Genomic DNA, 121,896 nt, shown 5'->3' on the forward strand with positions numbered 1-121,896 from the left:
TCTCACTCGTACAGGAGTGGTCCATCGATGAGAAGGTTTCTTCAGCCGTCATCTATACAAAAGTGAAGGTTTCGGACGTTTCGCCTCCTATCCAAAAGGCTTCGTCAGCGAACTAAAGTCTGACTGGTCGTATCGGCCCCATTTATATATATAATTTGTAAAATCACTTCAAATGACTTCTACTGAGCGTATTTTATAAAGATTCCACGGCATATAGCTATATTTTACGTTTTCAGGAAGTCTTGTTTTTGAGTTGGTGACGAGTCCGTACGTGACGTCACATCAGGAAGGCCCCTGACCGAGAAAGCGACACACAATGCATTTTGGGTACTTTGTTTGGTCTGAAAACTTCATGTTGATCCGTGTTGATGGCGAAATTAGAAGGAAAAACACATAAATAACGCAATGGTGAATCTTTGTGTGTCTCACCAAGATTACTATTTGATACTAGTTGACACAAATTCCCAGCAGACAAATCAGCCCATTTCCAACGGAGCTTGTGCGCCAGCTTGTGCATTTTCTGGGCGTTACATTTCTGTCCAGATGGCTCAAATTGATACGGAAGGACTTCTTTAATCGATTGCAAACATTTATGCTTTCCTCTTCAGAACTAGTTGAATCATATTCAGAACTGGATGAGGAACAAGAAAGCATCTCCTCCGAATCTGAAGTCATTGTTTTGATTCTAGAGCAAGGCATGATGTCCTGGCGTGACGTCACGAGCAAGGGGGCGGGACCTTCTGAAACTCAGCATCTCCGGGGTCATTTTGAAGTACAGTGAGACCTCAACTTACAAACACCTCAACTTACAACCTTTTTGTCTTACAAACATCAAATTTATGAAAATTAAACCTTATAATAAGCACTATTTTCATAATACACACCCACCACGGCTGGCGGAGTGATCTTCGGCGGAAGCACAGAGGTTAAGTTACCAACAGTCCTTATGGAAGGTGACTCTCCTTCCATAAGCCATCAACGACCACCAAAAAGGTCAATAAAACTTTATTTTACAGCACAGTTTATTTATTTCCAAACAGCAATTCCCTTTGACCTTCGACCTCCAATGCCATTCTATCAAGCCATAAATGACAATCACAAATGTAAATAAAGTGACTTTATGATACAATGCAGTGTATTTCTTTCATTACAACACAATAGCACATTTATTATACATAGATTAAGGTATGTTGTGTGTAGTTTTAAGGCTTATTTCGTTGAAAAGTATATTTTATGGAAACCCGGGAACGGATTATTCCCATTTTAATGGTTTCATATGGAATTTTTTTTTGTTGAGATACACACTTTTCGCCTTACACACTCTGTCTGGGAACCAATTAAGTTTGTAAGTTGAGGTCTCACCGTAGTTTTGGGTCACTAAGTCATTTTTATTGGTGTTTTGCATTTGACTTAAAGTATCAGCCTGCGTGTTTTGGGTATTTTAGATGCTATAAAACGTTTTTCTGATGTCAGTTAGGAAACAAAAATATGGTGTATGGTCCTATTCTGTCTAATCTCCATCAGTCGTCTAATATCTCTTTATCTTATTTGCATGTGATCCTGGCCTCGTGTTGATTCTTTAGGGAGGCCGATAAAAGTGTGCGAGATCAAATTCATTTGAATCCAACAAAACCCGCTGCACGGCGGAGGAAATGGAAAACGCAGTACGGAGGGAAAACCGAGTCCCTGCAGACTTGCAATGAGAGAGAAAGAAAGAAAATGAATCCTGACAAAAGCAGGAGAGAATTCTGGGCGCAGCTGTCCGTGCATCAGGATGTCGCTCCCAGAGAGTCAACTTTGAGCGGCCCCGTCGCAGAGGCGGCGCAGGAAGTGGCACAAAAAGCAAAGGAAGTGAGCACCAGCTCCAGGAAGCCATTTCAGTTTTTTCTGTTCTGCAGTCTCGGCTCCACAAAGTCTGGATCCTGCCAGGGCGGAGGAAGGGTGGAAGCCCGGCTGAACGGCGGAATGCGAGAGAGAAGGAAAAGGGAGGGGAAAAAAACTAAGATTGCAAGCATGGGGACATCTGTCTCCACGCCCGCCCAGCTGTGTGTCATTTATTTACCAAAAGCTGCCTGGCATCGGCCAGCGATGCGCCTGACGCCGCGGCGCCGGGCGGGTGCCACCACCGACCATTTCCCTCATCCCACGCGCAAATGCTTCACTTCCAAAACAGTCAACACCAGCCTGTGCCTGGGAGACTCGTGCTTTCTTTCTTCTCCTGCCGTCTGTTTCGGTACAATATGAAAACGTGGCTTTTACGCGCCGCTACGCACATGACTGCAATTCTACCGTAACCATGCCAACCAACGGCATCGCAACAAACTGATTAGTGTGGATATGTCCAAAGTCCCTGCCGAAGTGCCAAATGCGGGCTGTGGTCAATTTTTATCTGGACCTCAGCCGCAGTCGTATTACAGTGATACCTTGGCTTACCAACTTCATTGGTTCATAGACAGAGTGTGTAAGGCAAAAAGTGTGTATCTCAAGAATTAATTTTCCATAGGAAACCATTAAAATGAGAATAATTCGTTCCCAGGTCCCCATAAAACATAATTTTCTACGTTTTAATTTTCTAAGCCTTAAAACAACACAAAATATACCTTATTTTATGTATAATAAATGTGCTACGGTATTATAATTAAAGAAACAAACTGTACTGTATAATAAAGTCGTTTTATTTACCTTTGTGATGGTCGTTGATGGCTTTATGGAATGAAGTGGCCGGTTTCATCAGCATGAAACACTTGATGAAGAACATAGCCTTCTTCTTTCACCATCTTGAGGAATGATCTCTTGTAGGTGCTTTCTCTGCGATAATTGTATCTAGTTCCTCATCAATTGTGTTCGGTTTAGCTGGGTTTATAGCTTTTTGCATCAAGTGCAGGTTATTTGTGAAGCCTGATTAATGGGAATTTTAATCTTGCAGTCTACACTCCTCCTTTGAACTATCAAAGTTGAAACAAGTCCAAATTTCACTGTTTTCTATCCATTTAGTCACTCTCTCTCTCACTGTCGTCTGCCTGTCTATTTAATGTTTAAACCACCTCCCCTCACTGCAGCGTTCTTGAAATTACGTGGCTTTAACCGAAGACTGCGGGCGGGGAATAGAGGACAAAATAAAGTCAGCTGCCATTTTATTTTTGGGAGAATGGCTTCACTCTCTCTGTCTGTAACCCCCACCACCTTTCTGGTGTGTTCTTGACCAATCATGTGGCTTTAACCGAAGACTGGGGGCGGGGAATAGAGGACAAAAACAAGCCGGCTGCCGTTTTCTTGTCATTGTTGCAGCTCCGTGTGTATCCTGAAAAATAGTTCGTATGCCAAGGTAAAAATCTTTATAAATTTAACGTTCGTAAACCGAAAAGTTCGTAAACAAAGGGGTTCGTAAACCGAGGTATCACTGTATCAATAACATCTGGCCCACATGGAGAACGAAGTCATTAGGCAGTAGCGCTGTTACCTGCGTAGGACAAGTGCTGCCATCTAGAGCACAGGGGTCAAAGTCAAGGCCTGGGGGCCAAATCTGGGCCGCCACATAATTGTATTCAGCCCGCGAAAGCAAATCAAATTCTATCATGCTTGCTAAAGTCCGAACCAAATTTTCAAATTGTCCCATTTAAACCGCATTAACACTGATCATTTTTGACTTCAGGTTTGAAAACTACTTATTCATTAAGTTGTTGTGCGCTCGCTCTAAATGTAATAGGTGGCGGGGATGAAACATTTGACAACATTCAGAACGACTCCAGAGAGGAAGCCGTAACTACAACTGGTTAATGGGTTAGAGGATTAATCAGGAATAGCAAATTAGTATCGGCGACATTGACTGAATGAGCTCCCGAATTTTCTAAAATGCCGACAATAAACAAAAGGAGGAAAGCTGACTGCAGGGGGCCGACGGACGGTTCAAGGCTGGGTGGAAAATGGGACTATTTATCTGACCTTCCTCAAATTTCTATTCCATCAGATCCCCTTCCTCCCTCCACATCTGTGTGCCCCCCTGCCTGTCTCAGCATGATGGAGGACAGAGCTTTCAGCCGCTCTGCCTCCAAACTCTGGAACTCACTTCTTCCCAACATTCGTAACATGGATTCTCTTCCCACCTTCAAATCCCATCTCAAAACGCACCCATTGAAAATTGCATTTTCTGAGTAGCTCTTTCTCTTGTTTCTATTTAAAATTGTATTTTATTTATTGTATTCTATTTGTGATTGTATTTTATTTATTATAGTATCTATGGTTGTCTGTGACTGTAGAGTGTCCTTGAGAGATTTGAAAGGTTCTTAAAATGAAATATATTATTATTATTATTATTATTATTATTATTATTATTATTATTTATGTGTAAGTTCCCAGTCGTACAGGAGTGGTCCATCGATGAAAAGGTTTCTTCAGCCGTCATCTGTACTTCTTTGAAGGTGTCGGACGTTTCGTTTCTTATCCGAGATGCTTCTTCAGCTAACTAAATTCTTACTGGTAGTTTCGGCACTAAATATAGATCCCTACTGTACAGTAGGGATTTATATATAGGGCCGAAACTACTGTACAGTAGGGATATATATAGGGCCGAAACTACCAGTAAGAATTTAGTTCGCTGAAGAAGCATCTCGGATAAGAAGCGAAACGTCCGACACCTTCAAAGAAGTACAGATGATGGCTGAAGAAACCTTTTCATCAATATTATTATTATTATTATTATTATTATTATTATTATAATTATTATTTCTTTACTGAAATAATTGCTGTTACATGTAAAGAATGTCCACCAAGGTTGCCCCCCCTCCACCCACCCCCGCTACAAAGCTGGCCCACTTGGCAAAAAGTTTGGACACCCTTGGATTAGCGGCTCTGTTGACAACACCCCCTACTTGTCACACGAAACCACGCACTCGCTCACACACATCTGTAAATAGCATGCAAATTGTATGTAAATAGAATGCATAGCGGGGTCAAATAGGCGCTAACTACCTTGGTTGTCGCACCTGGACAGTCGACTTTTGCATAAAGTGGGATGACGGGAGTGAAGTGGGAGGCATGACGACAACGTCACAGGTCTTAATGGAGTCAAACATGATCATTGGGATGCGCTTTGTCAACATTGACTTCTCTATTCTATGTCTGACCCTTTGCTCCATTTACCCTTCCACTCTTCAATTGCAAATGACTCTTTCATATAATCACATGCGCAGTAATCCAAAAAAGGGGGAACATGAGAATGTACACAGTTCATAGTGATACCTCAGCTCACAAACTTAATTGGTTCCCAGAAAGTGTGTGTAAGGCGAAATGTTTGTCTGCCGAACATTTATTTTCCAGAAGAAACCTTTAAAATGAGAATAATCCGTTCCCAGGTCCCCATAAAACATAATTTTCTACTAAATAAGCCTTAAAACTACACAAAATACACCTTATTTTATTTATAATAAATGTCCTAGTGGATTGTAATTAAAGATATAAACTGTGCTATATAATCAAGTGGTTTTATTTATCTTTGTGATGGAACTTCAAGGATACCTCTTGATGATATCTGGTAAAATTGCCGTGCTTTCTCAGTGATAATACCCTCACACACAACATTGGCTTCTCTATGCTAGCTGCTTTTCATTAATCCAAATCAACAGAAGTTTTTGAAACTCTTCTATTACCTAAGACCGTTGCTTAGACCTTAGCCACACGTAGCAATGGTCGACTTAGCATACTGGTACTGGGACGCTAAGTCACACAAACGCACACCTTGTTCGTGTTTTGCGATGATCTCCTTCGAAAAAGCGAGAATACATATTGAGTTTCATCTGGTCATTTTGGTGTGAAAAAGTCGGAAATCCGCTGATCGGCGGAAAATTTTCATCCCTGAATATTAAGCCACAACAGGTCTCACAACTACTGTCAGTAGTTGTGAGACCACTGACTCCAGTAGTTGTGAGTTGCCACTGACTCCATTCCCTACCACAAGCCCCCCCAGTAGAAGATGTTGTGGAGTAACACCAGCTTCTACTGTAGTGCCTTATAACATAATGCGCTTTTTATTTGGAAAACTTTTTTTCTGTTTATATATAGTGATACCTTGGTTTATGAACTTGGTTCCCAGACAGAATGTGTAAGGTGAAAAGTGTGTATCCCAAAAAATAATTTCCCATAGGAAACCATTAAAATGAGAATAATACGTTCCCAGGTCCCCATAAAACATAATTTTCTACTTCAAATTTTCTAGGCCTTAAAGAACAACCAATGTCACTTTTTTGTTTTTTAACTGACATCAGAAAAACGTTTGATAGCATCTAAAATACCCAAAACACGCAGTATGATATTTTTAGTCAAATGCAAAACACCAATAAAAATGACAAAGTGTCTAAAATCTGCAGAAAATTGAGCTGCGAATTGGGCATTTTCAGAAAGATGAGATAGTTTAACCTTCCATTTTACACTCTGCTTTTGAACTATCAAAGTTGAAACAAGTCCAAATTTCACTGTTTTCTATCCATTTTTTCAGCATTTCACTTTTGTTTTTTTTTCACATTTTTTTTGGTTTCAAGCTCTGTCGTCCCCCTTTCGTGCGTGTGTGTGTGTGTGTGTTTTCTCACTCTCTCTCTGTCGTCTGCCTGTCTCTTTAATGTATCACCTCCCTGCTGCGTTCTTGACCAATAACGTCGGTTTAACCGAAGACTGTGGGCAGGGAATAGAGGACAAAACAGTCGGCCACCATTGTCTTGTTAGAACGGGCTCGTTCGCGAACGACACATCACTGATTGTGGTACTGTGTGTGTATCCCGAAAAATAGTTCGTATGCCAAGGTAAAATTTTCATAAATGTAACGTTGATAAACCGAAAAGTTCGTAAGCCAAGGGATTCGTAAACCGAGGTATCACTGTATTTGGAAAACATTTTTCATTCATTAAAGGTGCGCCTTATCGATGGAAAAAGTTTGAAAATACACCATTCATTTGGGGGTGCGCCTTATACTCTGGTGCGCTTCATACGTCAGAAAATACGGTAATTAAAATAAGATATGCAAACAAGAGCACTTGAAAGATTGCGAAGGTCAAACATTGTGTTTCAACTTCGCTAGGTGAGATGAGAGAGATGAACGGGTTAGCTCATTTTGTTGCGTAATAATAACAACAATAATAATAATAATAATAATAATAATAATAATAATAATAATAATAATAATACATTCCATTTATAAGCACCTTTCAAAACTCTCAAGGTAAATTTACATTCACAGGATACGTTTTTCTGTGGGTGAGCAGCGGCAGCCACACACGCCAGCGTTCGCTCAACCCAGAAGTAACTCGAATAGATAGAAAACTAGCTAGGTAGCTACCAGATAGCTAATAGATAGCCAGCTAGATAGCTAACAGATGGCTAATAGCTAGCCAACTAGCTAGCGAGCCAATAGCTAGCTAGCCAGCTAATAGATAGCTAATAGATAGCCAGTCAACCAGCCAGCTAGCTAATAGCTAGCTAGCCAGCCATTCTTCTTCTTTTCCTTTGGGCTTTTCCCTACAAGGGGTCGCCACAGCGAATCAGTAACCTCCATCTTCAGAGGTATGATACGCATGTTTGTTTTGGCCCAGCTTTTACGTCGGATGCCCTTCCTGACAAAACCTTCTGTATTTATCCGGGCTTGGGACCGGCACAAGAAGACTTATGTCCCTTTGTGGCTACAGAGCAAGCAACACGCTCAGTAAAAGGCTCCCAAACACAAAATGGTCACACAGCAACAATCAAAAAAGCAAAAGTATACTCACCATTTGATTTATGTATGTATCTATCTATATCTATCTAGCTAGCTATCTAGCTATCAAGATGGCTAGCTATCAGAATCAGAATCATCTTTATTGCCAAGTATGTAGAACACACAAGGAATTTGTTTCCGGTAGAACAGGCTGCACTGGTATCAAGCTAGTTAGCTGTATATCTAGCTATCTATCTAGCTAGTTATCTATATATCAATATCTAGCTAATTATCTCTCTATATATATATATTTATTTAATTCTCAAGTTTCCATTATAAAGTGTGGGTGTGGATGGGCTGTGTGATTTGCAACATGGCAGCTCCGAGTAGTTGCATCTCAGCATTTGATTGCTTGTGACGACTCATATGAACACTTGAACCCAATAACTTGCAACAGTTCGAAAAGTCTATTATAATCAATGTAATCAATGTCTGCTTTTTTTAATCAATATTGAACAATACTAAAATGTCGACTCACCATGGAACGTGACACGAGAATAACGTCTGATTTGCAGAGATTTTAGCCAAACACTTCTGCTTTTTAGGAAAAAAAAAACTATTCAACAACACGAATGCAACTCAAATAGAATAGTAAGATAAATAGATAGAAAGCTGGCTAGCAAGGCAATAGATAGCTAATAGCTAGCCAGATAATTATTGTAACATATTACAGAAAAGACAAACAGAACACAGTACTTAGCAAATTCCAGATTAGCCAGCTATCTGAATAGAAAGAGAGCAAGCGAGCTAGCTCGGTCGCTATCGAGCTCAATCATTTCTGGCATATGTCGTGAACACAACGCAAGAGAAAGACAGATAGTGTCCTCGGCATCGCCCCCCCCCCCCCCCCCCCTGAGCGAGTTTTTTTTTCATGTAAAATGCAGACATTGGACACCAAGATGGATAAGATGAAGCAGCGGCATGTCAGAGCTTCGGCTGCGAGCTGTCGCGTATCTGGGTGTCCTCCCACATGGCCTTTGCCTCTGCCTCTGCTCATTCTTGTCTGATAAAGGATAACAGCAAAAGCGTGCGCTCTCCATCTCGTTATCGAACCCTATCAGGACCTTAGGAGCATATCTGGCGAGGTCACGGCGCTGTTCGTCCCGAGAATCCTTCAGGCCTGCGTGCGAGTGCCTTTCAGACGGGACCGGCGCGTCTCCGAGTCAGCCCGGGTCGGAACAGTCAAAACATTTGCGGAGGGTTTCGAGCAACAGACATAATTTGGCCTAGCCTGGAAAGCAAAAGCTGATAATGTTCAGGGCGCTTTGGCCCAGAGCCGTCGTGCTAGCTAAATTCGGCTTTGGATGGCAAGTGAGAAAAAAGTCTGAAGAAAAAGGTGGAGGGGGGGGGGGGGGGCGGCGGGGGTTACACATGTACATATACAATATATATATATATATATATATATATATATATATATCAGTGGCGGTCCGTGCATTTCACACCTAGGCCTTCAGTGAAGTCCTACTTAGTCCGACTTGAACAAATATCCCTCATAATACCATAATTTATGACACAACGGCTGGAGATATTATTTACAAAAGCACACGCACACAGTACTGGGCGTGGCATCACCTTAATCGTCTACAACACAGGCTATTTTCCGGAGCAATTACACATCAATAAATCTGCATCAGCAATTAGAACTTGTCACTATACGTGATACTGCAAACACTTAAAAATAAAAGGAAATTTAAAATCATTTGTCCACAAAGTTTTATGAAGTCCACCAAGAATATGCAATCTTTAACAAGATTTTACGCTCAATTACAAAATGTCAGTTTAATATAAGAAAAACAACAAGACGTTCACAAAACGAACTACGAATTTGTGTTGCAGAAATAAAAGAAATAAAAAGACACATCCACGCGTCTGGTCTCATTAAGACGGCAGCATCGTGGAGATGAAGACAGTCACTGTTGTGACACCCGTCACACATATATATATATATATATATATATGTCAAAATGTATTATTTAAAGGAGTCACTTTTTTGTTTCCCAACTGACATCAGAAAAACGTTGTATAGCACCTAAAATTCCCAAAACACACAGTATGATATGTTTAGTCAAATGCAAAACACCAATAAAAATGACTTCAAGTGCCCAAAAGCTGCAAAAAATTGAGCTGCGAATTGGGCATTTTCAGAAAGTCCCGCCCCCAGTTCGTGACGTCACGCCAAGACGTCTTGCATTGCTGGAGAATCAAAACAATGGCTTCAGATTTGGAGAAGATGCTTTCTTGTTACACATCCAGTTATGAATATGATTCAAAAAAATTTGAAGAAGAAAGCATACATATTTGCAATCACTTAAAGAATTTATTCTGTGCTATTTTGAAGTAACATTGGGGGGAAATGTCTCACCCAAAAAGAGGCAGAAAATGGCCACAGAGCTCCTGTGAAGAATGAATCAGCCCGTTTGCACAGGCTGATAAATTCCTTACATTGAGCTAGGACGCCTTTTTCTGGCTTTTTCTGTGTGAGGTTTTCAGACCAAACAAGCATTGACGTGATGGAAGAACTGCTACAATGTGTCCTTTTTTCAGTCAGGGGCGTTCCTTCAGTGACGTCACCTACGGACTCGTCACCAACTCAAAAACAAGACTTCCGGAATATTCAGCATGAGTCTTAAAACGTAAAATATAGCTATGTGCGGTGGAATCTTTGTAAAATATGCTCAGTAGAAGTCATTTGAAGCCATTTTACAAATTATGGACACAACTTGTCCGGAGACGTCCGTTGTCCTTTAAAGTAACTTTGAGCTAATACTCACCATGAATATGAATGGTTTTCTGTTCCTCATGATTGGTAAAAGTCCAGCCAAACTATCAGAATAAAAGTGAACTCGCAAGGTTACTGCTAGCTAGCCTGCATACTGCTCCTTAGCTTGCACGCTTGCTTTCTGCTGCCTCTCACAGAAGTATATTGATGCTAATGTTATCATGGGACTTGTCATAGTGCCACTGACATTCAACTGTTTCATCGATGGTATTGTTTCATTGCAAATTAGAATCTATCAAATTAGAACCTTTTCTCTCCACAAAGGCGAATCAACCTGATTTTTTTTTTACTCATCCGATTATTCAAAAGGGGGCGTTTACCTGCTTGTACATCACCGGCACCTAAGTCAAGATCGTCCAATCAAAATGGCGCTTTCCGCCAACACAAGCAGAAACAGGAAATGAACAGCGAAAAAGCAAGAATACATACATGTATTTAGTTTTATCTGGCCATTTGGTCTGAAAAAGTGAAAAAGGAAAAGTTTTTTTCATTAGTGGCCGTCGAGTCGCTCTGCAATCACCTGGCCATGGCGTCCCTCGGCCCTTTCACCGCAAGCACAAAGGGGCCGATGGGGCATTGGTCTGCAAGAAAAGCCTGAGCAGCTTTGGCTTCTTTAAGAATGCGGCGCTTTAGCTCTTTCACTTCCAAAGCTTTGTTATGCTAAAGTGGCAGCTTGGGAAGAAGAGTGCAGAATTAGCATCTGTGAAGAAGAACTAACATCTGAAGGAAAAGCATCTCTTTAGGCCCCAAAGAAAGAAATCGGCTCTCCCGCTCGTTTCATCATTCTCTCCACTTACTCGCTCGTCCATTCGGTGGGCCTCCCGTGCTCCGTTTTGCACTTACCTCACTAACTTTCAAGAGGGTTCCAACGTGCGCAATTAATTCGAAATGGAAGTCGCGTAGGAACATTGGGACCACCGAAACCACATTTTGGGGGATCACCGAGCGCAGTTTAATAAGACACGGACATCGGCCTCTCCGTTTGCAGAGTCTCTGAGTCAAGAACAGCAGACTCAAGGACAGTTTCTGCCACTCAACTCCCTCTCAGCCCTGCCCCCCTTCACCTTCCCACTGCCACACTCACTGAACTCTGAGTACATGCTACTCGCTGTACTATCACCCTGAATTTTTTTTTCTCTTTTTTTTCGTCAAGACCCCACGTCAACCTTTTTTGTGTTGGTGTTTTTGTTATTACTGCACTTCATCACTTTACATCTACCTAACTTTACATACGTCACGACCTCACTTTACACGACACGACCTCGTTTACATTCAGAAATTACACGTATTGTCTGCTGTCAGTTGTCTGTCCTTTTAGCCACATTAGAAGTGCCTTGCACGCTGGGCCCAGAGGACATGAATTTCATCTGTGCCGTATGTCATGCAGTGTCTGAAACTCATGACAAAAAGTTAGCGGGCATCAGGGCAGACAACTCTGAAAAGTTGCCTGCCCGGCCATAAAGTTGCCTGCCCCAGTTTCACAACTTGGAACACAATAAGACGACTAATCGCAAAAATTAAACAATGTTGCAAAGTATAAAGGATTTTTTTAAATTAAGGAAGTACCTACCACAAATGCTCCCGTGCTTAATTGATGGTAAATATCCCTTGCTGAAGATTTTGCTCCAGTTGTCGTTTGTCATCATGGGGCACAATGCAATGTTTGCGTTGCGTTGTTTATTAAAAGCCACGTGGACTGGTCTTTCTAAGCGCCTTTCAAAACTCTCAAGTACACTTTACAGTCACGGTATAGTCCGAAGCACGAATAGCCAAATGAAACATTCGTTTGGCAATTTGCATACTCGGCATGGCAGCCAATCAGAAGCCTGTTTAATGCTTCAGACTATACCGTGACTGTAAAGTGTACTTGAAAGTTTTGAAAGGCACTTAGAAAGATACTCCACATGGGTTGTAGCGGTTTGCTTGTAGCGTTTGCTTTATTGAATAAAACAAACCTTTGATTTGATATATATATATATATATATATATATATATAAGTCTATTCTCTTGGTCTGTAATACCAAACTCGCCAACTGGCTGGCTGGCTAGCTATCTAGCTGGCTAACTATTAGCTATTTATTGGCTTGGTAGCTAGCTTTCTATCTATTTGTCTTACTATTCTATATATATACAGTAAAGTCTCGTTATATATACTATAGTCCGAATATATATATATAACCGGGACTATATATATATATATATATAATTTTATCCGTATGCATAGATATAGTATATATACCGGGATATATATATCCGATATCGATATAACGAGACTTTACTGTATATATATATATATGCCCAAGTTATATGCCCGAAAAAGGGCGTACAACTTTTACGGGCCTCCGGGCAGATGTTATTTCAAACACTGATATTAGCATATTTGATAATAAAGCTGACTTTGACTTGACTTGTTTGCTTTCACGCATCTCGCCGCTCGCTCGCAGGCGTCCACAGTTTTGTTATAGCGCCATTACAACAATTTGTACGTCTCATGATCAAAGAAAATGGAGATCCACTTGCCAAATAGCGGCCATTTTTCCATGCAATCCGTCCACCCCGCACTCTCCCTTACATCATCAAAGGGCAAACCTCTGCTTGGCTCATCATTACGCAGGCGTGTTTCACATCCACCCGAGTGCAGATCACTCAAGCTGGAACAATCTCGCATTTCTTGGGACCAATTTCACCTGGCAACATTTTCAGTTACCATGAGTGCAAAAGCGGCGCCTTGCAGGCCCAACGTACTGACAACAGAGTCGTAGACACTCGCTCGCTCCCTCGCTCGGGGGCAGCTGTGGGATGAATCACTGTGCTGACACACACGCACACACACACACACACACACACACACACACACACACACACACACACACACACACACACACACACACACACACACACACACACACACACACACACACACACATACGTAATGTTGGGTGGGAACACATAGATGCACCCCTGGATAACAGCTGGAGTGGAACAAAATATAGTCAAACCTGGGTTTTCGGCCATAATCCGTTCCAGAAACCTGCACAAAAACCGATTTGGTCAAATACCAAAACATTTAATAATAATAATAATAATAATAATAATAATAATAATAATAATAATAATAATAATAACAACAATAATAATAATACATCTCATTTGTAGGCGCCTTTCAAAACTCTCAAGGTCACTTTACAGTCACAGGATCAGTTTTTCTGTGGGTGATCAGCGGCAGCCACGTGCGTCAGCGTTCGCTCAACCCGGAAGTAACTCAAATAGATAGAAAACTAGCTTGATAGCTACCAGGTAGCTAATAGATAGCGAGCCCACTAGCTAGCGATGTAATAGCTAGCTAGCCAGCTAATAGATAGCTAATAGATATCCAGCCAACCAGCCAGCGAGCTAATAGATAGCTAGCCAGCCATTATAATCAATGTAATCAATGTCTGCTTTTTTAAATCAATATTTAACAATACTAAAACGTCGACTCACAATGGAACGCGACACGAGAATAACATCTGGTTTGCAGAGATCTTAGCTAAACACGTCTGCTTCTGAGTATAAAAAAAACTTTATTCAACAACACGAATGCATCGGCCACAATGAGACACGACACCAGGAAGTGACGTGTAAGGAAGCGGAGGGGAGTTGAATGGTGAATTCACGTGTGCTTAGTTTAGTTGAGAACTAATTTCGTTGGACACCGAGGCATAAAAAAACACAACAATCTTGGTCAAAAATCGAAACATTTCCCATTATAATCAATGTAATCAATGCCTGATTCAAAAAACATCTTGATTGAACACAATGCAAACACGTCGACTCACAATAGAAGGCTACACGAGAATAACGTCCGATTTGCGGAGATCTCCGGCTAACACGTCTGCCTTTCGAAAGACAACAGTAGCCAAAATGGAACTGTATAGTGCCACTTAGCAGTTTTTTTTGACGACGATACTAGTGCAGCGTGTTCTACCGGAAACAAATTCCTTGTGTGTTCTACATGGCAATAAAGATGATTCTGATTCTGATTCTGAAAACCAACGTTTGACTGTATGAGAACAAGAATAATACAGTTATACCTCGGTTTATGAATGCTTTAGCTCACGAACTTTTCGCCTTACGGACATTACATTTGCGAGCATATAGTCTTGGCTAACGAACTAGTTTTCGGCGGACGAACCAAACCACACAGCGCCATGTGTGACTTAGCGTACCAGTACGCTAAGTCGATCATTGCTACGTGTAGCTAAGGGTGTTTATGTGTTGTCTAAGCAACGATCTCAGGCAATTTAAGAGGCTGAAAAACTTCTGTTGATTTGAATTAACGAAAAGCAGCTAGCTAGCCAGATAGACAATGTGAGTGAGGGTATTATCACAGATGAAACCATGGCAACTTCACTCGGATATCATCAAGAGGCAACAACATCAACAACCATTGGGGGTCTGAGGCTAGCGATGGGTAGCATGAAGTGTTGATCAAGTCTTATGACACCGCTTATCAGTCTTCGGTTAAAGCCACGTGATTGATCAAGAACGCATCAGTGAGGGGGTTTTACAGACAGAGAGAGAGTGAAGCCATTCTCATCACAAGAAAATGGCTGCTGACATTTTTTTGTCCTCTATTCCCCGCCCCCAGTCTTGGATTAAAGCCACGTGATTGGTCAAGAACGCAGCAGTGAGGGGAGGTGGTTTAAACATTAAAGAGACAGGCAGACGACAGTGAGAGAGAGAGTGACTAAATGGATAGAAAACAGTGAAATTTGGACTTGTTTCAATTTTGATAGTTCAAAGGAGGAGTGTAGACTGCAAGATTAAAATTCCCATTAATCAGGCTTCACAAATAACCCGTGTTGGTACCCCAACACCCGCACAAGCCATCTGTACTCTTGATGCAAAAAGCTATCAACCCAGCTAAACAGAACACAATTGATGAGGAACCGAGTAAAATTATCGCTAGAGAAAGCACCTACAAGAGATCATTCCTCAAGATGGTGAAAGAAGAAGGCTACGTTCCTCATCAAGTATTTAATGCTGATGAAACCGACTCCACTCCATTCAACGATCAAGCCATCAACGACCATCACAAGGTAAATAAAATGACTTTATTATACACTACAGTTTATTTCTTTAATTATAGTACCATAGCACATTTATTCTACATAAAATAAGGTATATTTTGTGTAGTTTTAAGGTTTAGAAAATTAGAAAGTAGAAAATTATGTTTATGGGAAGCTGAGAACGGATTATTTTCATTTTAATGGTTTCCTATGGGAAATTAATTCTTGGGATACACACTTTTCGCCTGACACACTCTGTCTGGGAACCAATGAAGTTCATCAGCCAAGGTATCACTGTACTTTGCCGATATTCTTTTCTCTATTTGTTTTGTTGTTAGAAAAAGCCCAAAAAGCAACATTCGGAAGCAATGTTGGGGCACAATGAGTGTAAACCGATAGCACAGAGGCAGTCGTGACCCTTGAATGGGGGTACCCTCTGCTCACTCTTGATATAGAAACAAGACAGTTATGCGCGGCATGACAACAAAGCCGGCGATAAAAATGAAATCTCGCAAGGCTCTTTGGTCAAAACTTTCTAAGTAATGACTCGGTTGCAGCACACGGCTGCTTTTGAAGGAAAAAAAGGACATGACTAAGCCGTCCGTGCACCTGCCTCGCTTTCGGGCTGTTACGCTGACAAGAGGGAGATGAGGAGGGGGGGGGGGGGTTGAGTTCCAATGAAAAAAAGGAATTTCCAAGGACGGGAAAAGATATGTTGAAATCATATTGTGCAGCATGTGACCCATACAGCTGCAGGAAAGGCGATGGGGGGGGGGGGGGGGGATATTGCCGCATGTGCAATGGCATGAATCACCGGCAGAGTTCCTCAAAATTCACAATATACCTTTACCCCACTTACTTGACTCTCTCTCTGTCTCTCTGTGTGTCTCTCACTCATATTTTTTCTTGGTCCTCCTCTATCTATCTATCTATCTATCTATCTATCTATCTATCTATCTATCTATCTATCTATCTATCTATCTATCTATCTATCTATCTATCTATCTATATATCTATCTATCTATGTATATATATATATATATATATATATATATATATATATATATATATATATATATATATATATATATATATATATATGGCTAAAAAAAAGCTGGCTAGCTATCTAGCTGGCTAACTATTAGCTATTTATTGGCTTGGTAGCTATCTATTTGTCTTACTATTCTATTTGAGTTACTTCCGAGTTGATTGAATGCTGGCGCGTGTGGCTGCCGCTGCTCACACACACAGAAAAAAGTATCATGTGACTGTAAAGTGACCTTGAGAGTTTTGATAGGCGCTAATAAATGAAATGTATTATTATTATTTTTATTATCCAGGCTTTTGGGTGTGCCTTATACACCGCAAAATACGGTAACTCGATCCCTTCAACTAAACCAAAAACAATGTGACCACAATGCACCAGAAACGCCTTCACAATTTACAGTACAATGAACAATGCCAAAGCCATTCAAAGTTTCTTTATCGGCGTGAGATCATATGACACACGGAGCAGTCCCGCACACTCGCCCCCCCCCCCCCCCCCCCCCTCCCAGTAGTCCAGCGCAGGTGGCTGAACTGCGGCAGCCGCGGCAGCATTCTTGCTCTGTTGTCAAGTGACATCTCCCTTGTACGAGTGTCCTCATCCAGGAAAAGCAAATGACTCACCAGGTTGTTTACTTCGCAGGGCGGCCGCGTCCAATACGTGGAAGTGCGGGGGGGGGGGGGGGGGGTCTATGGCCTGGACACCTGTTGGATTGGGTGCAGACATGACTGGGAGAGAAGCTCTTTTCCTGTGCAGAATCATTTTGGCTGAAGCTAGTCAGACCCCCCCCCCCCCCCCCCTGGCCCCCCAAAAATGTGTCACTCTAAAACAGGTGTCGGGAACCAATGGCTCTTTTGATGATTGCATCTGGCTTGCCGATAAAACTAAATACATATTCTCACTTTTTCGCTGTTTATTTCCTATTTGGGTGGCAGTTGGCGGAAAGCGCAATTTTGATTGGATGATACTGACATATGGCCGATGATGTCGAAACAGGTGAATGCCCACTTTTAAATAAGACTAACGAGTAAAAAAAAAAGACCAGTATTGTCACTTTGGGTTGAATGGACGGAAGAATTCGCCTTTGTGGAGAGAAAAAGTTCTGCAGTGATTCTAATTTCCAATAAAGGAATACCATGAATGAAACAGTTGATTATCAGTGGCACTTTTACAAGCCCCATGCTAACGTTAGCATCAATATACTTCTACGAGAGACAGCAGAAAGCAAGCATGCAAGCTAATGTGTAGGCTAGCTAGCAGTAACTTCGCCTATGAACCCGACAAGTTGACTTTCATTCCGATCGTTTGGCTGGGTTATTTGTTTTACCAATCATAAGGAACGGAAAACTATTCATATTAATGGTGAGTATTATCACAAAGTTATTTTAAATACATTCTGACATTTTGTTGAAATCACGTGCCTGTGTATTTGCGTGTGTGCGTGCGTGTGTGTGTGGCTCTCACTGAAAAATATTTCAAAATATTTTACTTTAATGGCTCTCTTAGTCAAAAAGGCTGCTCTAAAAGCTGGATTTGGGATCCATATTGAGGGCGCCAGACTTCGCTGAAAACAAAGGGTTAAATCGTATTTGAACATCTCAACAAAACATCTCCCTCGCCCCAAATTAGTCATTGGTGAAGATGTGAGTAAAGACACTTGCAATCTGCTTCAAAGTCGACCAACGGCCCTTACGTCCCCCCTCGTTTAGCTGTAGACTGACACCATTTTCGTACAAGACATTCAACATATCAGCTTTTATTTCCACCCATGTACTTGCATCTGGATCTGATACGCAGTCCAAATGACTGCACCCTTTGTTTGGAAACGTCAGTTTTCCCCGTGAGCTCAAGTGTTGGAACTTGTGAGTGACGAGGGGGTTTTGTTACCCGGGAGTGGCAGACTCCGAGGATGATTCAAAGAGCTCAATCGGAGTCTTTCCACAAGCATGGGCGAGAGCCGCCACAAGCTTTTGGCCTCCCCTGGTGAAGGAAGACCTGCTGCGGCATTGAGTCACATACGTAGACCCCAAGTTTAAGTAAAGGTCTGAGGCCCTAATCTGGCCTCCCACATCATTTTAGTCAACCCGCGAAAGCAAATCAATTTGTGAAATTCCAACATGCTTGCTAAAGTCCGACCCAAAATGTCAAATTGTCCCATGTAAACCACAATAACCGTCATTATTCTTGACTTTAGATTTGAAAACTAGTTATTCATTAATTTGTTGTGCGTTCTACATGTATGAAATACAGTGGGGCCTTGGCTTCCAAACTCAATTGGTTCCCAGACAGTGTGTAAGGCGAAAAATGTGTATCCCAAAAATTAATTTCCCATAGGAAACCATTAAAAAGAGAATAATCCGTTCCCAGGTCTCCATAAAATATAATTTTCAACCAAATAAGCCTTAAAACAACACGCAACATACCTTATTCTATGTATAATAAATGTGCTTTTGTATTGTAATGAAAGAATTACACTGCACTGTATAATAAAGTCATTTTATTTACCTTTGTGATGGTTATTGATGGTCTGATGGAATGGAGTGGCAGGTCAGAGAGTTCCATAAGGACTAATTAAAGAAATAAACTGTACTGTAAAATAAAGTCGTTTTATTTACCTTTGTCATGGTCATTGATGGCTTGATGGAATGGGATTCAAACTTCAGACAGAATCAACCTCTTCTATTGCCCCAGACCAGGGGTGGCCAACCAGTCAGAGATGAGGAGCCATTTTTTTATTATGTTACTGCAAAGAGCCCCACGCACACGCGTGGACGTGCATGCGCACGTCTTGGCAGTCCATCGAAGTCGAGGATGACGTCGCTTCCATTGCTTTGTGGGGTATTGGACAGTGGTTATTGGCGCTGGCGGCGATGCCACTGTAGGTGACTATGAAGCCCGATTCTGGAGCCACAAATCCTGCCACATTCAGGACATGTGAGGCCAGGACCGGGCTGGCGAGACGGTACTGAAGCAGCACAAAGGTGTCTTTGCTCGTGCCGCACGATCCTCCTCTGGGTGCGCTTGTCTTCAAGTTGTGTCACCCCTTCGTGGCATAAGGAGCGCCACAGTGGCCTGTTCACTGCAGCAGACTCCAGATCGCTGGGCTTGATGTTGCAGTTCTTTAGAGTCTGTTTAAGCTGGTCTTTGTATCGCAGCTTAGGACCACCAGGCTTCCTCTTCGCTGACAAGAGTTGTCCATAAAGCACCTGTCGAGGCAAGCGGCAGCTAGGCATCCGGATGACATGTCCAACCCACCGAAGTTGCCTCTTTGCCAGTATGGCCTCGATACTGGTGGAGGCAGTGCGTTGAAGGATGTCGGTGTGTGGAACACGATCCTGCCAAGTGATGCCAAGGATTCGTTGGAGGCACCTGATGTGGAATGCATCAAGGCGTCTCACATGGCGTCGATAGATGGTCCAGGCTTCTGCGCCATATAGCAGCGTGGACACACACACTGCTTGGTAGACTGCGACTTTTGTTGGAGTTCTTAAGTGGTTGTTTTCGAACACACGAGTACGCAATCTGCCAAAAGCTTTGGAGGCTTGATGGATGCGGGCCTGGACGTCATCATCAATTAGACAGGAGGGTGTTAGAATGCTGCCGAGGTAGCTGAATTGTTGGACAACCTTGAGGGGTGTGCCACTGAGGGTGAACGCTGGGGTTGGAGAACTCTCTTTTGCCATGACCTCCGTTTTGGTTACATTGATCACGAGACCGAGTGATCGGTAGACGGAGGACATGGTATCAAGGGCATTTTGCATGGCAGCTGGGCTGTGGGCCAGCAGAGCACAATCATCTGCATACTGTAGCTCGTGGATGCCGCTGATCAGGGTCTTGGTCTTGGCCTGTAGGCGTCTGATGTTAAACAGGTTACCATCCAGGCGGAATTGGATTTGTACGCCGCCACCTTCCTGGATGGACTTATGGAAGAGGAGCGTAGCTGCCATCAGGAACAGGTTGAATATAGCAGGGGCCAGTACACAGCCCTGCTTCACCCCGACTTCCACAGGGAACGGGGAAGATTGCTGGCCACCAACAAGTACAGTTGCTTGCATGCCGCTGTGGAACTGTTTTAGGATGCCGAGAAATTTGGAGGGGATGCCAAATTTCTGCAGTATGGTCCAGAGAATGTCACGGTTAACTGTGTCAAATGCCTTTGTAAGGTCAATGAAGGTGATATAGAGGTCCTTGTTTTGTTCCTTGCATTTCTCCTGAACTTGGCGCGCAGCGAAGATCATGTCCAGAGTGCTTCGATCCTTCCTGAAGCCGCATTGTGTCTCTGGGAGGATGTCTTCGGTAATGTGCGATGTAAGACGGAACAGCATTACTTTTGCAAGAATCTTGCCAGCAACAGAAAGTAGGGAGATGCCACGGCTGTTGCCGCAGACTGACTTGTCCCCCTTCCTTTTGTAAATGGTGACAATGTTGCTGTCTTTCCATTCCTGAGGAAGTGTCCCGTTTTGCCAGATGTTGCAGATGAGGTGGTAAAGCTTCCGTGTCAGGAGGTAACCGCCGCTCTTGAAGACCTCAGCTGGAAGTCCATCAGGGCCAGGGCTTTTGTTGTTTTTAAGGCTCCGGATTGCAGAGAGGACCTCTGTGAACTGAGGAGGTTCATCAAGGGAGGGAACTGATGGAAGCTCTGGGAGGGAGTCAAGGACAGATGTGTCTGAAGGGTTTACTTGGTTGAGCAGGGAGTCAAAGTGCTCTGCCCAGCGCTCAAGTATTAGCTGTTTGTCCTTCAGTAGTACAGAACCGTCTGCAGATTTAACTGGGACAATGTGTTGTCTTCGTGGGCCGTGCAGGGATTTTACAGCATCATAGAAGGCGTGTGTGTTGTTGTTGTCTGCATGCCTCTGGATTTCTTGGGCCTTGCTGAGCCACCACTTGTTCTCCATCATCCTCAGCTGTTTCTGTGTTTCACCACGGATGGCCTTGTAGTGAGAGAGGAGAAGTGGAGAATGAGGGTTGGAGAGAAGTGTGGTATGGGCTTTGCGCTTGGCTTCCAGAAGCTCCTGTATGGCAGCTGAGCTGTTATCGAACCAGTCTTGATGACGTTTCTGAGTGAAGCCGATGGTCTCAGAGGCAGCTTGATGAATTGTTGTCCTCAATTTTTTCCACCTGCTTTCAACATCAAGGTCACCGTTACTGGTGTCGTTGTCCAGGCTGGCAAGTCCCTCTGCCAGCTTGTGGCGGTAGCTGGCTGCACATTCTGGGGACTCCAGGGCCCTGGTGTTAAGACGCCTTTGGGGTTGCTGTTTCTTATGAGGAGGTCGAATTCTCAGCTTGAGCCTGGACTTGATCAGTCGATGATCAGTCCAGCATTCAGCCCCACGCATGGCCCGCGTGATGCAGACATCATTTTGGTCTCGTTGCCTTGTGATGATGTAGTCCAGTAAGTGCCAATGTTTGGACCTGGGGTGCATCCATGATGTGATGTATTTCTTTTTCAGTTGAAAGATGGTGTTAGTTACAATCAACTGATGCTCAGAGCACAGAGTGAGGAGTCGGAGGCCATTGCTGTTTATTTTCCCCGTCCCGTGCCTTCCGATTACTTGTTTCCAGAGCCTGGCATCAGTACCTACTCGGGCATTGAAGTCACCCATCAGAACAAGTTTATCAGAGGCAGGGATTTTGGATATGGTAGCATCCAGGGACTCGTAGAAGGCATCTTTGGTGTTATCGTCAGCATCCAAGGTGGGAGCATAGGCGCTGATTAAAGTTGCGAAGCGACCTTTTACCAGGGAATACGCCAGGTCATAAGCCGTTCACTGATGCCTTGGGGGGACTCAGGGATGTTACTGAGTAAGCTGCTTTTCACAGCAAAGCCAACTCCATGGAGTCTTCGCTCATTCTCTGGGAGACCCTTCCAGAAGAAGGTGTAACCTTCACCAACTTCTGTGAGTGAATCCTCGCCTGAGAACCGAGTCTCACTGAGTGCGCCAATATCGATGTTGTACCTTCTCAGCTCATGTGCGATGAGGGCAGTTCGTCTTCGAGGTCTCTCCATCCCGTCTCGAGCATCGAGGAGGGTGCGAACATTCCAGGAAGCCAGGTTCATAGTCATGGGTTTGATTATATTTCGTTTTCGACCGCAGAGGGGGGATGCCTTGGTGGCTGCGGTGGGCCACCCAGGTGTGGTGGAACAAGCAATGTTTAGGTCACCTTTTCTAGACCCTTCCCCTATAAGGGGTGAGCAGTGCGGACCCTGAATAGGGCTGCTCAGACGCACAGGATGCTGCCGAAGGATAATGTTGCTCCATCCCATCTTCGCAACGACCATCAATCCTGTACCGCCCCTGTGTAGGAATCAAGCTAGAAGCTTCCAGTCACATCCATGACCTGCCCCCGTCACTTTATCCTATCGCCAGTGGACTTATATGGTGGAAGCTGAAACCTGCGCTACTAGTGGATTTAGTGTGAGGGACGGGGCGCGCAATTCCTTCCCCCACATACTTGGCCGCACCCACTGTATTCCAGTGGCAAGAGTGAAGACTCGAGACGACCTTCAGGTGAGTGCGGTTGCAAGGGGCTGCCGGTGGTCCGATCTGTTGGACTCCGCCTACGCCTACCCCCGGGTGCGGATTTGGGATCACTCTTTGTCTGGCCTCTACCCTCCGACCTGTTCGGCTTGGGTGACCCTGCCAGGAGTACAAGACTCCAGCCGACATAGCTCTCGGGGTCACGGAGACGCGCAAAGTGCCTCACCACGATAAGGTGGTGATCCCAGTCGAGGCACAAGCCAGCACGTACGTGCGCACGTACGCGCACGCACACATACATACACACACACACACACATACTCACAATGCGCGGACGCACACACACATGCAGACATAGTCATGCGCAGACACAAACACACACACATACACGACCATGCACACACGGACATTGCATGCACGACGAGCAACAGAGCTTGCTACCGTATTTTCACGACTGTAAGTCTTAAATGTCCTCCAAAATGTGCAGTATGGTCATGAAAATACGGTACATAGTGAATGAATGGTGTCACGTTCCGAACGAGGCAGAAAGTAACTGACTTGTCAAAACGAAGTGGGAATTGTTCGGATCCCCAAGCAGGCGACAGGGACAGAAAATCATTGCAGGGTGTTTATTAACGTAACAAATGGCGCTGGTCCAAAAACAGGTGAACCAGCGGAATCGTAAGAAATAAACTAACTGGCGGTGGTGCAAAAATAGGCACAATCCCGAAAGAAGGCAGACATTTACGAGTCGCGGGGGGGAAAACTCGGACCGGATCAACACACGCACCGAACCTGAGAAAGACAGGATACGGGCGAGATCACGGCTAACAATCACCTCGGGCGAAGCAAACTCTTGTGCTGGCAAGTCAAAGACACTGGCGAGGCGCCGTAGTCATGTCACTGGTGAGGTGACAGCGACTCGTTGAAATGTCCCAGTATCGGTGATCAGATCAGACAGCGGATGGCAGAGGACGGGAGCGGCGACCCCGCCCCAGCTGTCAACTCGCACGTGAAAGCATCGAGTAAATAACACCTTTGTGTAGCAATGTTGTACTTAGCATATTGGTACCGGGCTCTTTATTTGTAGAATGATAGTAGAAAGTTACTCTCAGGGAAGTGACACACAGCGTGGGAAATGTGTCAGGCTGAGATTCACATGACAGCCGCGGTGCGCACCTGTGACACCAGAAACGCACACCTCGTTTGTTTTTCTCAATGATCCCCTTCTTCTCCCCGACTGTAATTTTGTTTTGTGTCTTCTTCGGCTGAACACGAGCCTGTGGTGCGGTCTTTTTCGGTCCCATAAAAGCAAAAGTATCGACATGTGCAATCATAGAAAGGGGGTGTTGAAAGGTAGGCCAGCTGGGGCGCTGTTCGGTCGTGTGCCTTGGTGTTTTTCTGCTGAAGATTACTCTTAATCCAAGTTTTAATTTTCATAAATGTAACGTTCGTAAACCGAAAAGTTCATAAGGCAAGGTGTTCATAAACCGAGGCCCCACTGCATATGAAAGGAAACCGTAACTGCAATGTGGCTCACAGCAAAAAAAATGACTTGCTGCAGACGACAGAGAGTGAGAAAATGGATAGAAAAGAGTGAAATTTGGACTCGTTTCAACTTTATTGATAGTTCAAAGGCAGAGTGTAAACTGCAAGGTTAAAATATCAGAATCAGAATCAGAATCAGAATACCTTTATTCGTCCCGCAATGGGGAAATTTGCAGTCCACAGCAGCAATTGAAGAGGGATGGGGTTGGGGTGGGAGTGAAAGGATAGAAAACAAGATATTCTAAGCATAACAAAATAAAAATGTCAACTGTATACTGTGCAAATGTAGATGTGCAAAAACCGTTCTATAAACAAGACTGTACATAGTGCAGAATCAAGAAATGCATTTAGATATATTGCAACAACCCATATTTACAGGTGTCCAGTTTTTTTGTTTTTTTTTTTTCACATGTGATCATTGGGAATTGTGAAGCCTGACAGCAGTCGGTAGGAACGAGCGGCGGTACCTCTCCTTCTTGCAGCGCGGGTGTAATAGTCTCTGGCTAAAGGAGCTACCCAGAGCTGTCAGGATGGGCAGGAGGGGGTGGGAGGGGCTGTCCGTCATAGCTTTTAGTTTAGCTAGCGTCCGTCTGTTGCCCACCTCCTCTAGAGAGTCCAGCGAGCAGCCCACGACAGAACTGGCCCGCTTGACAAAGCGCTCCAGTCTTTTTCTGTCCCGGGTGGTGATGCTGCCTGACCAGCAGACAATGCCATAGTGGATGGCTGATGCCACCACAGAGTCATAGAAAGTCTTTAGGAGTGACCCCTGAACTCCAAAAGACCTCAGTTTCCTGAGGAGGAAGAGGCGACTCTGTCCCTTTTTGATTAGGGCATCCGTGTTCTTTGTCCAGTCCAGTTTATTGTTTAGAGTAACACCCAGGTACTTGTAGGAGGTCACCCTCTCAATGTCCGAACCCTGGATGTTCAATGGTGCCCTGAAAGGTTAAAATATCCCATCAATCAGGCTCCACAAATCACCCGCACAAGCCACCTGTACACCTGATTCAAAGAGTTATCAACCCAGCTAAACGGAACACAATCGATGAGGAACAAGGTAAAATCGCAGAGAGAGGACGGCAACTTCACTCGGATATCGTCAAGAGGCAAACTGGAAGTTCGTCATCCATTGATGATTTCAAGGCTAGCCAAGGACGGTTCGATAACTTTAAGGGTCGTACAGGGATTCATAATGTCATTTGTCATGGTGAGGCAGCCGGTTCTGACGATAAAGCTGTCAAAGCTTACAAGGGATCATTCCTCAAGATGGTGAAAGAAGAAGGCTACATTCCTCGTCAAGTGTTTAATGCTGATGAAACCGGCCACTCCATTCCATCAGGCCATCAACGACCATCACAAAGGTAAATAAAACGACTTTATTATACAGAACAGTTTATTTATTTAATTACAATACCATAGCACATTTATTATACATAAAATAAGGTATATTTTGTGTAATTTTAAGGCTTAGAAAATTAGAAAGTAGAAAATTATGTTTTATAGGGACCTGGGAACAAATTATTCTCATTTTAATGGTTTTCTATGGGAAATTCATGTTTGGGATACACACTTTTTGCCTTACACACTCTGTCTGGGAACCAATTAAGTTCATAAGCCAAAGTATCACTGTATTTTTTTAAGTGGCCAATTCAATCCCAATAGAGAGCTATTTTTTACATGATCAAAAGCAAACCGTCATGTTATTAACATTGAAATAATTCATGCAAAGCTCATTGTTTTTGAATGATGCAAATGTTATTGCACCCCTTTTACTTTCTTTCATTTTATAACGGGCAAACAGTAAATTCCGGCAACTCCTGCGTGCATCTTGCTCAACGGGTTTCACGTTTGAGGAATCCTGCTCACTGGTCCCCACTTCGCAGCAAATCTCGGACGTAATGCATGCCGATTATGTTATATCTAACAAGTAGGGGCATGGGCCTTGACAACTTTGATGAACGGGTCTTGCAGCTGACAGATGGTTCAACATCAAGAGAGGAAATTGTTTTTTTTCTTGCTCTTTCTTTCATAACAATGAGATAAAGAATAAAATGCGATGATACCAGCCATGGCCACCAAACACCACTGGTACTACTTACTGAGCTCCAATCATGAAGCTGAATCCCAAAAAAGACAACAACAAAATAATTGCTGTTAATGCTCAATATGGGTAAAAAATATATCCATTGTAAAATTGTGGATGAGGTTTGCCGAGGTGCGAAACGGCACCGCGCGAGTCGGGATGTGATAGTTTTCAATCTGGTTTCAAAATTGGAGCGGTTGTAACATCCCCAAGAAGAGAGCATGCCGACAAGGCCACCTGTCGGAGCCTCTTGGTTCATGTCCACCTGAACTCTTAGCTCAGGGTTGTCAAAGTCATTTTTTGCCGCAGGCCACATTGTAGTTATGGTTTCCTCTCGAATTTGGGGAACCCATTAGAATGTTTAAATCCCTTCAAATATTACATATAGAGCGCAAAGCAAATTAATGAATAACTCGTTTTCAAATCTGAAGTCAACAATAATGACTTTTATTGTGGTTGACATCCAAAAATATGAAATTTTGGCTCAGATTTTAGCAATCACCATGGAATTTAACAAGTCTGATTTGCTTTCGCGGGCCGAAAAAAATGATGTGGCATGCCGGATTTGGCCCGCAGGCCTTGACTTTGACACCTGTGTCTTAGCCCATGAATAATATGATTAAGAGTTACACCACCTAATCTACTCTCGAGGACTTGCACACTGAAAGAACCAAGACAACCTCAAAAACCATCTGTTTAAAATTGCATTTATGGTCTAGTTTAATCTGCTATTTTCTTATTTATTATTTTATTTATGGTTTTATTGCTCTGTGTATTGTTCTTTTGATTGTAGCGTGTCCTTGGGTGTTCAGAAATTAAATGTATTATTATTATATTACAAGGGCACGGAAAATCCTACTGGACCCTGCGCACCCTGCCCACCACCTTTTCCAGCCAGTCCCTTCAGGCAGACGCTACCGATCCCAAGATGATTGTGATTGTGATTCTGATGAAAAGAATCCGGGAAGTGGGGAGTAGTCGCTGAAACGTTCCTGGGTGAAGTGAAGTTGATGCCGACAACTTTATCTATTCAACGTGAGGGTCGTGATTGCCTTATTGACAGCTTTGGAACCATCTATAAAGGACAACCGACACAAATTTTTGTTTCCTAATTGACAGCAGAAAAACGTTTTGTAGCATCTAAAATACCCAAAACACTTGGGCTGCTGATATTTTTAGTCAAATGCAAAACACCAATAAAAATGACTTAAACTTGCCCAAAACTGCCACTACTGACCTCGAAACTGGGGAGATTCAGAAAATCCCGCCCCCTTGATCGTGACGTCATTTCAGGACACAACCTGCCCTGCTCCAGAATCAAAACAATGGCGACAGAGAGTTCAGATTCGGAAAAAGATTCTTTCTTGCTACTCATCCAGTTATGAATATGATTCAAATAGTTCTGAAGAGGAAAGCATAGATGTTTGCAATCGATTAAAGAAGTCCTTCTGGATCAATTCGAGCCGTAAAAGAGGAAACTGGTGAAGGTGATGACATATGAAGCATATATGAAGGTCCGTGAATAAGCAATATAGCATCAACTTGGGTGATATGTGGCATATAAGGACATGAATAACAAATACTAAGCTACAAGATGTCAACAACTATGCAGATTGTTTAATGGTTTGGCATGCAAAACGTTACGAACGTACGTATGAATGACAGCGGTTATCCATCGCTAACTCCGGTTAGCGCCTCGTTCCAGCAGCTGAATGTTTGTCCCATAGGTTTCCTCCACTATTATGACGATTGCTCTCTTTCACCACTGGAAGCAACTTTCTACCTATTGTCAGGCTGAGGGGATGACAACGGTCATCCTAGCGGGGATTCGCGCACTGCGGGGAGATCCTCGGCTTTACTGCTCTGCTCCGTTGGAAACGGCTGGTTTGTCCGCTGGGAATTTGTGTAAACGTACACCTTCTTTATGCGTGTTCCCGCAATTGGCTGCCACACAACAATTCACCATCACGTTATTTATGTACGTTTTCTTCTAATTTCGCGATCAACACAGGGTTTTCAGATGAAAAAAACTACCCAAAATGCATTGTGTGTCGCTTTCTTGGTAAGGGGCGTTCCGAATGTTTCGTCACTTCTGGCAACGACATCTACTCGAAAACAAGACTTCCTGAATATTCAGCAAGAGTTTTAAAACGTAAAATAGCTATATGCGGTGGAATCTTTGTAAAATGCGGTCAGTAGAAGTCATTTGAAGTCATTTTACAAATTATGGACGCAACATGTCCGGACGTGTCGGTTGTCCTTTAATACTAATTGAACGGTTAAATACGGCCACAGCCGCAAGCTGGCCTCGGCAGACAAACGTGTTATCGGGGGCTTCACTGTGTGGTCCGCCACCCGCCCGTCAACGAAAGGCTGAGTCCGTTTTCTGTCTCCTTGTCCTTCTTTGATTTCCATAGTGATGGAATGGAGGAGAAAAACCGCAAAATGTGGCGGGGGGGGGGGTTGCCAAGCGAACGCCATATGGGCAGCTGAGTGGTGTTACTGGGGGCCCGGGGCCGTTCCCAGAATTCACATGATAATGAAGCCTGGGGCCATTCAGAGTGCCGTCCGAAAGCTGGGCCCAAGAGCTTTTGATAGCCGGCGGCAGGCTGCGGGTCAGCCCACCCCGAGCCAGGACGGCTTTCCCGCCAGACCCCAACCACCTGTTTGATTTTCCCAGGGCCCCACCGCGGCATTGCGGGGGCGGCGAAGGAATGCCTCACGTCGCGTCACCAAGTGTGCACTTCCCATTGACTTCCTCTTTGTAATCCCGTCGCCCTCCCCTCACGTGCGCTCGCAATTGCACACATAAATACAGTGGTACCTCGGTTTACGAACCCCTTTGCTTACAAACTTTTCGGTTTACGAACGTTAAATTTATGAAAAATTTACCTTGGCATGCGAACTATTTTTCGGTATACACACGGAGCTGCCACAATGAGTGATGTGTAGTTTGCAAACGATTCCGTTCTCCTAAAAGAAAATGGCAGCCGGCTTGTTTTGGTCCTCTATTCCCCCCCCCCAGTCGTCGGTTAAAGCCACATGATTGGTCAAGAACGCAGCATTGAGGGGGGGTTTACAGACAGAGAGACAGTGAAGCCATTCTCATCACAAGAAAATGGCTGGCGACATTTTTTTGTTCTCTATTCCCTGCCCCCAGTCTTCGGTTATAAGCGACGTGATTGGTCAAGAACGCAGCAGTGAGGGGAGGCGGTTTCAAACAGACAGGCAGACGACAGAGAGTTAGCAAATGGATAGAAAACAGTGACATTTGGACTCGTTTCAACTTTGATAGTTTAAAGGCAGAGTGTAGACTGCAAGGTTAAAATTCCCATCAATCAGGCTCCACAAATAACCCGCGCAAGCCATCTGTACACTTGATGCAAAAAGCTATCAACCCACCTAAACAGAACACAATTGATGTGTTAAACTAGATCCAATGATTACAGAGAAAGCACCTACAAGGGATCATTCCTCAAGATGGTAGAAGAAGAAGGCTATGTTCCAGATCAAGTGTTTAATGCTGATGAAACCAGCCACTCCATTCCATCAAGCCACCAATGACCATCACAAAGGTAAATAAAACCACTTTATTGTATAGTACAGTTTATTTCTTTAATTATAATACCGTAGCACCTTTATTACACATAAAATAATGTATATTTTGTATAGTTTTAAGGCTTAGAACATTTGAAAGGAGAAAATTATGTTTTATGAGGACTTGGGAACGGATTATTTTCATTTTAATGGTTTCCTATGGGAAATTAATTTTTGTGATACACATATTTCTCCTTACACACTCTGTCTGGGAACCAATTAAGTTAGTAAGCTAAGGTATCACTGTATAACCTCGACATGCACGCGCAGGCGCGCACCCGCACGCGCAGGCGCACACACTTGCACACACTCTCCTGGCTTTCCCTTTATCTTCCCAGGACTAGAATGGAGTTTGAAAGTAGGGCACCTTCTGCTGCTTTAGGAGCTTCACACAAGCAGATTCCTGGCAGAGGCGCGTCTCTTACGTGGGAACCGGGTGGGGGCAAGCTCCTGAGATGGGCGGGGGGACCACTTCGGATGGGGACACAGTGGATCAAGCGATGGGAGTGGTGAGAGAAAGAGAGTGAAGCCCTTCCAATCAATGAGGGGGATCGGGGGGGGGGGAGGGGGCAAGCTATGTTCACTGGGGGCCACATTCCTTCACCGTGAGAATAGCGGGCCGGTAATCATAATGCCAGCGCAGACGTGGCAGATGGCGACTGTACATTAAAAAACAATCATGGGGGCAAACAATCAAGCGGACGGTTGCGAGAGTGATGATTTATCAATGACAAATTTTCCTTTGATGACTCCCGCTCCGAAACATCTCAAATCCCGATTCAATGCGCTCGATCCTCCGGGCAGGATTCTGCGGTGAAATCAGGTGAGGCGCAGGCAGCGGGAGCAGGTGTGCAGGTGTGCAGGTGTGGCAGCGCGCACTCTCCAGCCAGCCAGTTGATAGCGCGAAGGCGGGGCCGCGTTCTTGCCGTTTAACCTGAACTGCCGCCTCGCTGAAGGCAAAACACCTGCAACGCGGTCACGGAGTCAACTCCGAGTGGCGAAGGGGGGGGGGGCGGTCCTCTCTCGTCTCACCTAGCGGGGTCTCCGGTTGCCGCGCCGACGTGGGACGGCAATGGGAACCGCTACAATGGCACAGTGCGGCCCACCGTCGATGGGAACAAGAATACACGTTACATCTGTGTAAGCTCTCAGTCGTACAGGAGTCGTCCATCGACTGGCCTGATTGCCCCATTTGCCCTGGTATCACCTCATCAGCATAACTAAGCCTATGTGGTCTTAGAGGCCTGTTGTAATAACGATCCAAATTAAACCTCAGCCCACCATGGCGATTGAGTGAAGGGTTTTGCTGTTTATGAAAGTAGCTTATTTTACTCCCCTTTCAAAGTAACTCCCCTTTTTTAAGTAAAACAAGCTATTTTCATAAAACAGCAAAACCCTTCACTAAATCGCCATTTGGATCGTTATTACAACAGATTTCTGAGACCACACAGGCTTAGTTCTGCTGATGAGGTGATACCAGGGCAAATGGGGCAATCAGGCCAGTCGTAGACCCCATATTCAGGCAGGACAATAGAAGTAATCAGTGTAGCCTCAGGGAATAGTCCTCTGCTCCCTCCAACCTGAGTGCAGGGACCGATCATAGCAAAGATCTGGGACCACCACCTCTGGACAGTAGGGATATGTATATAGGGCCAAAGCTACCAGCAAAAATGTTTAGTTCGCTGACGAAGCCTCTTGGATAAGAAGCGAAACGTCCAATACCTTCAAAGAAGTACAGATAACGGCTGAAGAAATCTTTTCACCGAAGAATACACGTTGCTACGCCTTTTTGGACAGCACATGAATGGAGAAGCGGACTTCCCCACAGCCATGGGAATTCACACCGCCTTGTCGGTGCACCCTCCATGCACATCAACAAAAAACAAGAGCGGGAAACCCGAGCCCGGGCAGACACGGTGACTGGCGGAGGTGCAACTTGAATGTCAAGAGCCAAACAAAAAGCTCCCCGAGGCCCAAATAACTCGATTACATCGCCGCTCCCACAATCCCCCCCCCCCCCTCAAAAAAAGAGAGAAAAGCATCAGGCTCAATCTGTTCACCATCAATGGCGGCTCTCGTTTGTCAAGCCCATCTGAGAGGTTGGTTCTCAGGCGCCATGCACAAAGCCCGGTGACAAACGGGAGGGGGGTTCTCCTGCCATGGGGAAGCCCGTCTCAAGTATTTATCTTTGGGCGCGAGAGAGAGGAAGAGAAGGCCTGGCCATTGTCCCCCCCCCCCCCCCCACACACACCCCGACCCAGGTCCGCCGTACCCTCTGAATGGGGCTTTGTCGAGTCCCCAGCTGCCAGTGTCCGAGCTCGGTCTTTAAACTCGGAGTCCTATGGCCCCCCTTGCCGGCAACCGTGGCGACCGGACGCTTCTGTGCAGCTGCGGGCCGGCCGGCCGGCCAGCGTTTGTTTGCGGGCCCGGATGAAGAGAGAGGTCAGGTGACTGACGCATCAATGGACGGCTCTCGCGGCTCATTTTTCAACCGCCGCCTTCGGTCGCTATGGAACCCCGTGCAGGTCTCGTTAATCCCCAATCGTGATGTGTCGTTCGCGAACGAGACGGTTCTTAGAGCCGGATCTCTGAAGTAAACGAAGAGAGCCGGTTCCGAACAAGGAGCCGGAAATGGTCGCCGACTTTTTTTGCTCTCTATTCCCCGCCCCCGGTCTTCGGTTAAAGCTGCACGTGATTGGTCGAAATCCGTGGTAGAGGAGGGAGGGCAGAATTACAGACACACGCAGCAGTGAGGAGAAGGGGGAGGGCGAGGGTAGACAGGTGGACAAATGTTATCACATTATGCTGTTGTTATTATTCAATTATTATATCTTTTATGAGTCGGTATGATAGCATTATGAATATAAAAAGCAAATTAGTGACAGCTGATCATCAGACCAGAGTAACCACAAGGAAAGTCAAAGTTAGTGGATGTTCTCTGTGCACATATAAATAAAGCCATATAAATGAAAATATTTGATATAGTGTATTTTTTTTACATGAGTAATTCGTTTTTCACATTATTTTTGGTAGTTAATTAATTTAAGCAACAAAAAAACAACAAGGAGCCATTTGGGAGCCAAAAGAGTCGGATCTTTTTAGTGAGCCGAGCCAAAAGAACCAGCTCTCTAAAAAGAGCCGGTATTCCCATCACTAATGCCCAAGCGTCAGAAAAGTCCGACACATGGCCCCGAAATGGTGTCAGGTCCACGGAGAGCCCTTAACACGTCAAGTCAACTCAGCTGTACCATACTTCTTGAGCACTTTAAAGGACAACCAACACCTTTGGACAAGTTGCCTCCATAATTTGTAAAATCACTTCAAATTAGAATAAAAATCAGAATCAGAATGAGAAAAACCTTTATTCGTCCCACGATGGGGAAATTAGCAGTCCACAGCAGCAATTTGAAAGGGGATGGGGTGGGAGTGAGGGTGAAAGGATAGAAAACGAGATATTCTAAGCACAGCAAAATAAAAATGTCAACATTATACTGTAAATTTGCAAAACCGTTTCATAAAAAAAATTACTTCTACTGAGCGTATTTTACAAAGATTCCACCGCATATAGCTATATTTTATTTATATTATCCTCTGGCATTTGTTTGGTCTTCACCAGCCTGCTAAGGAGGGAAAAAGTGGAGGGGGGGTGGGTCGGGGGTTTAGATGGGCAGCAGCAATCAGGCCCGTCCCCCGTGGGCATCTTCTGGCAACCAGCTGGGAACAGCTGGTCCCCCTTCTGCTAGCGGTGGACCAGCACTCTGTTGGAGTCCCGATAAAGAGGACCTGACAAGCCGCTGGCATTCAATCATGGGTGTCCTTCCGCTCGTGAAAAGGCCTCTTTCGGCCATTGTTCACTTTTCGTACGTGTGCACCTATTGTTCACTGTAACGGCACAAACCAGGTGCGGACAACAACAATAATAATAATCCATTTCATTTATAAGCGCCTTTCAAAACTCTCAAGGTCACTTTACAGTCACAGCGTTCACTCAACCTAGCAGTAACTCAAATAAATAGAAAGCTAGCTAATAGCTATCCAGCTAGATAGCTAGCCAGATAGATAGCTTATAGCTAGCCAATATATAACCAGCAAGATAGACAAGCTAGACAGCTAATAGCAGTGTTTGAAATAACGTCTGCCCGGAGGTATACAACTTTCAAAACGTTTCGGCTCGGGTGGCCGACAACTTCTTCAAGAAAAAAAATAGACAAATATTTTTGTTTAAAAAATGTTTGTTTTATTCAATAAAGCAAAAGCTACAAGCAAATTGCTACCAGCCACTTGGACTCCTCTTTCTAAGAGCCTTTCAAAACTTTCAAGTATATTTTACAGTCAAGGTTTAGTCCGAAGTACGAAACAGGCTTCTGATTGGCTGCCATGCCGAGTATGCAAATTTCCAAACAAACATTCGTTTGGCAATTTGTATACTCGGCACAGCAGCCAATCAGAAGCCTGTTTCATGCTTCGGACTATACCGTGACTGTAAAGTGTACTTGAGAGTTTTGAAAGGCGCTTACCAAGAGGAGCCACGTGGTTTTTAGCATACAACGTGCACCATGACGACAACTGGAGCAAAATCTTCAGCAAGCGATATTCACCAAAAATTAAGCAAGGCAGCATTTGTGGTAGGTGCTTCCTTAATTAAAAAAAAAAATCCTTTATACTTTGTAACAATGTTTTTTTTTTTCAATTAGTCGTCTTATTGTGTTTCAAGTTGTGAAAAATGCGGCAGGCAACTTTTCAGAGTTGTCTGCTGGTGTCCGCTAACTTTTTGTCATGAGTTTCAGACACTGCTAATAGATGGCAAATAGATGGCTAGCTCGGTAGCTCTATACACATATATACAATAGCCAAGCTCGTCTCATTGCGTGGGCGATTTTGCTAAGTCAGTGTCTACTCAGCCACCCACGCACGACGTGTGATGTCACTAGCAAGACGGTTTGCCGGAAGAATGAAGAAGTGGGGGGCGGGGCTGGGGGATCTTAGGCAACGCTGAGAAAAAGTGACGGGACGCCGCGGGAGAGGTAGTGGCGGGGGTTTATCCAGCCACCGCAAAAGGGACTCGGGCGTCCTTAAAGTTGCAACAAGCTGCAACACTGTCTCCCATTGTTTTCCCACCCCCAAAACCGGGAGCAAGCATCATCTCCACCTCAGCTCCCCCCCCCGACCACCACCCCCCTCGCAACCCCCCGACGAAAGCCCTCTCTCCAGGCAATTGCCACTGGAGTGGAAAGTATTCCAAAGTACAATGTCTTTGCTCTCAATGGGTGCTTTAGCATGCCACCAGTGCGCTGTCACCAGCAGATGGGGAGCTAATTAGAAGCCATTAAAGGCCTTTGATTGTGTGTGTGTGGGAACCAGGCGAGGGGGAGGGTGGCCACCGGGGTGTTAGGAGGGCTACGTTTGAGCTCTCTGCTCTCACACACACACACCCACACAAACACACACACAAAACAATCGAGAGAGCAAATCGCCGCCATCTTTTTTTCCCCCCAAGATGGCGCTCAAGTAGGCAGCCGTCAACAAGTGCTCTTATGAACCTTGCCTTTTTGTTGTTGTTGTTTTTATAATAATAATAATACAGTGAGACCTCAACTTACAAACACCTTAACTTACAAACTTTTCGTCTTAGAAACGTCAAATTTATGAAAATTAAACCTTATAATAAGCACTATTTTCATAATACACACCCACCACGGCTAGCGGAGTGATCTTCGGCGGAAGCACACGACCAAACTGCATCAGAGGTTAAGTTACCAACAGTCCTTATGGAAGGTGATTTTCCTTCCATAAGCCATCAACGACCATCAAAAAGGTCAATAAAACTTTATTTTACAGCACAGTTTATTTCTTTAATTACAGTCGTCATGTAATGCGCCTCTCTTTCCAAACAGCAATTCCCTTTTACCTTCGACCTCCAATGCCATTCCATCAAGCCATCAATGACCATCACAAATGTAAATAAAGTGACTTTATGATACAATGCAGTGTATTTCTTACATTGCAATACAATAGCACATTTATTATACATATAATAAGGTATGTTGTGTGTAGTTTTAAGGCTTATTTAGTTGAAAAGTATATTTTATGGAAACCCGGGAACGGATTATTCCTATTTTAATGGTTTCCTATTGGATTTTTTTTTAGATACACACTTTTCGCCTTACACATTCTGTCTGGGAACCAATTAAGTTCGTAAGTTGAGGTCTCACTGTACATTACATTTTAAGCGCCTTTCAAAGCTCTCAGGGACACTTTACAGTCACAGACAAGCATAGGTACGATAATAAATAATATACAATCACAAATAGAATACAATAAATAAAATACAATTAAAATAAATAGAAACAAGAGAGAGAGCTACACAGAAAATGTCATTTTAAATAAGTGGGTTTTGTGATGGGACTTGAAGGTGGGAAGAGAATCCATGTTACAAATGTTGGGAGGAAGTGAGTTCCAAAGTTTGGAGGCAGAGCAGCTGGAAGCTCTGTCCCCCATCGTGCTGAGACGAGCAGGGGGGGACACACAAAGGTGGAGGGAGGAAGAGGATCTGAGGGAACGAGAGGGAATAGAAATTTGAAGACGGTCAGATAGGTATGAATCTTACCTTTTTGTTGTTGTTTTTGTCTTGTTGTATGTTGTCTTTTGTCACTTTGTGTTGTTGTGCGTCATGTGGAACGGATACGGATTGTTTTTCAGCATTTTTGGCCACGACATTCATCAAAGAGGAGACTGCTGACCTTTTTGGCAGCCTGAATATGCCAGCACTGTTTTTGATTCGGGACGAATGTCGGTGCCATTTGACTGTCATCGCTGGACACATCTGGGGCGATTGTGTTTTTTTGCGCCTGTGATGGGCAGCATCTTCTGATCATCTGGTAAAAAGGATGCTTTGATCGTCTCCTCTTTTAATCTAGAACTGCTTCATGCAACAAAGAGGGTGCTGAAAGTGCTTAATTGTTGTCATATTATTTTGTTGTTTTTTTGTTCTTTTGACTTCAAGATGGCGTCGCGAGAGTGGCTGCCTTGACAGCAGCTACTGTATTTTGTTTTTTCTACTTCTTCCTTTCCTTTCCTCTTACTTTCATCACTTTGCTACTGCGAAAAGTAAATTTCTCCATTGTGAGACTAATCAAGGCCAATCCAATCCAATCTTCACCTCCCCGCTTTGTTTAATGGAAAGGTCGGTGCTGTTGGACAGTCTGCGGCTGGATGGATGCATGGCTTGAGGAGACCCCGATGAGAAGAAAGGAGCGTCAGCGCAGAGCGCTGATGCGTATGTGAAACTGTCGCGGATTGGAATTGAAGAGGATTTATGTGACTTATGTGATTTATGTGGGACAGGAGATGTGAGACAATCTCTTTTCGTCAATGGATTCTACAGCTTTGTAATTGCTTTCAACATTTAGCTTTTAGTCGACGTGCACATTTCACCATGACGTCCCTGATCCACTGGTGAAAAGGACGCTTCGATCCTCTCCTCTATCATCTAGAACTGCTTCATGTCACATAGAGCGTACAGCAAGTGCTGAAGAATGAATGACTATGTGTCTTTGTGTTGTCATATTATTTATTTATTTCCCCAAGATGGCAGCGTATGAACACGCAGCGGCTTCTCTCTCTCTTTCGTGTTTATTATGTATGTCAAAGTCATTATAAGTAATAATAATAATACATTTCATTTATAGACGCCTTTCAAAACTCTCAAGGCATACTTTACAGTCACAGGATCAGTTTTTCTGTGGGTGAGCAGCGCCAGCCACACGCGTCAACCCAGAAGTAACTCAAATAGATAGAAAGCTAGCTACATAGATTTATAGCTAATGAATAGCTAGCTAGATAGCCAGCCAGGGGGGGGCACATGCTATGAATGTTTAGTTTTTGTTATTTTGACTGCAAGATGGCGCCGTGAGAGTGTCTGCCTTTCCAGCAGCTCTTGTATTTGGTTTTTCCACTTCTTTCTTTCCTTTCCTCTTCCTTTCATCACTTTGCTGAATTTCTCCACTTTGAGTGCCTTGCACGCTGGGTCCGAGAGGACAGTAATTTCATCTGTGCTGGATGTCATGCATATTAGCAGTGTTTGAAATAACATCTGCCCGTAGGCCCGGGGTGTACAACTTTTACGTCGAGCGTACAACTTTCAAAATGTCTGGGCCCGGGTGGCTGACAACTTCTTCAAGAAAAAACAACAACAAAAAATGATTTTTTTCAAATCAAACGTTTGTTTTATTCAATAAAGCAAACCGTTACAAGCAAACAAACGTTCATTTGGCAATTTGCATACTCGGCACGGCAGCCAATCAGAAGCCTGTTTCATGCTTCGGACTATACCGTGAGTGTAAAGTGTACTTGAGAGTTTTGAAAGGTGCTTAGAAAGAGCAGTCCATGTGGCTTTTAGCAGACAACGCAACGCAAACATTGCATTGTGCACCATGACGACAAACGACAACTTGCGCAGTCTTCAGCAAGGGATATTTACCTTAAATTAAGCAAGGGAGCATTTGTGCTAGGTACTTCCTTAATTTAAACAAAAAGTCCTTTATACTTTGTAACAATGTTTTTTTTTTTCGATTAGTCATCTTATTGTGTTTCAAGTTGTGAAAAATGAGGCAGGCAACTTTATGGCCGGGCAGGCAACTTTTCAGCGTTGTCTGCCCGGGTGTCCGCTAACTTTTTGTCATGAGTTTCAGACACTGATATTAGCATATTTGACAATAAAGCTGACTTTGATTTTGACCAAAAGACACCTGTGGATGGACCTTTGCTAACTAAGAGTCAAACTTGCTCAGAAAAGCAGCCTGGTCAATGAAAAAAAAAACAACAAAAGCACTCATCAGTTGGCTCCGGCCAGTCTGCACTATACTGATGACACATCTCCTAAGCAGAACTCCCACAGGAAGTGAGTCCCGACCGCGGGCCCTCAGTCATTACAGAGGGAGGTGCCAAGCCGCAGCGCCAACCAGCGCCTCCTGGAATCCGGGCAGCTGGCACACGACAAGGCAAAATCTCACCATCCGTTTCCGCCTGTCCTTCATCAATCAGCTGACGATGAGAAGCTGGACAATGCGCTGGTAGTTGACACTCGCTAGCGTGCACGCGCTTCTTTCCGGTCACACACACACACACACACACACACAGACACAACCCTCCGCAGCCACCTGCTCACCTGCAAGCAGGTGTGATCGTTATCAAGCAAACAGGAAGAGCCTGCCTGGGAACTGGAAACTCATCGCACAGCTGCAAACAGACTGATTTTCCAACAAGCTTTCTATCCAAGAAAGAAAAATTGGCTTCCCTGTCGTCGTCGCCCACTTTTCATGTTTCAGGAAGGAGTGACACTGCGACATATTGTCCCGGCGCTCTTTAAAAAAATGTGTGCTGGAATGTGCCATTTCCTCTGTAGGAATTCCCGCTAGTGATAGCTGGCTACCTAGCTGGCTACCCAGATAGCTATCTATTTTCTGTCTATAATAATAATCATCATCATCATCATTATCATCATCATCATCATCTAAATAATAATAATAATAATAATAATAATATAATAATAATAATAATAATAATAATAATAATAATAATAATAATAATAATACATTTCATTTATAAGCGCCTTTCAAAACTCTCATGGTCACTTTACACTCACAGGATAAGATTTTCTGTGGGTGAGCAGCGGCAGCCACACGCGCCAGTGTTCATTCAACCAAGAAGAACTCAAATAGATAGAAAGGTAAGCTGGCTAGCTAATAGATAGCCAGCCAGATAGCTAGCTCGCTAGATAGATAATAGCTAGCTAGCGTGCTGATAGATAGACAGCCAGTTAGCTAGATAGATAGCTAATAAACAGAAAATAGATATCTATCTGGGTAGTGAGATAGGTAGCCAGCTAGATAATAATAATAATAATAATAATAATAATAATAATAATAATAATAATAATAATAATAATAATACATAGCTATCTATTTTCTGTCTATAATAATAATAATAATAATAATAATAATAATAATCATCATCATCATCATCATTATCATCATCATCATCATCTAAACAATAATAATAATAATACATTTCCTTTCTAAGTGCCTTTCAAAACTCTCAATGTCACTTTACAGTCACAGCATAAGTTTTTTTCCTGTGGGTGAGCAGCGGCAGCCACACGCGCCAGTGTTCACTTAGCCCAAAAGAACTCAAATAGATAGGAAGGTAAGCTGGCTAGCTAATAGATAGCCATCCAGATAGATAATAGTATATATGTATGTATATATACATACATATGGGAAATGAAACCAATGATGGAGACAAGTGACGGGTGGGGACGGGTGGGGACGGGGCTGCCGGGATTGCCGTTCTGTGGCTTCACGTCGAACCCAAACGTGGTTTCGCTTTTCTTTGGCCTCATCGGCCTCATCGGCCTCTTGCCTCTGTCTCCTGTCACCTTGATGTGCTGTAAACAGGCTAAAAAAGGGTCCAGCTGCGAGGAGTTATTGTTGGTGTCAGTAGGAAGTGCCGATAGCTTTTGCAGCTGAACAAAAGCTGGATGAGGAGAGTTGGGGGGTGGGGGGGGGCGCTCCAGACACGCTGGCTCCAGCCTAGATTCTCTCCCACAATCCCTGCATTGCACTCTCATTGTTCTGCCCACCCGGCCCTCCCACTGCCCTGTCAGCTGCGACCTGGGACAGAGGGCAGTGGGGGGTGGGATGGGGGGGGGGGGTGTTACATGTTACTGCAACAGAAGGAAGAAAAAGCCTTGGGGTAGGCAGGTTGGTTAAAAGAAAACAATGCTTTTTGAATAGCTTTGAGGCTGCAACCAGGACGATTGGGAAAAGAATTTTGAACATTGCAGGTGGAAATGAGCAACAAATTAAGTAGAAATCAAGTAGATTTCTACTAGAATTCCATTAATATGAATAGTTTTCCCTTCCTCGTGATTGGTAAAAAAATAACCCAGCCAAACGATCGGAATAAAAGTCAACTTGCTGCGTCCATAGGCGAAGCTACTGCTAGTTAGCCTGCTCACTGCTCATTAGCTTGCACGCTTGCTTTCTGCTGTCTCTCGCAGAAATATATTGATGCTAATGTTAGCCTGTATTTTATTTATTGTATTCTATGTATGATTTTATTGTATTTATTATAGTACCTTGTACCATGTATGCTTGTTTGAGACTCTAAAGTGTCATTGAGAGCTTTGAAAGGTGCTTAAAATGAAATGTATTATTATTATTATTATTTTGGGAATCACCACATACATTTCCCAGAAACACCCTGAGCGAAATATTGTGTAGCACGGCCTTTGATTTCAGCTCCTCTCCATGACATTTGTGCACCTGTTAACTATGTATTTTGGCATCTTGCTTGTGAAAAAACTGCTTCAGCCGGTTTGAAACGGCACCTTTTGTCCAGCAAGCGCTTTCCCGCTGCTTCCAACGGATGTTCAACAGGGTTTATGTCAGGGCTCATTGCAGGGATAAAATAATAATAATAATAATAATAATAATAATAATAATAATAATAATAATAATAATAATAATAATAATAATAATACATTTCATTTCTAAGCACCTTTCAAAACTCTCAAGGTCACTTTACCGTCACAGGATAAGTTTTTCTGTAGGTGAGCAGTGGCAGCCACATGCGCCAGCGTTCACTCAACCCGGAGTAATAATAATAAGAATAAGAATAGGAATAAGAATAAGAATAAGAATAAGAATAAAAATAAGAATAAGAATAAGAATAAGAATAGAAATAAGAATAAGAATAAGAATAGAAATAAGAATAAGAATAAGAATAAGAATAAGAATAAGAATAAGAATAAGAATAAGAATAAGAATAAGAATAAGAATAAGAATAAGAATAAGAATAAGAAAACCTTTATTTGTCCCACAATGGGGAAATTTGCAGTCCACAGCAGCAATTTGAAATGGGATGGGGTGGGGGGGAGTGAAAGGATAGAAAACAAGATATTCTAAGCATAGTAAAATAAAAATGTCAACTGTATACTGTAAATGTGCAAGAAGAATAATACATTTTAATTTCAAGTGCCTTTCAAAGCTCTCAAGGACACTTTACAGTCAGAGACAAGAATAGAAAGAAAAAGAAACCATCATAAATAAATAAATAAATAAATAAATAAATAAATAAATAAATAAATACATCCATCCATGCATCCATGCATCCATGCATGCGTGCATCCATGCATGCATACATACATACATACATACATACATACATACATACATACATACATACATACATACATACATACATACACATACATACATACATACATACATACATACATACATACATACATACATACATACATACATACATACATACATACATACATACATACATAAACAAATAAATCACTGGACTTTGGGAGATTGATTGTGGGGGGAGAATGTGTCTTTTCCCTTTTTTAACTGAGTGATGGTTTAAATTTTCAGTATGTCCATTTTGCAAGAGACAACAACACCAAAATGCCCACGCCAAAGAATCCAAGACATGCGAACCTCGCGGGTACGCAAGGCGGCCATCTCATCCGGGACGCCGCGGAGAGGTGAAAAATGAGGGAGCGGACTCCTCAGCCGGTTTGTTCTCGGGCCGCAGGTGAGCGTAGCGAGGCGGTGCCGCCGGAGCTCTTGTTTGACGTCTCCACGGAGACCGCCCGAGCGGCGCCAGGCGGACAGGCGTCAAGGCCCCGATGAATGGATGACGTCACCGCTCTGGCGCCTGCCAGTCTGCGAGCCGCGCGGGCTTGTTTGGACAATCTGGGAGGGGGCGGGCGTGTGAATGCAAGCCTCGAAACACGCGCGGCACAAACATGTGAAGGAATCTGTGAAAAGTTCGCACCAACGCCAGCGACACAAACGCTTGCTCGTCTTGTCGAAGCGGAACAAGCGAGCGAGAAAGACAACTTTGCGAAACGGGGGGCGGAGGGAGGTCTTATTTTACAGCTTCGAACTTCACTTTCCCGGTTGAAACCAAGGGGGAGAAAACATGTTGCTTCAGAAACAAGTTCATTTCAATCAACCGTGACATCTTTATGTTTGTTTGGTTTTTTTAGACTCCGTCACGTGATCCAAATAACGTCTCTGGTTGGTTTCGTTTTGTTTTGCGGTCTCGTTTTAGTCGAACGAGATGCTATTCTAAACTTGAATCCCACTTGGTGCTTTCTTAACCCCCCCCCCTCTTTGCATTTTTATTTGGGTTGAATTGGATGTATGTAACATATGTCACACTGCTACAGAATGTTGCGACAGGTCGAAAAGCAACGGGACGTCACGGCCGCAGGCAGACTATTATGGCGGTACAATAAAGACGTTGACAAAGAAAGTCTTCTCTCATTCTTCGACATAATTTATTTATTTTTATTCTTTATTCGTCTTGCAGTGGAGAAATGTACACTTCACAGCATCAAAGTTATGAAAGGAAGAGGAAAGAAATAAGTCGAAAAATAAAATACGGAAGCTTCTAAAAAGGCAGCCACTCTCGCGGCGCCATCTTGAATAAAAAAACCTAAATAACAAATGATGACAACATAAAGACACAGATAGTCCTTCCTTCTTCAGCACTTGCGGCCCCCTCTTTGTGACATGAAGCAGTTCTAGATGAAACTCATCACAATGCCTCGTTGGAAAATTCAACAAGGGTCATTATAATAATGGAGATGAAAGTAAAATGTCGCTTAGGGCTTCGTGGAGGTGCATTCGTCCATTCATTTATTCATTCATTCGTGCTAGCACCCCGTGACGCCCCCCCCCCCTCCCTTCACACAGGCAATGTCCACCAGCAGAGTCCCCAAGCTTCTCGCAGCGGACAGCTGGATTCCGACATATTAGCAATAAAAGACGCACATTTGTTTCCATTTGTAACGCCATCCCTCAAACAGATTGGAACCACCGATAACCGGAGGGGGCGGGGCGCTAGCGCGTTCGTACGAAACCCGCCTCGCAATTGGCTGAGGCCCGAAAAGGCCCCGCCCCTCTCGCCTTGCTGCCTTAACATAAATGCGGACTCGTCTCCATGTGGATTTCGCAAACTGTCAACATTCCGTCGTGGCCGTCGACCTAAAAAGGAGCGTCTGGCCATCTTAGTCCTTCCGAAGCGAAGCAACTCGTCTGTGGAGTACGCAGCCAAACGCCGTGGCCGTCATGAAGGTTGTCGGATCTACCTGCGCCCTGAAGAGCAGCAAAGTAGGCGGCGAGGACGTGGTGCGCTGCTTATCCGAGCAGAGCTTGACCATCTCCAAGTGCAAGATCCCGCTGCTGGACGAGCAGATGAGCGCCTTCCTGCACGACATGAACAGTTGCTACAGCAAGCTCAAGGAGCTCGTGCCCACCCTGCCCGCCGACAAGAAGGCCAGCAAGGTGGAGATCCTGCAGCACGTCATCGACTACATCTGGGATCTGCAGGTGGAGCTGGACGAGCCCGAAAGGAGCCGCCATCAAGCCGTGGGGGTGCCGCCGCGCACGCCGCTCACCGCGCTCAACGCTGAGCTCGCCGGCATCGCCGTCGAGGTGATTAACCACGTCGACGAACGCCGTTTTACGCTCGAAGGGGTCTTCGACGCGTGGTCTAACGGTCTCTCTCCCTTTTGCAGAACGGTTGCCCGGATGACAGGATCATGTGTCGCTAGGAGCCTCGCGGAGCGTCAAGTGGGCTTTCCAAAACCTTGAACTGTATGGTTACCGCTGCCTGAAAAACGGGAGCGGGTTGAGGGTTCTAGAAGCTCGAGGCGATGCGTGGACGTTCACCTCGTGACGAGAGTACAAAAGCAACAAGTCACCCGAGCTTCTCGAGAGGGATCAAGAGGCTCCAGAAAAGAGAGAAAGACAGACACGAAGCAGCTGAATGGGCTCCACACAAGATTGGGCTGGCCAGCTGAGACCAAGACCAGACGAGTCCAGCGCAACCATGAGAACCTGTTGCGTCTTCTACAAAGCAAAGCTTGTGTTACGTTCTTGTCTCTTATGCAAAAAAAAAAAAAAACATTCCAGAATTGTATATTTTTTTGTTAATGCTCAGATTCCTGAGCGACCAACAGTATTGTATATTACAATGACACGTCATATGTGAACATATTGTTTTCTTACAGTGTACATTTTTTGTTATTAAAACAAGACATATTTTTTAACTGGTTGCCTGTGCACGTTCATCCTTCTTCTATACCAGTGGTTCTTAAACTGGGTTTGATCCACATCTAGGGGTTCGGTGAGTCGGTCGAAGGCAGGGGTGTCAGTCACATTTTTTGCCACATTGTAGTTCCGGTTTCCTCTCTAAGGATGTGGCAATACTAAGTGTAAAAGTACATTGAAATAAGTTCACTGTAAACCAATAATAATACATTTCGTTTATAAGCGCCTTTCAAAACTCTCCGACACTTTACAGTCACAGGATATTTTTTCTGCAGGTGAGCAGCGGCAGCCACACGCGCCAGCGTTCACTCAAACCGGAAGTAACGCGGTCATCACAAGAAAACTTTTATTTGTCTTACCCAATGACACACTTTACAGCAGTAAAATAATCCACATCCAAAATTTTGAAAATGAGAAAAATCCCAGAAAATTTATTTGCCAAAATGTTGAAAATTAGAAAAATCCCTAAAAAGCAACCCGGAATAACTCAAATAGATAGAAAGCTAGCTAACTAGCCAGCCAATCGATAGCCAACAAATACCTATACCTAGCTAGCCAGCCAGCGTTCACTCAACCCGAATAACTCAAATTGATAGAAAGTTAGCTAGCTAACTAATAGATAGCTAATAGTTAGCTAGCTAGCTATTTCAAAATTTAAAATTTCTATTTCTAAATAAGGTTTTCTGTGATTGCCTGTCCAGAAGGTGGAACGTGTTGAGACTCCGAAGCAAAGGAAAGCAAGTTATGGGTTGTCATTGTGTGCATCTTTTTACATACTTTTTACATTTTACACTACTTCCCCAATGAGCTTGTGTCTTGTTCGTAACCTCAAAATCTCAGAATTACATTCAATATTTGTTAAAAAAAATATTGGCATTCACACAGTATAAAAAAAGCAAAATACAGTGATACCTTGGCTTACAAACTTAAGTGGTTCCCAGACAGTGTGTAAGGCGAAAAGTGTGTATCCCAAAAATTAATTTCCCATGGGAAACAATTAAAATGAGAATAATCCATTCCGCGGTCCCCATAAAACATAATTTTCTACTTTCTAAGCCTTAAAACTACACACAATATACCTGTACCATGTAAAATAAATGTGCTATGTTATTATAATTAAAAAATAAACTGTACTATATAATAAAGTCGTTTTATTTACCTTTGTGGTGGTCGTTGATGGCTTGCTTTTTACATAAAGTGTCTCAAGGAGCTCTTCGTTGTACATCTTAGAAGTTGTGATATTGCAACAGCAACAAATGCAAGCAGACACACTAGAAACATCATTAATAGCTGGTTACGTTGCTTGTCTTTTCATTTCAAATTGAACCGATGGCTAGTGCGGCTTATTTGTGGAGCCTGACTGAGGGGAATTTTAACCTTGCAGTCTACACTTCGAACTATCAAAAGTTGAAACAAGTCCAAATGTCACTGTTTCTATCCATTTTGTCACTCTCTCTGTCGTCTGCCTGTCTCTTTAATGTTTAAACCACCTCCCCTCACTGCTGCTTTCTTGGCCAATCACGTGGCTTTAACCGAAGACTGGGGGCGGGGAATAGAGGACAAAAAAAATGTCGGCATCCATTTTCTTTTAGGAGAACGGGCTCGTTCGCGAACGACGCATCAGTCATTGTGGCAGCTCTGTTGTATCCTGAAAAATAGTTCGTATGCCAAGGTAAAATTTTCATAAATTTAACGTTCGTAAGCCAAAAAGTTCGTAAGCCAAGGGGTTTGTAAACAGAGGTATCACCTTCATTCCTTTCATCACCTTGCTGTTGTGAAATGTAAATTTCTCTACTGCGAGACTAATATAAAAATAAAAATGGCGCGCTATTGACTCATTAAAAAGTATCATTTTTTGTTAATAATAATAATAATAATACATTTCATTCATAAGCCCCTTTCAAAACTCAAGAACTCTTTCCAGTAACAGGATAAGTTTTTTTTCTGTGGGTCAGAAGCGGCAGCCACACGCGCCAGCGTTCACTCAACCCAAAAGTAACTCAAATAGACAGCAAGCTAGCTAATAGCTAGCGAATAGATAGCTAATAGCTAGCGAATAGATCACCATTTGCTAGCAAATAGATAGCTAATAGCTAGCGAATAGATAGCTAATACCTCAAGAATAGATAGCTAATATTTTGTTTTTCTACTTCTTTCTTTCCTTTCCCTATTCCTCTTGTGAAATGTAAATTTCTCCACTGCAAGACAAATAAAATTACATCCAATTCAAACGGGGTTAGTTTTATCGGTGACCCAGATGCAATCATCAAAAGAGCCATATATGGCTCGTGAGCCATAGGTTCCACACCCCTGGGTTAAGGTAAAAAAGAGACCAAATAGCAATGAAGTGATCATGACAACGATAAGGGGAATGGATTTTGCACGTATTTTGGCCATATATCAAAGAGCATTTGTGTCACCTGGTGAGGGAAGTGTGTGGACTTATTTGCACAACGTCCCTTTCCGCTGCCCACCCTCCCACCACCCGTTTTCTGGAGGCCTGAGGCCTCACGACAAGCCGTTAGTCAACACAAAAAAAGTGTTTTCCCTTCGTCAGGCGTCTGTTTCGATGCGTTGTAGTGTAAATCAGCACGCTCGGCGCACGACATCGATTCTAAGATGGCTGCGCAGATTTATTCCGAAATGCTTTCCCCATTTTCCCCGCGGTGGGATGCACGCAGCTGCTGGCCGGCGGCGAGCGATCGTGTTTGCGCGATAGTTTAGTGCCAAGGGCAGGGGAAGGCGGGGGGAGGAACGGGGAGCAAGGCGAGAGGAGGGAGGAAAGGAGGGGGCGGGCGGCTGGGCCCAGACTGAGCGGCGCCGCGGCACACCTGGGGAAGTTCAGGTTAAATAGCTTCACATTCCTCAACACACAGCTGATTGAAACATTAACAAACAGTAATCCGTGCGCGAGCCAGGCCGCAGATGGACCGGGAAGCGAGCCAACACACAGACACAGAAACGGAGAAAAGGGAGGGGGCGGCGGGCTGCTTTCTCGCTTTGGCGCACATTCCCACTAGTGATGTGAATTCAGGCTCTTTTCAGAGAGCCGGTTCTTTTGGCTCGGCTCACTAAAAAGGATCCGGCTGTTATGGCTCCTCAGTTTTTTTCAGAATCAGAATCAGAATCAGAATACCTTTATTCGTCCCACAATGGGGAAATTTGCAGTTTACATGGCTTGATTTATATGTGCACAGATAGCATCCACGAACTTTCACTTTCCCCGTGGTTACTCTGTTCTGATGATCAGCTGTCACAAATTTGCTTACCATATTAATAATGCTATCATACCAACTAGTAAAAATATAATTCATATATAATCCAATCACGTGAGGCTTTAAGCGAAGACTGGGGGCGGGGAATAGAGGACAAAAAAGTCGGCTCCCATTTCCGGCTGCTTCTTAGCTACCGGCTCTTTCGTTCACTCCAGCGTTCCGACTCTAAGAACCGGCTCGTTCTCGAACGACACATCAGTCATTCCCACATTACAAGGTCACGATTGAGATCTGCAATACGCCATTTTTACAGGCACAAACGCTCCTCCGCTTACGCAATAGGCATATTCACGTTCTCAGTTATTTCGAGACGATTCACGGCATCTCCTGTACGTTTGTGTTGCGCCTCGTTCGTGAAAGGCAAACAAAAGCTCACCGCAAAGCTGCTTCTTCATCAAACTGTGATGTAAGCAAATAGCTCCCTCTGGCGCCCGTCCACTGAAATTGCAGCCGTAGTTCTGAAGTGATGTGTCGTTCGCGAACGAGCCAGTTCTTAGATCCGGATCTCTGATGTAAACGAAGAGAGCCGGTTCCGAACAAGGAGCCGGATTGGTCGATATCCGTGGTAGAGGAGGGAAGTGAGAATTAGACACACGCAGCAGTGAGAAAGGGGGACTGGGAGGGTAGACAGGTGTAACAAATGTTATCACATTATGCTGTTATTATTATACAATTATTATATCTTTTACTAGTTGGTATGATAGCATTATGAATATGAAAAGCAAATTAGTGACAGCTGATCATCAGACCAGAGTTACAACATGGGAAGTCAGTTAGTGGACGCTCTCTGTGCACATATAAATAAAGCCATATAACTAAAAATATTTGATAGTGTATTTTTTTTACATGAATAATTCGTTTTTCACATATTTTACATGATTTTTGGTAGTTAATGAATTAAAGCAAATACAAAAAACGAGGAGCCATTTGGGAGCCAAAAGATCCGGATCTTTTTAGTGAGCCGAGCCGAAATTCCCATCACTCGTTCAGAAGAACGTCATCCTGCCACCTCGTGGAAGAACGTTGAACTGTTTCGCTTTCACCCTGTCAGCGGAATCGATCAACAACATCCGGCCTGATCATCCCCCACGGAACACGAACACAGATGAACGCGCACGCACGCCTCCCCACACAAAAACGGACTTGATATATTATGGCGAACGTTGCATCCGCCCAAAGGTCTACAAGTTGACAAATCGTGGTTTGCTTTGTTTATTTTGTAAACATCATATACCAGCTGATGTGCCTGCTGATAATCATAATATCGCAATCGACATGTTTAAATAGAAATTTATATTTACATCAATATCAACAAATGAAAAAAACCCTGTAATATACATCCTCTAAAATAACAGCTATTCATATCCCAAAGATAGCAAAAACAGTTCTTTTGCATCACTTCATTCAAATTCAACAAAGTTCTTTTCCATGAAAGTCATAAAATGACTGGAATTCAACCTTGATTATTTGCATTAACATTAAACAAAGCTGTGCAGCAGAGAAACTCCTTCCTGCGACAGAGCTGCAAACAACTTCACCCCTCCCCTTGACTAAAATATATCACCTTAATATGAGTTTACAGGTGTATGTATGATATGTACCCATTTACCATCTGAAAAAAAAACAACGATATATCATTAAAATATACATCCAAATCCTTAAAAGCTATACAAAGATATGGAAAATTATCTTTGGATTGCGCTTGTTTGAAAAAGTAGATTGAGCAGAATAAGGGTGCAATGGAAAAATGACAAAATGGCTTGAAAAAAATGAAATACACTCCACAGAAAGAGTAAGGTGGAAGGAGGACATTTTAAGGACTGGGGGAGGCATTTTTTTTGTTTGTTCTGTTGTCTTTGTTGCACATCCAAAGCTCACCTCGCACGTCACCTGATGTCAAGGCTTTAACGCGACTGACAGTTCAAATAGACCTCCACTACTTTCCAAGAACACAATCCAAAAAGCTCAAGCCAATCAGATCCTTGTCACAATTAAAAGTGCCTCGCTAAGACATGAAATACACACATTCGCAGAAAAAAAATAATAATTACAGGGGGGTTGGGATTGGGGCGCTGAAGACAAATTAACAAAGAGAAGTCCCATGAGACGTGTAATATTCAGAAAGATGTGAAGGGGAGGAAAAAAAAATCTATTAAAGGACAACCGACGCCTCCGGATAAGTTGTGTCCATAATTTGTAAAATCACTTCAAATGACTTCTACTGAGCACATTTTACAAAGATTCCACCGCATATTGGATTGGATTGGATTTGCCTTTATTAGTCTCGCAGTGGAGAAATTTACATTTCACAGCAGCAAAGTTATGAAGGAAATGATATAGCTATATTTTACCTTTTAAGACTCGCGTGACGTCACATCAGGAACGCCCTTGACTGAGAAAGCGACACACAATACATTTTGGGTACTTTGTTTGGTCTGAAAACTTCTTGTTGATCTGTATTGATGGCAAAATTATAAGGAAAACACATAAATAATTGCGATGGTGAATCGTTGTGTGTTGCACCAAGACTACTATTTGATACTAGATGACACAAATTCCCAGCAGACAAATCAGCCCATTTTCAACGTATCTTGTGCATTTTCTGGGACGCTACATTGGAGTCCTGACGGCTTGAATTGATACAGAAGGACTTCTTTAATCGATTGCAAAAATTTATGCTTTCCTTTTCAGAACTATTTGAATCATATTCATAACTGGATGAGTAACAAGAAAGCATCTTCTCCGAATCTGAACTCTCTGAAGCCATTGTTTTGATTCTGGAGGAAGGCAAGACGTCCTGGCGTGACGGGGGAAACAAAAAAAATGGTGTCGGTTGTCCTTTGAAGGACAACCGACGTCACTTTTTTGTTTCTTAACTGACATCAGAAAAACGTTTTATAGCATCTAAAATACCCAAAACGACGCACGTATGATAACGTATGATATTTTTATTCAAATGCAAAACATCAATAAAAATGACTTAAAGTGTCCAAAATCTGCAAAAAATTGAGCTGCGAATTGGGCATTTTCAGAAAGTCCCGCCCCCAATTAGTGACGTCACGTCAAGACGTCTTGCATTGCTGCAGAATCAAAAAATGGCTTCAGATTCGGAGAATATGCTTTCTTGTTACACATCCAGTTATGAATATGATTCAAATAGTTCTGAAGAGGAAAGCATACATGTTTGCAATCGATTAAAGAATTTATTCCGTGCCATTATGAGGCAACATTGAGGGGAGATGTCTCAATGAAAAAGAGGCACAAAATGGCGACCTCCTGTGGCCACCTCCGTTTCCACAGGCTGATAAATTCCTCATATGGAGCTTGGACACCCTCTTCTGGCGGCTTTTGGGTGCAACACGAGGTCCTCAGACCAAACAAGTACAGCAAAATATATAGACGTGATGGAAGGACTGCTACAATGTGTCCGGGGGCATTCCTTTAGTGACATCACGTACGGACGTCACCAACTCAAAAACAAGACTTCCTGAATATTCAGCACGAGTCTTAAAACGTAAAATATAGCTATATGCGGTGGAAGCCATTTTACAAATTATGGACACAACTTGTCCGGAGATGTCGGTTGTCCTTTAAATCAGCTGTGACCTAGTAGACCCCCCGCCCAAAAAATAAAATAAAATGAACACAAGCCAATCTCATTCTGTGTGCAATAATAGGCCTTGAAAACTCATGATTGATATATATTTGTCGAATATGTACATACAATTCCTATTCACAGATGATGTTTTGAGACATCTAATACTGCAGTACCGCTTGGAACAAAGGTCGAGATGCTCACTTAACAGACGAAAAGAGAAGAAATTATTGCTCCAATTGCATATACCAGAAGAAAATTCGCTTCTGTTTTCCAATGACTGTTGCATGAGGTGCATTCGGACGATTGAAAACAAACACCCCCAAAAGATGTCTAGAAAAAGAAATCCATTGTTGTGAAGGCATCAAATTTCTCGTAAGGCTGTAAAGATGAGGAAATATTGCATCCATGTTTTTTTTTCATCCAGTAAAGTGCAGTCAGAGCCAGTTGTACCGTTGCTCCCCCGTTTTGCTCGACACTGCCTGCCATCTCCAAGTCTTACACGCAGACACACACATACCCCAAATATGAGGGTGCAAGGCTCCATTTGGAGAGACAAACTGGCACAAATACATCAATGCCGTTCACATTTGATGCTGGAGAAAAATGGTTTGTGTCCTCGGAGCTCAGCCCTTGGTGGCAGAGGATCGTCGTCTTCTGCTCATACCCTCAGCAATACTTCTGAAGATAGGAGGGGGGAAAAGAAAGAATAACGCAAAGATGTTATACGTGTGATGAGATGTAATAATAATATAATCATACATTTCATTTCTCAGCGCCTTTCAAAACTCTCAAGGTCACTTTACAGTCACAGGATAAGTTTTTTTTTTCTGTGGGTGAGCAGCGGCAGCCACACGCGCTAGCGTTCACTCAACCCGGAATAACTCAGATAGGAAAGCTAGCCAGCTGATAGGTAATTAGCAAGCCAATAGCCAGCTAGCCAGCCAACAGATAGTCAGCCAGCAAATAGCAAAAAAATACAAATATGACACCATAAAGACAGAGACAGTCATTGAAGAATTTTGAAAGGCGCTTATAAATGAAATGTATTATTATCACTTATAATGACTTTGACAAACAGAATAAACACGAAAACGGCAATTTGCCGGGAGAGAGAGAAGCCGCTGCGTCTTGGGAATAAAAAACCCAAAATAACAAATAATATGACAACACAAAGACACAGAGATTCATTCATTCTTCAGCATTTGCTGTACCCTCTTTGTGCCATGAAGCAGTTCTAGATGAAACAGGAGAGGATCAAAGCGTCCTTTTCACCGTAGGCTCAGGGACGTCATGGTGAAATTTGCACGTCTGCTACAAGCTAAATGTCGAAAGTAAACATGAAGCTGGAGCATCCATTGATGAAAGAGATTGTCTCACATCTCCTGTCCCATGTAAATCTGCTTCAATTCCAAGCCGCAACACGTCCACATACACGTTTTACATTTTCAGGAAAGTCCACTTCTCTATTATGAGAAATGTTGAAAATGCGTTGAACGGTCCACCCGTTATGAGACCCGCTATGATGTAATATAAATAAGAGCTAGCTTGGTAATTAGCTATTAGCTAGCTTGGTAACCGATTATTAGCTAGCTTGCTAACTGGCTATCCATTTAGCCGCCAAACTTTTGAACTCGCTCCCACTTAACATTTTCAATTTTTATTCTTTTCCCACATTCATCTCCCGCCTATTTAAAATACTCATTCTCCACTTCATTCTATCAATATAAAACGAATACTCGTTTCATATTCTTCTCTTTTATTATTTATAATTTTACATGTGGTTTTATTTGTATTGTTTCGATTGTAAGGTGCCCTAGTGTCCAGTGATACCTTGGCTTACGAACTTAATTGGTTCTCAGACAGAGTGTGTAAGGTGAAAAGTGTGTATCCCAAGAATGAATTTCCCGATAGGAAACCATTAAAATGAGAATAATCCGTTCCAAGGTCCCCGTAAAACATAATTTTCTACTTTCTAATTTTCTAAGCTTTAAAACTACACAAAATATACCTTATTTTATGTATAATAAATGTGCTATGGTATTATAATTAAAGAAATAAACTGTACTATATAATGAAGTGGTTTTATTGACCTTTGTGATGGTCGTTCATGGCTTGATGGAATGGAGTGGCCGGTTTCATCAGCATGAAACACTTGATGAGTAACGTAGCCTTCTTCTTTCACCATCTTGAGGAATGATGCCTTTTAGGTGCTTTCTCTGCGATAATTTTACCTAGTTCCTCATCAATTGTGTTCTGTTCAGCTGGGTTGATAGCTTTTTGCATCAAGTGTACAGATGGCTGGTGCGGGTTATTTGTGGAGCCTGATTGATGGGAATTTTAACCTTGCAGTCTACACTCTGCTTTGAACTATCAAAGTTGAAATCCATTTTCTAACTCTTTCTCTGTCGTCTGCCTGTCTCTTTAATGTTTAAACCACCTCCCCTCACTACTGCGTTCTTGACCAATCACGTGGCTTTAACCGAAGACCGGGGGCGGGGTTTGTATGCCAAGGTAAAATGTTCATAAATTTGACGTTCGTAAACCAAAAACTTCGTAAGCCAGGGAGTTCGTAAACCAAGGTATCAGTGTATTTCTAAAAGGTGCTTAAAATTAAAATAATTATGGTTGCAGATGTGTTGCAAAAATTCGGCATGAGCGGCGTACCTGATCAGGTCCCATCGGCGTCCGAGACATCCCCATCGGGCTCATGCTCATCTGGCCCTGCATTGGTCCTGGCATCTGGCCCTGCATTTGATTTAGCATCTGGCCCATTTGGGCCGAGCCGGTTCTGCTGAGGGAGTTGTTTATCATCATGTTCCCAAATTGGCTCTGGTTCCCCTGCTGCGGAAATTGTTGCTGCGGATACGAGCTGGACAGGGGATGCAAAGAATTGCTGAGTGGTGCACCGTAGACCCATTCCGACTTTTTGCACTGAATGAAACCGATTTGTGGTGACATCAGGTTCGGAAATACGATTTTATTCCAGGCGATACTAAAACAAAATACTTTGCTCTTCTTGTATCACCACCGTGTCCAACATGGCATAGGACAGCATAGTGGGATGACCTGCTCACAAAATGGTTTGCTTTGGAAGTTTTAAAATAATAATCTGAGTAGCTCTATCTCTTGTTTCTTGTTATAATTGTATTTTATTTATTATTGTATCTATGCTTGTCTGTGACTGTAAAGTGTCCTTGAGAGCTTTGAAAGGTGCTTCAAATAAAATGTATTATTATTATTATTAATAATAATACATTTAATTTCTAAGTGCCTTTCAAAACTCTCAAGGACGCTTTACAGTCACGGGATAAGAACGTGTTTTTTTCTGTGTGCGGGTGAGCAGTGGCAGCCATTCACGCCAGTGTTCACTTTACCCAGAAGTAACACAGCAGCAAAGTTATGAAAGGAGGATGAAAGGAAAGAAAGTAGTAGAAAACCAAAATACAGGAGCTGCTGGAACGGCAGGCACTCTCGCGGCGCCATCTTGAAGTCAAACAAATGAAAAAAAAACTAAATAACAAATGATATGACAACACAAAGACACAGACAGTCATTCATTGTTCAGCACGTGCTGTACCCTCTTTGTGGCATGAAGCAGTTCTAGATGAAAGAGGAGAGGATCAAAGCATCCTTTTCAGCTGTGGATCAGGGACATCATGGTGGAAGGTAAATGTCTACTACAAGCTAAATGTTGAAAGCAAACACAAAACTGTAGCATCCATTGACGAAAAGAGATTGTCTCACATCTACTGTCGTACATAAATCCGCTTCAATTCCAACCCGCGACAGCTCCACATACGCATCGGCGCTCTGCCCTGACGTGAAAATGTAATAGAAGTGATGATGACATTATTAATTTCCTTTTTAACCACTCTAAAAGGAGTCCAAGATGGCGCCCGAGTAGGCAGCCGTCAGCAAGTGCTCTCATGAGCCTTGTTTTTTTTTTTTTTTTGTCTTGTCTTTGTGTTTTCTTTTGTCACTGTGTTGTTGTGCGTCATGTGGAACGGATACGGATTGTTTTTCCGCATTTTTGGCCACGACATTCATCAAGGAGGAGACTGTGGTGAGCGGTTGCGCCTTTTCGGCAGCCTGAGTATGCCAGCACAGTTTTTGATTCGGGAGGAATGTCGGTGCCATTTGACTGTCATCGCTGGACACCACATTGTGTTTTTTGCACCTGGAATGGGCAGCATCTTCCCAGCCCCACTTTGTTCAACGGAAAGGTCGGTGCTGTTGGACAGCCCGCGGCTGGATGGATGCATGGCTTGAGAAGCCCGGGATAAGAAAGGAGCGTCAGCACAGAGCGCCGATGCGGATATGGAACTGTCGCGGCTTGGAATTGAAGCGGATTTATGTGGGACAGGAGATGTGAAATTTCTTTTGGTCAATGGATGATACAGCTGTGTGTTTGCTTTCAACATTTAGCTTGTAGTCGACGTGCACATTCCACCATGATGTCCCTGATCCACCGGGTGAAAAGATGCTTTGATTCTCTACTCTTTCATCTAGAACTGCTTCATGTAACAAAGAGGGTACAGAAAGTGCTGAAGAATGACTCTATGTATATTTGTGTTGTGATATTGTCTTTGTGTTGTCGTATTATTTGTTCTTTTGACTTCAAGACGGCGCCGCAAGGCGGCGCCTTGACAGCAGATCATGTATTTTGTTTTTCTAATTTCATTCCTGTCATCACTTTGCTGCTGTGAAATGGAAATTTCTACACTGTGAGACGAATAAAGGCATATCCAATCCAATCCAATCCAATCAATCCAATCCAATCTATAACGCTAGCGTCAGGCTGGAATCTCCTGTGTGTAATGTAGAAATTAACCACTAGGGGAAGCCGTGCCACTAATTTCGCAATTTGCTCAACTCTTACTCAGCAACGGGTTAGGGCCCCTCCCCCCAAAGAAAGTAACAACGAAGCTATTGAGCCCAAAATGACTTTGTTATATATATATAACCAGTGTTATTCCATTGGCACCACGTACCTTTTGCGCGGCATTCCACCCTGCGGCCAGCCCTTCATGTCTCCCGACGGATACATGGGGCTTCCCTGTGGATTTCCTTGCATTCCTGACATCATGTTGCCCTGAGAAGAACCTCCCATCCTTGCTGTCATCATATTTTGTGGTGGACTGCCATTGGGAGCCATGAAAGATTGCTCTCCTTGTTGATTCATACCTGCGTGAGCGGAAAAGCTGTCAGCATCATTAACCCGATAAGACCTGACCTATTTCTGATTGTTGCGATCTGAGGTGTTAATTAACTCATTAAAATCCACAAAAAAACATTTTTGCTCTATCATGTTCAGGAAATACTTTTTGTATCACAGAGAAAGAGGATGAAGGGGGAAGAAGGAGGAGGAGGGGCACGGGGAGAAGCGGGAAGGGGAGACGAGGAAGAAGAAGAGGAGGGGGAATAGAAAGAAGAGGAGGTGGAGGAAGAGTAGGAGGAAGAGGAAGAGGGGTAAGATGAAGAAGCGGAACAAGAGGAGCAGGAGGAGGAGGATGAAGAGGAGGAGGATGAAGATGAGGGAGAGGGGTAACATAAGAGGAGGAGGAAGAGGGGAGGAAGAAAATGAAGAGAAGGATGAGGAAGAGGAGGAGGAAGTAGAGCAGGATGAAGATGAGGAAGAGGAGGATGAAAATGAGGAAGAGGAAGAAGAGGAGGAGGAAGAGGAGGATGAAGATGAGGATGAAGAGGAGGATGAAGATGAGGAAGAAGAGGAAGAGGAGGAAGAAGAGGAAGAAAAGCAGGCCCAAAGGCACGGAGAGGCATAAGCCCCCCCACCCCCCCATCAAAAGCTCCACTAGCGGCATGGCGGGGATGGAACCGGTTGCCTTTAGTGGCCTCCAGCGACTGGTCAAACACAAACAGCTTTGCTCTCAATTGACTCACCATAGTTGGCTCCGTAGTTGAATCCCTGCTGTCCTGGCTGGTTGATGGCGCTGTCCATTCCTCCTGGTGCGGTGACATTGGGAGGAGGGCTGAATCCTACGGCAGCCCGCGGCGCCGCCTGCTGTTGTTGCTGCTGCTGCTGCTGCATCAGCATCATCATTCGCTGCCTCCTCATCTGCATGGTCATCACTTCCCTGCTGCGCTGGGCCATCATTTGAGCGTTCAGGAAACCAGGCTGCAGAAGAAACCAAAACGACTTAATAAGAGCGGAAGGGGACATGGGGGCAAACTGGACAGAGGCCATGAAAAGCAAAGGACGGTTGGAGAGCGCACCTGAGCGCTCATTCCTCCAGGCTGCATGCCTGGTCTCATTGCAGGCTGCATGCCGGGTTGCATGCCAGGGCGCATCCCGGGGCGCATGGCCGGATTCCCTTCCATCTTCATGCCCTGACGCGTCTGGTTCAGAAACTGTCAGATGAGATCATTTGAAAACAAGACTTCATATTGGGGGAGGGTAGAACTTTTTTAAATCAACGCCACCCTACGAACAGTAAGGTTGATGCGACAGCAGGGCTGGTAACTACCAAAAATCCTTTTTGTCGTTTCTCAGGGATGCATCTGGGAAATTTAAAAAGGGGGGCCAGTTGGCCCTCTTGTGTTTGAAAAGGGGGCAAAATTCTAAAATTGATGGGTCCGATTTAACTACATTGCCAAGGTATACAAAACTGACTGAAATAAACAAAAACACGTTCATTGGAGCATAGTATTTCTAAATTGCAAATTAAAACAAAAACAATATTTGACAAAAATCTATTCATCTAACACAGGGGTCGGGAACCTTTTTGACTCAGAGAGCAATAAATGTTAAATATTTCATGTTTTTCAGTGAGAGCCGCACATGTGCACAAACACACACACGCGATTTCAACAAAATGTCAGAACGTTGAAAATTTCCGTTCCTCATGATTGGTAAAAAAAAATCCAGCGATCGGAATGAAAGTCAACTTGCCGGGTTCATAGGCGAAGTTACTGCTAGCTAGCCTGCACATTTGCTTGCACGCTTGCTTTCTGCTGTCTCTCGTAGAAGAAGCCTCTACTGTAGCGCCTTATAATGTGGGTTGCCTTTTATTTTGAAAACTTTTCTATCTTTATATATTATACAGACGCTCCCAACATACGAACATTTGAGTTACGCCATCGCATAGGAACATTTTTGCGGGTACAGTATGTCGAAAAATGTTCGGACAGAGAAGCTGGAAGTTAGATTTGACGTTCTGAGGAGGAGGCGCCGAGCTGGCTTACGATTGGCTGTGTAGAGTATGTGGGCGTGGAGGAAATCTCTCTTCCCAGTTGACGCTCCGAGGAGGCGAATGGCGATTTATAACAAAAAGTAATGGCACGTATTTCGGTAATTCCGTGCCAGCAGCTTCATTAATGGCTTACTGAAGACCCAAGGATATATGTTGTCGTACTATAATACAGTAAAGTCTCGTTATATCGATATTCAAGGGAGTCCGAAAAAATATCGATATAACCGGGACTATCGATATATCCGACCCTGTTTGCATGTAATTTTCTCCGTGCGTGCATAGAAATAGTATCGATATAACCGGGACTATCGATATATCCGATATCGATATAACGAGACTTTACTGTAGGTGTGAATTTATTTATTTATTTATACGAAGGTTAGAGCGTCTGTGTTTCCTACTTCCCTGTTCAGTGTTTGACTTAAAGGACAACCGACACCATTTTTTTGTTTCCTAACTGACATCAGAAAAACGTTTTATAGCATCTAAAATACCCAAAACACGCAGGCTGATATTTTTAGTCAAATGGAAAACACCAATAAAAATGACAAAGTGCCCCAAAACTGCCATAAAATGAGCTCAGAACGGGGCAGATTCAGAAAGTCCCGCCTCCTTGTTCTTGACTGCAACTGACGATCAAATTCACCATACGAACGACCGCTCGAAACATATCTCGTTCGTAAGGTGGGGAGCGTTTGCATTTGGAAAACTTTTTTCATTCATTGAAGGTGCGCCTTTTGTATGGAAAAAGTTTGAAAAGACACCATTCATTAGGGGTGCGCCTTATACACCGGAAATACGTTAATTTCATGACATGAATATTTCCGTGTGATCACCTGTTGTCCTTGAAGCCTCTGCTGTAGCTGCAGTCGAAGAGGCTTGTTAGCAGTCATCATGCGGGGTCTCATCATGCTGGCGCGGGGGTTCCCCAGACCCGCCATGGCGCCTATTCCCTGAAAGTTTCCGCCCTGGCCCATTTGGTTCATCAAGGGGTTATACCCTGCAGGAGATTGGCTCGGGATGGCGTTGCTGCTGTAACCGGGCTGCATGCCCATCGAGGCAGGTCCCGGTGGGCCGGGATACCCTTGGCCATACATGGGCTTTGGCTCCAAGTCGATGCTCGAGTCGGGCCCCATGAAAGGTTCTGGGGGGGCGGATTGAGGCTGGCCTTGATCGTGGGGCTGTGGGTGACTCTCAGGTCCCTGGTTCTGAGGTAAAGAGCGGATATATAATAATAACAATAATAATAATACTAACAATAACAACAATAATAATACTAAATAATACTAACAATAACAATAATAATAACAACAATAACAAAAAGAAGAAGAACAGAAATAAGAATAGGAATAAGAATAGGAATAAGAAAATGAATAAGAAAATAAATAGGAATAATAATAATAATAACGAAGAATAACAATAATAATAATAATAATAATAATAATAATAATAATTATTATTATTATTATAATAATACATTTCATTTATAAGCGCCTTTCAAAACTGTCAAGGTCACTTTACAGTCAGTTTTTCTGTGGGTGAGCAGCTGCAGACATCGGACAGCCTTGGATCCGAACATTAATGTGGTTTCAGAAGCCGCTCAATAATTCTGCATACATGAAAAGCTGTGGTATTCCAAATGATCAGCGGGTGGAGTGCAGTTCAGATCACCCTGAACAATACTCTTACCTGGCCCACTATTTCAGGGATGCCCAGGGCCCGGTCTATTTCCTGCAAAGCAATGATGTCGGCGGTGTTCAACAGAGAGTCCAGCTGATCCAAAAGTGCCCGCTCATCACTGGGTCCCTCACTGCTCGCTAGGGGGCCCAGAAGCTCCTCTAGCGGATTGCCAAACGGTTCACTGTTGCCAAAATTGGAGTAAACGTTGGATGATGGGAAAGGTACGACGACGCCGGTCTAGGAGCAACTGACAAAGACTCACGTGGGCCTGCTTGGGTTACTTTCCATCACCATGGCAGAGTCTGGCCAGGAAGGGGACCGGGGTGTTGGCCCGTGCCCGCCAAATGGGCTCATACTCACGTTGCCTTCATTGGTACCTACAACGAGGACGGTGAGAGGTGCCATGGTTGCTTCATGTGCATTGCCGGACATACCCATCTCCAGAAGTTGTTGCTGCAGGATTGACCTGGTGTTTGCGGGTACACTGTTGGATCGGTTGAGCAGGGCTCCTCTGGCCATGGGACCAGGGCAACCCGGTCCGGTGTTGGATCTTTGCATGTGCCATTCTCCCGGACCTGCCATCGGAGGGCGTTGAGGCGTTCCCGCCCCCCGGAGCCCGCCTCCTGTGCGCCGCAAGCGTCAACCGAGGACAACAAGTGTCAACAGCAGATTCTCATTAACACAGAGCTTGATTTAAAAAAAAAAGAGTTTGTTGGGAAAGGTTCATTAAAATAAAATAAAAAAGACGTACTTGTTGGATGGCTTCTGGGCGGACACACGCCGGGAAAGCCGTTGGGAAGACCCCCAGGTCGAATGGGGGCATCCGCGTTCTCTTGTTTGATGAGCGTGGGACAAAGCATATTCCTTCTTCCGGCCAAGCCACTCCCCACCGGCGCTTCTCCCCCCATCGGCTTTGCGTCCATAGACAACGCTCTTTGACAGGCACCTCGCTGACCTGGAGTTACGGTGGGTCGATCTCCTTCAAAAGCAAACGGGAAAAGCGTAGAAGCTCGTTACGAGCCCAACAACCGCAGAGTTGAAGTGGTCTGATTGTCATATTTAAAAGTTTCATGTTATATACTTCGTAAACATGTGTGACTCAAGTACACAATGAAACCACATAAACCATGGGTCAATCTGAATTGAACAGACACAGCCTGTTAACCTGTCATCTTCATCTCGGAGATCTAGCCTTGGACATAATTTAGTACTTGGTTAACTCCTTCCTTTGAAAGAATTTCACTTGAAACTCCAGCACAGGAAGAGCTCACTAGCCAGGTTACAAATCTATCAGTTCATGGAAAAGACAACCAATTAAAATATCTGTTTTATTGCTTACAGCTGTTGGTGCTTAGAACGTCCAGGAGCGTGGTATTCTAATCAAGAAAACTGTTTTACTAATGTATCACTTAAATGTGTATATACTCTCAATAAATAACTTGGCAGAGGGCTGCAGAATTCAGGCGTCTGTCTGGAATGGCTGCGTCCCCTGCCAGCAGTAAAAGACGATCTTCCTGTGTTCGAGCCTTTATCCACAGTGTCCGACCGAATATCTCTGACATGGTCTCACCAAGGAAACTGTCGGGCAGGACCCCCTGTTTGTTCCCCACTTCTTTTCCTGATCTGGAATCAGGCTGGGGGAAGAAACTCGAAACATTCCTCGTTCCGAGGATGCTCTCCAGCGTCTCGACCTGAATGGGCGGGACAAAAACGTTTACGGCACTGACCAATGCTCAAGAGTCAGGCTGCTGTTGTTACCTCATCAGACGGCTCCAGCTTGACCTTGCCACCCAGCGAGTGGGTGTCGGAGCTGGAGACCCCGGGCCCCAGAGCGCCCCTCGCCTCCAGCTCTTCCAGCTTGGGCTTGACATCAGGACCCTCTTTGCAGTCGTCCTTATTCATCAGGTAGTAGTGAAGGAGGGCCTGGGACACCTCCTTCTTGGGGCTGTGCTGCTCCTGCCTCAGGTCGGCCGCCCGGCCCCCGACACCCGCGGGTCCCGCCTCAGATGCGCCGGGCGACTCCAAGCTACTCTTGCCTGTGGCCTCGGCCGTGATGCGGGCCACCTCGTCCGGTGTGTTGCCGTTTTTCAGGAGCTTGTGGAGAATCTTGTGTTTCTCCTGCAGCGACTGACTCGCAAAGTGTCCTGCGTTGGCCGAAGAGGACACGGCGCCATGACCGCAGCCGGTTGATGAGGAAGGGCTGGCGATGCCGACATCTTTGACATCTGGCCCAGAACCGGGCCCGGCGCTCAGGGTGTGTTTTGCTGGTGCCAGGTCGTCTGTGGGGGATGTGAGGAGCTGCAAGAGCTTCTTGTGGCTTTTGTCGGGCACCCGACGGTTGGATTCCCCCAGGTTTGATCCCACCTCTCTGCCTGCCTGACTGTCGGGTTTGTCCGAAGCGCACTCGCTGGAGGGGGTGCGGGGAGGAAGATGCTCGGCCGTTGTTCCCAGGGTGCTCTTGGACTCGCAATGGGAGGGGAGGCTGGATTTGCAGGCTCCGCCCGTAACCTGGTTGGAGGAATTGATGCTTGGCGAGCTGTCAGGCCTGTGTGCGCTCGGGGACGTCAGTGGGTTGCCCACCCCCTCGCTAATTGCTTGCAAAGCATTCAGGGAGCTGCTGGAGAAAGTCGTGGTCCCGACTCCCGCGTTGCTTGGATGACACGAGCTCATGGGAGAATTCAGACCTGGAAAAGAACCAGAGCAGGTGAGCTTGGGTGGAACGAATGGCAGTTTTTTTAGGAAGCTGAAAGCTCAAGAGTCGGGCGAGCAAGAGTCAATGGGGGTGAGGAGAGGGGGCTAACCTCCAGGAGAGAAGGGGCTGGCGCCCATCTTGGGACTTCCTCGGACGCGAGGCGAAGCAATGACGTTGTGCGAGGGCCCATTGATGCCGGGACTGGCCAATGGGGGACTGGTCACTCCCATGCCATATGGGCCAACAGCGGGACCACCCCCGTGGAACGGGACCATCTGTTGATGTTGGTGCTGGTGCATGCCGTGGTGGCCCATCGGATTCATCGGCCCCATTTGGTTCATCACGTTGGCCGAAGTCATGGGGTTGCCGGGACCCAGATGCACCTGGGTCATTTGACTGATGCGGTGGCCCCCCGCGTAAGGGGGTGCCCCTCTTTGGGCCACGTTTCCCTGCTCCGCCACACCATAGGGCAGGTTCACGCCTCCGCCGGACAGCATCGCTTTCATCTGTTGGTTTGGGTTGCTCACAGCCAGGCTCTGTGGACGAACGCGATAGCTATTCTGCTCCCTGGAAGATCGAACGGAAAATATGGTGAGACCCTCGACTCCTAAGCTGGACTCCACTGCAGCCGGATGCTAAATATCTCATTGGCCACCTCTGAAGCAAGTGCGTGGAGAGAAAGGAGAGGGGTTCGTTGGTGTTGGGGTTCCTGCAGAGGTCACTGCGCGTCTGGGCTGTGACTGGGGTGCCGTCGGCGAGGGAGAAACGGTAGAGGGGTGTCTCTGCGTGGCCGTTGTGGAAAGCTGTGGCGAGAGGGAGCGTGGAACAGATGGTTACACCTCCAAGAGCTCCACTGGCTCCCGATCAAATATAGAATCAACTTCTTTCTTCTTTCTACATTCAAAGCTATTCATAACCTTGCCCCTCATACCTATCTGATCTTCTTCAATTTTATACTCCCTCTCGTTCCCTCAGATCCTCTTCCTCCCTCCACCTCTGTGTGCCCCCCCTCCCCTGCCCATCTCAGCACGATGGGGGACAGGTCTTTCATCTGCTCTGCCCCCAAACTCTGGAACTCACTTCCTCCCAACATTTGTAACATCGATTCTCTTCCCACCTTTAAATCCCATCTCAAAACCCACCTAGTTAGAATAGCATTTTCTGTGTAGCTCTTTCTCTTGTTTCTATTTATAACTGTATTTTATTTAATGTATTCTATTTGTGATTGTATTTTATTTATTGTATTCTATTTGTGATTGTATTTTATTTATTATAGTACCTATGCTTGTCTGTGACTGTAAAGTGTCCTTGAGAGCTTTGAAATGCGCTTAAAATAAAATGTATTTTTCTTATTACTATTCAATGCCAGTCAACATTTTGTTGCTGTTCCTGCGGCCTTGATGAGGACAGGCCTAGGGAAGGGATGAACCCTAACGGTCAAGCGCGTTCTTCTCGTTAACGCGTCAGGGTCACCGTGGCAAAAAAAAAAAAAAAAACATCGGTGGCCGCTTTGAAATTGTAAATACAAACCATCTTGATAGTGGCGTTTGTAAGACCAGGGCTGCCCGTCGCTGCGGCTGAGGAACATCTGTATGCAGCGCCTCACCAGGTCCTCCCAACCAGGGCGCATGGTCGTGTGAAGAGTACCGTGCTGCTCAATTTCTATCAGTTTACCTGGAATCGCAGGAAGACAAGGAAGCTTTCAATGCATGCCTTCACGCGGGGTAAACGACATACTGTACAACACAAGTAAAGCCAGAGACACTTTGGCAACCGGTCGGTTTTCGCACGGCTTACCTGACAGCTCATGGCGGGTGCTGAAGCGCTCCGTCCTCTCGAGTGCTGTGATGCGTCGGGCCACGCAGATCATACATGACTGGAGATCTGGATCAGGGGACGATATTCTTGAGCAGGCTGTCAGTTCAATTGGATGCTACCATTAATTTGCTCTTTGCTCCAGATCAAGCCAAAATCTGATTTCTTTATGATTATCACATTTTCTGGTGAAGAAGGCGCACCCAAAAGCCTTGATTTGATTCAAAAGATGACCCTGCACCTGATACGTCACTGCGCTTTAAATGTCAAGTAAAATTGAGCCACAACAGGTCTCGCAACGACTGTCAGCAGCCACCGACTCCAAACTTTTATCGATTTATATACAGGTAACATCCGACTTACGACCGAGTTCCGTTCCGACCAAATGGTCGGTAAGTCGAAATCCATTCAAAATGTCGAATAGAGACTCGGAGGCTAAACTCCCCCCTCCGGTGCCATCACACAGTTGATTGCTGCACGAGAGTGAGATGCTGGCTGGCTGGCCAAAATTGTCATATGCGTTGCCGGGCTGCTGGCACGTTGCAGTGCCAGGCGTTCAATTAAAATACATAAAAAATAAGATCTGGCAGTCATGGTCGTAAGTACGGGTGGTCGTAAGTCGCACCGGTCATAAGTCGGATGTTACCTGTATTATATTTGGAAAATATTTCTATTTTTATCTATTATATTTTGATTTTTTTTTCTAGATTTATAGATTGTATTTTGGAAATGTTTATATATTTATGGATTATATTTGGGGAACTTTTCGACATTTTTATATTATACTTGGAAAATTATTCTAGATTTATATATTATATGTGGGAAACTTCTATATTTCTGTATTATATTTGGGAAACATTTCTATATTTATATATAATATTAGGAAAACCTTCCTCTTCTTCTTTTCCTTTCGGCTTTTCCCTTCAAGGGGTCGCCACAGCAAATCAGTGTCTCCTTCCTATATTTATGTATTATATTTGGGAAACCTTTCTACATTAACCATCGATGAAAAGGTTTCTTCAGCTGTCATCTGTATTTCTTTGAAGGCGTCGGACGTTTCGCCTCTTATCCAAGAGGCTTCATCAGCGAATTAAAATGTTAGTCATTTTAGTTCACTGACGAAAACTCTTGGATAAGTAGCGAAATGTCCGACACCGTCAAAGAAGTACAGATGACGGCTGAAGAAACCTTTTCATCGATGGACCACTCCTGTACGACTGAGATCTTACACAGACATTTTCTATATTAATGTATTATATTTGGGAAACTTTTATATATTTATGTATTGTATTTGGAAAACCTTTCAATACAGTATTTATTTATTATATTTGGACAACTCTTCTTTATTTTTATATTAGATTTGGGAAACTTGTTTCATTCATTGAAGGTGCACCTTTTACACTGGAAAATATGATATTCTTCCCCCCCTGACTTTGCAGGGAGAAAAGAGGCTGGCGGCAGTTACCTTCGCCTTCCTCCATCATGGCCCGGGGCTGCGTAAGGGCAAAGCACTGCATGGTCTCGTAGCGCTGTCCGCCGGGTCTGTCGTCCGACAACCCATGAGCGTGACTGTGGACCGAGTTGACCAACATGCGACAGTTGAAGGTGTGGCTCTTCTGTCTGGGTGGCTCTCCGGCCCAAGAGGCCCCATTTGGAGCTACAAGAAGCCATCAAGAATGACGGTTGCGCGACGACGATCACGGTACTCAATCGTGCTCATTTGGGAGGCTCATTCGGGGCTCACCGGCAGATCTTGGCAAATTCTTGTGGAAGGCCTCCCTGTCATCATCGTGAATGATGTTGTACACGCTGGTGTTGATGAGCTCCTCCTGCTTGTACTGAAGGTACTGTGTCACGTTGTCCGACACAAATACAATGCTTCCCTCTCGGTTTACCACAAACAGAAACCCGTCCAGGGCCTGGAAAAAAGGGAAAGCGCAGGCAGGCATGGGGAACGTGCGGACCTTTGAGCCGACTTGCCAAGTGCGAAGAGGATGCAAAGGATTTTCATCCTCGGTGGGGAGTCGCACCTGTAAAAGCAGGGGTCCCAGGTGGTCTTTGTCAAGGACCCCGTGACCAGTGGAGGACACATCTGCCTTCTGGACATCATCGGCGCTGCAAGAGTTTTTGCCTGAAGAGAAACGCCGCACAGACCAGAAAGAAAAACCCATCATTCGCATTGCGACTGTTTTTCAAGGGAACAAAACCGCAACATGGAGTCCTTTAGCTGTCTAGCTGGCTGGCTGTTGGCTGTCTGGCTGTCTAGCTGTTAGCTGTCTAGCTGACTAGCTGTTGGCTGTCTGGCTGGCTAGCTGCTGGCTGTCTGGCTAGCTAGCTGCTGGCTGGCTAGCTGTTAGCTGTCGGCTGTCCGACTGGGTAGCTGTTGGCTGTCTAGCTGGCTAGCTGTTGGCTGTCGGCTATCTAGCTGGCATCTCTTCGCTAAAAACCCACAGAAAAACTTATCCTGCGACTGTAAAGTGACCTTGAGAGTTTTGAAAGGCGCTTATAAATGAAATCTATTATTATCATTATTATTATTATTCAAGTTGCCTTCTTGTTCCTTGTGGCAAAACTTCAACTGGTATGTAACATCTTTTCCGGATCAGCAGGTGGCAGCACAAGTCCAGATGCATGCTTGGCATACCTTTCTATTTTTAAATTGAGCATGTGTCTGAGACCTTGTTGGACAACCCTCAATATAGTCGGGCTATATCTCTGGGCTTAAGTGTCTAACTAAGTAAGACACAAAATAGAGTCACCTTGGAATAAATAAATACTCATTTGCACTGAAGCACTTGAAGATGAGATGTCACTTATCTGGGGGGGCACAACTAAAAAAGGGTCCCCCTCCGGTAATAATAATAATAATAATAATAATAATAATAATAATAATAATAATTGGATTGGATATGCCTTTATTAGTCTCACTGTGGAGAAATAATAATAATAATAATAATAATAATAATAATAATAATAATAATAATAATAACACTGGCGCGAGTGGCTGCCGCTGCTCACCGGCAGAAAAAATATCCTGTGACTGTAAAATGTCCTTAGGAGTTGTGAAAGGCGCTTATAAATGAAATTAAATGTATTATTATTATTATTATTATTATTATTATTATTTAATTTCGAAGCGCCTTTCAAAACTCTCAAGGACACTTTACAGTCACAGGATTTTTTTTGTGCGGGTAAGCAGCGGCAGCCATTCGCGCCAGCGTTCACTCTACCCAGCCCGGAAGTAACACAGTAAGTCTGCCAATGGCTCCCGAGCTGGATGATGATGCTGCCGGGTGCAGGAAAAAAAAGATGGGACTCAACAATGGGACAAACAAAAAGAACTCTTTCTGCACCGGGGCCTGTGTCGTGCTTGGTAGTTGCTTAAAGGACAACCAACACCTCCGGACAAGTTGCGTCCATAATTTGTCAAATCACTTCAAATGACTTCGCCTGAGCGCATTTTACAAAGATTCCACCGCATATAGCTAACTTTTACATTTTAAGACGTGCGCTGAATATTCAGGAAGTCTTGTTTCCGAGTTGATGACGATCCCCTAAGTGACGTCACGGAGGGAACGCTCCTGACCGAGAAAGCGACACACAATTCATTTTGGGTACTTTTTTTTGTCTGAACACACCGTGTTGATCGCAAAATTGGAAGGAAAACTACGTATAAGGAACGCGATGGTGAATCATCGTGGGTCGCGGCCAATTACGGTAACACACATAAAGAAGGTGTAAGTTTACACAAATTCCCAGCGGACAAGTAAGCCCATTTCGAACAGAGCTTGTGCACCATCTTGTGCATTTTCTGGGCGCTACATTGGAGTCCAGACGGCTTGAATTGATACGGAAGGACTTCTTTAATCGATTGCAAACATTTATGCTTTCCTCTTCAGAACTATTTGAATATTATTCGTAACTGGATGAGTAACAAGAAAGCATCCTTTCCGAATCTGAACTCTCTGAAGCCATTGTTTTGATTCTGGCGCAAGGGGGCGGGACTTTCTGAATCTACCCAGTTACAGGCTCATTTTGTGGCAGTTTTCGGAAACTTTAAGTCCGTTTTATTGGTGTTTTGAATTTGACTAAAATATCAGCCTTCGTGTTTTAGTTTTTTTTAGGTGCTATAAAAAGTTTTTCTGATGTCAGTTAGGAAACAAAAAAATGGTGTCGGTTGTCCTTTCATCCTCCTGTTGTCTTCGGGTCAAACTCACCCGACACTGCCCAAAAAAAATCCCCTAAAATAATATTTTTTTTAACTTGAAATTTTATGACTTTGCCTTGATTTGCCCCAACTACAGAAAAATTTAACTATTTTTAATTTACATTTCCATGGAAGCTGGACAAGACGGGTCAGAAAATGAGGACAACCGGAGGGTTAACAAGTTCGTACGAAGAATATGTTTGAGAGTATAAAGTAGTAGTGACTGATGTCAATGGATTCATATTTGCAAATCGATCCTGAAAACGGCCGAGAGAGATTTCAAAGTGAGCGGAAAAAGCAGGCTTTGGCAAAGCGATCTCCATTGAGCATTGGTTTCAATTGGCGGTGTTTACCAACTCCAAACAGGCTGCCCGTCCGAGGCCTTGGCCTCCGACCAAAACCTTCACTTCATCAGCGGCATCATCTGCTCCGCAGGAGGCGATTCGAGCTGGCGTATTTGCTTTCAGCTTTCCACATACAGTGATACCTTGGCTTACGAACTTGATTGGTTCCCAGACAGAGTGTGTAAGGCGAAAAGTGTGTATTCCAAAAATTAATTTCCCATAGGAAACCATTAAAATGAGAATAATCCATTTCCATTTCAATTACATACATTTCCAGCAGCTCATGTATTTTGTTTTTCATTCCTTTCATCACTTTGCTGCTGTGAAATGTAAATTTCTCCACTGTGAGACTAATAAAGGCATATCCAATCCAATAATCCGTTCCCAGGTCCCCATAAAACATAATTTTCTACTTTCTAATTTTCGAAGCCTGAAAACTACACAAAATATACCTTATTTTATGTATAATAAATGTGCTATGGTATTATAATGAAAGAAATAAACTTTACTGTATAATAAAGTCGTTTTATTTACCTTTGTGATGGTTGTTGATGGCTTGATGGAATGGAGTGGCCGGTTTCATCAGCATTAAACACTTAATGAGGAACATAGCCTTCTTCTTTCACCAACTTGAGGAATGATCCCTTGTAGGTGCCTTCTCTGCAATAACTTGACCTGGTTCTTCATCAATTGTGTTCTGCTTCGCTGGGTTGATAGCTTTTTGCATCAAGTGTACAGATGGCTTGTGCGGGTTATTTGTGGAGCCTGATTGATGTGTATTTTAACCTTGCAGTCTACACTCTGCCTTTGAACTATCAAAGATGAAAGAAGTCCAAATTTCACTGTTTTCTATCCATTTTATAACTCTCTCTCTGTCGTCTGCCTCTCTTTCATGTTTAAACTACCTCCCCTCACTTCTCCGTTCTTGACCAATCACATGGCTTTAACCGGAGACTGGGGGCGGGGAGTAAAGGACAAAAAAAAGGCGGCTGCCATTTTCTTTTTGGAGAATGGCCTCACTCTCTTTCTGTCTGAACCCCCCCCCCCCCTCACTGCTGCGTTCTTGACCAATTACGTGGCTTTAATCGAAGACCGGGGGCAGGGAATAGAGGACAAAAATGTTTCGGCTGCCATTTTCTTGTTAGGAGAACGGGCTCGTTCGCGAACGACACATCACACATTGATGGGTTAAAAGTTATCGTTCGTTCCTGGTTCATCGCTTTTCAGGGTGTTAGAAGTGGGATGGTGAAATCAGCAGGTAGCCAGGTGTTGAACAGAATAAGTTATTTTAATCTTGTAGACAGCAGGGACATTGTGAGGTCGGTGGAGGACAGGCAAAGAGGAAGCGAGAGATCGACGCGCTGGGAGAGCATTTATGTAAGACGGCCAGGATGTGATGTGATAGGATGTGACATCATGTAAAGGCAAGAAGGATATGATGTATCAGGAAGTCCAAAAGAAAAACAAACGATGCAAAAATATGTTTAAAGATGTTGGTATAGCGAATTACCCCAACACTCATTGTGGCGCCTCGTGTGTATCCCGAAAAAATAGTTTGTATGCCAAGGTAAAATTTTCATAAATTTAACGTTCGTAAACTGAAAGGTTCGTAAGCCAAGGGGTTCGTAAACTGAGGTATCACTGTACTACAAATAAAGCCGCTGCAAATCGCGTCCGCCGCTGGTCATACGTGGACGCCGACGTGCGCACAGCGGGTGGTTACCTTGCTCTTTGATTTGTCTGATCTGCCGCACGGTCTCCTTGAGGATTGCGCATTTGTCGGGCTTCACGTTGAAGCTGTCAATGTTTGAGAGATTCGCCGAGATGAGCTCGGCCAGCTCCTCGATGTACTTGGTCTCCTGTTCCCGCCGACGCTTGTCACACCTGCCGGGGCGGGACCCGAGGGGATTAGAGATGTCGCCGAGGCAACGCACACAAATGGTGAATGGCTCTTCCACTTACCCGATGCCCGGTGTGTCGCAGGTGGACAGTTTGCGTTTGCGGTCCGAGCACAGCGGCTCCAGCGAGTTGTCTCCTATGCCACTCATCGTCAGAGCATCTCAGCGCCTGTAAATGCACAGTCCATGCTGAATACATTTGCCCAATGTGGGACAATTAAAGGCTTTCTTATCTTTTCTTAAAGGATAACCGACACCTCTGGACAAGTTGAGTCCGTAATTTGTAAAATGACTTCAAATGACTTCTACTGAGGGCATTTTACAAAGATTCCACAGCATATAGCTATATTTTACCTTTTAAGACTCGCGTGACGTCACATCAGGAACGCCCCTGACCGAGAAAGCAACACACAATGCGTTTTGGGTACTTTGTTTGGTCTGAAAACTTCTTGTTGATCTGTATTGATGGCGAAATTATAAGGAAAACACATAAATAACGCAATGGTGAATCGTATTGTACGTTTTAAGACTCGCGCTGAATATGCATGAAGTCTTGTTTTCGAGTTGATGACGATCCCCTACGTGACGTCACGAAGGGAACGCCCGTGACCGAGAAAGCGACACACAATGCAGTTTGGGTACTTTTTTTCGTCTGAAAACACCGTGTTCATCGCGAAATTAGAAGGAAAACACATAAATAACGCGATGGTGAATCGTTGTGTGTTGCAGCCAATTGCGGTAATGCGCATTAAGAATGTGTAAATTTACACAAATTCCCAGCACTACATTGGAGTCCAGACGGCTTGAATTGATTCGGAAGGACTTTCAAACATTTATGCTTTCCTTTTCAGAACTATTTGAATCATAATCATAACTGGATGTGTAACAAGAAAGCATCCTCTCCAAATCAGAACACTCTGAAGCCATTGTTTTGATTCTGGAGCAAGGCAAGATGTCCTGGCGTGACGTCACGAAGTGGGGGCGGGAAAATCCCCAGTTTTCAAGCTCATTTTGTGGCAGTTTTGGGACACTTTAAAGGACAACCGACGTCTCCGGACAAGTTGTGTCCATAATTTGTAAAATGGCTTCAAATGACTTCTACTGAGCGTATTTTAAAAAGATTCCACCGCATAAACAGTAAAGTCTCGTTATATCGTTATCGGATATATCGATAGTCCCGGTTATATCGATACTATTTCTATGCACGCACGGAGAAAATTACATGCAAAAAGGGTCGGATATATCGATAGTCCCGGTTATATCGATATTTTTTCGGACTCCCTTGAATATCGATATAACGAGACTTTACTGTAGCTATATTTTACGTTTTAAGATTCGCGCTGAATATTCAGTTGAGTTGGTGACGAGTTTTGAGTTGGTGACGTCACTAAAGGAACGCCCCCTGACCGAAAAAAGACACATTGTAGCAGTCCTTCCATCATGTCAATATATTTTGCTGTACTTGTTTGGTCTGAAAACCTCGTGTTGCACCCAAAAGCCGTCAGAAGAGGGTGTCCAAGCTCCATGGAAGGAATTTATCAGCCTGTGGAAACAGGCTGATTAATTCCTTACAGTTCTGCCGCCATCTTCTGCATTTTCTGTGACACCACACGTCAGTCTGGAGCCATTAAAACGACCCCGAAAACCTTTAATCGATTGCAAACATGTATGCTTTCCTCTTCAGAACTATTTGAATCATATTCATAACTGGATGTGTAACAAGAAAGCATATTATCAGAATCTGAAGCCATTGTTTTGCTTCTCCAGTAATGCAAGACGTCTTGGCGTGATGTCACGAACTGGGGGCGGGACTTTCTGAAAATGTCCAATTCGCAGCTCAATTTTTTGGCAGATTTTGGACACTTTAAGTCATTTTTATTGGTGTTTTGCATTTGAATAAAAATATCATACTGCGTGTTTTGGGTATTTTAGATGCTATAAAACGTTTTTCTGATGTCAGTTAGGAAACAAAAAAGTGACGTCGGTTGTCCTTTAATGAACAACTAGTTTTCAAATCTCAAGTCAAGAATAATGACTTATTGTCGTTTACATACGAGAATTTAAAAATTTGGGTCGGACTTTAGATAGCATCTTGGCACTTGACATGCTTGATTTGCTTTTGCCAAATAAAATGAGTTGGTGGGCCAGATTCGCCCCCCAGGCCTTGACTTTGACGCCTGCGCTCTAAGCAACTGAGGTTATAAATGAAAAGACTTCCACGGGAAGAGCAGATTGCTCACGGTTTATGAGGGAAGGGCTATCTCGTCTGTAAAGCGGCCTTGGTTCTTGATTGGAATGAAATCTCATCTGTTCCACTGAGAGGAGCGCCGATGACGACGCAGTGATTTGAAGCCTCAGGGGAGATGGGTCATCCCCCGTTCAGCCAGCTTGCCCGCCAGAATGTGACGGCGCTGCGCCGCTACACAAAGCCTTTTGGGTGCACGTATGCGCCGAGGCATGCGGCAGCACGGCGTCCTGGACAGACGTATCTCCGGGCTGCCTGCCTCTTCATCCGACTGGCTAAAGAGAGAGTAAAGCCACATTAGCTCCGTCTTGTGCGGAGCTTGGACTTGGTCCTTGGCAAGGCGACGTGCCACGTTTCAGGGACCAGCAAATAAATATTCTCTTTATAGCGTCTATTGACTCAGCTTTCCCCGCGTTCTTTGCTCCAATCGTCAGACAAACCCTCGCTTCTCTCAGTGGTCCAATCCAGAACAGAGCATTCACTTCAATCAGTTCAAATTGACGACGTTGGGCCGAAGCAGGTGGGAGGATCGCACCCGCGATTGCACTGCATAACAGCAGCGAGGTAAAACGACAGGCCAACAAGCATCGAAAATGAGGATCATTGAAAGCAGGGGTGTCCAAAGTCGGTCCTCGAGGGCCGACGTCCTGCCTGTTTTCCAGCTCTCCCAGGAGCAACGCACCTGATTCAAATCATCAGGACCATTTTGATGCTGCTTCAGAGCTGGCTGATGAGCTGATCATTTGAATCAGGTGTGTTGCTCCTGGGAGAGCTGGAAAACAGGCAGGACAGTGGCCCTCGAGGTCCGACTTTGGACACCCCTGATTTAAAGGATAACCAACACCATTTTTTGTGTACTAAGTGACATCAGAAAAACGTTTTATAGCATCTAAAATACCCAAAACACACAGGCTGATATTTTTAGTCAAATGCAAAACACCAATAAAAATGAGTTTCAGAAGGTCCCGCCCCCTTGTTCGTGACGTCACGCCAAGACGTCTTGCCTTGCTTGAGAATCAAAACAATGGCTTCAGAATCGGAGAAGATGCTTTCTTGTTACTCATCCAGTTATGAATATGATTCAAATAGTTCTGAAGAGGAAATCATAAATGGTTGCAATAGATTAAAGAAGTCCACCCGAGTCATTTTGAGGCGTCCCACAAAATTCACAAGATATCGTTGGAAATGGGCTGATTTGTCTGCTGGGAATTTGTGTCAGCGAGTATCAAATAGTAGTCTCGGTGCAACACATGATTCACCATCGCGTCATTTTTGAGTTTCCCTTCTAATTTCGCCATCAACACGGATCAACACAATGTTTTCAGACCAAAGAAAGTACCCAAAACGCCCCTCGCTTTCTCGGTGAGGGGCGTTCCAGACGTGATGTCACGGTAGCCATCATCACCAACTCAAAAACAAGACTTCCTGAATATTCAGTGCCAGTCTTAAAACGTAAATTATAGCCACGCGGTGGAATGTTTATAAAATGCGGTCAGTAGAAGTCATTTGAAGTGATTTTATAAATTATGGACACAACTTGTCTGGAGGCGCCGGTTGTCTTTTACCCTGCAGGTAATGCTGAAATGCTGTTAACTTAAAAAATAAAAAGGCAGCCAGAAAGCAAGCAGCAGTGGATCACTCAATAAATCCCCTCGTATGAAAAATTGGCTTTGAGGAAAGTTGCATTAGGCCTGCCAGGAAAGGACCGAGCGTTAATTCGGATTTTATTTTACCGTATTTTACGGGGTTCAAGGCATTCAGGCATTCAAGGCAAAATCAAAGCATTGATTTTCTTGAAAAGATGACCCTGGTCCTTATGCGCCAGTTGGTGCCCCTAACTCGCCGGTGCGCCTTATGTGCGCAATGACTGTCAGCAGTCATCACCCCCTCTTGTAGAAGTATTGCATAACACCAGTCTCTACTGTAGCGCCTTATATTTGGAAAACTTTGCTCTATTTATATATTATACAGTGATACCTCGATTTAGGAAGCCCTTGGCTTACGAAGTTTTTGGTTTACGAACGTTAAATTTATGGAAATTTTATCTTGGCGTACAAACTTTTTTTTCGGGATACACACGGAGCGCCACAATGAGTGATGTGTCGTTCGCGAACGAGCCCGTTACCCTAACAACAAAATGGCAGCCGACTTTTTTTTGTCCTCTATTCCCCGCCCCCAGTCTTCGGTTAAAGCCACGTGATTGGTCAAGAATGCAGTAGTTGGGGGGGGGGGGGGGTAACCATTAAACAGACAGGCAGACGACAGAGAATGAGAAAATGGTTCGAAAACAGTGAAATTTGGACTAGTTTCAACTTTGATAGTTCAAAGGCAGAGTGTAGACTACAAGGTTAAAATATCCCATCAATCAGGCTCCACAAATAACCCGTACAAGCCATCTGTACACTTCATGCAAAAAACTATCAACCCAGCTCAACAGACCACAATTGATGAGGAACAAGGTAAAATTATCACAGAGAAAGCACCTACAAGGGATCATTTCTCAAGATGGTGAAAGAAGAAGGCTACGTTCCTTATCACGTGTTTAATGCTGATGAAACCGGCCACTCCTTTCCATCAAGCCATCAAACCATCACAAAGGTCAATAAAACCACTTTATTATATAGTACAGTTTATTTCTTTAATTATAATACCATAGCACATTTATTATACATAAAATAAGCTATTTTTTGTGTAGTTTCAAGGCTTAGAAAATTAGAAAGTAGGAAATTATGTTTGATGGGGACCTGGGAACGGATTATTCTCATTTTAAATGTTTCCTATGGGAAATATATTTTTGGGATACACCTTAGACACTCTGTCTGGGAACCAATTAAGTTCGTAAGCCAAGGTATCACTGTATGTGGAAAACTTTTTTCATTCGTGGAAGGTGCGTCTTATAGTCCGGAAAATACGGTATTTTATTTCAAGGTAGCGCGATCCGGCATACGCTTGATGTGATAGCAATTCATTGGGATCAACCATTTCTCAAATTTATCAAAAAAGCCACAGCGGGTCGGTTACATCCTGTTTGCTTCATTGCTGGGCTCGTTCCACTGCGTCATCGCTTCCCTTTCCTGGAAGCGTGCCCGCCGCCATTTCATCCAGCCATTTTATATAACGCCTTGATCAGGCCGGTTGTTTTGACTCGTTTTGGGTTCCGCTCGCTTTTAGACCGTCACCGATTTTGGGAGCATCGATGGATCTCGGCTTATATTGTTTTGCAAGAGTCAAGTAAGGACCCCGACCACCGACAGATGTGAGGCGGCACATCAGCAGACATTGTTACGAAGTTTGGCAATATCACGTACAAAGGCCTTGATGGCTAACGACAGCACATGGACTTGTCCAGTCAACCACCGCTGGTTTTCAAGATGGGTTCAAACTGCCGACAGAATCAATTCCGTGGGTCATCTTGTGTGATATTTAAATTGCAGCAAAAGCCTGCATCCAGAAAGCAACCAGATTTTCTATTCCACTATATGAGCCAAATGCCCCCCCGTCCTAAATTAACGTATTTTCTCGTCTATAAGGAAGAAACTGTGTGTCAGGCGAAAAGTTCGTCTGCCGAACATTTATTTCCCATAAGAAACCATTAAACATTAGAATCATCCGTTACCAAGTACTCAAAAAACATAATTTTCTACTAAATAAGCCTTAAAACTACACAAAATAGACCTTATTTTATGTATATTAAATATGCTATTGGATTGTAATTAAATAATTAAACTGCACTGTTTAATAAAGTCATTTTATTTACCTTTGTGATGGTCGTTGATGTAGTTGCCTCTTGATATCCGAGTGAAGTTGCCGTGCTTTCTCGGTGATAATACCCTCACACACACTGTCCCATGCTAGCTGCTGTTCATTAATACAAATCAACAGAAGTTTTTCAACCTCTTCTATTGCCTGAGACCGTTGCTTAGACAACAGAGAAACACCCTTAGCGACACGTAGCAATGGTCGATATAGCAAACTGGGACTGGGACGCCAAGTCACACAAACGCACACCTCGTTCGTGTTTTTCGATGATCTCCTTCTGCTGCTCGACCGTAATTTTCTTTTGTATCCTGTTTGACTTCACACTAGCCTGTGGTGCGGTCTTTTTCCGTCACATAATAGTAAAAGAACTCCATTCGATAACAAACCACGTCTGCACTGAGTGCACTCAAAGAAAGTGGCCGCCAGCCACCGTCGCACTGTTCCATCGTGTGGTTTGGTTCATCTGCCGAAAACTAGTTTGTATGCCAAGATAATATTCTTGCAAATTTAATGTTCGTAAGGCTAAAAGTTTGTGAGCTAAAGTGTTTGTAAGCTGAGGTATCACTGTATTAGGTGCACCAGACTCACGATAAGGCACACCTTCAATGAATTCAATAAATGTTCCAAATATAATCTATAAATATAGAAAATAAATTCAAAGCTTTTGGGTGCGCCGCATACACTGGAAAATACGGTATTTGCTGTTGCACCACTTTATAATGAGACACCCTCCTTTTTTCAGATACAAAGAGTAGGAATGTTTATTGAACTGGTCGAGCGAGCGCAATCAAGTACAACTTGTTTCCTCTTTCCTTGATTTTTTTTTCTAATTGATGGGACGGATTGACAGCACCTGCCTACCACCGACGACGTCAGCCTCATTCTTGAGCGCGTGCCTAACCGACCGACGGATGGGACTGACTGCGGAGTTTCGCTTGAGATAATGAGCCTGGACAGGTGCGCGGAACTTCTCCCGCCTGATTCATTCCTGCCCACTGCATTCGCGCCTAGACGCACGGCAGGCACAGCAACCGAGCCCCTCCAAATTTTGAACTGCACGGACGGTCCCGGGTGGCAAAACATTTTTTAAGATGCTTTTCGTCTTTGTCAGCACAACCAACATGTCGATGAGAAGGTTTCTTCAACCATCATCTGTACTTCTTTGAAAGGGGAGTAAAAGAAGCTATTTTCATAAAACAGTAAAACCCTTCACTAAATTGCCATGGTGGGGTGAGGCTCAATTTGGATCGTTCCTCCAACCGACTTCTTAGGCAACATAGGTTTTGTTTTGCTGATGAGGTGAGACCAGATCAAATGGGGCAATCAGGCCAGTCGTAGACCCCATACTCAGGCAGGACAATAGAAGTAATCATGAATCTGCTATGATAGGTCCCTGCTCTCAGGTTGGGGGGAGCAGGGGACTATTCCCTGCGGCTACACTGATTACTTCCCCGCCATGGCCCACCAGAACAAATGGGGCAATCAGGCAGGACAATAGAAGTAATCAGTCCGGACAATAGAAGTAATCAGTGTAGCCTCAGGGAGTAGTCCTCTGCTCCCCCCAACCTGAGAGCAGGGACCAATCATAGCAGAGTCTGGCACCGCCACGTCTGGACAGTAGGGATATATACATAGGGCCAAAACTACCAGCAAAAGATTTTTGTTTGCTGACAAAGCCTCATGGATAAGAAGCGAAACGTCCGACACCTTCAAAGGAGTACAGATGACGGCTGAAGAAACCTTCTCATCGATGGACCACTCCTGTACGACTCAGAGCTTACACAGACAACCCACTTGTGTTATTCGTTTCTCAAGATGGAATATATTTTGTACCTCAATATTGCGGCTTCATTCTGCATCTGAATTTCTCTTTTTTATTTTAACACTACAAATTTTCACCTGCCAAAAAGAAAAAAAAACATGTTTTTGTTTTGCTTCTAATTCCAAGAATACAGATGATAGATTGTGCAAGTGGACGCTAGCAGGAATCAGTGAGTTGATCACAACAAACCAGGTTCTTGTCAAATGATCTTTTTTTTCCTCCTCCCCTCACACATTGTCGCCGCGTTGGCTGCGCTTCCACTGCAAAGTTTAAATCGGCAGCAGTGTCACGCCATCAGTCGTAGAAGAGTACGCAGGACATTCCTGCTCAGCAGAAATGAAAGGCTGAAATTTGAGCTCTCCGAGACAATGAATGAGCTGTGGCCCAACAATAAACACGGACACACCCAAAACCAACAGGGGCACGCGCAACCTCACCAAACTCACGGTCAATTGCTGCTCGGCTGGCAGCTGCATGCGTTGCTTTTGCGCTGGGCTATCGAGCATTGAGTTTGAAGGTTTATCCTCTGCTCTTTGGTTGTCAATATTGCGGCGTTACCGTATTTTCTGGTGTAAAGTGATACCTCAGTTTACGAACCCCTTGGCTCACAAACTTTTGTGTTTACGAATGTTAAATTTATGTAAATCTTACTTTGGCATTCAAAGTATTTTTCGGGATACACACGGAGCTGCCACAATGAGTGATGTGTCGTTCGCGAACGAGCCCGTTCTCCTTACAAGAAAATGGCACCCGCCTGTTTTGGTCCTCTATTCCCCGCCCCCAGTCTTCGGTTAAAGCCACGTGATTGGTCAAGAACGCAGCAGTGAGGGGAGGTGGTTTGAACAGACAGGCAGACGACAGAGAGAGACTGACAAAATTGATAGAAAACTGTGACATTTGGACTCGTTTCAAATTTGATAGTTCAAAGGCAGAGTGTAGACTGCAAGGTTAAAATCCCATCAATCAGGCATCAATCAGGCTCCACAAATAACCCGCACAAGCCATCTTTACAGTTGATGCAAAAAGCTATCAACCCAGCTAAACAGAACACAATTGATGAGGAACAAGGTAAAATTATCGCAGGGAAAGCACCTACAAGGGATCATTCCTCAAGATGGTGAAAGAAGAAGGCTACGTTCCTCATCAAGTGTTTAATGCTGATGAAACCGGCCACTCCATTCCATCAAGCCATCAACGACCATCACCAATGTCAATAAAACCACTTTATTATACAGTCGTTTATTTCTTTAATGACATTACCATATCACATTTATTATATATAAAATAAGGTATATTTTGTGTAGTTTTAAGGCTTAGAAATTTAGAAAGTAGAAAATTATATTTTATGGGGACCTGGGAATTAATTTTTGGGATAGGCACTTTTCACCTTACACACTCCGTCGAATGTTTAAATCCCTTAAAAATATTACATATAGAGCACACAGCAAATTAATGAATAACTCGTTTTCAAATCTGAAGTCAAGAATAATGACTTTTATTGTGGTTGACATCCAAAAATATGAAATTTTGGCTCAGATTTTAGCAATCATCATGGAATTTAACAAGTTTGATTTGCTTTCGCGGGCCGAAAAAATGATGTGGCGGGCCGGATTTGGCCCACGGGCCTTGACTTTGACACCTGTGTTCTACATCAACGAAGAATGGTGCACCGATGTCACGATGCTCGACGCACACTGCAGCCCTGACTTGGAATCGCTGTCAATTGCAAGCCATTCTACTCGCCACGTGAGTTCGCTTCCTTTATTCTCGTCGCCGTGTACATCGCACCACAAGCTAATGCTAACGCGTGTATAAAAACGCTAGCGGACCATGTAAACAAACTCGAACTAAAATATCTAGAGTCACCCCTGATCATTGTGGGCGATTTTAATAAAACGCGTCTGGTTACCAATTAAGTTCGTAAGCCAAGTTATCACTGTATTATATTTGGAAAACGTTGCATCCTCGACCACCTCGACAACACAGGAACCTACGCAAGGATCCTGTTTGTGGACTACAGCTCTGCGTTCAATACCATCATCCCAGAACTCCTCATCCCCAAACTTCTCCAGCTTGGTGTGTCCTCTACGATCTGCCAGTAGATCCTCAGCTTCCTGACAGGGCGGACACAACATGTCAAACCGGGAAAAATATCATCCTCAACACGAACCACGAGCACACGAGCCCCACAGGGATGCGTCCTCTCTCCATTGCTCTTCTCTCTCTACACAAATGACTGCATCTCAACGCACCCAGCTGTCAAATTCATAAAGTTCGCAGACGACACCACGGTCATCGGTTTCATCAAAGACGGCGACGAGTCTGCGTACCGACAACAAGTGGAGCAGCTGGAGCTCTGGTGCAGCCGTCACAACCTAGAGCTGAACACGCTCAAGACAGTAGAGATGATCGTGGACTTCAGGAAACATCCATCACCTACCCCTCACACTATCCAACTGCCTCGTGTCAACCGTTGAGACCTTCAAGTTCCTGGGAATCACAGTCTCCCAGGAGATGAAGTGGGAGACTGTGACCAACTCTATCCTAAGAAGGGCTCAACATAGAATGTACTTCCTGAGGCTACTAAAGAAGCATGGCCTGCCACAGGAGGTGCTGCAACATTTATACACGGCTGTCATCGAATCCATCATGACCCGTTGGGGGCCGCCACAAAAATGGACAAAATCCGACTTCAACGGACAGTTAGGACGGCGGAAAAAATTATTGGCACCGCCCTACCCACTCTCGAGGACTTGCACACTGCAAGAATCCAAACTAGGGCGCAGAAAATACTACTGGACCCTTCGCACCCTGCCCACCATCTTTTCCAGCTACTCCCCTCAGGCAGGCGCTACCGATCCATGCGCACCAAAACCAGCAGACATTTAAACAGCCTCTTCCCCCAAGCCATTAACTCTTTGAACAGTAGCCCAAATGGAACTATATAGTACCTCTTGCAATTTTTGATGATGATACTAGTGCAGCGTGTTCGACAGGAAACAAATTCCTGTGTGTTCTACATACTTGGCAATAAAGATGACTGATTCTCTGAAAAATACTATTTTTCAATTTACTTCCACAAATTGCAACATATGGCGGTCCGGTGAAGCAGTGGTGAGCACGTCAACTTCACAGCGCAACATGCATGGCAGGCTGATCGAACAGTCTGAGAAGCGCGGATGGAACTGCAACGTGTAGAGAACATAAAATGGGGAAATAAAGGTGGAAAGACAAAGAGATGGCACATTTGACTGTGTGTGCACGTACGCATGTTCCTCCGATAACATCTCATCCGACTATTCATCATAAGAGCTAACAAAGAAACCCCGGGACAGGCCCCACGTAGACTGTGACTCAACCACAGAAACTTCACACGCGACTGTGCTGTGACGATCGAATGAAGCAATGGTTTTCTCAAATGTGTGACTCCGGTTTCATAGTGAGGGTAAGAAAGGATGTGGGGGCACACACTGACCAGGCCTATATCATGCACAAATAACGGGTGACCCAAAAAGATGTGCACCCATGAAAATTTAAATTGTGGCTTTGATTAAAAAGCTATTTATTTCAAATTACAACCACACATTATTCAGTTCATGGAAGACCATTCACCAGAGTTTCAGCTGCAGTGATACCTTGGCTTACGAACTTAATTGGTTCCCAGACAGTGTGTATGGGGAAAAGTGTGTATGCAAAAAATTATTTTCCCATAGGAAACCATTAAAATGAGAATAATCTGTTCCCCCAGGTCCCCATAAAACCTAATTTTTTACTTTCAAATTTTCTAAGCCTTAAAACTACACACAATATACCTTATTTTATGTATAATAAATATGCTATGGTATTATAATTAAAGAAATAAACAACTGTATAATAAAGTGGTTTTATTTACATTTGTGATGGTCGTTGATGGCTTGATGGAATGGAGTGCGGTTTCATCAGCATTAAACACTTGATGAGGAACGTAGCCTTCTTCTTTCTAATTATACCTTGTTCCTAATCAATTGTGTTCTGTTTAGGTGGGTTGATAGCGTTTTGCATCACATGTACAGATGGCTTGTGCGGGTTATTTGTGGAGCCTTATTGATGGGAATTTTAACATTGCAGTCTACACTCTGCCTTTGAACTATCAAAGTTGAAACGAGTCCAAATGTCACTGTTTTCTATCCATTTTATCACTCTCTGTCGTCTGCCTGTCTCTTTAATGTTTCACCCTCTCCCCCCTCACTGCTGCGTTCTTGACCAATCACGTGGCTTTAACCAAAGACTGGGGGCGGGGAATAGAGGACCAAAACAAGCCGGCTGCCATTTTCGAAAAATAGTTCGTATGCCAAGGTAAAATTTTCATAAATTTAACGTTCGTAAACCGAAAAGTTCGTAAGCCAAGGGGTTCGTAAACCGACGTATCACTGTATTTCTTTCAATTTGTAGTCAATTTATGGCTTTCCCTAAGATGTGTTCCAAATGTCCACCATTTCATTGCAAGAAAACCTGGACTCGTCTGACAAAGGTGTCAATCACTTTTACATACTCATCTTTCGGGAGGTTGACCCAAAAAGATGTGTCCTACTGAGTCCGTCACTACAGCAATGTTTTCTCCCGAAAGAGGAGTGTTTAAGAATGATTGACAACTTTGTCAGTCGAGTACAGGTTTGCTTGCAATGAAATGTTGGACATTTGGAACACATCTTGGGAAAGCCATAAATTGACTAAAAATTGACAGAAATAGCTGAAACTCTGGTGAATGTTCTTCCATAAACTGAATAATGTGTGGTTGTGATTTTGAAATAAATAGTTTTTTAATCAAATCCACAATTGAAATTTTCATGGATACGTATCTTTTATGGGTCACCCTGTAAATGGCCAACTCTCCTTGAACAGCCTTCACACTCACTACTCAGCTCACACAAAGGGCCCCCTGTGCATGCGCAATAGAAAAAAATCTCACGCCGCCCCAGATCACTTTGAGGAAAGACATATCGGCCACGATGAATATTCGATGCTGTTTGACGATGAAAGCAAAATGTTGAGCCAAAAGGGGACTTGCTCTGACATATTTCAGAGTGCAGCGCAGCACCGGTTCTCTGTCGTCATGCATTCTCCCTCCGCCCATACTGCGCTGTGGATCCCCCCCTCCCGTCGGATTGGTGGAGTAAACACAGGAAGAGAGCAGGCTGTGTTCCACCGTGCCAGAGCTGAGGCTGGGCGTTCCTGCGCCGCTCCTGCGCCGGGGTCAAAAGTTGACTGTGGTTTTCATTTCACCTTTCCTCATCCAATCACGGCGCAACACTGTCGCACGTGAACTCTGACCCCTGCAAAGAATTTCGGCTCAAAAGATGGTCTGACGCCACTTTGACAATTCCAGCCAGGCCTCGTCTCCCAATTCTCTTGCTTTCTTTCAATGGGACCGTTTTCGTGTGTCGACAGTGAACGAAAGATTTATTCCTTAAAAAAAAAAGAGACAGATAGCGCGAGAGAGAAGGAAAGGCAAAGAGCATTGAAAGACTGACCAATTTACCTGAAAAGTTAAAGGACAACCAACACCTCTGGACAAGTTGCGTCCATAATTTGTAAAAATCACTTCAAATGACTTCTACTGAGCGCATTTTACTAAGATTGCACCGCACATAGCTATATTTTACATTTTAAGACTCGCGCAGAATATTCAGGAAGTTTTGTGTTCGAGTTAATGAGGATTACTGAAGTGACGTCACATTAGGAACGCCCCTGACCGACAAAGCGACACACAATGCATTTTGGGTAGTTTTTTTCATCTAAAAACGAAATTAGAAGGAAAACAACATAAATAACGTGATGGTGAATCGTTGTGTGTCGCAGCCAATTGCAGTAACACATAAAGAAGGTGTAAGTTGACATAAATTCCCAGGGGACAAATCAGCCCATTTCCAACCGAGCTAGTGCGCCATCTTGTGCATTTTCTGGCCGCTACATTGGAGTCCGGACGGCTCGAATTAATACGGAAAGAGTTCTTTAATCGATTGCAAACATTTATGCTTTCCTCTTCAGAACTATTTGAATATTATTCATAACTGGATGAGTAACAAGAAAGCATCTTCTCCGTTTTGATTCTGGAGCTAGTATCCTGGCGTGACGTCATGAACAAGGGGGTGGGACTTTCTGAATCTCCCCATTTCCGAGTGCATTTTCAGGCAGTTTTGGGACACTAAGTCATTTTTATTGGTGTTTTGCATTAGACTAAAAATATCAGCCTACGTGTTTTGGGTATTTTAGATGCTATATAACTTTTTCTGATGTCAGTTAGGAAACAAAAAATGGTGTCGGGTGTCCTTTAACTTCAGGAATATGAAGCGAGTCTTCCTTGTCAAAGTTAAAATGGGCGGTGAGATTACTAAAACGGAGGAACTCGCACGCACACACACACATGCTTTGCAGCACATGAAATGGCGCTTTTGTTTTGGAACAATCTCAAGTATGACCAAGCCTGCGCCACTGATCAAGTCCTTCAGCAGCTCGTGGACCAGGAAATGGAAAATGTACATTAGCCTAGCGGATTTTCACCACCAGAAGACGCGCTTAAAAGTCTTACATTTTCAAGTGGACGGGGCGACAAGCAGCCCGAGAGTGAGGACAAAGAACGATTTTTAGAACCTGAAGCTAACCACACGAGGCACAGCAGAGCGTCGTAAGCTTCTACAACAAATATCTCGCTAATGACTGAAAGGTTTAAAAATAATACATTACATTTCTAAGCGCCTTTTAAAACTCTCAATGTCACTTTACAATCACATAAGTTTTTTTCCCGTGAGTGAGCAGCGGCAGCCACACGCGCTAGCATTCACTCAACCCGAAAGTAACTCAAATAGATAGAAAGCTAGCGAGCTAGCCAATAGATAGCTAATAGCTAGGTAGCTAGATAGCCAGTCAGCCACTAGATAGCCATCCAACTAGCTAGCTAGGTAATACAGGTAACATCCAATTTACGAGTTCTGTTCCGACCAAACGGTCGTAAGTTGAAATCCATTCAAAATGTTGAATTGAGACTCTGAGGCTAAATTACTCACAAACTCACAACCTAGATAGCTATATAGCTAATGGATAGCTCACTAGATAGCCAGCCAGGGAGCTAGCTAGCAAATAGCTAGAGAGGTAGCATTGATAAGGGCCTTTCAAAACTCTCAAGGTCATTTTTCAGTTTTTCTCTGGGTGAGCAGCGGCAGCTACACGCGCCAGCGTCAACTCAACCCGGAAGTAACTCAAATAGATAGAAACCTAGCAAGATAGCCAATAGATAGCTAATAGATAGACAGCTAGCTAGTTAGTTAGTCGGCTACATAGCTAGCGAGCCAGCCAGATTGCTCATAGATAACAAATGGATAGCCTCCCAACCCCCTTTTGGCCCCCCTTTCCAGGCAGTCTTGGACTGCCAGACCTCCCACACCACCTGAGCCGCGTGCGAAAAGGCTCACTTAGCGTATGAAAACGCGACCGTGGCTGCGATCGCGTTTTTTGGGGGGAATTTACGGACGGTCACCGACCATTACGGCATCCCCACAAAAGAGTTGGCGGGCGAGGTGATGGAGGCGGAGCCAAAGTCGGCGAGCTTGACCTGTCCCGGCTCCGTCAGCAGGATGTTTCCCCCCCCTTCACGTCCCTGTGGATCATGTTGCGTGTGGTTTCCACATAAACGAGAAACAATTCCCTTCCGCAACGCTTTAGCATTAGCATGGCGCTATCGCAAAACACAGGATGGAGAAAGTTCATGCAGCAGTTGCAAAGTTCATCTCAAAAGCTCTCTCTCTCTGCCCCCCCTCCACTTGAAGCTGCCAAAAGAGGCAAAAAGAAAGCATCTGGTAGCAGTTAAGACACAAACCAAACTTGTCGCCCTTTCCGTCTCTTCCACCAAAGTATTTCTTACAAACAAAGCACCAACAAGGTCAGTTCGGATTTGACAATAGTCACAAAACTGGGTCGGGGATACTCCCACCCCACCCCCGGCTTGCTCAGGTGAACTCGTTTTATGTGCATTCTTGAGCAAAGGGGGTGGGGAGTTAAAGAGAGAGTTGAAGTTAAAGAGGAAGGGCAAGGAGAGAGAGGGGTGGGGGAGTGGGGGCACATAGCTCATGGCACCCCCTCCACCAATAAACTCCTGCGTTTGTCCAATCGGCAAAGACTACAGAGAGTTAATTGTTCCAAAAAGCTTGCTGGTTAGAAACTGGAATTGGGTGCAATGATTGTTTCAGGCTGCCCGGTTGACTTGGAGAAGCATACATGACCCACATATGGCGCGGCTTGCCTGACACTTGGGTATAACCACAGAGTTGAAAAAAAATGAGGGGGGTGTTATCAAGAGGCTAAATGAGGAGTTGCAAATAACAATCTGCTATGAGCCGCTCGCTCTCCTCGTACTCTCACTTGTTTGGGCGAAGTCACAGTAAATATTTCAGCAGTGGAAACACGCCTGTCTTGTTTTCTATATTTAGCCCAAGAGGACAAACACAGAGGGAGCAATACTACCTGTTGAGCCTTTTCAACATCACCCGTAAGAAAAGCAAACTTTGGAAAAGCCAACGGTTGATCGCAAGGTCCCGACCAAGTGACCCCCATGACACGATCCTTTTAGAAAGCAGTTGAAACCAAGGACAACTCGTGGAAACTGGAACCGAAATACGGTTGCGGTAAGGAATAAATACAAACAAAAAGCGATTTGCATTTATTAACACACAGAAATGTGGTTTTGAAACGATGCAGGCTTGTGCCTGACAAAAAAGTGCAGTATGTGCGAAAATGGAGTCGGGTTTCAACTGGGGGATACAAGCAGGCTTTCCTTTCGGTTGTGCGATGACTGTCACTCCAGGATATCGAAGCGATGGTACAGTAAAGTCTCGTTATATCGATATCGGATATATCGATAGTCCCGGTTATATCGATACTATTTCTATGCACGCACGGAGAAAATTACATGCAAACAGGGTCGGATATATCGATAGTCCCGGTTATATCAATATTTTTTCGGACTCCCTTGAATATCGATATAACGAGACTTTACTGTAATTTAAAGGACAATCGACATCTCCGAACAAGTTGCGTCGATAATTTGTAAAATTACTTCAAATGACTTCTACTGAGCGCATTTTACAAAGATTCCACCGCATATAACTATATTTTACATTTTAAGACTCGCGCTGAATATTCATGAAGTCTTGTTTTCGAGTTGATGACGATGCTTTAAGTGATGTCATGGAAGGAACGCCCCTGACCGAGAAAGCGACACACAATGCATTTTGGGTACTTTTTTTCCTCTGAAAACAAGTGTTGATCGTGAAATTAGAAGGGAAACTGCATAAATAACGCAAGGGTGAATTGTTGTGTGTCGCAGCCAATTGCGGTAACATGCATAAACAAAGTGTAAGTTGACACAAATTTCCAACGGACAAATCAGCCCATTTCCAACAGAGCTTGAGCGCCATCTTGTGCATTTTCTGGGCGCTACATTGGAGTCCAGACGGAAGGACTTCTTTAATCGATTGCAAACATTTATGCTTTCCTCTTCAGAACTATTTGAATCATATTCATAACTGGATGAGTAACAAGAAAGCATCGTCTCCGAATATAAACTCTCTGAAGCCATTGTTTTAATTCTGGAGCAAGGCAGTTTGTGAAGGACTATCCTAGCATGATGTATCGAACAAGGGGACGGGAGTTTTTGAATCTGTGCAGTTCCGAGCTCATTTTGTGGCAGTTTTGGGACACTTTAAGTCATTTTTATTGGCGTTTTGCATTTGACTAAAAATATCAGCCTGCGGGTTTTGGGTATTTTAGATGTTATAAAACGTTTTTCTGATGTCAGTTAGGAAACAAAAAAATGGTGTCGTTGTCCTTTAAGGTTAAGTCTGATGAACATTGGGGCATGTTAGTTCTAATTGGCTATTACTGTGCTAAATTAGTTTTTTGGCCTAAATTTAGCTAAATTATTCATTTTACTTTTTGTTTGTTTTGACTTCAAGATGGCGTCGCCATGAAAGTGGGTGCTAAGTTTTGTTCTTCTATTTCTTCTTTTTCCTTTCCACTTCTTTTTATAAAACTGTGCTGCTGTGTTTTGTGAATTCCTCCACTGTGAGACTAATAAAGGTTAATTAATCTAATTTAATCTGTCTTTCTATTAATATGAAACCAATCTAGACAATGCCTGTATCTTTCTACCAACCTTTCATATTTGATCTGTGAAACATTTATAAGCGCCTTTCAAAACTCTCAAGGTCACTTTACAGTCACAGGATATGTTTTTCTGTGGGTCAGCAGCGGCAGCCACACACGCCAGAGTTCACTCAACCCGGAAGTAACTCAAATAGAATAGTAAGACAAATAGATAGAAAGCTAGCTAGCAAGCCAATAGATAGCTAATAGTTAGCCAGTTAGATAGCTAGCCAGCCAGCCAGTTAGCAATTGTACGGTATTACAGAAAAGACCAAGAGAATAGACTTGGCACGATATTTCTTACTAATGTCTACATAAACAACAGTCAAACGAACAAAATAAAACTAAATAAATAATAATATGTATGTATGCATAAATAATATGACAACACAAAGACAGAGAGTCATTCATTCTTCAGCACTTGCTGTATCCTCTTTGTGACATGAATCAATTCAAGATGAAACAGGAGAGAATCAGTGTCCTTTTCAGCAGTGGATCAGGGACGTCATGGTGGAATGTGCACGCCTACTACAAGCTAAATGTTGAAAGCACACATGCAGCTGGAGCAAAATGTGTCTACTGCAGTACCAGGGTTTTTGTAATTTTTACTCCAATTGCAGGGCCCACAGCCAAACGCACTCGAAGGGGGAAAAAGAAGAATCGATATGCACAAACAGCCACCTGGGAAATGACCCACTGTGCAATGCCAAGAAAATGTGTTATTTTAGTGGCTGTGATATGAAGAGAAAATTGAGCACACGAAACAATTCAAAGCAACAGCTATGCGTGAGCTACGGGACAAAGTTTGAGCATTTGATGGCAATAATCTGCAGGCATTTACACAAGCAAAGTTGCGGGCGCAGAGCGACTTTTGTGGGTCTCGTGAGAGAAAGTGCAAAGTTAATGAATTATTGAGAGCACAGGGGCTGAGAGACAAAGAGCTAAAGCCATGCATCCCGTGCAGTCACTTCTTCAGCCCATCTGCAGTCAAAGAATGCCCGCAAAGATTGATTCATTGTTAACACAGCCTGACACCCCGCGTGAGGGAGAAAGTGCCTGATAAAAGGACAGAGAATAGAGGGACAGGGGGGCTCCATTTACCAAGAATATGCACGGAGATAGGCCAGAGGACGAAATTCCCACAGTGATATTTTTTGCCACTTTCACAAACGCAACTGATGCGGGCATGAGTGATGAATGACGTTCCATCAGCTTCAAAATGAACGCCGTATCGCAGCTCTGAAGCGGCGGTCCTCATTTCCCCAACTCAGACACAATTGAAATGGCTGCATTATTGATACGTGTTCCTATTGGATTGGATTTGCCTTTATTAGAATCACAGTGGAGAAATTTACATTTCACAGCAGCAGTTCTGAAAGGAATGAAAGTAGAAAAACAAAATACAGGAGCTGCTGGAAAGGCAGCCACTCTCGCAGCGCCGTCTTGAAGTCAAATGAACAAAAAAATTAAATAACAAATAACATGACCACACAAAGACACAGAGAGACATCCATTCTTAAGCACTTTCTGTACCCTCTTTGTTACATAAAGCAGTTCCAGATGAAAGAGGAGAGGATCAGAGTGTCCTTTTCAGCAGTGGATCAGGGACATCATGGTGGAATGTGCACATCAACTACAAGCTAAATGTTGAAAGCAAACACGGAGCTGTAGCATCCATCGACGAAAAGAGATTGTCTCACATCTCCTGTCCCACATAAATCTGCTTCAATTCCAAGCCGTGACAGTTCCACATATGCATTGGCGCTCTGCGCTGACGCTCCTTTCTTCTTATCGCAGGCTCCTCAAGCCATGCATCCATCCAGCCGCAGACTGTCCAAGAGCACCGACCTTTCCGCTGAACAAAGTGGGCCTGTGAAGATGCTGCCCATTACAGGTGCAAAAAAAGCAAAATGGCCCCAGAGCTGTCCAGCAATGATAGTCAAATGGCACCGACATTCCTCCCATTCAAAAACAGTACTGGCATATTCATGCTGTCAAAAAGGCGCAACCGCTCAGCACAGCCTCCTCCTTGATAAATGTTGTGGCCAAAAATTCAGAAAAACAGTCCATATCCATTCCACACGACGCACAACAACACAAAGTGCCAAAAGAAAACACAAAAACAAGACAAAAACAACAAAAAAAGCAAGGCTCATGAGAGCACTTGCTGACGGCTGCCTACTCGGGCGCCATCGTGGACTCCTATGAGGCCAAACGGGACTATGAAAGCAGCGGATTCCGAGTTAATTTGGTTGCAGGGAGGCATATGCAAATTGAGTGGGAACGGGCCAGAGGAATGAAGGTTTAGCCCCCCACACATATCTCACACACACACACTAAATCATGTCACATTAACTTGGCATTGTATGTGAATGCGCTTCTTGACAGAAATATGAAGCAAACTGAGGCCAACGTTGCTCCTGAGTGAATTTGGAGGAGGGCTGCTTGCACATTCAGTCAGGGGTGGAAATTACAGCATTGCGCTTCAAATTCCAAAGCTGTTGTATTTGCAACTGAAGCGACACGTGACCGCGAATCATGAATTACTATTAACAAAACAATTGGCAAAATGCATGTGTACTTCCTCCGAAATGAAATTCAAAGATGCACTCGCCACACAGGCAAGCGTTGTTCATTTCAGCGATGCGAGCAATGCCCTGTTCATCAATGACAAGAAGGTGAGCCCGACATTTTGGCCGCCCTCAACACTGAACGTCCTCCCAAAGTGTTCAAGCTCCCCTGTACCGAGGCACATCTGTCTGCATCTGCTCCCCTCTCTCGCTTACGCACATTCAACCAAACGCCCTTTTTCAAACACCTATTTCGCAGCAGTTCCTGCCAACATCAAACGCCGCTATGCCTACAGTTATAAATATGCATATGCAATCTCAGTTAAGTCCAGCAAATAATAAATAACTGAAGCTATGGAGCCCGGTTGAACGACTGAGCCAGCTCATGTTAGCTTGTCATACATACATACATAATATATACATACAGTAGACACATTTTATATATGTACGCACACTATCTAAATAGATATGTACACACAAATATACAGTGTATATACAGTAATATATATATATATATATATATATATATATATATATATATATATATATATATATATATATATATATATACATATATATATACATATATATATATATATATATATAGAGAGAGAGAGAGAGAGAGAGAGAGAGAGAGAGAGAGAGAGAGAGAGAGAGAGAGAGAGAGAGAGAGAGAGAGAGAGAGAGAGAGAGAGAGAGAGAGAGAGAGGAGAAAAGCGTGGTATACATATAGTATATCTATTGGATTGGATTGGATTGGATATGCCTTTATTAGTCTCACAGTGGAGAAATTTACATTTCACAGCAGCAAAGTGATGAAAGGAATGGAAGGAGAAAAACAAAATACATGAGCTGCTGGAAAGGCAGCCACTCTCGCGGCGCCGTCTTGAAGTCAAAAGAACAAAAAAAAAGTAAATAACAAATAATATGACAGCATAGAGACAATATGACAAAACAAAGACACAGAGAGACATTCATTCTTCAGGACTTGCTGTACCCTCTTTGTGATGACTGAAACAGTTCTAGATGAAAGAGGAGAGGATCAAAGCGTCTTTCCACCAGTGGATCAGGGACATCATGGTGGAATGTGCACGTCGACTACAAGCTAAATGTTGAAAGCAAACACGCAGCTGTAGCATCCATTGACGAAAAGAGATTGTCTCACATCTCCTGTTCCACATAAATCTGCTTCAATTCCAAGCCGCAACAGTTCCACATACGCATCGGCGCTCTGCGCTGACGCTCCTTTCTTCTTATCGCGGGTTCCCCAAGCCATGCATCCATCTAGCCGCAGACTGTCCAACAGCACTGACCTTTCCGTTTATATATATACAGTAAAGTCTCGTTATATCGATATTCAAGGGAGTCCGAAAAAATATCGATATAACCGGGACTATCGATATATCCGACCCTGTTTGTATGTAATTTTCTCTGTGCGTGCATAGAAATAGTATCGATATAACCGGGACTATCGATATATCCGATATCGATATAACGAGACTTTACTGTGTGTGTGTATATATATATATATATATATATATATATATATATATATATATAGACTATACTGTATATATATGTGTGTGCGTGTGCGTGTTTGTGTATGTGTGTGTGTGCGTGTGTGATATACTATGTGTACCACGCTTTGATCCTCTCCTCTTCCATCTAGAACTGCTTCATGTAACAAAGAGGGTACAGAAAGGGCCTCAGAATGAATGACTCTCTGTGTCTTTGTGTTGCCATATTATTTGTTATTCAGTTTTTTGTTGTTGTTTTGACTTCAAGACGGCGCCGCGAGAGTGGCTGCCTTTCCAGCAGCTCCTATGTTTTGTTTTTCTACTTTCATTCCTTTCATAACTTTGCTGCTGTGAAATGTAAATTTCTCCGCTGCGAGACTAATAAAGGCAAATCCATCCATATCTATACAGATATCTATACATACACACAAACACCCACACGGTGTTTTTTTTTGCCTTTCGTTCATATCACATATCACAAGAAAATGCGTTTTGTTGTGAGCAGACAATTTCTCCAGTTCCACTAGAGGGGAAGATAAGTCAATCTGGCCGGCTAGAAAATACTGCCCCTGAAGCCATCCCGTTGTGTTGTGTAAAATGGCAAGCGGTGCCAGAGATAAACAATAACCGAAGCCAAGTACGACATCCCGTGCATAAACCAACGGCGAGTCCCGGCGACCCGATCGCTACGGGCGGAAGATATCTTCGATAAGCTAAAGTTTGTATCCATGGAACGCGCGTGCAAACACGCGGAATAGGACACGCGCATGTGATTCAAAGCCAGTGCGCTGAAACGATTGCATTTAACGCAGAATTCGGTTCGCCAATGCAAGCGAACCACTGGGAAAGGTTGCTCGTTGTGTCACGACAGCCGCGGGACCACAGTCAGCTTCCCGTGCGGGGCGACACCAACTGCCTCGGCGACAAATTTACGCGGTCGAGCACACGACAGCAACAGGGTTCGGCAGTCGCTCGCTGACGGGTGACGAGAAATATTTCGAACAAACTCACCCGCTTCGACGGTTTCATTGAAAAACTGTTTCTTTTACATCTCTACAAACTCTCCGCCATCTTCGGAAGGACCGTGTTTGTTTAAATGGGAAACACTCCCAGACGGAGAGGCAGCTTGTGGGCAGATCCAGGTGCATCATGGGTAATGAAGTTTTGATTCGTACGGGCGGAACACAATAAGGAATGGCCTGGATTATATTTGTTTGATTGTGCATATATGTATTTACTTGTTTGTATATGTATGTTATGTATTGGCTACCAAGGGAGAAATTAAATGTAAAAAGAAATGACATTATGGCAATACGTTAGTGAAGTTCAATGCCAAAAACTAGAACAATCTACAATAGTCAGGCTTGGCAATGCTGTATCTGCTATTCTGACAATGTAGTCCAGCGTGTTTGGCAAGGCGCAAACATATAGACAGTTATCCACGATGCCTTGTCGGGTCCTCTTACGCAGACACGATAATGTATTGATTGCACAACCAGCATTTTCTGAAACAACCCCCACATCCTCAATTTATAGATAATTGATAAAATCGTGAAGTCCAACTGTTCATGTCAGAGTTTATATACAGTGAGAGAGAGGGAGAGAGAGAGAAAGAGAAAGAGAAAGAGAGAGAGAGAGAGAGAGAGAGAGAGAGAGAGAGAGAGAGAGAGAGAGAGAGAGAGAGAGAGAGAGAGAGAGAGAGAGAGAGAGAGAGAGAGAGAGAGAGAGAGAGAGAGAGAGTCAATTACATTCCTCAGAGAGCCACAGAAGGGCAATGAGGCCCTTGTTTATGCCCCATCCCCCAACAAAACATGCAAAACTGACCTTCCCCCTTGGTGAATGTGAGACACTTAATTCCACACCCCTTCTCGTTCACTCCTGCTACTTTGAAAGGACAGAAGATAACAGTTTGAAAGGACAGGAGATAGCCCTATAATCATTATTGTATTCGGTATTGGTTTACCTGCAAACAGCAACACCGCCAGCACACAGCGACCGGTCCAATAAATCCAAGACATAATGCACTTCGACCCATTTTTCTTTGTTTTTTAAATTTCATTTATAATTGCAATGAATCACAAACAATATCACTGACAGGACGGACTGCACATTGCTACGGGCGCGCTCGTGACGTAGAATATTCTGGGTGTTCTTCAGACTTTCTGTCAAACCTCTTCATGAGATGATTTCCCAAACTAGACTTGGATCACGAGAGTTGAGATGACCGATTTATCCTGTGTATTTCCGACAACTGTGTCTAATGTTTGTCATAGCGCATTTTTTAAATGTTGGACGTCTTCTACGACAGAGAGATGGCGATTGGTTAACGACAGCGTCACCTTGAGGCCTGCACGATTCCTTACACGAGTCACCCACACGAGCCTGAAGCGCGAACCTGAACCCGAACTTTCTTCCGGGGGGGACATACAAGGTACGACGCTTAACGCGAACACAAAACGGCACTTTTACTCGTGTATTTTTTCGAACGAACGTACATTTGCGTGCCCGTGTGGGCATATGACCTAGCCAAATCATTATTTATGCGCAAAATAAATAAATATAGCTCAAATTAAATCGTGTATCGTGTTGCTTGCTGCACACACAATTTGTAATAAGAGAGTAAACAGAAGAAGGCAGCGACTTACTTAGCTTGATACTGAAGTTTGTCGACATACAACTGTTAGAGGCCTCTGATTATTTATCGAAAGAGATTTCGTTGAACTATGAAAAACCGTGCCTAAAATATTTGAAATGATCTTCAGAGTGTTTGTGGTGTCACGCGTGTGTATGATTTTGAAGTGCGCCTTTCAACCCTTTCATGTCTTGCAATTCCTTGATCTCCTTGATGTGCGTCTCACCCTGACGCATAGCACACGCTTGAAAATTGTATAAAAGGAGCTGTCGCGGGACAGAGAGATTGGGCGAACCACGGGGCAGAATCATCTCAGACTCATCTCGGACTCACGCCCGGCATGAGCCGGGCGTCGGACGGACATCACGGCACGACTTGCTCAACTCCACGCCACGATCAAGCTCTGCGCGTCACCTGCCTGGGAGATCTGACAACGAACCTACTTACAAATAAAGAGAAACATCAAACTCTTTATGTTCGCGGTGCATTTAGGAGAATAAAGACTCGAGATGGTCCTTCTTGTTTAGATCGTACAAGTAGGATGTTTATTTGCCGGAGCGCAGAAAGCAACCGCTTCCCTCAGCATTGTACAAAAAGTCTGTGACTTTGGTCACTGTCAAAGGACCGGAGCGTTGTGGCTGGGTTGCCAGATGCGCTCAACATCCAACATTATGCATCTTCTTCTTTTCCTTTCGGCTGTTCCCTTCAAGGGGTCGCCACAGCAAATCAGTGTCCTCCTTCTTCAGAGGTTTGATCCGCATGTTTGTTTTGGCCACGCTTTATGCATCATTTATCTTAATAAAGAATATCACAGCGTTGCACAAAATGAGGATACAAAATAACTGTTTCTAAACACCCCCACTTACATGTATACTCCATTTTCGTATTAGACATCAAAAAAAGAAAATGATGGCGAAATCGGACTGTTGATATTCCGTTTACATTTACTGTAGCGCCTTACAATACAATACAATACAATACAATACAATACAATACAATACAATACAATACAATACAATACATATTGATTGTGTGTGCTGAAGTGCTTTAACAACAGCTGAAGATATAACAAAGCACATAACATGGACAGGTATCATATACAAGAAATAAAGCAGTCACAAAGATGGTAGAAAGCACTAGGGGGTGAAACCAAGATCAAGTTGGAATCATGTTGAGTCAAATGCCAAAGAGTACAAGTGAGTTTTGAGACGGGTTTTAAAGATATGGGCAGCGAGGGGGCTTGCAGCTGCCCTTTTCGCTCTCTTTCAGGATCATCCCCGCTTGTCATCTCCCCCCCCCCCCCCACAGCTTCCACGCAGATAAAGACTTTTAATTGGGTAATAACCATACCACTAACAAGTCCCTGTCTTGCTTCCTTCCTTGACTGGTTGTGCTCCTTTTGTTCAATGCGCCTTTTGCGAGTGTTTTGTGCCTGCATGACGCTAGAGCTTATCCGCTACAGTAGGGAAAGGATTTGCAGTATGTTGAGTTTCAAAAAAAAAGTTATCTTTCCCTCTATTCGAAAGACGGAGCTCTTCCTCAAGCCAGTTCTCTTGATCAGCATCCAGACTATGCCGAATCCATCTTCCTCCCGATGGACCTTTGCACTCTTGATAAGGTAAAATGATTTGAAATCTAGGTGCAGTTCACACCCTTGAACCGTTTCCCCGTCCCAAAAATGAACATGCTGTTTTGCGTTTGCAACACAGAATATCCAAAAGAAAATGGCCTTCTCGGCGGATGTCAAGTGGATTTGGCATAACTGCATCATATACAACGGAGGTGGGTTGCATCTTTTTGCCTAGGAGTGTCCAATCTTTTTTGTTGACCCAAGAGCTACGTTTCATGCAACTGACCTCCCGCAACGGACACGTTACAGAAAAATAAAGTCATGACAAGACTTTGCATCTAAAGTGTAGAAACAATCATAGGTATCTATTGCATTTGAAAATGCTTCTGCTTCGGATGGCCGTTCTTTGCCATGGGTGGATTGCAGATGGGATCAACTTTGAATGAAGAAGTAGTGTGTGGTCCATGCTGGGATATATCAGTCAAAGTCAGCTTGATTGTCAAATATGCTAATATGCATGACATACAGCACAGATACGTCTTTGTAAGCTCTCAGTCGTACAGGAGTGGTCCATCGATGGGAAGGTTTCTTCAGCCGTCATCTGTACAAAATTGAAGGTTTCGGACGTTTCGCCTCCTATCCAAGAGGCTTCGTCAGCGAACTAAAGTCTGACTGGTCGTATCGGCCCTATTTATATATCCCTAATGTCCAGACATGGGGGGGGGGGGGGGCTGCCTCTCCCGGCCGTTCTCCACCCGCTGTCATTCTCTAATCACGGACACGGGGCATTTATACGGTATACAATGCCGGATGATTGACTCAACTCGCCACCGTACCTGGACTCTTCCTTTGATGCGCGAGTGTATCCGGTCCGAGGTATTTTCCCTGCGTCCCATAAATTTATGTCATCTTCCGGGATTGCGTCATTTTGCACCCTCGTGTGCCATTTGCTTTTTGGCGTAGTAAGCGGGTCGGATCACCCCCTGCCTTCTTACTCGCTGTGTTTTCTTTTTTTTGTGAATAAACATCCTGCTTGGGTAGTACGTGTGTGCTTTGGGATCCCAAACATTCCACTACTGTAGTCTTGGTAAGACAAACAACCAGCCACCCTCACACTCACACCTAACGACAATTTGGAGTGTTCAGTCTGCCTGCCATGCATGTTTTTGGAATGTGGGAGGAAACCGGAGGACCCGGAGAGAACCCACGCGGGCCCGGGAGAACATGCAAACTCCACACATGGACAAAAGGCAAATGCTGCCCCCTCGCGGAAGGGAAAACATTTCCAGTACTTTATCAGCACCCCCAGCAAGAACAAACAAAACACAAACAAATACATGAATGGCACTCCACGTCATCCTTTTCAATTGCCAATTAAATTCGAGAATGTTAAGTGAATGAGTATCACAGATATGACAGTCAGACACTGTGGACGAAGACTCGAACCCAGAAAGATTGTCCCTACTGCCGGAAGGAGACGCAGACATTCATAACAGACGTCTGAATTCTGCAGTCCCTACATGCAAATTAAAGTGATACATTAGTCAAACATAGTTTTTGTTGATTATAAAACCACGCCCATGTAACGTTCTGAGCCCCCACAGCTGTAAGCAATAAAACGTTGTCTTTTAATTGGTTCTCTTCCATGAACTGAGAAATTTGTAACCTGGCTAATAAGCTCTTCCTGTGAGGGAGTTCCAAGGCCATCTGCGCCTTGACTGTGGGCCTATTATTTGGTTGGCCAGCTAAGCACGGGACTTTTAAATATGATAACTTCTTATTCTCCATCAATGAGGTAATGTAGTTTACATGGCACAATTTTAAATTTTGGTTGGGACTTTAGCAAGCATTATGGATTTTCACAAGCTTGCGTTGCTTTCGCGGGCTGAAGAAAAGGATGTGGCGGGCCAGATTTTGCCTTGACTTTGACATGAACGACGGTGCCGTATGTGGTATACAATGCCCCGCGGCCGTGGCCAAAGTCTTTTTTTTTGCTGTTGCTGGCGGCTGCTTGCCTACAGTGTTCTTATTTATCTATTCGCTAGCTAGCGGGTGAGTGAGTGAACGCTGGCGCGTGTGGCTGCCGCTGCTCACCCACAGAAAATAACTTATCCGGTGACTGTAAAGTAAACCTTGAGAGTTTTGAAAGGCGCTTAGAAATTAAATGTATTATTATTATTATTATTCGACATTTTGAATAGTAAAACAAGACTGATAGAAGTTGTTCCTGACAAGGAGGGCCATGACGTGCAATATCAGCGTGCATACCTCAAAAAGAAACTCTGACAGTCACAGAACCTTTATTTGGAAGCGCACTACTGACAAACGCACTTCCAGAAGAAATGTCCAATGATGCCCATTTCCGTTTGGGTCCGTTGCGATGCCTCACATTGGCTTGCTGATAAAGTCTAGTCATTGTGGTTTGCCACCAACATTTGCTCGCCAGCTTGAAGTGACATCTGGTTTCTATGCCTCATCCACAGGGTAATAATAATAATAATAATAATAATAATAATAATAATAATAATAATAATAATAATAATAATAATACCACTACCACGACTACTACTACTACTACTAGTACTACTACTACTACTACTACCACTACTACTACTACTACTAATAATAATAATACATTTAATTTATAAGCGCCTTTCAAAACTCTTAAAGTCACTTTACAGTCACAGGATGTTTTTTCTGTGAGTGAGCAGCGGCAGCCACACGCGCCAGCGTTCACTCGACCTGGAAGTAAATGGAAAGCTAGCTAACCAGCTAGTAGATAGCTAACAGATAGGTCACTAGATAGCTAGTCACCGAGATAGCTCTATAGCAAGCTAGCTAGCTAGTTAGTTAGCTAATATACTGAATGACACTAAAGTACACAGATAGAAACCTAGCTAGCCAGATAGTAAATAGCTACTAGATAGCAACAGATAGCTCGCTATATAGCTAGCCACCTGGATAGCTATATAGCTAGCCAACTAGAGTTAGTTAGCTAATAGATAGCCAGCCAGACAGCTAGCTCGGTAGATAGCTAATAGATAGCTAGCTAATAGATAGCTAATATACAGAAAATAGATAGTAAATAGATAGCTATCTAGGTAGCCAGCTAAGTAGCCAGCTAGGTAGCTCGAAAGCTCGTATACAAATGATGTAATGAGAACCATACAACTACAGGTATGAAATCAGTTTAGGATTTAAAAACGCGACTAACGTTTAGCTGTAAGGTATGACGTGAAGTAAGGCCACCAGTGCCTTGGCAGCGATTACGACTTCAACTATTGAGAGAAAGCTAACGGATGGAATGATATAGTGTCTGAAACTCATGACAAAGGTTTACCAGACACCTGGGCAGACAACTCTGAAAAATTGCCTGCCCCCTTTTTCACAACTTGAAACACAATAAGAAGACTCACCGCAAAAAAAAAAAAAAAACATTGTTGCAAGGTATTAAGGATTGACAATCAGAATATATAACAGAACAACACTTTAAAATAAATTACAAGTGAGACCTCAGTTTACGAACTTTATTGGTGTGCAAGCCAAAAAGTGCGTATCAAAAAAAAAATCCCATAGGAAACCATTAAAATGGGAATAATCCGTTCCCGGGTTTCCATAAAATATACTTTTCAACTAAATAAGCCTTAAAACTACACACACCATACCTTATTCTATGTGTAATAAATGTGCTATTGTATTGTAATGAAAGAAATACACTGCATTGTATCATAAAGTCACTTTATTTACATTTGTGATGGTCATTGATGGCTTGATGGAATGGCGTTGGAGGTCCGAGGTCAAAGGGAATTGTTGTTTGGAAAGAGAGTCACATTCCATAAGGACTGTAATTAAAGAAATAAATTGTGCTATAAAATAAAGTCGTTTTATTTACCTTTATGATGGTCATTGATGGCTTGATGGAATGTTGTTGGAGGCCGAAGGTCAGAGGGAATTGCTGTTTGGAAAGAGAGGCACATTACATGAGGACTGTAATTAAAGAAATAAACTGTGCTGTAAAATAAAGTTTTATCTACCTTTTTGATGGTCGTTGATGGCTTATGGAAGGACTTCCATAAGGACTGTTGGTAACTTAACCTCTGGTGTGGCTTCTCTTTGCCTCTTTGGAGACCCATCATTTTTGCTGATTAAAAACCTCTTAGTTGACACCTGTTGCTTTCTGACTTGTAAGATCTTACGAAGCTGAGGCATCACATTATTGTTCATCATGTTGATGATTGTCATAGCCACAGTCTTTTCTGGATGGAACTGTTCGATAAAAGCCTGCACACCATTCCACTTTGCCAACATTGCCTTTATGAGCTCACTTCATGGTGCAGCCATCTCCTCCTCCTTGACCTTAGATGTTCTCGAACCATCCGTTGCTGGCTTCAAAATCCTCAATAAGCGCCGAACTTCCAGTTTGGCGCATGGCGATATTGGCGTGAATTAGCCGACCTTTCTCGCATAAAATAGCTTTACTCACGCTGTCGCCGGATAGCTGCTTTTCGTTAGTCCAAATTAACAGAAGTTTTTCAACTTCTTCGATTGCCCGTCGCTTTGAGAGCACGGAAACACCTTTTGCAACAGACACACCTTTGATGGCTTCTCTGTTCCGGAAAATGGTAGCAATGGTTGACTTAGCATAGTCGTGCTCGGCCACTAAATCACACAAACGCACAACTCGTTCGTGTTTTTTAATTATCTCCTTCTTCTCAGCGACGGTGATTTTATTTTGTGTCTTCTTGGGCTGAACAAGAGCCTGTGGTGGGTTTTTTTTGGTCCCATAATAGTAAAATTATCAGCAAAAAGCTCCAAGGAGGCGATCGATGTGTGCATTCAATGAGAGGGGGCTTGGAAAGTAGTGCCGGCTGTAGCGCTATTCGGTCGTGTGCTTCTGTCGAAGATCACTCCGCCAGATCCGAAGGTCGTGTGCTTTGGTGTTCTTCCGCCGAAGATTACTCCACCAGCCGTGGTGGGTGTGTATCATGAAAATAGTGCGTATTTCAAGGTTTAATTTTCATAAATTTGATATTCGTAAGATGAAAAGGTCGTAAGATAAGGTGTTCATAAGCTGAGGTCTCACTGTAATTGATGTACATACCACAAATGCCCCCTTGCTTAATTTATGGTAAATATCCCTTGCTGATGATTTTGCTCCAGTTGTCGTTTGTCCATACACTGTTCGGCATGTTGCACGATGCAATATTTGTGTCGTCTGCTACAAGCCACGTGAACTCTTCTTTCCACGATGCTTTTAATGTACATTTACGTTTTGTAGCGTCATACATTTTGTTAGCTTCTTTTGAATATTTCTTCTGGGGCTGAGGTTTTGGTTTAATTCCTAACCACTTATCCATTTTTCTTGTGTTCTCTGTGCGTCTACTTTGGGAAATGATATGCAAATGCACCCGGAAGCACGAAGTTATTCAATGCTGTCATGATCTGGTTGGCGACCAACGGGGGGCGCTGTCGGCCCCGCCTGCACCTGCACAGGTGCTGGTCGTCCCGCTCAGATTGGCGACCAACGGGTAGCGACGTCAGCCCTGCCGGCGTCTCGCAGGTGCTGGTCGTTATAACCACTGTCACTTAAAAGGACACCCGGCACGACCATCTGTGTCGGTTCATTGTTTGCTGCATGTTTGTTGCATGCATTGTGTATGTATTTGTTTAACCTTGGCGGACTTTTACTTTTGGTCTTCTTTTGATACTTTGTATTTTTTCTGTTCAGATGATTTTGATGTTTTACATTTTGTTACTGCTGACCTTTAACTTAATACAATTTGTCAAACAACCTCCTGCTCCCTCCTGCCTGCTTTTTGGGATCCGCACCCGCCTTCACCATCTTGCAAAACCTGACAGATGCAGGCTCCTGATTGGCTGCTGAGTATGTAAATTGCCAAACGAACCGAAATGTCCAAACCGGACGAAGATTTCGAAATCGGAATAAAGCAAATATTTGATTTGAAAAAAGAAAATTGTTTTTTTTTTTTTCTTGAAAAAGTTGTCGGCCATCCGGGCGGAGACATTCTGTAAGTTGTACGCCCGACGTAAAAGTTGCACGCCCCGGGCGTCCGGGCAAACGTTATTTCAGACACTGCCGTTATTGTGGTTGACATTGGACAATTTGAAATTTTGATTTCAGACTTTCGCAAGCACCGTGGAATTTCGCAAGTTTGATTTGCTTTCGCGGGACGAATAAAATGAATGTTCAACATTGATTCTCTTCCCAAATTCTCGTCCCATCTCAAAACCCACCTATTTAAAATTGCATTTTCTGTGTACCTCTTTCTCTTGTTTCTATTTATAATTGTATTTCATTTATTGTATTCTATTTGTGATTGTGTTTTATTATAGTACCTATGCTTGTCTGTGACTCTAAAGTGTCCTTGAGAGCTTTGAAAGGCACTTAAAATGTCACGTATTATTATTATTATTCCATTCGGTTCAGCGGCTACACACCAAGAGCTTCCTCCCAGCATAGTTCATGATATCCTTCCATTCATGATATCCATCGATCAGTGTCATTTTTTGCAATTGCGAAAAACCCCTCGAACTCTCTTCGATTCTCATTCTCAAACTCTCGTTTTGCCAAAAGCATCCCGACAGCGAGTTTCTTGCCAGCTCGGAAAAATAAGTTTCACTCCAACATTTGCAAAAAAGGTAGAAACGGTGGCACTTTTATTTCAACATCATTTAGCTGACTTTTTTTTTACATTTCAGCATGTGTCCCTGAAGAGCACGAGGACAATGAACGGGTAGACGAACTGACGTCGACACAGCACGAACACCTCACCACTCAAAGGAGAACCGACACCTGTCCATAATTTGTAAAATCACTTCAAATGACTTCTACTGTGCGTATTTTACAAAGATTCCACCGCATATAGCTATATTTTATGTTTTAAGACTCGCCCTGAATATTCAGGAAGTCTTGTTTTCGAGTTGATGACGATGCCCTAAGTGACGTCACAGAGAGAACGCCCCTGACCGAGAAGGTGACACACAATGCATTTTGGGTACTTTTATTTATCTGAAAATTTCGTGTTGATTCGTGTTGATGGCGAAATTAGAAGGAAAACACATAAATAACGCGATGGTGAATCATTGTGTGTTGCACCAAGACTACTATTTGACATTGTTGACACAAATTCCGAGCAGATAAATCAGCCCATTTCCAACGGAGCTTGGGTGCCATCTTGTGCATTTTCTGGGACGCTACATTGGAGTCCTGATGGCTCGAATTGATGCGGAAGGACTTTTTTATTCGATTGCAAACATTTATGCTTTCCTCTTTAGAACTATTTGAATCATATTCATAACTGGATGAGTAACAAATAAGCATCTTCTCCAAATCTGAAGCCATCGTTTTGATTCTCCAGCAAGGCAAGACGTCCTGGTGTGACATCACGAACAAGGGGGCGGGATCTTCTGAAACTCGCCATTTCCAAGCTCATTTTGTGGCAGTTTTGGGACACCGTAAGTCATTTTTATTGATGTTTTGCATTTGACTAAAAATATCAGCCTGCGTGTTTTGGGTATTTTCGATGCTATAAAATGTTTTTCTGATGTCTGTTAGGAAACAAAAAAATGGTGTCGGTAGTCCTTTAATTGCAATTGAACGCACCTAGCGTCTGCTTTCAAAGACACCTGCGTGTTTTAATACTTTAAGGACCGTCTTTATTGTTTTGGCCCTTTTTTCGAAGCGGTGGAAAACAGAAAGTGGAATGTATTTCTTTTTATAGTCACTGATATCATCGAGTGCAGGGATGAACTGATAGAAATAAAATCTGAAGACGTCACCGGTGGGTGGCTGATGTTGCCCCTCACCCCTGATTGTTTACACCCAAATTTCTCTTTGGACTGGTCGTAAGGCGATGGGCGGCGTCGGTCCTCAGAACTGTGGAAAAGAAGACAAACCTGGGTCACATGACGACTACCGGATGTTGAAACCAATGTTCCCTCTAATTTTTCATGTGTCTGAGCAGACACACAAGCTCCCTGAGCACACTGAGGACCACTGTGAGCAACATCAGATTTGTACTTGTGATGTGTCGTTCGCGAACGAGCCGGATCTCTGAAGTGAACGAAGAGAGCCGGGTTCCTAACAAGGAGCCGGAAATGGGAGCCGACTTTTTTTGGCCTCTATTCCCCGCCCCCAGTCTTCGGTGAAAGCCACACGTGATTGGTCGATATCCGTGGTAGAGGAGGGAGGGGAGAATTACAGACATATGCAGCAGTGAGGAGGGGGATTAGGGTAGACAGGTGGACAAATGTTATCACAATATATTATTATTCAATTATATTTTTTACTAGTTGGTATGATAGCATTGTTAATATGACAAGCAAATTAGTGACAGCTGATCATCAGACCAGAGTAACCACAGGGAAAGTGAAAGCTCGTGGATGCTCTCTGTGCACATATAAATCAAGCCATATAAATATATTTGATATAGTGTATTTTTTACATGAGTTATTTGTTTTTCACATAATTTTATATGATTTTTGGTAGTTAATTAATTGAAGCAAAAAAAAAAAAAACCGGAGGAGCCATATGGGAGCCAAAAAGCCGGATCTTTTTAGTGAGCGGAGCCAATAGAACCTGCTCTCTGAAAAAAGCTGGAATTACCATCACTAATGTGTACGCATTGGCCGCACAGCAGTTTCACGCCAGTATCACAGGCACATTCGCACCGTTCTGCTCCGATTGGCTGCGTAGCGTTCCGTGAACTGTACGGCATTATTGGCTCGACACCTGACACTCATTAAGTTACATTGCAAAATGTGCGCTGCATAGATGTTCTTGTGCGCTATGATGTTATGATGCAAGCAGTGCGCGATTGCGCACGCACGCAGCTTAGAGGGAACATTGGTTGAAACTTAGTGGCTGCATGCACTGACAAAGCCAATACGAAGCATTGGGGAGGGGCATTTTCCACCATGGCTTTACATTCTTAAGGAACTCCTCGGCGACGATTCGGGCTCTGGCGTTCACGGACAGCTTCATCTCACTGATCTCCTTGTCGATCTCCTCCATGAAATGGATGACAAAGTCCACCAGCTTGTGCTTATACATCTGCTCCGTGTGGAAGTTGGTGATCAAGAAGCTTATATCATAGCCCTGTACCAAGAAGTTTGCACACGTCATGTTGGAACGTGGCGAGCGGGAAATTCTTTGTTCGACAATCACCATGGTGGGCAATTGCATCACCCGCAACCTTTTGGCTTACCTCCACCGGCTTCCTCCTCAGAATGAAAAAATTCTCTGCCCTCATCATCATGAAGCGCATAAACTTGTGGCAAAGGATTTTCTCGATCTCATCAGCCTGAGGTGGCAGACAATACACCGTCGTTTTTAGGATGGACATTACACAGAAAAGCAACACAATGATTTTGACAGGACAACATCTAACAATGCATATCTCTAAATAGCCATTGCTGGACTCCATGAACCTGGAATTCGGGATTTTGGAGCTTACCAGGGAGTTAAAAAAAACAGTGATACCTTGGCTTAGGAAAGCTTTAGCTAACGAACTTTTCACCTTATGAACGTTAAATTCGCGAAAATATAATCTTGGCATACAAACTATTTTTTGGGAAACACACGGAGCGCCACAATGAGTGATGTGTCGTTCGCGAATGAGACGGTTCTTGGAGCTCCTGAAATGGCAGCCGGCTTTTTTTCCCCTCAATTCCCCGCCCCCAATCTTCGGTTAAAGCCCCGCGTGATTGGTCAAGATCCGCGGTAGAGGAGGGAGGGGACACACGCAGCAGCGAGCGGAGGGGAGGGGTTACAGAAACACACACGAAAGGGAGATGACAGAGCTTGAAACAAAAAAACAAAAGTGAAAAAACAAGAGTGAAATGGTGAGAAAATGGATAGGAAACAGTGAAATTCGTCTCAACTTTATTGATAGTTCAAAGGCAGTGTGCAGACTGCAAGGTTAAAATATCTCATCAATCAGGCTCCACATAACCAGCACAAGCCATCTGTACAATTTAAAAAGAACATACAAACAAGGGAACCAGCTATTAATGAAGTTTGTAGTGTGCCTGCCTCCATATGTTGCTATTGCAATATTACAACTTCCAAGATGTACAACCCAGAGCTCCTTGAGACACTTTATGCAAAAAGCTATCCATTCCATCAAGCCATCAACGACCATCACAAAGGTAAATAAAACGACTATTATACAGTACCGTTTATTTCTTTAATTACAATACCATAGCACATTTATTATACATAAAATAAGGTATATTGATTGTGTGTAGTTTTATGTCTTATTGAGTTGAAAATTGTTTTATGGGGACCTGGGAATGGATTATTCTCATTTTATTGGTTTCCAATGGGAAAGTAATGTTTGGAATACACACTTTTCACCTTACACTTTCTGGGAACCAATATTCGTAAGCCAAGGTATCACTGTAATCGCAAGCAATCTAATCTACTGGTATTTGAACGTTTTTTTAGGTACATTTTGAGGACAAAACAGGAGACATTTTATAGACACATGGGAACAACTTGAGGTGCTAAAATAGCGAAAGCACAATACATCTTGGATGTGATGAAATCAAAAGATTCTCGCCGATTACCTGTTTGACAGCTATGCTGACCCTGACTGAGTTGATGGACCCCTCGATGAGAACCTTCTCCTTGTCATTGCGGCTGATCACAACAGCTTGAAGCAGCAACTCCTTACTGCTCCTGTGAAACCAACCATCACGACATTGGCATTAACTTAAAGGACAACCGACACCTCCTAACAAGTTGCATCCATAATTTGTCAAATCACTTAAATGACTTCTACTGCATATAGCTATATTTTACGTTTTAAGACGCGCGCTGAATATTCAGGAAGTCTTGTTTTTGAGTTGGTGACGAGTCCTGACGTCACGTCACGTCTGGAACGGCCCTGACCGAGAAAGCGACACACAATGCATTTTGCGGTACTTTGTTTGGTCTGAAAACTTTGTGTTGATGGCGAAATTAGAAGGAAAACACATAAATAACGCGATGGTGAATCGTTGTGTGTTGATACTCGCTGACACAAATTCCCAGCAGACAAATCAGCCCATTTTCAACGGAGCTTGGGCGCCATCTTGTGCATTTTCTGGGATGCTACATTGGTGTCATTGACGACTCAAATTGATATGGGAGGACTTCTTTAATCGATTGCAAACATTTATGCTTTCCTCTTCAGAACTATTTGAATCATATTCATAACTGGATGCGTAACAAGAAAGCATCTTTTCCGAATCTGAAGCCATTGTTTTGATTCTCGAGCAAGGCAAGACGTCTTGGAGTGACGTCACGAACTGGGGGCGGGACCTTCTGAAAATGGCCAATTCGCAGCTCGATTTTTTTTTTCAGATTTAGCACACTTGAAGTCATTTTTATTGGTGTTTTGCATTTGACTAAAAATATCAGCCTGCATGTTTTGAGTATTTTAGATGCTATAAAACGTTTTTCTGATGTCAGTTCGGAAACAAAAAAATGGTGTCGGCTGTCCTTTAAAGGTGAAAGCAGATCAAATGATCCCAAATGAAAATACGTCCAATTCTCGGGCTCTCGTTCAGTGTCACTTGCCTGAGCTGCAACAAGAAGCCAGTTTTCACCCCTTGCATGTAGGCCGGCATTTTTCTGCCCTCCAAGATTGATGTGCGCGAGTTTGCACAGGTTCAAACCTGTGTGTTAGTGGCAATCCTCCGCGTAGCAGAGCAGCATACCTGACTTCCACCTCAGGCTTGTTATGACGCTCCACCACCTGAGAGGAGAAGTTCTCCAGACACAGAGCCGCCTGCAGGGTGGCCCTCACAGCGTTTAAGTAGGGGCGCAGAGTCGCTGTCTGGTGACAAAGTCAAGTGCTTGTATGTTTTACACGAAAAAAGGAAGGAAAGTCACCAAACATCCCGATCCAGGGAGCAACGTCCGGTTCAAAAGCCAGCTGAGAGTTAAAAAGATGAACAATGTTGAGGGACCCGTCTATTAATCATTTTGATGCACACCATGATTGAAATGATGCCAAATCTTTGCACGCGATGTTGACTGGTTATTGTTTTTATCAACCCGTTTGACAATTCATGACACAGAACTCACAGAAGGGGGAATGGAGCTTGAAGAGAAAACGATGCAACCCACTTTCATTTATACGAAAACCGCATTATAATAGAAACAGACAACTAACATGGTAGATGTGGTTGCAGCTTGCCGCTGGCCAAATAATGCAAAACAATAAATTAACTAAGTAAATGGCTACTTGAAAAGAATCCTTACCATTTTGCACTGGAAAAGACGGAAGTTCGTAAGCCACGCCTGGGGACTACCGCTTCCGTAAAGCCGACATACTCCAGAAACAAAACCGATGCGCTTGTTTTAAAATTTTTAAGCAAGAACGTAGATTTCGCTACGCTGTCGGTATTTCTGCGAGTAGGCTCTTCACCCCGCCCGTTTTGTGTAGCCGCATTTAAAACGAGCACACCTCAACGACGAGTCCATTTGGTTCCGTGTTTAGGGGAGACATTTTTTATGTGGTGGCTGTGTTTTACGACAAAAAAATCAAAAATACAATTTTAAGCTCAGTTTCAATAGTTTTAAAATATCTTTAAAATACTATAGTCAATGGCGTGAGAGGACATTTGTGAATAATTTTCACCCACATCATAGGACAATGTAGTTTGATCCGACGCTATCAAACATGCAGAGCCGATGTCTGAAATACAATTGTCAGAAAACTGCTCAACATTGGATATTTTAAAAACACATTTCGTAGTTAATTTCTTGTCGTCTTGAGTACAGTCTGAAATTTTTGACCGTCTTGTGGTTTTAGCGAATATGACAGTTTTACACCCCTCTTCAGTTAATGGAGTTTTCCATCATGGACGCCATTTGTTGACGGTAACTATCGTCCCCTGTAAAAATTCACCGATAATTACAGATTTTATCGTCACATTTTTAATTTAAAGATTCATATACCCTCACTGCATAAAGTTTGTAAACTTTACCGTGTAAATGTAGTGTTTTGTTCGAAGATATATTTTAAAAACATGTCGGTATCCTTAAGACCATTCTCGATGTGGGCCTTGCAGGTTAATAATGTATGAACCAAACCCGCAGTCTTCTTCTTTTCCTTTCGGCTTTTCCCTTCAAGGGGTCGCCACAGCAAATCAGTGTCCTCCATCTTTAGAGGTTTGATCTGCATGTTTGTTTTGGCCAAGCTTTTACGTCGGATACCCTTGCTGACACAACCCTCTGTATTTATCCGGGCTTGGGACCGGCACAAGAAGACTTATGGCCCTTTGTGCCTACAGAACGAGCAACTCGCTCGTAAAAGCTCCCAAACACAAAATGGTAATCGGCACAGCAACATTCAAAAAAGCAAAAACTATACTCAGTCATTTAATGACAATGCTCTGATCTTACCGTGAAATAGGCATCTCTTTCCCTACATTACATCACATTTGGAATACTTCTTTCATTAGTGTGCATCAAAATATGATGCGAGAGCTCAGGGTGCGTCAAAGGATTGACCGCCATGCCTATATTAGTGAAACACATAATCCGACTGATGCACAGTACGGTGATGTTTAACATTGTCTTTGAAATGCACCCGCTGATTTCGACGTCTCACGATTAATTTCAGATCATCTTCAACATTTGCATATTCATGATGTCATCACCAAGATTCCGAATCGTGTTTTTGAGGAGCTGAATGAACACTGAACATGCTAAATGTTTTGGAGAGAAAGTCAGAGGGGCCAGACTGAGATGGTTTGGACATGTCCAGAGGGGAGAGAGTGACTATATCGGGAGAAGGATGCTGAATCTTGAACTGCCTGGCAAGAAACCAAAAGGAAGGCCAAAGTGGAGGTTTATGGATGTTGTCAAAGAGGACATGAAGGTAGCTGGTGACAAAACAGGGTCAGATGGAGGACAGTGTGAGGGCAAAAAACAGAAAATGGCTCAAATACAACTATAACATTAAATACTAAATTTCAGTCACAGTTTAAACGTTGCTCGTTTTGTAATGCATTTCTCCCTCGTTGGGCTTTAGTTGATGCGACCGTAGTCAGGTACCCGGCATGATGAGTGATCTGAAGGACTGCCCCCCTCTGAAGTACTGTGACTTCAAGCCTGTGGAGCACGTCAAGGCGTGTCCCCGCTACACGGCTGTGTTGGGACGTTCGGAGGACGATGGGATCGGCATCGAAGAGCTGGACACTTTGCAGCTGGAGCTGGAGAACCTCCTGGCCTCCGCCAACCGCCGCCTCAGATCTCTGGAGGAGCAGAGACAGGTGAGTGTCATTTATCCTTCCATTTGTCTTCAGGATCCTCTGGAGTTTGCCCCTACTGTGCACCATCAGTGATTTAAATAGCCCCATCACAACAGCACTCGCAGCAGGTTTTCAGCAATAATCGTGATTAAGATGGCAAACGAAGCCTGCCTGAGCATGTCCTCTGTGACAGCGGCAAATATAACATTTAAGAGCAGAAACTCTGTGTTGGGAGGCTGTCTGCCTTGACTCGTTGGGTTTTGAATTAGAGAGATTGAGAGTGACCGCAGTTGAAGTAGAGAAGCAATATGTCCTGTTTCAAATGTGTTGGCAACAATGTTACAGTGAACATTAGCGGCGCTGGATTTTGTCTTAATAATAATAATAATAATAATAATATAATAATATATTATGTATCCAAGATGGCGCCGCGGATGGCAGCCTCGGTCACACTCTCCCTAGTATTGTTCCTGGTTTTGTCATTTTCATTTGTTTTTTGCGATCCTACGCCAAAATGGAACTGTATAGTGCCACTTAGCAGTTTTTTTTTTGACAACGATACTAGTGCAGCGTGTTCTACCGGAAACAAATTCCTTGTATGTTCTACATACTTGGCAATAAAGATGATTCTGATTCTGATAATACATTACATTTAAAGCGCCTTTCAAAGCTCTCAAGGACACTTTACAGTCACAGACAAGCATAGATACTATAATAAATCAAATACAATCACAAATAGAATACAATAAATAAAATACAATTACAAATAGAAACAAGAGAGAGAGCTACACAGAAAATGCAATTTTAAATAGGTGGGTTTTGAGATGGGACTTGTCTTGTCTTGCAGATCCTCACAGACTGGCAGGACAAGAAGGAGACAAGCGCTTTCTCAAAATGGGAAAAGACCCTGACCCTGCCGCATCAGCACGCCACAAGCCGAAGAAGCAGAAGTTAGATGGCAAAAGTAGTCACGGGCCTGGGCCAGGGCCGGGTCCTGGAAGACCTAAATCCAAAAACCTGCAGCCCAAAGGCCAAGAATATGAGTTTACAGATGACCCTCAAGACATTCCTCGCACTCCCAAGAACGATGTCCCCAACAGGTCAGCAACAATCTTATAAAGGAGCCTCTTTAAAAATGTAAAAGCAGTTTATTTCAGTAGTTCAGTGAAGAAAATACAGGTAACATCCGAGTTACGACCGAGTTCCGTTCCGACAAAACGGTCGTAAGTCAAACGGTCGTAAATCGAAAAGCATTCCAAATGGCTGACGCGAGGATCACGTGATCATAATAAATCCTGTAATCCTTTTGGGATTGTTCCGTTTCTGCACCACCGTGTGCGAGTTGCTTCTCGCCATTGGCGGGGTTCCCATTACCCACCCCCCTCCACTCGTCGTTTTTGGTATTCTTTGTTTTTGATTACTCCCCTGGTCCTCTTTTTGGGACCAGCGCTTTGTGTTGTAGTTTAATAAATCATCCTGCACGGACCTCTGTCTCTGTCGCGTTGCTGGCTGTAGCGGTGGCAGCCGTAGAATTAAAAAAAAAAAAGTCTGGAGGTCGTGGTCATAAATACGGGTGGTCGTAAGTCGCGCCGGTCGTAAATCGGATGTTACCTGAACATGAAATTCATGACAGATTAACTACAAACCGAGGAACATATTTTATGGTTTCTTTGTAGTAGTCGTTGGACGAATGGCTAACAAATGTTTTACGTTCTGAATGGAACCTCTGGAATTTCACATGGAACTTTTCAACATTTGTTTTTCTGTTTTAAAAGTCAGAATTCTGAGTTAAAAGTCAGAATTCTGAGTTAAAAGTCGGAATTCTGAGTTAAAACTCGGAATTCTGAGTAAAAACTCGGAATTCTGAGTTAAAAGTCAGAATTCTGAGTTAAAAGTCGGAATTCTGAGTTTTTAGTAAAAATGAGAATTCTGAGTAAATATATGTGTATTACTTCCGGGTTGAGGGAACGCTGGCGTCTCTGGCTGCCGCTGCTGACGCGCAGAAAAACATGTTTGTACTTATCCTGTGTCTGTCAAGTGTCCTTGAGAGTTTTGAACGGCGCTTATAAATGGAAGGGATTATTATTATTATTATTATTATTATTATTATTATTATTATTATTATTATTATTATTATTATTATTATTATTATTATTATTATTATTATTATTATTATTATTATTGCGCACTTGCAAGGTTTTCTGGGGCTTCTTTCCTGAAAACAAATTATTTTTCCATGTCGCGGATAAGAACCATACCCTGCAACAGACTGGAAGGCATCCAAAATGAACCGTGTCATTGGGTCTTCCATTGGCCTCGTTTGTCTTTTCAGATTTTGGGCCTCAGTTGAGCCGTACTGCGCCGACATAACAAATGAGGAGATCCGGTTGCTTGAGGAGCTTCTGAAACCACCGGACGATGAAGCAGAGTACTTCAAAGTGAGTCGTCCTTCCGTTGGACTTCGGTCAAAATGCGTTTGACGTCAAGAGCCACGGACTAAATTTTGGTGCCGTCTGTGGCAACACAAGATTCCGGCGTTGGGGAAACACTACTCGCAGCGCTGGGCTCAGGAGGATCTGCTGGAGGAGCAGAAAGAAGGAGCTCGGGCCAACGACAAGAAGAAGAATCTCTTGGGCGGGCCGCTGTCTGAGCTTGATGCAAAAGGTTAGGCCATACTGCTGCCGGGGCCTGTGGAAAGAGCCGTTGTTACTCCCGCGTCTTCTGTCTATGACACGCGTGTCAAAGTCAAGGCAAGGGGGCCAAATCGGGCCCGCCACATCATTTCATTTGGCCCGCGAAAGCGAATGAACCTTGTGAAATTCCATCCTCATCTATCAAGCTAACTGGCTGGGGGGCTTGCCAGCTTGTGATCGAGCTAGCGAGCTCTCTTTCTATTCAGCTAACTGGCTAATCCCTTACATCAAATGTGTTAAAGTTAAGGCCCAGGGGCCAAATATGTGCCGCCACCTCATTTTATTCGGCCTGCGAAAGCAAATCAAATAATATGTTTCGTTGATAGGCGCCTTTCCAAACTCTCAAGGTCACTTTGGAGTCACAGGAAGTTTTTCTGTGGGTGAGCAGCGGCAGCCACACACGCCAGTGTTCACTCAACCCGGAAGTAACTGAAATAGAATAGTAAGACAAATAGATAGAAAGCTTGCTATCAAGCCAATAGATAGCTGATAGCTAGCTAGCCAGCCAGATAGCCAGCCAGCCAGATAGCTAGCTATTGTACGGTATTACAGAAAAGACAAAGAGAATAGACTTAGCACAATATTTCTTACTAATGTCTACATAAACAAAAGTCAAAAGAACAAAAAAACTAAATAACAAATAATATGACAAACCAAAGACACAGAGTCATTCATTCTTCAGCACTTGCTGTACCCCGTTGTGACATGAAGCAGTTCTAGATGAAAGAGGAGAGGATCAAAGCGCTAATATAATCCAAACGTTTAATACAGCATTAGGAACCTCAGACCCTCTTCTTTCATCAGAAAAGAAATTGTTAATTCCTAAGTCATATCGGTCTGGAGTTATATGAGCTTGAAATGAGGGCGGCTGTACAAAATACAATGCAATACATACATATTGGTTTGAAAAACGCTTTAACAACAGCTGAAGCTGGAACAAAGCGCTAACATGGGGAAAAGGAAAATGCTGCCCCCTTGTGGAAAAGAAAAAAAAAACATTGCCAGATGTCTGACCATCGGCACACCAGCAAGAAAAACCAAAACCCGAACAAATTTGGGACTGGTGCGCCACGTCACACTTCAATTCCAGAATAAATTCGGGAATGGCAGCGAACCAGTAACTAACTGTTGGTCTCATTAAAGCGAGCTGTCAATCAACTACCACCTCTCTTCCTTTACACCAAGAGTGTCAAAGTCATTTTTTTTTCAAATTTGAAATAAAAATTCATGACTGTTACTGTGTTTTACAATTTGAAATCTTAGTTCAGACTTTTGCAAGCACTGGGAAATTTCGCAAGTTTTATTTGCTTTCACGTTATAAATAAAATGATGCGGCGGGCCAGATTTGGCCCCCGGGCCTTGACTTGGACGCCATGAAACTCAAATTTTGTGATGCTTGCTAAAGTCCGACCCAAAATGTCAAATTGTCCCATGTAAACCACAAAAACAGTCATTATTCAGATTTGAAAACTAGTTATTCTTCAATTTGTTGTGTGCTCTAGATCTATTATGTGACGGCGATGAAACATTCTCATTAGTGATAGGTATTCCGTCTCCTTTCAGAGAGCCGGTTGATTTGGCTCGGCTCATTAAAAAGATACGTCTCTTTTGGCTCCCAAATGGCTCCTCATTTATTTTTATTGCTTAAATTAATTAGCTACCAAAAATCATGTCAAATTATGTGAAAAACGAATTACTCATGTAAAAAACACACTATATCAAATATTTTTATTTGTATGGCTTTATTTATATGTGCACAGAGAGCATCCAGTAACGTTCCCTGTGGTTACTCTGGTCTGATGAACACCTGTCAATAATTAGCTTTTCATATAAGTAATGTTACAATACCAACTAGTAAAATTGATAATACCGTAATTGAATAATAATAATAGCATAATGTGATAAGATTAGTTCCCTGGTACCTGTCTACACTGATCTCCAGTGACCTGCTCAAATGGCTCCAAAACAGTTCATGCGTCCTGCAGTACCTCCCCAGCTCCTCTGCAAAGTTCTCAGAAAAGTGTCTTTCATTGAACTCAAAACAATCCATCAGACAGGTCCCCACTTTGAAATTTTCAATCGTTTCTCTAACCCAGGGGTGTCAAAGTCATTTTTTGCCGCGGGCCACATTGTAGTTATGGTTTCCTCTCGAGGGCCGTTATGAATTTGGGGAACCCATTAGAATGTTTAAATCCCTTCAAATATTACATATAGAGAACACAGCAAATTAATGAATAACTCGTTTTCAAATCTGAAGTCAAGAATAATGACTTTTATTGTGGTTAACATCCAAAAATATGAAATTTTGGCTCAGATTTTAGCAATCATCATGGAATTAACAAGTTTGATTTTGCTTTCGCGGGCCGAAAAAAATGATGTGGCGGGCCGGATTTGGCCCGCGGGCCTTGACTTTGACACCTGTGCTCTAACCCCTTCCCCTTCTCCTCACCGCTGCGTGTGTCTGTAATTCTCCCCTCCCTCGTCTATCACGGATCTTGACCAATCACGTGTGGCTTTAACTGAAGACTGGGGGCGGGGAATATAGGAAAAAAAAAATCAGCTCATATTTCCGGCTCCTTGTTAGGAGCCGGCTCTCTTTGTTCACTTCAGAGATCCGGCTATGAGAACCGGCTCGTTCGCGATCACACATACATCACTAATTCTCATAGTTACCCCAAATTCCTCACGACCCCCGAGAGGAAACCGGAACTACAATGTGGCCCACGGGAAAAAATGACTTTGACACCTTTAGTGTATGATGATGGGGCGGGGTTTGAGCGGTTCTACCCAAATTGCACGCCGGCAAAATTGTGAAATGCTGTTTACCTGATGCGGTCGATGTTTACCAGATGTGGACTCTTTGCTGAAGAAGTCCGAGTCGCAGCACGAGTCTACGGACGACGGCTGTCCCTTCGGCCCGCTCACTCAGCGTCTCCTCCAGGCTCTCGTGGAGGTAATTTTGGGGAAAGGGTTCCCCTCCTGGAACCGCGTTGGTTCAACAAAGATGTCTTCTTTGTTGCACTCAGGAGAATATTATATCCCCCGTGGAGGATTCTCCCATACCGGACATATCGGGGAAGGACGGGAATGACGGAGCCGGGACGTCTCCTCGAAGCCAAAGCAAATCTTTTAGGTAGGTCCGTCAAACTCCCAATCCGGGTGGCCCGCCATCACAAATCAAAGTGGAAATACCCGTTACGGGTGAACCCCAAAGGATCGAAATGAGGCCCGTTGAATTTGCCCTCGTAGCGCTCCCCACACGCGTTCCCTCGAGGCTCGAATCAAAGAGGAGCTGATCGCCCAGGGGCTCCTAGACTCCGAGGAGCAGCCCGGTGCTGGCGGCGACTGCGAGGACGAGGTTCTGGCGGAGCTCCAGAAGCGACAGGCGGAGCTTAAAGCGCTGATTGCTCACAACAAAACCCGCAAGCAGGAACTGCTCAGGTGAGCCTGTTGGCTCGTTTTCTCTGGTTCATGGCTCTTCGCGGTGTTAGAAAAGATGGTAATAATAATGATAATAATACATTACGTTACATTTTAAGCTCCTTTCAACGCTCTCAAGGACACTTTACAGTCACAGACAAGCATAGGTGCTATAATAAATAACATATTATCACAATGCAATAAATAAAATACAATCATAAATAGAAACAAGAGAGAGAGCTACACAGAAAATTCAATTTTAAAAAGGTGGCTTTTCAGATGGGACTTGAAGGTGGGAAGAGAATCGATGTTACGAATGTTGGAAGGAAGTGAGTTCCAAAGTTTGGGGGCAGAGCAGCTGAAACCTCTGTCCCCCATCATGCTGAGGGGGGCACACAGAGGTGGAGGGAGGAAGAGGATCTGAGGGAACGAGAGGGAATAGAAATTTGAAGAAGGTCAGATAGGTATGGGGTGCAAGGAAGCGCGCCTGCTCTTCCCCACACATTTATACAGTGGGCGGGAATGACATCATTTCAAAAGGACCCTATCAGCTGCGAGTTAAAGCGTGGAAAATGATATCAGAATCAGAATCAGAATCATCTTTATTGCCAAGTATGTAGAACACACAAGGAATTTGTTTCCGGTAGAACACGCTGCACTAGTATCGTTGTCAAAAAAACTGCTAAGTGGCACTATACAGTTCCATTTTGGCTACTGTTGAAAGAGTTCAAAGAGTTAATGGCTTGGGGGAAGAAGCTGTTTAAATGTCTGCTGGATTTGGTGCGCATGGATCGGACTGGAATAAGAATGGTTGAGTAACAGTACACACTACAAATATGCAAAGTTATAATGTAAACTACCACATATGTATATAGCGTAACGAGTGATGTGTCGTTCGCGAACGAGCCGCTTCTTACAGCCGGCTCTCTGAAGTAAATGAAGAGAGCCGGTTCCTAATAAGGAGCCGGAAATGGGAGCCAACTTTTTTTGTCCTCTATTCCCCACCCCCGGTCTTCAGTTATAGCCGCACATGATTGGTCGATAGGAGGGAGGGAAGATTTACAGACACATGCAGCAGTGAGAAGTGGGGAGGGTAGACAGGTGGACAAATGTTATCGCATTATGCTGTTATTATTAATAATAATAATAATACTGACACTCTGACGAAGGCGGAAGTATACGCCGAAACATGTCAGGTATTTGAACACCTACAATACACTGTAAGTAAAGAATCTGTTTTAAATTAAAAATAAAATATAATAAGAATAATAACACGTGTCATTTCTAAGCGCCTTTCAAAACTCAAGGTCACTTTACAGTCACAGGATCAGTTTTTCTGTGGGTGAGCAGCGGCAGCCACACACGCCAGCCTTCACTCAACCCAGAAGTAACTCAAATAGACAGAAAGCTAGCGATTTAGCTAATAATAATAATAATACATCTCATTTATATGCACCTTTCAAAACTCTCAAGGATTATTATGTCTTTTACTAGTTGGTATGATAGCATTATGAATATGAAAAGCAAATTAGTGACAGCTGATCATCAGACCAGAGTAACCACAGGGAAAGTCAAAGTTTACAAAGTCAAATTACAAATTTTACATGAATTTTGGTAGTTAATTAATTTAAGCAACAAAAAAAAAAAACTGAGCAGCCATTTGGAAGCCAAAAGAGCCGGATCTTTTTAGTGAGCTGAGCCAAAAGAATCGGCTCTCTGAAAAGAGCCGGAATTCCCATCACTAGTAACAACACATACTAAACTTAGACAAATACAAATGAGTAGAGAATCAGAAACATTGGATGTTTTATGTATGTGCATATATAAAATAGCCCTATCAAGCCTCTCCCCAAGGTGCACCCCCACCCTCCCTGCAAAGTGTGGGGTGCCAGGTCCTGTCGCCAGCCACCTCACGCTTGTTTCTCCTCCTCCAGGTTGGCAAAGGAGGAGATGCGCAAGCAGGAACTGAGGCAGAGGGTCAGGGTGTCTGACAACGAGGTGATGGAGGGATTTCGCCGGATCATGGCCGCCAGGCAGAAGAAGCGCACTCCCACCAAGAAGGAGAAAGACCAGGCATGGAAAGCTCTCAAGGAGCGCGAAAGCATCCTCAAGCTGCTGGATGGATAAACAAACAAACAAACAAACAAACGATCTTCGCCCAACTTTAAAAGATGGAGCTCTCTACAGGTGCCATTTGAGGATGTCTCTTTCTCTTGTCCTTTCTTTATCTTGTTTTGTTGTTGTCTGGATGATTTTTCTATGGCCTCCTATCGGTGTTTGCATAGATGACGACCAATTAAAAGCTGTTGTCTTGAAAGCTTTTCTCAAGTTGTTCGCCTCTGCGCAATTCCCATTCTGGTCCTGGAAGGTTTGTGCAAAGCCAACCACAAATTCCTGCTTGCTGGCAACCAGAGGAAACAGGGAGGATGGTCTATTTTCAGTAACGAGACTTTCCATTGATGCAGGAGCGGGCGAAAATGTGTCACAGAAAACTGAAATATTGAACTCGCTTTTTCGCTGTTCATTTCTTGTTCCGGCTTGTGTTGGCAGAGAGTGCAATTGTCATTGGATGATCTTGACTTAGGTGCCGTTGATGTCGAAACAGCTAAACGCCCCCTTTTGAATAAGCGGACGAGTAAAAAAAAAAGAAACAATCAAGTTGTTTCGCCTTTGTGGAGAGCACAGGTTCTAATTTGATAGATTCTAATTTGCAATGAAACGATACAATCGATGACGCAGTGGAATGTCAGTGCCATTATGACAAGCCCATGCTAACGTTAGCATCAATATACTTCTGTGAGAGGCAGCAGAAAGCAAGCAAGCATGCAAGCTAATGAGCAGTGTACAGGCTAGTTAGCAATAACCTTGCGTATGTACCCGGCAAATTGACTTTTATTCTGCTAGTTTGGGTGCATTTTTACTAATCATGAGGAATAGAAAACCATTCATATAATAATAATAACAATAATAATACATTTTTATATGCGCCTTTCAAAACTCTCAAGGTCACTTTACAATCACAAGATGTTTTTCTGTTGGCCAGCGTT

General features: G+C 43.7%; 5 protein-coding genes across 5 annotated transcripts; 3 read left to right on the forward strand and 2 right to left on the reverse strand.

The window, feature by feature from the left end:
• The first annotated feature begins 44,348 nt into the window (after nucleotides 1-44,348).
• id1 (inhibitor of DNA binding 1, HLH protein) lies at nucleotides 44,349-45,456 on the forward strand. Its single transcript, XM_089010003.1, has 2 exons — nucleotides 44,349-44,839; nucleotides 44,923-45,456. Exons 1-2 carry the CDS (start codon nucleotides 44,474-44,476, stop codon nucleotides 44,956-44,958), a joined length of 402 nt encoding a protein of 133 aa, XP_088866129.1. The 5' UTR covers nucleotides 44,349-44,473; the 3' UTR covers nucleotides 44,959-45,456.
• A 4,464-nt stretch (nucleotides 45,457-49,920) lies between these two features.
• ncoa3 (nuclear receptor coactivator 3) lies at nucleotides 49,921-95,393 on the reverse strand. The gene is made up of 22 exons (XM_089009833.1): nucleotides 95,278-95,393; nucleotides 72,242-72,346; nucleotides 72,003-72,163; nucleotides 67,759-67,859; nucleotides 67,473-67,647; nucleotides 67,194-67,385; nucleotides 65,711-65,797; nucleotides 65,444-65,587; nucleotides 64,569-64,716; nucleotides 64,023-64,480; nucleotides 62,980-63,905; nucleotides 62,792-62,912; nucleotides 61,973-62,200; nucleotides 61,656-61,844; nucleotides 61,484-61,598; nucleotides 61,231-61,402; nucleotides 60,378-60,749; nucleotides 58,565-58,699; nucleotides 58,232-58,466; nucleotides 57,322-57,514; nucleotides 54,995-55,199; nucleotides 49,921-53,008 (listed from the first exon to the last, which is right to left on the reverse strand). Exons 2-22 carry the CDS (start codon nucleotides 72,325-72,327, stop codon nucleotides 52,997-52,999), a joined length of 4,455 nt encoding a protein of 1,484 aa, XP_088865959.1. The 5' UTR covers nucleotides 72,328-72,346; nucleotides 95,278-95,393; the 3' UTR covers nucleotides 49,921-52,996.
• Nucleotides 88,522-105,327, forward strand: LOC148890832 (uncharacterized). The gene is made up of 6 exons (XM_089009860.1): nucleotides 88,522-88,660; nucleotides 91,977-92,073; nucleotides 96,575-96,697; nucleotides 98,425-98,516; nucleotides 98,608-98,680; nucleotides 105,189-105,327. The coding sequence occupies exons 2-6, from the start codon at nucleotides 91,989-91,991 to the stop codon at nucleotides 105,290-105,292; spliced, it is 477 nt and encodes a 158-aa protein (XP_088865986.1). The 5' UTR covers nucleotides 88,522-88,660; nucleotides 91,977-91,988; the 3' UTR covers nucleotides 105,293-105,327.
• arpc4l (actin related protein 2/3 complex, subunit 4, like) lies at nucleotides 105,125-110,900 on the reverse strand. Its single transcript, XM_089009859.1, has 6 exons — nucleotides 110,740-110,900; nucleotides 110,193-110,311; nucleotides 109,059-109,170; nucleotides 107,696-107,791; nucleotides 107,416-107,586; nucleotides 105,125-106,365 (listed from the first exon to the last, which is right to left on the reverse strand). The coding sequence occupies exons 1-6, from the start codon at nucleotides 110,740-110,742 to the stop codon at nucleotides 106,360-106,362; spliced, it is 507 nt and encodes a 168-aa protein (XP_088865985.1). The 5' UTR covers nucleotides 110,743-110,900; the 3' UTR covers nucleotides 105,125-106,359.
• A 522-nt stretch (nucleotides 110,901-111,422) lies between these two features.
• On the forward strand, nucleotides 111,423-121,507 carry tada3l (transcriptional adaptor 3 (NGG1 homolog, yeast)-like). Its single transcript, XM_089009851.1, is given in 10 exon segments — nucleotides 111,423-111,813; nucleotides 112,517-112,757; nucleotides 113,584-113,605; nucleotides 113,608-113,836; nucleotides 115,069-115,174; nucleotides 115,265-115,400; nucleotides 118,279-118,382; nucleotides 118,456-118,562; nucleotides 118,679-118,870; nucleotides 120,784-121,507. Coding segments are annotated over 9 exon segments (1,302 nt in total). The 5' UTR covers nucleotides 111,423-111,813; nucleotides 112,517-112,544; the 3' UTR covers nucleotides 120,977-121,507.
• The last annotated feature ends 389 nt before the right edge of the window (nucleotides 121,508-121,896 follow it).

This window comes from Hippocampus bargibanti, linkage group LG12 (genome assembly GCF_051943395.1).
Source record: "Hippocampus bargibanti isolate YZ-2025 linkage group LG12, ASM5194339v1, whole genome shotgun sequence".
Classification (NCBI taxonomy): Eukaryota; Metazoa; Chordata; class Actinopteri; order Syngnathiformes; family Syngnathidae; genus Hippocampus; species Hippocampus bargibanti.

What these genes read in the sequence shown, in the direction of transcription:
- ncoa3 (XM_089009833.1), bottom strand. Translation starts at nt 72,327, where the DNA reads ATGAGTGGCATAGGAGACAACTCGCTGGAGCCGCTGTGCTCGGACCGC. An exon ending in CAGACAAATCAAAGAGCAAG is followed by an intron (nt 67,860 to 72,002) that starts GTAACCACCCGC and finishes GTTTCTCTTCAG; the next exon opens with GCAAAAACTCTTGCAGCGCC. An exon ending in CCTGCCCGACAGTTTCCTTG is followed by an intron (nt 62,201 to 62,791) that starts GTGAGACCATGT and finishes TTGCTTTTGAAG; the next exon opens with GAGATCGACCCACCGTAACT.
- id1 (XM_089010003.1), top strand. Translation starts at nt 44,474, where the DNA reads ATGAAGGTTGTCGGATCTACCTGCGCCCTGAAGAGCAGCAAAGTAGGC. An exon ending in TCGCCGGCATCGCCGTCGAG is followed by an intron (nt 44,840 to 44,922) that starts GTGATTAACCAC and finishes TCCCTTTTGCAG; the next exon opens with AACGGTTGCCCGGATGACAG.
- arpc4l (XM_089009859.1), bottom strand. An exon ending in AAGCCTGAGGTGGAAGTCAG is followed by an intron (nt 109,171 to 110,192) that starts GTATGCTGCTCT and finishes TTGGTTTCACAG; the next exon opens with GAGCAGTAAGGAGTTGCTGC. An exon ending in TGAGGAGGAAGCCGGTGGAG is followed by an intron (nt 107,587 to 107,695) that starts GTAAGCCAAAAG and finishes TTCTTGGTACAG; the next exon opens with GGCTATGATATAAGCTTCTT.
- LOC148890832 (XM_089009860.1), top strand. Translation starts at nt 91,989, where the DNA reads ATGCATCCATCCAGCCGCAGACTGTCCAAGAGCACCGACCTTTCCGCT. An exon ending in GAAGATGCTGCCCATTACAG is followed by an intron (nt 92,074 to 96,574) that starts GTGCAAAAAAAG and finishes CTTCTACGACAG; the next exon opens with AGAGATGGCGATTGGTTAAC. An exon ending in ACCTTTGCACTCTTGATAAG is followed by an intron (nt 98,517 to 98,607) that starts GTAAAATGATTT and finishes TTTGCAACACAG; the next exon opens with AATATCCAAAAGAAAATGGC.